This window comes from Rhinoraja longicauda, chromosome 9 (genome assembly GCF_053455715.1).
Source record: "Rhinoraja longicauda isolate Sanriku21f chromosome 9, sRhiLon1.1, whole genome shotgun sequence".
NCBI classification, from domain to species: domain Eukaryota; kingdom Metazoa; phylum Chordata; class Chondrichthyes; order Rajiformes; family Arhynchobatidae; genus Rhinoraja; species Rhinoraja longicauda.
Window position 1 is genome coordinate 16,898,548 of NC_135961.1, and position 144,179 is coordinate 17,042,726.

Sequence of the window (144,179 nt, forward strand, 5' to 3'; positions counted from 1 at the left end):
ACTGTTTTGCGCTTAGTGATAGCAAGAGACATCCAATTGCAAAGCTCTAACGTTCCGTCCTCACTGCTGTTCACAAACCTTGTATATTTGCTTTCATTCAATAGCTTTACAAGTCTTGAATGAGATTTGCCAGTTCAGAAAGTAACATGTGTAGGAAAGAACTGCAGATGCTGGTTTAAATCAGATAGACACAAAATGCTGGAGTAACTCAGCGGGACAGGCAGCATCTCTGGAGAGAAGGAATGGGTGACGTTTCAGGTCGACACCCTTTGGGTCTGAAGAAGGGTCTCGACCAGGTATGTAGGTTAATTGGCTGGGTAAATGTAAAAATGTAAAAAAATGTAAAAATTGTCCCTAGTGGGTGTAGGATAGTGTTAATGTACGGGGATCACTGGGCGGCACGGACTTGGAGGGCCGAAAAGGCCTGTTTCCGGCTGTATATATATGATATGATATGATATGATATGATAGAAACGTCACCCATTCTTTCTCTCCAGAGATGCTGCCTGTCCTTCTGAGTTACTTCAGAAAGTAACATGTTCAAGAATCAAGAGTCAACAGCGTATTCTTGTCATACCTCTCAAAATTGAACAATGAAATTCTAATTGTTACAAAAGATGTGTAAACATAGTATTCTGTAAAACCCATGATAAACAACAAATAAATAAACAGTAATGGTGCAAAGTCAAAAATAATGCCCCCAAGTCTATATAGTTCAGAGTCTGTTTGGAGGTTGTAGTGTTTAATAGTCTGATGGTTGTAGGGAGGACACTGCAGAACCTAGAATTGTAGTTTTCAGGCAGCACATTTCAAGCAGCACATGCTGGGAATTCAAGAAAAACTTAAGATAGGGTAAAATAGATGGTTTATCACAAACAAATTGGATATATATTTCTCAAACCGTGATACATAAAGTGATTTAATTTGTTCTTCTCCCTGTAACTTTGCCAATGACACAATATTAATTATATGACTGCTGAGGTATTTCACAGAAGAGTGAGTCATTGCCATTTATGAATCAGAACTGATGCAACATCCCAGAAGTCAGAATGCTGGAAGACTTACAACCTCTTCGAGTGTTTCCAATTAAGTATAAGAAAAATTAGCACAATGTGCCCATGCTTGTATGTCTATATATCTGAGTGTGCTCAGACATCTATGAGTAAAAAAAAAGTTTGCTTCTGTATGTTTCCCACAGGAATATATGGCAAGAAACAAACAACTTGAAACAACAACCCTTGTGGCTCATTTCTGCTTCCTTTATGAGTGCAGAGGTGTTTTCAGGGACATGTTGTTCCCCTGAAATGGCATATAGTAAATCTATTTCTTTTTATTTTAAATGCAGGAGCAGAATATGAGTAGTAAAGTGTGGATGTGCAAGTCAATGAAAGGAAGCATGCAGGTACAGCAGGCAGTGAAGAAAGCCAATGGAATGTTGGCCTTCATAACAAGAGGAGTTGAGTATAGGAGCAAAGAGGTCTTTCTACAGTTGTACCGGGCCCTGGTGAGACCGCACCTGGAGTACTGTGTGCAGTTTTGGTCTCCAAATTTGAGGAAGGATATTCTTGCTATTGAGGGCGTGCAGCGTAGGTTCACTAGGTTAATTCCCGGAATGGTGGGACTGTCGTATGTTGAAAGGCTGGAGCAAATAGGCTTCTATACACTGGAATTTAGAAGGATGAGGGGGGATCTTATTGAAACATATAAGATAATTAGGGGATTGGACACATTAGAGGCAGGAAACATGTTCCCAATGTTGGGGGGGTCCAGAACAAGGGGCCACAGTTTAAGAATAAGGGGTAGGCCATTTAGAACGGAGATGAGGAAGAACTTTTTCAGTCAGAGATTAGTGAAGGTGTGGAATTCTCTGCCTCAGAAGGCAGTGGAGGCCAGTTCGTTGGATGCTTTCAAGAGAGAGCTGGATAGAGCTCTTAAGGATAGCGGAGTGAGGGGGTATGGGGAGAAGGCTGGAACGGGGTACTGATTGAGGGTGATCAGCCATGATCGCATTGAATGGCGGTGCTGACTCGAGGGGCTGAATGGCCTACTCCTGCACCTATTGTCTATTGTCTATTGATTTAAAAGGAGGAAGAAAATAACAAAGCAGTAAAGTTCCCCCACAAATTGGCACAAAGTGCTGGAGTTAATCGGCAGGTCAGGCAGCATCTCTGGAGGACATAGATAGGTGACATTTTGTGTCAGGACCCTTCTTCAATCTATTCATTAATGGCAGACATTACTCCAGAGATTAATAGTGACCAAAATGCCAGTGACTGAGCTCTTTATTTTTTAAGCAGTACTCGGGATACCTGCTAAATACTTTACTCAAGGTTAACTCATCTGATTTTCAGATGTACATTGATCTATGAAAGTGGACTCCAATGCACCCATTTTTTGAATTACAGATGCTATCCCATTTAAATCTAATGCATGTTACCAAGTTTCAACGTTACCTTGGGGAATGTTTAGTTTGTTATTATTGTCACGTGTACTGAAGTACAGTGAAAAGCTTTTTGTTTGAATGCTGTCCAGTCAAAGAAAAAGCTATACATGAATACAATCAAGCTGTCCATGGTGCGCAGGTAATGGATAAAGGGTCTGGATTTTAGTGCAAGAAATAACATTGAGGTTTGATTAAAGATAGCTCAAAGGTTTCCAGTGAGGTAGATAGGAGGTCAGAACTGCATTCTAGCTGATGAGAGGTCCGTTCAGTTGCCTAATATCAGCTGGGAAGAAACTGTTCCTGAATCCGGAGGTGTGCATTTTCAAACTTCTGTACCTCTTACCTGATGGGAGAGGGGAGAAGAGGGAGTGATCCAGGTGAGATGTTGATGAGGCCAGAGACAATAGAAGGTGCACTTGTAGAACAGGAAACAGAGGGCGATGCATGGCTGATCAAGTGGATATGTTAAGCATTATTTGATATGATTTTCAGTCAAAAGCACCTCGTGTTGTTTGTTGTTCTGAGAGGGAAGATCTGAAGATTTTCAAAGTCCGTACATAATCAGTGCACCTTTGTGCAGCTTGTAAGCTGAGTATCTATGTACCAGAGCGACTTCCTCCCACTCTTAAACACTCTGAACTTTGCTCATCATTTTCTTGTGTACGATTCTCCTCCACATGCTCTCCTATCCCTCCGTGTGATTCAAGCAAGATGTTTCTGCGCTAGTGTTTGTGAGATTGCTCTGTCCTGTGCTCCTTGCTGTTACCAGCATCACAATCATAAAGAACAGTGACCATTCCAATAACAAAGCATACTTAATATCTCGCAGCAGATAGCCACAGATAGCAGCCTTTTATCACTGGCTTAATTTAAAGTGCTGGTCAGGACACAAAGTTGAAGTTACCAACTGCAATATCAGGCCGGCATGAAGCCATCAAGATCCTCGTTCATTCTCTCGATGACTTCTTCATCATTTACTTGGTAATTCGATCCTTATTTCATGGTCCCTCTTGATTGTCAATATAGCAGGAAGCATGAGAAGCTAAACACTGGTAAGTATACAGATGAATTTGCACAGGGAACTTGCCTGTAAGTCTTTCCTATTTACTACAGCTAGGTTTTCAAGGGATTAATAGTACCCAGACCATGGTGCAAATATCTGACATGTTCTTTCATCAGAATTTGTTTATTATATTTAATCTCACTGAGTCATAGAAGTGAGTTACTCAACTCTCAACTTTTTCAAGTTAACACATAAAAATACCAAAGGTATGACAAATGAAGGAGAAATGTTCATTTAGAACAAATGAATAACTACCAATGCCTCCAGGGCTCAGGCAAGATAATATTCATACCACATGGATCATTATTTGAAGGCTGTGAGAAGCTGAAATGTTTCCTGCACTGATTTTCATTTTGTACAAAGGTTCCACTGACTTTATGTAGGAAAATTATTGTTTTGGTGATGTGGTACACGGTCACTCCCATACATTGTTTAAATGGAATGGTTTCGCTGACCTACACATAAATAGTCCTTGACCCGGAAATCAGAGAGAAGACCAGAATAAAATTCACAACATTCCTTAGATTCAGAGTTGGAAAATCAATGTGATAAACGATTATCTTGCCATGTTTGCTTTGTTCCTAATAATTAGGTGGATAAAGATGTGCAATGAACTATACCTCTGGTTTTCCTCTCCCCTGACTCTCAGTCTCAAGAAGGGACTCGACACAAAATGTCACCTATTCCTTATCTCGAGTGATGCTGCCTGACCCCGCTGAGTTACTCCAGCATTCAGTGTTAATCTTCGGTGTAAACTAGCATCTGCAGCTCCATCCTACACATGAACTATTCCTAGTAGGTAAGATTCAGGAGTATCACAAGACATTTGATTATTATATCAGGAGTAAGAAGGCAGCCAGGAGGTGTAGGGTTCCCTTAGACACAAAAAGGTCATTTAGGACAGCTAATGGGTTCACCTTGCTTTAAAATGGCAGTAGGAACAACTCTGGAAGCTGTCTGGTGAGCCTTACATCGGAGTTTAAAGGGTAGTTGGAGAACATTCTTTGGGACAGGATATTTGTTCACTTACAAAGGTAGTGACTGATTTTGTGCAGAAGAGATTATTTTTCACAAATCTAATTGAGCTTTTTGAGGAGAGGCAACAAAGACAATTGGCAGTGATTGACATGGTTTACCTAGGCTTCAGTAAGGCTTTTGACAAGGTTACACAGGTTACAGGCGGCAAGAGGGTTGTGGTGGACAAGTGATTAGTTTCTGATTGGAAGTCTGAAACAAGTGGTGTAGCACAGGATTTGTTGTTGGGTCATTTCTTATTTGTTATACAATCTACTCTTGTTATTACGGACCACTTCATAAGGGATTTTGGTAATCATGGGCAATATATGTTGTAATTGAGGGATCCATTCGGATCGGAACGAAGGACCGAGCTTGTTGTTTCATGGCGTGACCGCCAGATGGTTGGAGTCTCACTCTCTGAAATTACAGTATGTTCACTTTTTGAGATGTATTTACAATGTTTGAAGTATTGTGCAATTTTCTGTCCTTTCCTATCTATTGTGTTACTTGTTTAGTACATTGTTATTGCCGGTTTTTCCAATACTGTACATATTTATACCCCCTTACATGATTACAGCAGACAATTAGCAATAGCAGACACCATTCTCCCCCCCTATGGTCTGATATAACAAGGGTAATCTGTGTACAGGTGCTCCCCGGCTTACGATGTTTCGACTTGTGATAGTTCGACTTTGTGATGGTGCAAACAGCAGTGACCCGTAGCGAGCTGCCGCTTGCTTCCGGCCACGTGATCGCGTGTATTACAATGCATTTCGACTTACAATACTTTCAGTTTCCGATGGGTTTCTCGGAGCGGAACCCCATCGGAAGCTGAGGAGCACCCGTATATAAATGATTTGGATGAGCATGTAGGTTGTCTGATCAGTACGTTTGCAGGTGGCACAAAAACTGGTGGTGTCATTAATAGCGAAAAAGGTTGTCAAGGACATAGATCAGTTGGAAAGATGGATGGAGTGGTGGCAAATTGAATATAATCCAAGGCAGCACAGTGGTAAAGTTGCTGCCTTACAGCGCCGGAGACCTGGGTTCAATCCAGACTATGGGCGCTGTCTGTACAGAGTTTGTATGTTCTCACTGTGGCTGTGTAGGTTTTCTCCGGTGCACCGGTTTCCTCACACACTCCAAAGACGTACAGGTTTGTAGGTAAATTGGCTTTGGTAAAATTGTAAATTGTTCCTAGTGTGTAGGATAGTGCTAGTGTACGGAGTGATTGCTGGTCAGTGTGGACTAGATGGGCCAAAGCACCTGTTTACGTGCTGTATATCTAAACTAAAACTAAATTAATGTCGTCTGAAGAAGGGTCTCGACCCGAAATGTCACCCATTCCTGCTCCCCAGAGATGCTGCCTGACCTGCTGAGTTACTCCAGCTTTTTGTGTCTATCTAAATTAATGTAAACATCTGTGAGCTAATGCATTTTGTAATGTTAAATACTGGTAGGACATATAGAGTAAATGACAGGGACCTTAGGAGCATTAATAGACAGAAACCTTGGGTTGCAAGTCTATAGTTCACTGAAAGTCGTGACAAGGCTGGATGGGGTAATGAAGAAGACATTTGGTATGCTTGTCTTGATAGGCCATGACATTGTGTAAAAGTAGGGATATCATGTTGCGACTGTACAAAGCATTGGTTAGAACACACTTGGAGTATTGGCATGCTGGCCCACAGGCCCTGTTTCTGTGCTGCACAGTGCTTCGATTTTACAACTGCCTGTGACTCAAAATTGACATTTGTGGACTTTGGGCACTTGTTTCTTAGCCCTTTTAATCAGAAAATTACATTGGGCTCAAAAGTGGAAGTAAAGGCACTTTCTGGAGTATTTTTTACGCCACATAGAGCAGCCATTTTATCCAATGATATCCAATGATCAGGTGTGCTGCCTGGAGCCAGCTACATTGGCTGGGCCGTGTCTGATAGTAAAAGGAGTATGAACGCAGCTAGCACGCAGCCTCGGTTGATCTCAGTCACACACGAGTTAGGACAGGTTTTAGTTTGGTATTGCTGCTCCTCACTAGAACATGTCTTGACAAATCTCACAGTCAAGGATCACACGTAGATTATGGAAGCAACCAGGAAACTGATATTGGCAGAAGTCAGAACAACGCTGGGATCTGAAGATCAAGATTACGAGCTAGAAATTCTCTTGAGTAGTGCAATGATTTTATGTTCACAATAATAATAATAATAATAATACATTTAATGTATATAGTGCTTTTCAAGAAACTCAAAGACGCTTTACAGAGCAAACAAGACATAAAAACAAACAAACAAACAAAAGATTTATCCAGACGGATAGGAGTATCACGTTATAGGAGTAGAATTAGGCCATTCGGCCCATCGAGTCTACTCCGCCATTCAATCATGGCTGATCTCTGCCTCCTAATCCCATTTTCCTGCCTTCTCCCCATAACTCTTGACACCCATTCTAATCAAGAATTTGTCTATCACTGCCAGACACATCGCAATTCAGCTTCTTGGCATCCAAGCATATTTGAGGCTGATGAATGGTGTGGGCCATACCCTGAAGCAGAGCTTGAATGAAGAGTTGAAGCTTGCTTTGATATTAGTTATAGGGAGCAATGCATATCTGACTACGTAATGCAAAGCATTAGTTATCTTCTGAGTGGGTCTGTTAATTATATTACCTGCCATTTTGTCCCACCCCTGCTCTTTTATTGCCCATGTTATTATGAATGCGAGCCTGAACCACCCCTGGCCCAATCATTTCTCTGAAGATCTCTCTATCAGCCTAATTCATGCAATCCTCCCATCAGTCAAGGATCACACGTAGATTATGGAAGCAACCAGGAAACTGATATTGGCAGAAGTCAGAACAACGCTGGGATCTGAAGATCAAGATTACGAGCTAGAAATTCTCTTGAGTAGTGCAATGATTTTATGTTCACAATAATAATAATAATAATAATACATTTAATGTATATAGTGCTTTTCAAGAAACTCAAAGACGCTTTACAGAGCAAACAAGACATAAAAACAAACAAACAAACAAAAGATTTATCCAGACGGATAGGAGTATCACGTTATAGGAGTAGAATTAGGCCATTCGGCCCATCGAGTCTACTCCGCCATTCAATCATGGCTGATCTCTGCCTCCTAATCCCATTTTCCTGCCTTCTCCCCATAACTCTTGACACCCATTCTAATCAAGAATTTGTCTATCACTGCCAGACACATCGCAATTCAGCTTCTTGGCATCCAAGCATATTTGAGGCTGATGAATGGTGTGGGCCATACCCTGAAGCAGAGCTTGAATGAAGAGTTGAAGCTTGCTTTGATATTAGTTATAGGGAGCAATGCATATCTGACTACGTAATGCAAAGCATTAGTTATCTTCTGAGTGGGTCTGTTAATTATATTACCTGCCATTTTGTCCCACCCCTGCTCTTTTATTGCCCATGTTATTATGAATGCGAGCCTGAACCACCCCTGGCCCAATCATTTCTCTGAAGATCTCTCTATCAGCCTAATTCATGCAATCCTCCCATCGGCATGGAGCCAATCCACCAAGGTCATTCCATGCTCCAGAGCCACTCTTACCCAGTATTTCCCTTTTCCAATGTTCTTGATCCCAACTCTTCACCTTGTTACCCCCCGACATACACAACCATTCTTTCTCTTACCTCTTCCTTACCTTCACAATCCGTGGACCACATAATCTTCTCCAATGCAGAAAAGCCTTTATTAGCAATCAGTTGTTTCAGGTTCATTCTATTGCTGCAAGTAAAAATGTCATTGTTCTATCTGGGACATATGACGAGAAAACACTCTTGACTCTTGACAAAGATTTAGGATTGGTGCTCAATGGAATATTGCTGCCAAGGGGCTTTGCAAACTCCTGGCACCAGCTTGCTATGCAGTGGGCTTTCACCTACTTTTCTGGCACATTGCATTTTCTAAGCTCATGCTGCTTCAAGACCCTCTTTGTGGTGTATGCTGATCGGTGTTATAAATCTGAAGAATTTCTCTGTTCACATGAAATTCATGTAGTTTTTTAAGTTATATTTCACATCTCTTGCAATTGTTTTGTTTTACTATTATTCGATATCTATGAAGCTTTGTTGAAATTTGCTGTCACGAACCTCACGTCAACCATGTATGACGCCAAATTTATGATCTGATGAATCATTGTGATTTCCTGTTAAATGGGTAAATTATAATCTGAGACAGATATGAGCAATAAAACTGGAGAAAAAAATGCTGATGAAATATATAAATATATTAAATCACTGGTGACGGTGGAAATAAAAAGTGTGTTTATTAACACAATTAAAACAGAATGTAATCTATAATTTACTGATACCCCAGTTTGGATTTTCCAACATGGGTAAAGTTTTGAGCCAATTGGTTGGAAGTGAATTTTTAAAATCACATTATTTACACATTTTTTTCTATAGTTCCAGTATGCATCTAAACATACAAAAAAACACTGACATAAGATTATACCTCGCTAGAGAACAGAAGAGTGACTACAATTCGGAAAGAATATGTGAAGTTCTCAATGATATTATCACGTGGTTGACAAGGAACTGGGGAAACAGAATTTAAAGAAAAAGTTCAGGAATAAGCCTTGAAACGTTAAAACAATAACATTAAAAATGTATATTAATAGTTTATCATCACTATGGGTTTTAGTTGAATACCTTTATAATTATCTATGACTCCCACAGCAACGTTGACTACACTTTTAATTATTCATATCTTGGGACCTGATTTTCATGGGCAAAGTCAGGATTGAGCCATGTCCCTAAATGCCCTTGAGATTGTGGTCTTCTTGAGCACCCACAGTTGTTCAGTTTAGTTTAGTTTAGAGAACCTTCTCGTACACTAGCAATATCCTACGCACTAGGGACAATTTACAATTTTTATTGAAGCCAATTAACCTACAAAACCTGCAGGTCTTTGGAACATGGGAGGAAACTGGAGCACCCGGAGAAAACGCACACGGTCACAGGGAGATCGTACCAACTCCGTACAGACAGCACCCGGAGTCAGGATCAAACCCGTGCCGCCCTTGGCTGGTGAAGGTTCTCCCAGGTGGCTGCTGGGGCAGGAAATTCCAGGATTTAGACCTAGCAATGACAAAGAAAGATAATATATATCCGAGTAACGGTGGCATGTGACTCAGTGGGGAACCTGCAGGTGGTGGTGAACCCATGAAACTACAGTTTCTATCCTTGGGTGATAGAGATGGAAGGCTTGGGAGGTGCAGTTGGAGACGTCTAGGATGAGTTACCTGGGGCTTTTTGTAGTTGCTACATGCTGCGACCATGATGGAAGAGGAAATGTTTGGTTGATGGAGAGCCAATCATGTTGACTGCCCTGTTCTGGGTGTAGTGCCAACAGCATACAAGAAGCATGAGATTATTGAGCAGTGTTAGCACTACACTCATTCAGATAAGTGGAGAATATTCCATCACACCTAACTTCTGAGTTGAAAAGGGGTGAAAGGACTTGAAATGTCAGAAGTGAGTGGTTTACTGCAGGATACCTAGTTCTGACCTGTTCATATATCTATTATATTTATGTAGCTGGTGCAGTTGAGATTTTGGACATCTGTGACCACAGAATATTGATGGTGAAGGGTTCTTTCATCATAAAGTCAGAAGTGGAGATTATAGACAATAGACAATAGGTGCAGGAGGAGGCCATTCGGCCCTTTGAGCCAGCACCGCCATTCAATGTGATCATGGCTGATCATTCTCAATCAGTACCCCGTTCCTGCCTTCTCCCCATACCCCCTTGCTCCGCTATCCTTAAGAGCTCCATCCAGCTCTCTCTTGAATGCATTCAGAGAATTGGTCCCCACTGCCTTCTGAGGCAGAGAATTCCACAGATTCACAACTCTCTGACTGAATTTTTTTTTCCTCATCTCAGTTCTAAATGGCCTACCCCTTATTCTTAAACTGTGGCCCCTTGTTCTGGACTCCCCCAGCATTGGGAACATGTTTACTGCCTCTAACGTGTCCAACTCCTTAATAATCTTATACTGGTGACTGGTGATTGTAAAAATGTTCAACTCCATTTGCAAATGAAGCAGTCAAGCTTTCAAGCTGAAGCACTGTTCATCACTTGTATTTATTAGTATTTGCACCAGGCAGGTCAGAGTACACTGTCTCTCACAATGTGGTCTGGTCTACTAAATGGAGATCAGATGACAATGTGCAGAGCCTTTCTGTTCTGTCCTCATACTTTATTCTGAGCTTCCAACCCCTAGTTACTTTAATTCTCCATCCCACTCCAGCTCTGACCTCTCTGTTCTTTCACCACATACCATTCCAATGAAGCTCAATGTAAACTTAAGGAATAGCACCTCATCTTTCAACACTTCCAACCTTCTCAATTTAGAGTCCAACAATTTCAGATAATCAGCATTTACAGGATTTTCACCTCAGATCACCAACACATTCACATAGAAACATAGAAAATAGGTGCAGGAGTAGGCCATTCGGCCCTTCGAGCCTGCACCGCCATTCAATATGATCATGGCTGATCATCCAACTCAGTATCCCGTACCTGCCTTCTCTCCATATCCCCTGATCCCTTTAGCCACAAGGGCCACATCTAACTCCCTCTTAAATATAGCCAATGAACTGGCCTCAACTACCTTCTGTGGCAGAGAATTCCACAGATTCACCACTCTCTGTGTGAAAAAAAACGTTCTCATCTCGGTCCTAAAAGACTTCCTCCTTATCCTTAAACTGTGACCCCTTGTTCTGGACTTCCCCAACATCGGGAACAATCTTCCTGCATCTAGCCTGTCCAACCCCTTAAGAATTTTGTAAGTTTCTATAAGATTACAATTTTCCCTATTGTAATTTCAGAAAATTGTTTGCCTGTCTCTATTTAAATCTTCTCCTGACCTTGATCCCCTACATCCAAATACCACTTATATCATCTTTATCATTTAATCTCCTCTGCCTTCCACTGTATCACCAATTTTCCCAATTATTATCACCACACAAAATCCCTCATCCCGAACATTGGCACTCTCAACCCTTTCTCTGTATCTGAAACCTATCCTAGTTTTGACTAAATGTCGTAAAACTGAGATGTCACCTTGTATTTTTCTCTACAAGATGCTGCCTGTTCCACTGAGCATTTCAAGCACTTTCTGTTTATTTTTCAGATTTCAACTGAACCAAATTTCACAAGGCAGAGTAGGAGGCACAGCTGTTACTATATAGCACATTTAATGCAAATGACCAAGGATCAAGTCAAAAGCTGTTGGTACAAAAGCTTGGTCAAAGGCCACTTGCTAAGGAGGCTAGAGACAGAAACCAAAAGAATAAAGTAATCACTCATGAATCCAATAGGAAATTTGGGAAATACCTCTTTATTCGTGGACTGGTTAGAAAGAGGAATTGACTTCCAGAAAACATACATGACGTGATGATATAGATCCATTTAAAAATAATCTGGATAAATATGGGAGAAAAAATTAGATGTGAAAAGAATAAACCCAATCCAAAATGTTCTCTATCCATTCTCTCCAGTTGCCTGACCCACTGAATTACTCCAGCACTCCGTGTTTTGTTTAGAATATGCCAATCAGATAAATGAACAAGGCTGTGAAGATGCTCCTCTGAAGATGAACCATTTGGGTGTAAATGTCATGGAAAAATAAATTAAGCAAAAATTTGGGAGATCAATTTGTAGAGTAGCAGTCCTCAGTTTGCAAAGATGACCTTGAGTTTTCTAGGTCAGAAATAGTTCTGAGTAAATCTAATCTTCCTCTGATTAGTAGAGTGGAAATTCACCTAATGATGATATTAGTGGGTGCAGGGCACTAAATGATTCATGGTTTTAAACATAATCTATCCACAATACATGTTAATGGATAAAGCACCAATTCAACATATTTAATCATATTACATTACTACCAGGAGTGCAAATAATATTAATTCAACAGTATCAACAGTAATTTTGCAAACAAAATTTATAGCATGAAAAACATTTAGTAATAGATTCAATAAATCTATTATGTCTCTCTGCAATTTAATAAAGGGTTAAATAAGGAGTGGCTGCAACCAAAAGAACCATGAATTAACAAGTAGCTCCTTGGCTCATGCAATGCAGAGCAACATACTGATTAAGACCAAAGAAATTGCCTCCATCTTAAAGTTTAAATGCTGTTCTTAGAATATACTAGCCAAACCATCTAATCCAAGGCACTATCGTTTGCATGCAGCACAGTAAATTAAAATATATACTAGAGTCTGTAAACTATGCTTCTGTATATCAATTCCTGGTATAACAATAAACATTATGGCCTTAAGGTGTCTATGCCAGACGTGTTGAACTACAGGGAAGACAGTGAATATTCTGTCAACGTGCTGTGAATGTATGTTAATTAAGCATGGGATCATAAATCTCATGTGTAGTTTTGCTCTCCAAAGCCTCAATAAGGAACTGTATGCTGATGTGTAAAATGCATCAATAACAGCATCAGTCTAATACTATTTAGAGTTTCATGGCAGGGACGGTTCAGATTTCTATAAAATTTCAAGGAATAGATCAATGAAATTATTCTGCTGCTCTTGAAGATCAGTGAAGCTGCAATAACCAAGACTCATCAAGCACGCATGCATTATTGTACATGTACAATAAATACACAGATTACAGTTTTACATCTAGCTGAAGAAGGTGAAGAAGGCGGCACGGTAGCGCAGCGGTAGAGTTGCTGCTTTACAGCGAATGCAGCGCCGGAGATTCAGGTTCGATCCTGACTACGGGTGCCGCACTGTAAGGAGTTTGTAGGTTCTCCCCGTGATCTGCGTGGGTTTTCTCCGAGATCTTCGGTTTCCTCCCACACTCCAAAGACGTATAGGTATGTAGGTTAATTGGCTGGGTAAATGTAAAAAAAAAAATTGTCCCTAGTGGGTGTAGGATAGTGTTAATGTGCGGGGATCGCTGGGCGGCACGGACTTGGAGGGCCGAAAAGGCCTGTTTCCGGCTGTATATATATGATATGATATGATATGATATGAAATTGAAATACCATTTGCAATCAGTACTCTTACTTTACATAGATTTCAAAATTCACAAGTTAATTCTGAAAGAATATCATTGAAAGCTACACCAGGACTCAAAGAACTCACAGAGTGAATCAATCTTGTATGTTGAAGCTCCTGCCAGAATGAATGAACATCTATCCATGCATTTTATTATTTATAACTATTTGATCAATTTGTGACCTAAGATAAATTGATGTGCAGTACTGGCTATGTCAGAATATGTAATCTTTATTAAACTATTGCTGAATGTTTAAAGAAAGTAATCAAGTTGTTTTTTTCAATCTAATTCAATAACCTTAAGATTATATGGAATAATAATATGATGAAGGGAGATACACAATTAACATTTCAGATAAATAATCCATCATCAGAACAAATCATTGAAGAAAGCCTTTACATTTTAGAAGTAAAGGTACCAGTTTATTGTGAAGAACACTTTAAAATTAACCCTCTGATTATAAGGTTGTGGACATAAAAGATTATTGTTAAAATGTCACTGTATATGTAACTTGCAGTTGTGATTTTTGGTCAAGTGATTGCAAATTACATGTACAGAAATGATCTCTAAATACTGAAAAGTGTAGATTGTATTAAGTTAAACAAATAATGTTTAGCATCTACTTGGAAATGGCTGGAAATTTCTTTCATAGGGCTTTGGTCAGCAGAGAATCAGATGCAGTTCCAACATCTGCTGCGAGTTCTCCTACTCCTAACATACACCATCAAATTGGCACAATATTTGGCCTCAATATTTCTGGATTTCTGTCATTGGAAGTGGATCAAATTGAAATGTGGCAGGTTTTCATGAGCAAAGAGTAGAAGTCGATCACTCTGTCTCGCACATTTGCTCTGCCATTTAATAAGATCAGGGCTGATCTGACTCTCACATGAGCCCTGCATTCCTGCCCACCTCTGGTAACCTATCAACTCTCATCTACCTTTGCCTTAAGAATATTGACTCTGTTTCCACTGTTTTATAAGGAAGAGAGTTCCATAGGCTCGTAACACACAGGAATGAGAAAAAAATCTCATATCTGTCTTAACGTCCACGGTGGCCTCTAGTTCTAGTTTCGCCCACAAGAGGAAGAATTCTCTTCTCGTTGCTGCTGGTTTAAGACTTCTCAGGATCCAATATGCTTCAAAGATTAAAATGATTAATACACCAAACAATCAAAGTGCCAAGAAATATGTTTAAGACAGTGCAAAAAGCCAAAATAAGGTTATAAATATATTTTATATATAAAATTGGAAAAGACAGAAATAACCACTGAGACATATTTATTATGGGCAGCATTGTTCATGTTATATTTGGAGAGCTTTATTTGCATGCAGAGATATGAAAAATGCTTACTCTTATTGATCAAAGTAAACTTTAGTGTACAGTATATTCAGAAAGTATTCAGATGCATTCACTTTTTCAACATTTTGTTACGTTACAACATTATTTTTAAATGGATTAAATCTATTTTTGTTATCATCAATCTACATACAATACCCCATAATAAAAAAGCGAAAACAAGTCTCCTTGGGTATGACGGTACAAGTTTGGCACACCTGTATTTGGGTAATTTCTCCCATTCTTCTCTGCAGATCCTCTCAAGCTCTGTCAGGATGGATGGGGAGTGTCGATGCACAGCTATTTTCAGGTCCCTCCAGAGATGTTTGATTGGGTTCAGGTCTGGGTTCTGGCTGGGCCACTCGAGGACATTCACAGACTTGTCACGAAGCCACTCCTGCGTTGACTTGGCTGTGTGCTTAGGGTCGTTGTCCTGTTGGAAGGTGAACCTCCGCCCCAGTCTGGGGTCCAGAACGCTCTGGAGCAGGTTTTCATCAAGGACCTCCCTGTACTTTGCTCCATTCATCTTTCCCTCGATCCTGACTAGTCTCCCAGTTCCTGCTGCTGAAAAACAGCAGCTGAAAAATCCTGCTGCTGGATAAATGTGAAGTTATCCACTTTGGTGGAAAGAACAGGAAGGTAGATTATTATCTGAATGGTATCAAGTTAGGAAATGGGGTAGTACAAAGAGATCTGGGTGTCCTTGTTCATCAGTCAATTAAAGATAGTATGCAGGTACAGCAGGCAGTGAAGAAAGCTAATGGCATGTTGGCCTTTATGACAAGAGGAGTTGAGTATAAGAGCAAAGAGGTCCTTCTGCAGTTGTACAGGGCCCTAGTGAGACTGCACCTGGAGTACTGTGTGCAGTTTTGGTCTCCAAATTTGAGGAAGGGTATTCTAGCAATTGAGGGCGTGCAGCGTAGGTTCACTAGGTTAATTCCCGGAATGACAGGACTGTCGTATGTTGAAAGACTGGAGCGACTAGGCTTGTATACGCTGGGATTTAGAAGGATGAGAGGGGATCTTATTGAAACATATAAGATTATTAAGGGATTGGACACATTAGAGGCAGGAAACATGTTCCCAATGTTGGGGGAGTCCAGAACCAAGGGTCACAGTTTAAGAATAAGGGGTAGGCCATTTAGAACGGAGATGAGGAAAAACTTTTTCAGTCAGAGAGTTGCAAATCTGTGGAATTCTCTGCCTCAGAAGGCAGTGGAGGCCAATTCTCTGGATGCCTTCAAGAGAGAGCTAGATAGAGCTCTTAAAGATAGCGGAGTTAGGGGGTATGGGGAGAAGGCAGGAACGGGGTACTGATTGTGAATGATCAGCCATGATCACATTGAAGGGCCAAATAGACACCTATTGTCTATCCCCACAGCTTGATGCTGCCACCACCATGCTTCACTGTAGGTATGGTATTGGCCAGGTGATGAGACGCTTGGCATTCAGGACAAAGTGTTCAATCTTGGTTTCATCAGACCAGAGAATCATGTTTCTCATGGTCTGAGAGTCCTTTATGTGCCTTTTGGCAAACTCCAAGTGGGCTGTCATTGTGCCTCTTACTGAGGAGTGGCTTCCGTATGGCCACTCTACCATAAAGGCCTGATTGGCGGAATGCTGCAAATATAGTAGTCCTTCTGGAAGGTTCTCCCATCTTCACAAAGGAGCTCTGTCAGAGTGACCATCAGATTCTTGGTCACCTCCCTGACCAAGGCCCTTCTCCCCCGATTGCTCAGGTTGGCCGGGCGGCCAGCTCTATGAAGCGTCCTGATGGTTCCAAAGTTCTTCCATTTAAGAATGACGGAGGCCACTGTGCTCTTCGGGACCTGCAATGCTGCAGAAATTGTTTTGTACAATCCTGTCTCGGAGGTCTACGGACAATTCCTTCGTCTTCATGGATTTGTTTTTGCTCTGACATGCACTGTCAACTGTGGGACCTTATTTGCCTTTCCAAATCATGTCCAATCAATTCAATTTACCACTGGCGGACTCCAATCAAGTTGTAGAAACATCTCAAGGATAATCAATGGAAACAGGATGAACCTAAGCTCAATGTTGAGTGTCAAAGCAAAGGATCTGAATACTTATGTAAATGTGATATTTCAGTTATTTCTTTTTAATTACTTTGCAAAAATTTCTAAACCTGCTTTTGCTTTTTTTATTATGGGGTATTATGTGTAGATTGATGATAAAAACGAGTTTAATCCATTTTTAAATTAAGGCTGTAACGTAGCAAAATGTGGAAAAAGTGAAGGGGTCTGAATACTTTCTGAATGCACTGTATGTATGCATCTACAACCAAAGTCAGGATGATATCTACCATCAGAACATAAAGATATTTAAGCCAACTAGTTGGGCGGTCAACCTTCTTTCACGTTCTCTCGTAAGGTGAATCAAGTTTCCACTCTGCTTTTATTTGCGAGATTTCTGATGTTAAGAGTAGCTTCATGGGGAGGTGGTGAAAGAGCAAGAATTTAATCTTGTCAGTTCACTGCAACAGTTTTTCTTATCACTTGCTATCATGTTGATTGGAAACAGCTGAGCCATATCAATACTTTTTCCAGTTTTTAATTTAAAAAGGCCACAAGAGGTCATTACGTAATACAGTCATTAAAAACCCCACAGAATTCAATGTAATCTAAAGGTCACAATAAAGATTCACACGTGTTAAACATTTTCAAATCTTAAACCATCAATTGAAACATAACAGTTTATATGGTATGGCTCTGCTAATCACTCAGGTCCTGGGACATCATGGTACAGATGTACAAGTTGTTGGTGAGACCACACTTCGAGCACTGTGCAGAGTTCTGGGCGCTCGCTATAGGAAAGATATCATTCAGATGGAAATGGTGTTAAAGAGATTCACTAGGAGATTACCTGGCATCAGTTATTGGGAAAGACAATAGACAATTGGTGAAGGAGTAGGCCATTCAGCCCTTCGAGCCAGCACCACCATTCAACGTGATCATGGATGATCATTCACCATCAGTACCCCTTTCCTGCCCTCTCCCCATACCGCCTGACTCCGCTATCATTAAGAGCTCTATCTAGCTCTTTCTTGAAAGCATCCAGAGAATTGACCTCCACTGCCTTCTGAGGCAGAGAATTCCACAGATTTACAACTCTCTGGCCTACCCCTTATTCTTAAACTGTGGCCCCGGTTCTGGACTCCCCCAACATTGGGAACATGTTTCCTGCCTCCCTTAATAATCTTATATGTTTCAATAAGATCCCCTCTCATCCTTCTAAATTCCAGTGTATACAAGCCTAGTCGCTCCAGGCTTTTTAACATATGACAGTCCCGCCATTCCGGGAATTAACCTAGTGAACCTACGCTGCACTCCCTCAATAGCAAGAATGTCCTTCCTCAAATTTGGAGACCAAAACTGCACACAGTACTCCAGGTGCGGTCTCACTAGGCCACTGTACAACTGCAGAAGGACCTCTTTGCTCCTATACTCAACTCCTCTTGTTATGAAGGCCAACGTGCCATTAGCTTTCTTCATTGCCTGTTGTACCTGCATGCTTACTTTAAGTGACTGATGAACAAGGACACCCAGATCTCTTTGTACTACCCTATTTCCTAACTTGACACCATTCAGATAATAATCTACCTTCCTGTTCTTACCACCAGTGGATAATCTCACATTTATCCACACAACCTGTCCAAGTCACCCTGCATCCTCATAGCATTCTCCTCACAGTTCACACTGCCACCCAGCTTTGTGTCGTCTGCAAATTTGCTAATGTTACTTTTAATCCCTTCATCTAAGTCATTAATGTATATTGTAAATAGCTGCGGTCCCAGCACCGAGCCTTGCGGTACCCCACTAGTCACTGCCTGCCATTATGAAAGGGACTCGTTAATCCCTACTCTTTGTTTCCTGTCTGCCAACCAATTTTCTATTCATGTCAGTACCTACCCCCAGTACCATCTGCTCTAATTTTGCCCACTAATCTCCTATGCGGGACCTTATCAATGGCTTTCTGAAAGTCCAGGTGCACTACATCCACTGGCTCTCCTTTGTCCATTTTCCTAGTTACATCCTCAAAAAATTCCAGAAAATTAGTCAAGCACGATTTCCCCTTCGTAAATCCATGCTGACTCAGACCGATCCTGTTACTGCTATCCAAATGTTCCGCAATTTGTCCTTTTATAATTGACTCCAGCTCTCTCCCACCACTGATGTCAAGCTAACTGGTCTATAATTACCCGTGACGGGGATGGATAATGTGAACCCTCACAGTCATTTTTTCTACAGAAGAGGATTCAAAAACTAGAGGGCATAAGCTTAAGGTGAGACGAGAGAGATCGAAGAGAGACCTCCGGAGCATCTTTTTCACTCAAACGGTAGTCTGTATCTGGACTGAGCTGTGAGGGAGCTATTGAAGTGGATATAATTACAACTTTCAAAATTCAAATATATGGATAGGAAGAGTTCTGAGGATGTGAGCTCGATGCAGGCAATGGTACTAGGCTAGAATGCCAAATAGGCCAACTCCATGAATCTAAACACCATTGTATGAACAAGTCATGAACTCATTTGAATTTCATCGTGTTACTTTGGGAAAAGTGTCAACCGATTTACGTTAAATAGTAGAGGAATTTTTTTAATTATTACATTAGGGTGGGGACTGAGTGTTGTGGTGTTGTTCATTACAGGACAACTGAACAGTGGCAAGTTTCTAGGACATTGGTAGATCATCGTGCAAGGTCATTCATATCATATCATATATATACAGCCGGAAACAGGCCTTTTCGGCCCTCCAAGTCCGTGCCGCCCAGCGATCCCCGTACATTAACACTATCCTACACCCACTAGGGACAATTTTTACATTTACCCAGCCAATTAACCTACATACCTGTACGTCTTTGGAGTGTGGGAGGAAACCGAAGATCTCGGAGAAAACCCACGCAGGTCACGGGGAGAACGTACAAACTCCTTACAGTGCAGCACCCGTAGTCAGGATCGAACCTGAGTCTCCGGCGCTGCATTCGCTGTAAAGCAGCAACTCTACCGCTGCGCTACCGTGCCGCCCTATTCAATGGTAATAATACAACCATGACATCAGGCTCACATGCTTCCAGTAATGTCAGACTTTAGAGTAAAAGCAAAATGAAAACAGTCCGTTTAAGTCAGAAAGTAAACCAATCTAAGGAGATAATTTACTTCACACAAAGGTAGCATCACTTCTCAGAGTTATTGATGGGATGTTCCTTACTAACATCTCTAATGAAATAAAAGCTGAATAATTCTAGGCTATATAGAGAGAGTTCTCTGTCATTACTTCATTCAGTGCAGGATCCTTATGGCTTGCTTCCCTCATGTTTTAGAGGAACTGAAACACCCATACAGCATAAGGCTCCAAAAGCAGAGGGTCACAAAATGTAACTGTTCAGTTATCAGTGTTGCACTGTATACTGAGCACTACTCTTCTACTTGAGTGGTGGATGCAACAATATGATATTGACCAATTAGCTAGTGAAGAAGAACAATCTTTCAATTTGATCACTCCATAAATAAACAATATTAGAACGATTTCCTTCAGAAAGCTGACTTTGTAATCAACAAAGTTCTTATTATATGGTGCACCTAATCATTATTGTCTCTTGTTCTCCTTTTGAATACACATGCTTAAAATTAAGATCTGTGAGAACCAGTGGTCTCAATGTACCATGTTTCAGTCAGATAATTGATGAACATTTTGAGGATACCGAATTTGATTTGTGAGGAATGTTTCATTAAAACTGTCCAAAATAAAAAGCTGTACAGTTTCAGAATCTTCCTTCCTGTTCAACAGGTAGAGTTTAAGCTAAGCAGAATGTACACACGGAATAATAAACTTACAACATCTATATCCTTATACTTGGCCAAACAGTGCACAGGGCCTTAGCAGCATCGTGTGGGTCACAATATGGTCCATGCATAATGTTCTCGAGACTCTTCAGGTTGCATACAAGAATCAGAAACATAAAAATTTGACTATAGGTCCAATTTTTTTCATTAAAGAAACGTCAAATTTAAAAATTCAATGCTTAAATCATCTATGAGACTCCACTTTGGCCTTCTCGTGAAAAACAGCCGGTGATTACATTCGAGTGAGGTCTTGGTGATGTGACAAAGTTCATGGTACAGTGTATCATTGGACATACTCGTTCATGATCTTTCAAAGCATCTGATAAATGTTTCACTTCTTCACTAAGTTTCCTTATTTCCCTTTTTAGAGCAATGTTTTCCTGTTCCAGCCCTTCGTATTCCTGTGTAAAAAAAAAACAAGTCTTAAAGAAGAGGAACTCAAACCAATTAAAAAAAATAATGGGTAAGCTAAAAGAATATGCAACATAAAATTAACTTCAACAATGATGCTTGGGAATCTAATCTAACAGTGCCAGAGTTCAAAACAAGAAGAGTTTGGGGTGAAAACATTCTGCAGGGCGTCAATTCATGGGGCACACCTACTTTCAATGCAAGAGCTTCACAATTGAATTGCTCAGACATGTGCAATAACTATTAGAAATCATGAGTGCAAATAGAAATTAGAAGAAGCATTTCAACTTTCAGGCAGACAAAGTTCTATCCAAGTAATTAAAACAAGCATGGTGAGAGATGACAAGGAGGGGGTAGTTGGTGAGAGCTGAAAGGACTGTGAAAGCTGAAAGAGGAAGAGATTTTTCTAAAATTAAATAGAATAAGCAGTTTCTCAGGGCAGAATGTGTGCGTAATTTTCTGAATCAGGGTTCATTGAATCTGGGATAATTAATAGATCAGTTTGTGCAATGTCGAGTTTCTTTGGCTTTGATTCCCAGAAAATTAACCCGATTGGGGGTCTACATCAATGGTTCATAACATTCAGGGGGCTGGATACGGAGGAGGATGAGCCAGAAATGACTGCACTGGGATTTACAGCCCATGGTGGAATTAGATTAGGTTTGTCTGCATAGACATGATGGGATGAATGGTCTCTTTCTGTGCAATAATTAATCTTTGTTTGGTCGCATAATACAAACACCTGCCCAGAAGTCTGAAATTCGGAAAGGATGGTGGGAGATGGGCTATTCTGGGCAATGGAAGGCACCTGGGAAATAAGATGTGGATTTTTTACAAGCACAAGCTTAAGGGTATACTGCTTCCAGCTCATTGTGGGTAGAAGGTGGGGGTTGATGTAATAATGGTCTTTTGGCGCGATGTCGAAGTGTGTGCTCATAATACGTGTGACGGGGTATTTTTTTAGCAGGTTGGAGCAGGTGCACATGGTATAATATGTGTTTGGTAGCTGAAGATATTAATTTGTGTAGGAAAATAACTGCAGATGCTGATACAAATCGAAGGTATCACAAAATGCTGGAGTAACTCAGCAGGTCAGGCAGCATCTAGGAGAGAGGGAATGGGTGATGTTTCGGGTCTGTAGAAGGGTCTCGACCCGAAACGTCACCCATTCCCTTTCTCCTAGATGCTGCCTGACCTGCTGAGTTACTCCAGCATTTTGTGATACCTCAGGATATTAATTTGGTCTCTCGGTAATGTCCTACTTCTGGCAGATCATCACTGGAAACACTGGAAACAGTCAATGGGCCTTGTCTGCAAGTGCTGGGGCAAGGCCCCATGGATTTTCAGTCACTCATTGTCTATCTTTTCTTTTTATGCAACAGGTAAAAATGCAGTGCGTCAGTCAGAAGGGAAATATCTTTGGATACTCTCTGTTTTTATTTTAGACCAAGTTTAATTTGATGACAGAATATTATAATTTACTCTTCTTATAAAACTTCCATGACCTTCATTCCTCCTGAGAGGAGGAAAATAACTCATTCTCTGTTATCGAGTCAGAGATACAGCACAGAAATAGCCCACCTTGTCCAGGCTGACCTTGACATATTAGTGTAAGAAAATAACTGCAGATGCTGGTACAAATCAAAGGTATTTATTTCACAAAATGCTGGAGTAACTCAGCAGGTCAGGCAGCATCTCAGGAGAGAAGGAATGGGTGACGTTTCGGGTCGAGACCCTTCTTCAGACTGATGTCAGGGGGGCAGGACAAAGGAAGGATATTGGTGGAGACAGGAAGATAGACAATGAGTGACTGAAAATCCATGGGGCCTTGCCCCAGCACTTGCAGAAAGACAAAGCCCATTGACTGTTTCCAGTGATGATCTGCCAGAAGTAGGACATTAGGGCAGCTTGCAGCCCAGCGGTATGAACATTGACTTCTCCAACTTTAGATAGTTCCTCTGTCCCTCTCTTCCCCTCCCCCTTCCCAGTTCTCCCTCTATCTTCCTGTCTCCACCTATATCCTTCCTTTGTCCCGCCCCCGACATCAGTCTGAGACCCGAAACGTCACCCATTCCTTCTCTCCTGAGATGCTGCCTGACCTGCTGAGTTACTCCAACATTTTGTGAAAAAAGTTGACATATTAGGTTAGTCCCATTTGGCCCATAGTCCTCTAACCCCTTGGCCTTGCTATCCATATATCTGTATAAATTTCCTTTAAAAGTCGTAATTGACAATTTGCTCTCCGCCACTGCTATTCTAATCAGCTGGGAGGAAGGAGGTACAGAAGATCTGTAAAAAATTATTATAACGCGACACTCTTAACTGCAACAGAGTCTGCCAAGAAATTACACTACCATTATTCAATACAAAATGAGAAAAGCAAAAACTTGTACTTTTGAATTGTCTTTCACCACCTCAGAAAATCCCAAAATATTTTATATCCAATTAATTAGCTTCATGGTTATTATTACAAAAAAAAAGAGAACGTTTTAAGCAATCTATTAATTGTACCAGATTAGAGATTAAAATATCTGAAGTAATTCCACAGGTCTACTTCAGGTGGTGACCGAAGAAGTGATCCTTGTTTTTTAACTTTCCCACAATGACAATGCAGCACCTATGCTCAGGACCCTGGAGAATAAAATCCCAAACAAATCAATCTTGTCAAATTCTCTTCAGGGGTTTATATTTAGTGCTAACCCTCATTGGGATAAAGGCATTTTAACATGTGCACATACCTCAAGATGTTTGCTGGCAGTGTTCATTTGTGGGAAGAAGGGAAGGGGGAAGACACATTCTATGCTTGCAGGAAGTCCTACAAAACAGGATGTGTAAGAAGGAACCGCAACCGCAGAAGGAACCGAAGATAGACCCTTAAGGGTCTCAACCCGAAACGTCACCCATTCCTTCTCTCCAGAGATGCTACCTGTCCCGCTGAGTTACTCCAGCTTTTTGTGTCTATCTTCACACAAAATCGGATCCTCTGTGTTTTCAAGAATTAAATGTAGAAGCAATTTTGTAGCTTTGGACTGCAAATTGTTTTTTGGGCTTACTTTTATCTGTTTAAAGAGATTTTGGGGGAATTCTTCTTCTTCTTTCGTGTCCATCTTTCAAATGTTACATCAATGATCACAGTCATCGTCCGTCCTGAAAAGGGTGCAAGCTTCCATCGACAATCAGTGGGAGCCTCACTTGTACAGTAGACGATGCGGTAGCGCACGGTAGCGGCACGGTAGCGCAGCGGTAGAGTTGCTGCTTTACAGCGAATGCAGCGCCGGAGACTCAGGTTCGATCCTGACTACGGGTGCTGTCTGTAAGGAGTTTGTACGTTCTCCCCGTGACCTGCGTGGGTTTTCTCCGAGATCTTCGGTTTCCTCCCACACTCCAAAGACGTACAGGTATGTAGGTTAATTGGCTGGGTAAATGTAAAAATTGTCCCTAGTGGGTGTAGGATAATGTTAATGTACGGGGATCGCTGGGCGGCACGGACTTGGAGGACCGAAAAGGCCTGTTTCCGGCTGTATATATATGATATGATATGATATGATGCTGGTAGCAGAATTAGCTCAGGACACTTCCAGTTTCCAGCCCCGCGACGTGGACGCTTCTGCTTTGGGGCCTTTGGGGAAGTGAAGCACTTGTTTGGTGAAGCACTTACCTAGAGTCATAGAGTCATTGAGTGATACAGTGTGGGATCAGGCCCTTTGGCCCAACTTGCCCATATGGGCCAACATGTCCCAGCTACACTAGTCAAATTACTTTGGTTTAGGCAATTTTTCAAACTTCAGTGGCAATTCTTTTTTTTTGTATTGTTAGTGCTTTTTCCTCAAGGACATCAAAGCTCCAACAAAAATACTGGTGCTCTGACATCTTTCTTCATTCTTGATCTGTTCTACTTGAACCCACAATGAGTACCAGAGCTGAGAAACTGAAGCTGGACATTATTTTGAGTCACGTCCACTTGATTTCCTCTCCTCCCATGATACTGACAGCTAGTCCGCACATGGTGATCCTTTCTGGGCATTTTCTCACTTAATGAGTGAGAAAACTTAGAAGTTAAGGAGCTCAACTTCAGAAATCAGGGTGAAGATGGCCACATTTGGAATCCTCCTCCAGCTTGCCATATCGATCTCCAAAACTAAATGGATATGTTTTATATAGCATGTTATTCGTTTATGTAAAACTGCCAGGGATTATTAGCTGTACCCTCTGTAGGACGAGTTGTAAAAGGTAATATAATTAGCTGATCTCTACTTTATAACATTTTTGTCGAAGCTTCCAAAGCTGGTCTTTGAAGACCAGTCATGTCTCCTAGCATCTCCTGAATTTTATGTGAACTTATTCAGCACCTCTTCGCTCACCGACTTTACTTCACAAAGTATAGAATGTAGAAAGTTAGACTGAATGTCTGAGAATAGTGCAAGAAAGTGCTGCATCAGAGGACAGACCCAAGCATAACCAATTAAGAAGCAGTAGACGCAAAGAGGAGGTTATGTTAATTGGCAGACCAAATACAGTGGGTATGATGAGACATGGGAAACATTCAATGTTTAGCGAAACACAAAGTGATGGAGTAACTCAACAGGTCAGGCAGTACCTGTGCACGGAATGGATAGGTGACATTTCGGGTCAAGACCTTTATGCCTGACCCGCTGAGTTAGTCCAGCACTCTGCGTTACTCAATATTCCAACATCTGCAGTTCCTGCAGTACAGAAATAAGATATTGAGTTCAAAGGTTACCACAAAATGGAACTAAAGTAACTTGCATGTTAAACAACCTGATCCATATTGCTGCAGAAAATACCACTTCAGAGTGTCTTTAAAATGGCATATGAATTATAAGCCCAAGGAAGAATGGCAAACAAAAATATTGGCAATTGTTCAATTTCAAATTCTTGCCAAAGAAACCATCTAGTGTTGCAGCAATATCCAAATTACAGGATAATCGGTCCAGGCATGGATAAAGAAGTAGTAAGGTGCCTAGTAAATATCAACTATTCCTGACTCAATAGATGAAACTCTAAAAGAAATTACTGAAGAAACTGAAAGTATGAACAGTGCGTGAGGTCAAGTTTCCAGAAACTTGCCTGATTTTAATCAGAGGAAAATAAATGTGACGAGAAGCAAAATCAGTCAAAGTTATAATGTAGAAGTTCATGAATGCAATGCTACACTTGGCTACTTGCAACTCAGGCCAAAAGGCAATGAGATCCTGGCAGAGCCAGGAGATCCAAGTGTTGACACACATCAGCACTGATAAATGAGGGGCATATCGTCACCTACTCATACCAATCTGCAAGAATCTCAGTCCGAGTCTGAAGAAAGGTCTTGTCTCAAAACGTCACCCATTCCTTCTATCCAGGGATGCTGCCTCTCCCGCTGAGTTACTCCACCATTCTGTGTCTATCTCCAACAAACTGGCTATGCTCTGGGTGAGAATGCTTTGCAGTGTTTTTCTTAGTCGGACATCAGATACCAGTATTGAGTTTGACAATGATTGAGAAATTCAGATCGAACATAGAGAAAAACAATTACTTAAAAAAACACCAAGTAGTGAAATGATAGACCCAGTCATAATTTCTTATTATTATTATTATAGGGTATTATTGTAGCAGATGAAGAAATTACAGAATGTGGTATTAGATTCTGCTGAATTTTCAAGTCAATAATCAGTTCAAACAATGATTACACCCGAGAAGCAGGCCATCCTGCTGGCTCTCTATCAGACCAATTCACTAGTTCCACACCCAGCTGTTTCTCCATGGTTTTCCTCATTATATATTTATTCAATTCCCTCTTGAAGGCCATAATGGGACCTGCCTCAAGCACATCTGTGGAAATGTATTATAGATTCCAACCACATGCTGCATATAAAAGATCTCCCTCTTAGCACTCCTAATTCTCTTCCACCTTATTTCGTACCTATGACCTCTAGTCTTCAATCCCTCCACCAAAGTGAACACCTTCCCACAATAAACTCTGTTCAGATCCATTATTTAAAATGCATACATTCAATCTCCCCAAAGCCATCTATTCTGCAAAGAAAGCAGTCCAACATTGGCTAATCAATCCTTGTAACTGTAGTCCCTCATCGCATGGAGCAATCTTTGAAATCCTGTGAGTAGCAGCACAGGTAGACAGTGGTGAAGAAAGCATATGGCTGTTTGCGAGCATCGGGTTGAGTTTTAAGGAGAAATTGGATAGGCTGAGGCTGTTTTCCCTGGAGAGAAGGAGGCTGGGGAATAAAATTGTGACGGACATTTTTTAAGGGTATATAGTCACGGTCTTGTTCCCAAGACAGGGGTGTCTAAAACTATAGGGCATAGGTTTAAGTTGAGAGGGGAAAGATTTAGAGGGAGGATTTTCCCACTGAGGGTATTAGGTGTATGGAAGAATTTGCCAGAAGAAGTGGTGGAGGCAGTGACAACATTTAAAACACATTTGGTCAGGTACATGGATGGGAAAGATTTAGAGAGTTGCGGGCCAAACGAGGCAGATGGGATTGTCAATATGAGCGTCAGGGTCAGCGATGTCAAGTTGGACCGAAGGGCTTGTTTCTGTGCTTATAACTCTTATAAATCTCTATGTCCAAGATTAGAAATTAATGTCATTGATAAAGATTAAAATATTCCCGATACTATTCCTGTGGAAGCACCGTGTTTCCGGTGACGGCAAATGAAAACACTCGCTCAATGTCCTCAGAATTCACATGCAAGTTCCTATTTTTGCAGATATTCATAAGTGAGACTTTGGTCAGGCTGACCCACCATAATGGAGGTCTGACAGAATGAGAATATGTGTTTGTGGTTAAATATGCAATGGTAAATCTAAAATTATTTTATCCTTTTAAACAAGGAAGGGTAAATGTCCCTTAAAGCCATGTGAATAACTTGTAGATGTTTCCAGACTGTCAGACGCTGTGGAGCCATTGCAATGAATGGTTGTGGCTGTTTGCACCTCCTGACCTTTATGTGAATTCATTCAGCATCTTCACCTCACAGTCAAACAGAGAAGCCCAAAACTACATTTGTTAAGTAACCAGCATCGTAACTTATCAACTTGTGGTTCCCTTTTGAAATTTCCATTATTTGCAATAGTTTCTCTGAAAATCTTCTCTTTCCAATAAAAGGAGCAATGTCGGTAACGATTAATTCAGTTTGTTTCAGTCTCCTAGCCTATGAGGAATCACACTCATTAGCTGTGCTTCTGGAAAACCACAGGCAATAATTTGCTGGGGAAAACAGACACACTGAACATTTCCCCTTAGTTTCAAAGCATATGAATACCATACTGATACAGAAGAGCACTTTGAATTATTTTCTGCATCTTCTTTTTTTTTTTTTTAAGATAAATTTTTTATTGGAGATAGGTACATAACTTACAGTCATACATTTTTAAATTGATAATATTGTCAATTATTATTATATTGTCTCCAATACCTTTTGCCCCTTTTTTTTTTTTAAACTAGATAGAACTAAAGAAATAGATGAAGTAAAGAAAGAAAAGAGAGAGAAGAAAAATAAAAACAAAAGCAAAAACAAATTATAAAGATAAGGAAAAAGTTAGTTAAAGAAGAATGGAGAAATTTATTAAAATAACAAAAACTTCCTTCGAGATATATTCGTACATTTCAAAGTATAGCATTTCATCCATTCTTTAGTCCATTCTGCATCTTCTAATTTATAATCCAAATTTTCATAATTTACTCTTCTAATAACAAAGTTCAATGCTGGTGCTTTGCACCTGTTGAAAGCAGAGTTGAATCTGCCCACTAATGTTTCTGAGCAGCTACATTAACAGCCTAAAAAAGATTATCCTTTCTGGGGGTGGATTTAAACCTACGCTCTAAATTGTACATGCCCCTATTAATATAATAAATATATACATTTAGCTTGGCTCCTGTCACTTGAGAGAAAATGAACTCGGGAACTGAGAAAATGTAGATCTGTTATTTACTCTTGGATTGTACCTGGCGATTTTCTTAGATGTATGTAATAAGCAGCAACGATTGTACCAGCAGAAGCCTATCTTGAATGTCAATCTGTCCCGGAAAACCACAAAATGTAGTAGGGTCTCGACCTGAAATGTTACCCATTTCTTCTCTCCAAAGATGCTGTCTGTCCCACTGTTACTCCAGGATTTTATGTCTATCTTCAGTTTAAACCAGCATCTGCAGTTCCTTCCTACACAAAATGTAGTCTTGCACACCAAGCAGTGGTCCCAGCCCCCTTGCCTTCCCTGCCCTGAGAAACTGTATCACTACAAGACCAATTACCCCTTTTAAACACCTGACTCAATCTTCACCAAAAGCCAGCAAATCACATTACACAGCTATAAATAAGATTTGGCAGTAATTTTTCACAATGACATCTCTTGGGAAGTGAACCAACTTTTACTAAAACTAATCTGACTTGTACTAATGTATATAATCTGCAATATTGTTAAATAGTAAAACCGTTTATTATCAGCAAGATATGCAACAGCATTTTACTGAAAAGCACTCAACAGAGTGCCAAGCTTCTTTAAAATGTGATTCACAGTCCATGCACCTGTATAACCCATGTTACTTTGTGGTACACCAAAAGAAACCCACAGAATCTGGTTAAGTACCTTCAATTAATCAAATTATAACATTTCAAAACAAAGTTATACGGTAAGAGAAATAGAAAGTCTTGACTTCTGAGGCCTCATGTACTGTTCATTCTGTCATGTTAATTTGTTCACTTCAGTCAATAGTGATTAAGGACAGAAGTCAGAAGATTATGGTCTATGTGGGCTAGTACTCTGGGCATTCAAACAAAGCCAACAAGCGGGAAATGTGAAAGCATTTCAGATGTGAGATGATCAGATGTCTTGTGGTTGTGTAATTGACATTTTCATGACTTCCACTCATTGCTGTGGCAGTTGGTAGATGTAGGTCATAAATTCAGGTTATAAAATTTGCAAGAATTCTTCTGATTTAATAATGTCTTTGAGGGTGGCACGGTGGGACAGCTTTGCTGCTTTATAGCTCTGGAGTCCCGGGTTCGATCCTGACCATGGGTGCTGTCTATCCGGAGTTTGTACGTTCTCCCCATGACCATTTTGGTTTTCCCCTAATGCTCCAGTTTCATCCCACACACCAAAGATGTAGAAGTTTGGAGATTAGTTCCTTCCCCCTGCAGCGGCGTCCTCACTTCCACATGGTCCATCCTCGTCCGTTGGTCGGCACCATCATCGACCGCCACACCGAACTCTCCACTATCGCTGCCGGGTCCACTCCGGAAGCCAACCCAGACCCCAACTGTGGGCTACATCGACCCAGGCTGTGTCGGGCAAAGCTCCGTCGGCTGCAGGCTCCGACCCACGAGCCTCCTCCGACCCGCAAGTCTCGGGCTCCAACCCGCGAGGCACCGGCCCTGGTTTCTCTGCGCCCATCCAGGAGGCATCGAGACCATGGCGCCTCGATAAAGGGCTCCGGCCGCTTTCCCGGTCAGTCCACAGCCGCAGCTTGGCGGGAAGCCTTTGTGAACCTATCAACGATGAATTGAATTGAACTTCCTCAATTCATCATAAACTCCTAATTTATGAATCAAAGTTCCTTGCTCAGTCACACCTGTGGCCTAGTACTACCACTGAGCTGAGGTTCAGAAACTCAAAACCACCAGTCTATTGAATTGAATTGAATTCTTTATTGTCACGTGTGACAAGTCGCAGTGAAGTTTGTTGCTTGCAGACCTAAGGAATGCAATAGTTGATCATAAAGGGCCTTTACAAAGTTACAAAATCCCCCCAGTTCCTCCTCCCCCCCCCTCCATCACGGCAGTCCCCCATGCCGGGTCCAGCTTTGTTCCTTCCCCCGGCAGCGGCATCCTCACTCCCGCGTGTCCGTCTCGTCTGTCGGCCGGACCCATCATTGACTGTCACACCGACCTCCCCGGACACCTAACGCTGCCTGGTCCTCTCCGGACGCCAACCCAGGCCCCAGCCGTGTGCTTCATTGGGCTCCACCTCCAACCCGCGAGGCTCCACCGCCCGCCCACGAGGTCTGTCTACGTCTACAATATCATGAATATATTCTGAGGGAAATGTATCTGCCCCCACTTTTCAGAGATAAAGTAATAAGTGATCTTCAAGCATAATTAAATTATCACAACTGTCCCATTTTACCTGTTAATGCCCCAAAATTCAGACCATGGTTAGGGACAGGATAAAAACTGTCTTCCAGTTCAAACTGACCAGGCTGTAAAATAACCGAATATTAAAATAACCAAGCATAAAAACACCTATATTGATTCATTTAGGCTATATAACCAAAAAAGCTGTACAAGCAACAGAAATCAAGTTAAGCAGATTGTTACAAATGGTTGGGAATTTCTACCCAAATAATGGATTTGTTATTTGTTGTAGTTTCATTCAGCCTTTGGTCAACTAGATTAAATTGCCATTTTTTTTAATTTGCAGCAAAAATTCAAACAATAATATACCAATAATAATTTGTGTATCTTGCTTTGCAAAAAGATAGGTTTACATTTCTCTTATTCATTCTAATGCACTAAGTTTATATCATCCTTTGCCATTGATTTTTTTCACTTCTATCATTACTTCTAAACATTATTTACAGTGTAGTGTCAAGAAAATGGAGTTGTATTCAGGATAAGGTGCGAGACCGTTTGGACTAAGATGAGTAGAAATTGTTTCACTCATGGGTTATAAATCGTAGATATTTTCTACCCTAAGGAATGCTCAGTCTTTGAGAATATTCAAGAAAGTGGTCAATAATTTTTCAGTGCTAAGGGAATTAAGGGATTTAGGGCGAAGGAGGGAAACTGGGGTTCAAGTATGCTTTGACATGGAACAGCAGAGCAAGATAATGGAAAACCCGTTTCTACTCCCCTTTCTTATATTCTTACATGGAAGTGGTCATAAGATCATAAGGTATCGGAGTAGAATTAGGCCATTTGGCCCATCAAGTCTACTCCGCCATTCAATCATGGCTGATCTATCGCTCCCACCTAACCCCATTCTCCTACCTTCTCCCCATAACCTCTGACACCTGTACTAATCAAGAATCTATCTATCTCTGCCTTAAAAATATCCACAGACTTGGCCTCCACAGCCCTCTGTGACAAAGAATTCCACAGATTCACCACCCTCTGACAAAATAAATTCCTCCTCATCTCCTTCCTAAAAGAACGTCCTTTAATTCTGAGGCTATGACCTCTAGTCCTAGACTCTCCCACTAGCGGAAACATCCTCTCCACACCCACTCTATCCAAGCCTTTCATTATTCTGTATGTTTCAACGAGGTCCCCCTTCATTATTCTAAACTCCAGCGAGTACAGGCCCAGTGCCAACAAATGCTCATCATATGTTAACCCACTCATTCCTGGGATCATTCTTGCAAACTGTCTCTGGACCCTCTCCAGAGCCAGCACATCCTTCCTCAGATATGGTGCCCAAAATTGCTCACAATATTCCAAATGTGGTCTTATCAGCGCAACATTACATCCCTGTTTTTGTATAAAACCCCTCTTGAAATAAACTAAATAACTGTTGTTTAAGTGTTAAATAAGTGTTAAATTATTTCAGTCAATGCACATGATTGAGTCTGGCGCATTATTTGCAGTCATCATATCCAAGCACCTGTTTTATCGAAAACAGGATTTAGTGAACGTCATAGGAATTAATTAACACCTGTAAATATGTAGTCATCATTTGCTAAACTTTGTTTTTCAAGGCAAAGAATGTCAGCACTGGGAAATAAGAGTTTATTTTCATTTCTGACACTCAATATCAGCATCAAGGCCAACTTCAAATTGCAATATACCCTTGTTCAATGCTCAGTAAAAGTGTAAAATTGTCTCCTACTGTGTGTAGGCTTCTGTTAATGTGCAGGGATCGCTGGTCGATGCGGACTCATTGAGCCGAAATAAACTAAACTAAACATGTGTGGAGACGTGTTCCCTGCAACAAGAGCCTTAATGGAATCAGTATTTGAATCGGATTATTATTGCATCAGGGCAGCACGGTGGCGCAGTAGTAGAGTTACTGCCTTACATCGCAACACCGGACACATGGGTTCGATCCCGACTACGGGTGTTGTCTGTACGGAGTTTGTACATTCTCCCTGTAACGCGTAGGTTTTCTCCAAGATCGGTTTCCTCCCACACTCCAAAGACGTACAAGCGTACAAATGTACAGACGTACAAAAACGTCACCCATTCCTTCTCTCCTGAGATGCTGCCTGACCTGCTGAGTTACTCCAACATTTTGTGAAATAAATACCAGGTTTGTAGGTTAATTGGCTTGGGTTTGTATATGTGGTATAAGTGTAAAATTGTCCCCTACTGTGTGTAGGCTTCTGTTAATGTGCAGGGATCGCTGGTCGATGCGGACTCATTGGGCCGAAGGGCCTGTCCACACTGTATCTCTAAATTAAACTAAACTAAGCATGTGTGGATATGTGTTACCAACAGAGCGCTCTGCAGGGAACCTGATTGAGGAGTCAGCTACACATTTCATTTCTCCTGCGACAATTATATGCGTGGTTGATTGTGAGTGAACCATTGAGGCAATGCAGTGATTGCTTGTCAGGGCTGAGGTGTAGCTGCCCAGGACTATGATATAGACAATAGACAATAGGTGCAGGAGTAGGCCATTCGGCCCTTCGAGCCAGCACCACCATTCAATGTGATCATGGCTGATCATTCTCAATCAGTACCCTGTTCCTGCCTTCTCCCCATAACCCCTGACTCCGCTATCCTTAAGAGCTCTATCTAGCTCTCTCTTGAATGCATTCAGAGAATTGGCCTCCACTGCCTTCTGAGGCAGAGAATTTCACAGATTTACAACTCTCTGACTGAAAAAGTTTTTCATCATCTCCGTTCTAAATGGCCTACCCCTTATTCTTAAACTGCAGCCCCTGGTTCTGGACTCCCCCAACATTGTGAACATGTTTCCTGCCTCTAACGTGTCCAACCCCTTAATAATCTTATATGTTTCAAGATATAGGGCTCAAGTGAGTGCAGTCAATGCTAGGAACCAGCAGCACCTGCAGTGATGGATGGCGTGGATAATAGACTCTCTCAGTGCTAATTGCTGGTTGTGATGGAAACTGCTGACTGCCCCCTCTTTCATTACTGCAGAGATTTTTCCTTTGCACACCACCCCACTCTCCTTCACGCCCAGAAAAGTTCTCTGTGGTAACAAACTTAATGGTCAGGGGACACAGTTTGGTTTGTTACCACAGAGATATCTCTAGGTTGAGAAGTGCTGTACACCTAAACAAAGAGAGACGGAGACAACTGCTTCCATCACATCCAATCTGTGAGGTGATTCCCACAGAAATTTAGGATGGGGGGGGGGGGGGGGGGATCTCCTAGAAATCTACCAAATAATGAAAGATCTAGAAAGAGTGGATGCGGAGAGAATGTTTCCTGCAGTGAGAGAGCCCTGGGCCAGAGGGCACAGCCTGAGCATAAAATAACATATCTTGAGGATGAAGGTGAGGAGGGATTTCTTTAGCCAGAGGGTGGTGAATCTGTGGGATTCACTGCCACAGACGGTGGTGGAGGCCGTCATTAGTTATTTTTAAAGCAGAGATTGATAGGTTCTTGATTAGTAAAGGTGTGAAAGGTTTCGGGGAGAAGGCAGGAAAATGTTCGTTGAGAGGGAAAAATAGATCGGCTATGATTGAATGAAGGAGCTGACTCAATGGGCCAAATAGCCTAATTCTGCTCCTGTTTCTTATGAACTTATTTTATGAACTTATGATGAGAGACAACAGGATCCAGATGATCCATCAACACATGAAACATGTACTGCCATCCCCAACAACAGCCTCACTTACTCACTCTGCCAGCCAGGGTCCACCACTGAGTCCTACATTGTAGCATGGAGTGACTGCATTGCCTCCACAGCCTGCCTCTTCCCAGACCTCACAGATAGCCTCTCCACTCTGAGCTATAGGCAATTACTCATTGTGGGAATGCCAGTGGAGCCGAGAATATACAAGCCAAGTTCCCAGCATAACTGTGTGCAGGCTGAACATGCATGTACCTGTGAGTATTTGGACTCAAGATGAAGAATACTATAATGACTCAGCTCTCTGTGGTGTACAGCTAAATGGGGTACCAGAGTAGCTTTGGACAAACATACGTCCCAACCTATAAGATGACAAATGGAAACAGAAGATGCTGGAAATACTCAGCCGACAAGCCAATATCTATGGAGAGAGAAACAGAGAGAACATTAGAAGTCAATGATCTTTCAATCCTGATAAAAGGTTATCGACCTGCAATGGTAATTCTGTTTCTCTCTCCACACATCCTGCCTGACCTGCTGAGTCGTTCTAGCTTCCCCTTTTTTATTTCAGATTTCCCGCATGTGCCGATTTTTGCCTTTTAAAAAATAATTATGATCTCTACTGCATCAGCATGACATTTTCTTTTTGCACAAATGCCTCAAGATCCTATATCATCATTCAACATGAGTTGATGTACAATAAATATTAAAACAAACAAAATAAAATGCTGCCGGTGCTAACAATGAAAAATAAAAATAGAAGGAATACTTTGCAACGGTGGAAAGTTTCAGGTTAGTGACATTGCAATGAATTTGAAGAAAAATATCTGATTCGACAGTTTTAGATCCAAGTTTAGGAAATGCTCTCATATACAAAGCAAACATTCAAGCATTTTGTTGCACTAAATATATTTTCAACAGTGCAAGATGTATGCCTCAGACTAATATTTTAAATTATAATTCAAACAGAGATGGTTCACGTTTGATTAAAGGACAGATTAAACAAAACTTTACATTTAACCATGTTTGTGAATGCTTGAAATGACTATTAGATGCAAACAAGGGGAAAATATTCCATCATCAGTATCACTTTCAGAGTACACATTTCGAGGAAATTGCTTATTTGTTCATCATAGGTTACCGTCATGAGGAAAAAACGCAAATTTTAGATATGATTGTACAGCACTATAACAATTAACATTAACATTTCTCTGCCAGATAGAGTGCTTAGCTTTGGAAATGTCTTCAGCTCTTAATAAATAGTTCAAGCATGAGAAATGAATCAGGAAATGCAGTACAGTGGCGCAGCAGCAGAGTTGCTGCCTTACAATGCCAGAGACCCGAGTTTGATCCTGACTATGGGTGCTGTCTGTACCGAGATTGTACATTCTCCCCGTGACCACGTGGGCTTTCTCTGGGTGACCAGTTTCCTCCCACACTCCAGATACGTATAGGTTTGTGGGTTAATTGGCTTCGGTAAAATTGTAAATTGTCCCTAGTGTGTAGGATAGGGCTGGGGTATGGGGTGGTAGCTGGTCGGGGCAGACTCGGTGGGCCGAAGGGTCTGTTTCCACACTGTATCTCTACTAAACTAAAGACAAAACCTGCATGCAACCAATGCATAAAGAGTCAATTACAAACTAAAAGACACAAGAAACTGCAGATGCTGAAATCTTGAGCAAAGAAAAAGTGCTGGAAGAGATTCAAGGAACTACAGATGCTGGAGTTTTGAGTAAAACACAAAATGCTCGAAGAACTTGGCGGGTCAGGCAGCATCTGTGGAGCGAATGGACAGACGATGTTTCCAGCTGGCACTTTCCCTTGCAACTGCAGGACCTGTTCCTACACCTCCTCTCTAACTTCCATCCAGGTACCCCAGCAGCCCTTCCAGGCGAGGCACAGGTTTACATGCAGCTCTGAACCTTTACACTATGCTCCTTTACATCAGCAAGACCAAGCATAGCCTGGGTGACAGTTTTGCCGAACATTTGACTGTCCACCAAGGATATCTTCGTTGCTAACTACTTTAACTCCCCTTCCTATTCCAATACCGACCTTGCTGTCCTTGTCTTCCTCCATATTCCTCTTGGTAGCCTACAACCCAATTGTATAAACAATGAATTTACCAATTTTGAGTAATACACCCCTACCCCCACTCTCTTTCCCATGCACCCCTCCCCACTATGGTGCACATACATTTCCCCCCCCATCTCCCACAACCCTAGTCACCCTCCTCCATATGCTTGTCTCCCATTCCCATGTGCAATAATTCCCTTTTATTCCCCCCCTCCCCATGTTTCATTTCCCGTCGCCTTCCACATATATCCCTCCTTCTGGCTTTACAATTCATTCCTCCTCTTCTTTTCTTATCTGACAATGTTTTGTCTCTGTTTCACCTCTAACCCTTGTCATTTACTCTACCCATCTGTAAATCACTCCCCTCATCTGAATTTGCCTTTCACTTGCTAGGTTTTACCTCACCCTTACCCTCATCTCTCCATTTTAGCTTTCATCAGTCTAAGTGTCCTAACCCGAAATATTGTCAGTCTGGTCCCTCACAGATGCTGCCTGTCCCCGAGTTCCTCCAACACTTTGTTATTTTACCCAGGTCAGATACTGTATACTTCTAATACATGCTAATCTAAATCCACTCTGGCACAGTTATGTACTGCATGGAGTTCTGGTCAGCACATTGCAAGAAAGCTGTGATTGTACAGAAGTGGGGACCAGCATTGCAAGACAAGAAACTGCAAGGAAAGAACAGACAAGCTGAGAGTGTTTCTTCTGGAACATAGGAGGCTAAGGGGAGACTTAACTGAAGCATATCAAACTATGGCTGAAAGATAGATAAATAAGAAAAACATATTTCCCTGAACAAAAGAGTTAAACACCAGAAACAATTATTAAAACTAATGGTGAGAGGATTTGAAGGTAAATCTAAATTTAGTAGTAGTAGTCAGAAACAGTACTCTTATGTGCACTAGAAGAGTTGTGATCAGCAGGATTAGGTTGAATCACCTTTTTTTAACCAAGACAGAAAGGATTGGCCAAGTGATCTTCCTCTTTGTGATAAATTTTCACATTGAATTTCTGTGCGATTTTCCAAGTTGTTGTTGTCAATGAAAAATCGGGCTAACTTTTCATATCATCGTTTTTTAAAAAAGTAATCAGACTCCTAATCACTTAGATGATGTGCATGAATATTAGTGCCTGGGAAATTTCCCTAAAGGACTAGCTTTGTGGTTTGGCTAGGCCGAAGCCAATTATAGTCGTGGTCACCTTTGCTTCAATATTCACAGCACAGTGTAGAAGGAACCTAGCACATAACGCAAACTAATATTGGTAGAACGTGGATTTAATTTTTTTTTACCGCCACTTTCATGATTTGGAAATGTACAACCATACCACAGACAAATTGAATGCAAGAAAATTCCCCACACGGTGCAGGAATTTTTTAAAGGAAGTCCCAGTTTTACTCTTGGGCCAGTAGATATAATTAACCACATTAGATTTACATATACGTTTAAATTGAAGCAGTGTTTCGGCTTCCGAGGTTAACTAATACCGCAACATATTAATCACTATCTCAGAAGGGAGATTTTACTGAAGGTTATTGGCAGCATTTTCCGTAATATCTAAAATATTCAATATTGCAGTGTACGCATTTGATTGTCCGGATATCGTTACTAATTATAGAGCCACTGCTGGATCTGTGTCTCAGCACTATACCTCGTGTAGTTTATCTGCCTTCAGGGTCTGCTTCTTCCGACTTCTTTGCGCAGCAATTCTGTTTTTTTCCCTTCTTCGAAGTTTCTTGCCCGTGTTCTCGGTCCCATAGCCCTAGAGTCCAAATACCAGATATCTTGCTTTACAACACGCAAATGAGAAGTGGCCCGTGCAGTGCATTGCATATACAGTGTAAACTAAAGCGGAGCTTTCTACTGACCTGAGGTGCTCCTTGGTCCGTGTCGCTGCTGTTGGCTGAACTGTGAGCGAGCAGCTCTGCAGACTCGTCTAACCCAGACATGCCACACAAATAACCAGACGTATTTGCAACACAGCACTGTAGCCAAGCGAGGGTTCAGCGTCGCATGCTTTCAAGAGGCCGGATTTCCCATTGGAGCTGGCGTCGAGAGCCGGGACAGGTCATGTACTGGGACAGATCTTTAGCGCGCCATCTGCCATCGATCACTGCTCATCAAAAAACTCTCTTGTGGTGGTGTAATTGTAAAACTAAAAGCGGTCTTGGCAGTTTCACTTTGTCAAACGAGTATTTTCTTCGTGGAAAGCGCTTGACAAAGTTCAGTCACGTGCCTTGGTTTATCATTTAGGAAAGAAGGAATCTCCGAAAGTCCACACCGGGTCACGACGACTGCCTGCCCTCGTTTAAAGGGCACCGCACCAGCCCGCCTCTCCCTAACAAGGAACAAGGGATGATAATTACTGACCTTGCTCCAGAACTTTCCAGTGGAAGCTGATTTCTCCAAGAATATTATTGGCATGGAGCCACTAAAATTAGGTCAATTTGCAAAGAATAAGCCGGATTTTAAATTGTTTTAGATTCATCGAGATACTTGTTTTCCTGATAAATAGGACTAAAATTGGATATAACGACGACTTCTACCGGACTGTTCCCTTACTCAGCGTGAAGAAAAAAAAAGTTCTTATTCCTGTCATGAACTGCAAAGCTGTCAAATTTGTCCATACGCATTAATAAATGCGCCGTGCGTCTGAAGGAAGATAAAGTGCGTCCGAGTTATATTTGCCGAGCCGCAGACACACACTTACAGCCCCAACGCGGATACAAAGAGCGCCCTGTGCTCCGGCGACAGTTCATCAAAGTCGTGTCATGGGCGTAACCAGAGTCACAAACCTATCAACTGAACCTCCCGCTGTCCAGAAGAAATCATTGAGGCACTCGAACATCAGTCAGAAAATGAAAAATGGCAGGTCAGCGTCTGAGTGGAAGCTTCAACACATCGTTGCCTTAAACACATCTTGTGGGAGCTAGTCCACATTCTCATCAACCTTAGGGTGTAAACACATTATCTGAGCTGTTGAGTTTATTAGCATCTATATTTATGATATAGTTTATTAGCATCTATATTTGTGATTTAGTCCTATATTTATAAGTCATCTTATTGAGTCTCATTTATTTTACCAGTTGGGTAAACTTATTATTTTCAGACTTTTATATTCTTTGCTTCTCTTTTCAATCTTCTTAATTGTACGATTAAGGAAGGTTTTATTGGCACATTAATTCATGTGTCTACTTCAAGATATTCTGATCTCCCTTCCCATTTATATGTTGAAGTCGATACATTAATTAAAGTGTCAATAAACCATAATCGCTTTATAAAAGGGAGATGATCAGAATATGTTTTAGACACATTAATTAAAGTGCATATATATTTAATTAAGCTTAGATGAACCGGGGATCATTCTAATAGATTAAATGCCAAGACTTTCTTTTCTTCCTGGAGAAGTACTTAAATGAGCAATAAGTATTTTCAAGTGAGTGCCAAAGCTGCAAATGGCTACAAAAGCGACCGCTGCACAATACAGAACTTTCATTGGGGCAAGCCTTACAGCGTGCTTTCAATTCCCCAACAGAATCAAGTCGTCGAGTTTATTGTCATGTGCACAATGGCTGAGCGCTCAGTCCGCCTGGACCTACCTGATCTCCCGGTTGCCAAACACTTTAATTCCTCTTCCCATTCCCACACTGACCTTTCTGTTCTGTCCTGGGCTTCCTCCATTGTCAGAGTGAGGCCAAACGCAAATTGGACGAACAGCACCTCATATTTCGCTTGGGCAGATTACAACCCAGCGGTATGAATATTGATTTCTCTAACTTTAGAAGTAACTCTGAAAGTAACCCTCTCTCCACCCCCACCCCACCCTGGCTGATCATTGAAAATCAGTACCCCATTCCTGCTTTCTCCCCATATCCCTTGATTCTGTTAACCCTAAGAGCTACATCTAACCCTCTCTTGAAAACATCCCTTTCCCCTGACTCTCAGTCTGAAGAAGGGTTTCGACCCTAAACATCACCTATTTCTTTTCTCCTTGGATGCTGCTGTGGTCCCTATATACTGGCTGCCTGGCCAGGAAAGGCCAATCCCCAGCATTCATGGTTTCAGCCTGATACAATTAGTTGATATTGGTTTGGCCACCTGAACCTTGTCTGCCTACTCCCTATAAAAAAGAGGAAAAGAAGAGGAAGTGAAAAGGAAGAGGAAGTGAAAAGGAAGAGAAGTGGAAGTGAAAAGAAGGGGAAGAGGAAGAGGAAGAGAAGAGCTGAGCCACGCCACTGAGACAAACCTGAGATCACCAGCGCCACTGTGTGGTCAAAACAGGGCTGCTGGAAAAGAAGCCCGAGACAGCCAGCTGCTCTGCCTCTTCCTGCCCATGGACAACGAGGGACTGCACCCACACACACACAGGCAGGCAAAGACTGAGCTGCCAGGATAGTCCAGAGACCACTAGCACTGCCTATTCCCGCCCAAAGTTGAGCCACCAGGATAAACTGGAGACTGCCAGCGCCTCCTATCGAGGCAAATGTGAACTGCAGGGGGAAGCCCGAGATCGCCACACCTCCTCCTTCGAAGACCAGGACTGAGCTGCCAGGACAAGCCTGAGATTGCCAGCTCTACTTCCCATTGTGCTCTGACCCCCATGTGGTCCTGGACTTTCCTACCATGGTAAAGTATAGACGTGAGTTCACCCTACTGTGAGTGTTGGTGTGGTTACTGCTGAATCCGTCACACCGTGTACAAACATCCACGATAATGTCATCTCTTCTCAAGAAAAATACTTTTTGAATCACAAGTATTACCACTGGCTAAAGGAATGGGAGAAACTACAATGATAAATCTGTTGAATATAGCAGAATGGAACCTGTATGTTAGCAGCTGGCTTCAATTACATATGGCACAATAGACAGAGCTTGAACACTTTGAGAATGGAACTCAGAGTATAACATCCTCCCAAAACTGCAACAACAAACAAATCAATCAATTTTAAAGTTTCTGTTGAGAATATTAAACATTTAACAATTGTGTACATCAGAAGAATCAAACCAGGATAATCTCTTGGAGTTATCATAAGGACATGAATAGAAGTAGAATTAGGCCATTCGGCCCATCAAGTCTACTCCACCATTCAATCATGGCTGATCTATCTCTCCCACCTAACCACATTCTCCTGCCTTCTCCCATAATCTCTAACACCTGTACTAATCAAGAATCTATCTCGGCCTTAAAAATATCCACTGACTTGGCCTCCACAGCCTTCTGCGACAAAGAATTCCATAGAATCACCACCCTCTGACTAAAGACATTTCTCATCTGCTTCCTAAAAGAATGTCCTTTAATTCTGAGGCTATAACCTCTAATCCTAGACCCTCCCACTAGTGGAAACATCCTCTCCACACCCACTCTATCCAAGCCTTTCACTATTCTGTATTCGCAATGAGATCCTCCCTCATTCTTCTAAACTCCACGTACATGCATCAAGATGGTTTCTGGGATGGAGGGCATGCTCTGAGGAGAGTTTGGGTAGATGAGGCCTGTATTCTGCAAAGTTTAGAAGGATGAGAGTTCTCATTGAAACTTACAAAATTCCTACAGCATGGACGCAGGAAGGATATTTTCGTTGGCAGAGAAGTCTACAAGCGGGCATCAGTTTCTGTAAAAAGGGCGGAGGCAAGAAGATATTTCTTGACGTAGATGATGATGAATCTTTGGAATTCCATCCCAGACTGATTTATTTTAAGCAAATCAAGGTAAATGGCATCGAAGCAGATCGGGTGTGATCTTGACAAATGATGGAGCCTACTCAAAGGGTCAAATCTCCTTCTGCTTCTACTTCTTAATGTTTGTATGGTCTAAAAAAGTGGACACTGCACAGTACTGGGAAGAGAGCATGAAGAAAGATTAGACATGAGATGGAATGAAGAAAACATACATACTTAATAAATAAATTGTTGGCATGCAAAAACATTTAGCAAAATCTGGGAATTTTTCAAATTGATTTTTGGGTTCTGGGCTTTGCTTGCATTTATTGCCCAACTCTAATTGTCCTTTAGAAGGTGGGATGAGTCACCCTCTTCAACCACAGTGTTATTGGGCAGGAATTTCTAGGATTTAGATTCAGTGACAATAAGGGATTGGTGATACGTATATTTCCAAGTCAGAATGGTGTGGGGCTGTTGGACTTGGGTGTTATTCATATGAAATTGGCACAGGTTCCGGAGCTGCTGTAGGAATAGTCTGGGAGCTAAACTGTGATACATTTTGTAGAAGACTAACAAAGTTTGGCATGTCCCCACCAATCATAACCAACTTCTGCACATGTACTTAGAAAGCATTTTATCTGGATGCATCACAGCATGGTTTGGGAACAGCTCCATCCAAGACCACAAGAAATTGCAGAGAATTGTGGAGGACAGCCCAGACGATCATACAAACCAACTTCCATTCCATAGACTCCATCTGCACTTCACACTGCTTTGGCAAGGCCACCAGTATAATCAATGATCAGTCCCACCCCAGATACTCCTCTCCCATCAGGCAAGAAGTACAGAAGTGTGAAAATGCATACCTCCACATTCATGGACGGTTTTTACCCAGCCATTATCAGGAAACAATCACCAACTAGAGAGCAGTTCTGAGCTACCATCCACCACATTGGAGACCCTTGGACTATCTTTAATCAGACTTTACTGGACTTTATCGTGCACTAACGTTATTCCGTTTATCCTGTATCTGTGCACTGTGAATGGCTCAATTGTAATCCAGTATAGTCTTTTCACTAGGTGGACAGCATGCAACAAAAAGCTTTTCACTGCATCTCGGTACACGTAACAATAAACTAAACTAGATAGGAAAGTAAAGGTATACACACCTAATGCAAGCAAATGAGATCAGCATAAATAAGCATCATGGAAGATATGGGTTGAAGGGCCCATTTCTGTTCTGTACATTTCTACGGTAGTTATAGTCAGTCATACAGCGTAGAAACTGGCCCTTCGGCCCAATTTGCCCACACCGACCAACATGTCCCATCTACACTTGTTCCACCTGCCAGTTTGCCCCATATCCCTCCAAATCTATGTACCTGTCTAATTGTTTCTAAAATGTTGCAATAGTCCCTGCCTCAACTACATCCTTAGATTTAGAGATACAGCACAGAAACAGGCACTTCGGCCCACCGGGTCCGCGCCGCCCAGCGATCCCCGCACATTAACACTATCCTACACACACTAGGGACAATTTTTACATTTGCCCAGCCAATTAACCTGCATACCTGTACGTCTTTGGAGTGTGGGAGGAAACCGAAGATCTCGGAGAAAACCCACGCAGGTCACGGGGAGAACGTACAAACTCCATACAGACGGCGCCCGTAGTCAGGATCGAACCTGAGTCTCCGGCGCTGCATTCGCTGTAAGGCAGCAACTCTACCGCTGCGCCACCGTGCCGCCCATCCTCTGGCAGCTCTTTCCATACACCCACCACCCTGTGTGAAAATGTTACCCCTCAAATTCCTATTAAATCTTTCCCCCTTCACCTTAAACCTATGCCCTCTGGTTCTCGATTCCCCTACTCTGGGCAAGAGACTCTGTGTGTCCCTCCGATCTATTCCTCTCATGATTTTATAGAATCACCCCTTATCCTCCTGCGCTCCAAGGAATCGAGTTCCAGCCTGCTCAACCTCTTCCTATAGCTCAGACACTCAAGTCCTGGCAGCTTCCTCATAAATCTTCTCTGCATCCTTTCCAACCTGACATCTATCTTGTAACAGGGTGCCCAGAACTGAACACAATACTCCAATTGCAGTCTCACCAACGTCTTATATAACTGCAACATGACCTCCCAACTTCTGTACTCAATACTCTGACTGATGAAGATCAATGTGCCAAAAGCCTTTTTGACCACCTCATTTACCTGTGACGCTACCTTTAAGGAACTGTGTACCTGTACTCCTAGATCCCTCTACTTTACAACACTCCCCAGAGCCCTGCCATTCAGTTTAGATTCTGACCATGTTACTTTCCAAATTGTAACACCTTGCATTTCTCAGACCACCTGGCCAACAAATCAAAATCCTGCTGCAATGTTCACTATCTGCAATATTCATACCATTGGGTTGTAAGCTGCCCAAACAAAATATGAGGCAGCTTACAACCCAGCACTATATTAATTTCTCTAACTTCAAGTAACCCTTGCTTTCCCTCTTTCCCCCACCCTAGTTCTCCTAGTTTCACTATACTCCTGATTAATTTTAGTTTGTATGCCTGTCACCTTCCCCTCATCCAACAATGAACTATTGTACATTTCCTTGACCATCGTATGCTTTGATGTTCTTTGTACTCTTCCATATCTCGTATACCTCTCCCCTGACTCTCAATCTGGACAAGGGTGTCGACCTGAAATGTCACCCATTCCATCTCGCCAGATGTTGCCTGTCCCACTGAGTTACTCCAGCATATTGTGTCTGTCTTCGGTGTATGGTATACTTGGTTTCATTAGTCAAAGCATTGAATATAAGAGTCAGGAAATTACGTTGCAGCTTTATGAGACTTTGGTTTGGCTGCATTTGGAGCATTGCGGGTAGTTCAAGTTGTCTCATTACAGAAGTGATATGCTTTGGAGAGGGTGCTAACTGCCTCGATTAGAGGGTATTGAGCTATAAGGAGAGATTGGATTGGAGTATTGTCGCCTGAGGGGAGACCTAATTGAGGCGCACAAAATTATGAGGGTATAGATAGGAAAGATAGCCAGAACCTTTATTCTCAGGGTGGTAATAACAAGGACTAGAGGGCATAGCTTCAAGGTGAGTAGGCCAAGTTTTTTTTTTAAACAGAGGTTGGTGGGTGCCTCGTGCATGCTGCCAGGGGTGTGGTGGAGGCAGGTACAATACTGGCATTAAAGAGGATTTTAGATAGGTACATCCATGCAGAGAATGGAGAGTTGTTCAGCACATGCAAACAGGGAGATTAGTTTAACTTGCATCATGCCAGCATGGACAGTGTGGGCCAAAGGGCCTGTTCCTGTGCTGTTCTATGTTCTCCCGCTTCTGTGGACCCTCAGTGCTCTGCCCTATCACGTAGATAAAATGAACAGAATTGGCCATTTACCTGATATTACCGTAATCACTTGTAAATGTCCAAGATTCACAACTTGTCAGACATTTATTAAAAACATAACTATATTTTATACAAATTTTACAAATTGGTGGTATTCAATATTATTCAGGATTTATTGATCAAGGTGCAATCTTCTTTTTGGATATTTGCGATTAACAGAAAATTGTGTTTTACTCCTCTGTGAATTACGATTTTTTAACAATTTATTATCTGTTTCAGTGGGAGTGACATCTTTTTTTCCACTTGGAAAACCTTGTTCTTTATTATTTTGGAACTCCATCTCTGTATGGTTTGAGAAGACCGCCTTATTTGTCTGTGATTGTTTCATGACAGGAACAAAACTCAGAGTTTGCAAAAGTCCTTCTGCTTTTTCCATGAAAGCCGGTAAATCCTTGGGGAAAACAAAAATATGGTTATTGGTGTTATACAACATGTTTTTTGTTACAGCCAAAGGAAAATACACAAACGCTAAGTAATTTTTCACATCTCTCTCCCAGGCACACACTGTCCAGTCTCTCAAGTAAGGAAATTATGTCGCCTTAATAACTGAAGTACTTCAACTTCTTCACAAGGGGTTACCTCTAACAAGAGTAACATCTGTGAGGGAGAGTATGACAAATCAAGAGTCAAAGTGTTTAATTGTCACATGCACCCGGAAAGGAACAATGAAAATCTTACTTGCTGCAGTTCAACAGACCCATGAATGCAATAACACAACAAAAAATTTACAATAATCAACAATAAAGTAATACCAGGTAACCAAATCATAATAGCGCAAGCCAAAGTACATGGTGAATAAAAACAAAGCCATACGAAATCGCTGCCTAATGGTTGATGGGAAGATGTACTTGTAGTGGGAGATCACGGTTCTTTGACTCTTGTAGTTTTTCCCAATGGAAGCAACAAGAGGAGAGTGTGGACAGTGTGGTGCGAATCTTTGATAACATTTGCTGCGTTTCTGAGGCTGTGCTTCCTGTAGATCCTTTTGATGGTGGGGAGGTCAACACCCATGATAGACAGGCCAATGTCTATCACTTTCCGCAGCCTCCTTCATTTCCAGGTGTTTTGAGTTATTGAACCAGGATGTGATACAGCCAGTCAGTACGCTCTCTACCGTACGGAAGTTCAATAGAATATTTGGCAACATGCTGTTGCCTCTCTCTTCAATCTTCTACGGAAGTAAATATGTTGATGAGCTTTCTTTTTTTATTCCTTTTTAAGGTCCCACAGTTGACAGTGCAAGCCTTGAAGACGAAGGAATTGTCCGTAGACCTCAGACAGGATTGTGTCGAGACACAGATCTAGGGAAGGGTATAAAACAATTTCTGCAGCATTGCATGTCCGAAGAACACAGTGGCCTCCGTCATTCTTAAATGGAAGAACTTTGGAACCACCAGGATTCTTCATAGAGCTGGCCACCCGGCCAACCTGAGCAATCGGAGAAGGACCTTGGTCAGGGAGGTGACCAAGAACCCTGACTGATCTCTGACTGAGATCCAAGCGGAAGCCACTCCTCAGTAAAAGGCACATGAAGCCCACTTGGAGTTTGCCAAAAGGCACCTAAAGGACTCTTAAGACCATGAGAAAAAAAGATTCTCTGGTCTGATGAAACCAAGATTGAACTCTTTGGCCTGAATGCCAAGCGTCACGTCTGGAGGAAACCAGGCACCGCTCATCACCTGGCCAATACCATACATACGGTGAAGCATGGTGGTGGCAGCATCATGCTGTGGGGATGTTTTTCAGCGGCAGGAACTGGGAGACTAGTCATGATCGAGGGAAAGATGAATGGAGCAAAGTACAGAGATCCTTGATGAAAACCTGCTCCAGAGCATTCTGAACCTCAGACTGGGGCAGAGGTTCACCTTCCAACAGGACAACGACCCTAAGCACACAGCCAAGACCACGCAGGAGTGGCTTCGTGACAAGTCTGTGAATGTCCTCGATTGGCCCAGCCAGAGCCCAGACTTGAAGCCGATCGAACATCTCTGGAGGGACCTGAAAATAGCTGTGCATCGACACTCCCCATCCAACCTGACAGAGCTTGAGAGGATCTGCAGAGAATGGGAGAAATTACCCAAATACAGGTGTAGCGTCTTACCCAAGAAGACTTGAGGCTGTAATCACTGCCAATGGTACCTCAAAGTACGGAGTAAAGGGTCTGAATACTTATGCAAATGTGATATTTCAGTTATTTCTTTTTAATTACTTTGCAAAAATTTCTAAACACCTGGTTCGCTTTTTATTATAGGGTATTGTGTGTAGATTAATGATAAAAAATTAATTTAATCCATTTTAAAATAAGGCTGCAACGTAACAAAATATGGAAAAGTGAAGGGGTCTGAATACTTTCTGAATGCACTGTACCTATAGTAGCCGTGATATAGCAGCAGACCTATGCCCCACCAGCACTGTACCCGTGTTATGCATTGACCTATGCCCACCACAATGGTACTCATAACATAAAGTGGGGCATTTACCTCCAGTACTGCACCCATGCTTACAGTGACTGATTTGTGCCCATCAGGAAGGTACACTAGCATCCAGAGTTGAATATATAAGCACATATGTACTTGGGGCCCGGAAATCCAACCACATGACATGGTCCGAGATCCCGTTTAGGCAAAAAGTTACTGTCAGTTTCACTAGTTATAATAGCAAACAGTGGATGTACTGATATTACTTCTTTTGTCCAATGGTTAATTATTGAAATCCAGTCACTAGGTGGCATTGTTTAGAGATTGCAGAGTTATTCTTGGTCCCCTAATACTACCACCTCGTGGCGAAATTTAGATACACATGTATGAAAATGTATCTGCTGAGTACCAATCATGTTATTGAAAGAACTGCTTATGAATTTAAATAAATTGTAGATCCTGTTCGGACAACCAATTAACAGACAGCTGATTTTGGTACCTCCATTGGATGGACAGATGCATACACAAGTATAATCAGAGAAACGTTGTATGCGGACACTTGATATTAATAATTGGAACTACCCTTCTCGCTTTAGGGTTTTTTTTCCATAGCCTATTGAATGTGGAACATTGTGCTATTTTAATCAGCCAAGAACATTCTGGAAATGGAATACCAAGCTGGGAGAATTGAAGATAGCATGCACCATACTAGGAGGAAAGAAAGTCAGACCAAAATAAAATACTCCTAAAGCTCCTGGTGAAGCCTTACAATCAAGAAAATTAAAATTTATGTTAAAATGTGCTCGTTTCCTCTAGATGCAACTGAAAATATACAGATTAATTGAAATTCTTACCTTCATTGCATTACGCGTATCTTGAGAAATGGTTGATGTAATTTTCACTACTTCCATCTCCTTGGATACTAATGAAAAATATAGCAATTAAAATTGGCCTATGCACAAGCACCAACAATAGTTCAACAACTACAATGTTCAGTTTGATGGAAACTGCTCAGCAATCCCAAGCCTCAAATACAGTCACTAAGATAACAGCCTCACCCTCAATCAAAACGCAATGTGCTGGTTAAGAAGCGCCTGTTGAGGGAATGGCGAGATAACATTTCAACTCGGCACCTTTCTTCAGAAAGCCAAAATGTAATCTGTCCATTCTCTTCATAGATGCTGCCTGATCTGCTGGGTTCCTCCAATATTTTGTTTAAGATTCCAGCATCTGCAGTTTTTTGTGACTTCAACCTCCCTGAATGTCAGCAAGACAAAGGAGAGTTTAAGAATAGATCTTCCCCCTCACTGCAAAAAAAATTGCAGAGTTGTGCCTGCCTATTCTGTTCACAGACATTGCCTGACCCAGAGTTGAGCCAGCATTTTGTTTTGCTCAAGATTCCAACATCTGCAGTTACTTTTTCACCCAGTCATTCCCTTTTCTCCCTGTCCCATTCAGTACAAAAGCCTGAAACCACGTACCATCAGATGCAGGAACAACTTATTTCCGTTATCAGACTACTGAACGGTCCTCGTGCAGATTAGGGGATAGTTCCAATCTACCAAACCACCTTCACTGCAGACATTGAACCTTTTCTCTATAACATTACAATCCTGTAAAAATATTTTCTCTTTGCACTACCTGTTACACAGCTTGATTGTATTCATGTAGAACTTGATTGATTTAATTGGATAGCACTCAAGCAAATGTTTTTCCACTGTATTTTGGTTCACAGAGCAATAATAAACCAGTATTGCATCTCCATTTTTCTTTTTAAAACAAAACATTTGCTGGATCGTCCTAATATCCCCGTAGCTTGATGTCAAATCCTGTAAACTATTTGTTGATGTTTTACCATGTTAAATACATTATACCAACTTCAGTTCTATGACAGTCGTTGGTGCTAGATGGTTACCTTGTTCTGGATAAATCTCCATTTTCATTTGTGGTTTTGTTGGTACTTGATAAAGCTTCTGCACACAATGAAATATGCATTAGGTTTATAGCAGTAAAATAACAAAATCAGTTAAAACATTTAACTATTGAAATAACATTACTTTAAGCTTTTACAGGTTGGATAATAGTGGTCTAAGCTGCAAACTTCACTCATACTGCTAACTGTAATCAGAGGGAATCAATTTCATCACCTCTGAAATTTAGTACATAAACCAAGGCGAGTGAGCTCAACAACTGCTGCTGCATGCCAATGCCTCGTGTTAACAGGAAGCACCTTTCACAAGAGGTTGCTAATAAAAAAGATTGCAGATAGTTGTGAAGGAAACCAAAAGTTAACAAGTTTGCTCAGGATGAAGATACAGATCAAAAGAATGTTGTTAAATTATAGACAATATGTGCAGGGGTAGGCCATTCGGCCCTTCGAGCCAGCACCACCATTCAATGTGATCATGGCTGATCATTCTCAAACAGTACCCCATTCCTGCCTTCGCCCCATACCCCCTGACTCCGCTATCCTTAAGAGCTCTATCTAGCTCTCTCTTGAAAGCATTCAGAGAATTGGCCTCCACTGCCTTCTGAGGCAGAGAATTCCACAGATTTACAACTCTCTGACTGAAAACATGTTTCCTGCCTCTAACGTGTCAAACCCCTTAATAATTTTATATGTTTCAATAAGATTCCCTCTCATCCTTCTAAATTCCAGTGTATACAAGCCTAGTCGCTCCAGTCTTTCAACATACGACAGTCCCGCCATTCCGGGAATTAACCTATGAACCTGTGCTGCACGCCCTCAATTGCAAGAATACCCTTCCTCAAATTTGGAGAGCAAAACTGCACACAGTACTCCAGGTGCGGTCTCACTAGGGCCCTGTACAACTGCAGAAGGACCTCTTTGCCCCTATACTCAACTCCTCTTGTTATGAAGGCCAACATTCCATTGGCTTTCTTCACTGCCTGCTGTACCTGCATGCTTCCTTTCAGTGACTGATGCACTAGGACACCCAGATCTCATTGTACGTCCCCTTTTCCTCACTTGACGCCATTCAGATAATAATCTGCCTTCCTATTCTTACCACCAAAGTGGATAACCTCACTTATCCCCATTAAACTGCATCTGCCATGCATCCGCCCACTCACACAACCTGTCCAAGTCACCCTGCAACCTCATAGCATCTTCCTCACAGTTCACACTGCCACCCAGCTTTGTGTCATTGCAAATTTGCTAATGTTACTTTTAATCCCTTCATCCAAGTCATTAATGTATATTGTAAATAGCTGCGGTCCCTGCACCGAGCCTTGCGGTACCCCACAAGTCACTGCCTGCCATTCTGAAAGGGACCCATTTATCCCCTCTTTGCTTTCTGTCTGCCAACCAATTTTCTATCCATGTCAGTACCCTACCCCCAATACCATGTGCTCTAATTTTGCCCACTAATTTCCTATATGGGACCTTGTCGAAGGCTTTCTGAAAGTCAAGGTACACATCCACCGGCTCTCCCCAGTCCATTTTCCTAATTACATCCTCAAAAAATTCCAGAAGATTAGTCAAGCATGATTTCCCCTTCGTAAATCCATGCTGACTCGGAACGATTCTGTTACTGCTATCGAAATGCTCCGCAATTTCGTCTTTTATAATTGACTCCAGCATCTTCCCCACCACTGATGTCAGACGAACTGGTCTATAATTTCCTGTTTTCTCTCTCCCTCCTTTCTTAAAAAGTGGGATAACATTAGCTACCCTCCAATCCACAGAAACTGATCCTGAATCTATAGAACATTGGAAAATGATCACCAATGCGTCCATGATTTCTAGAGCCACCTCCTTAAGTACCCTGGGATGCAGACCATCAGGCCCTGGGGATTTATCAACCTGCAGTCCCATCAGTCTACCCAACACCATTTCCTGCCTAATGTGAATTTCCTTCAGTTCCTCCGTCACCCTAGGATCTCTGGCCACTAGGGAATCTCCGGCCTCTGGGAGATTGTTTTGTATCTTCCTTAGTGAAGACAGATCCAAAGTGCCGGTTCAACTCGTCTGCCATTTCGTTGTTCCCCATAATAAATTCCCCTGCTTCTGTCTTCAAGGGACCCACATTTGCCTTAACTATTTTTTCCTCTTTACACACCTAAAGAAGCTTTTACTATAAGAAAATAACTGCAGATGCTGGTACAAATCGATTTATTCACAAAATGCTGGAGTAACTCAGCAGGTCAGGCAGCATCTCGGGAGAGAAGGAATGGGTGACGTTTCGGGTCGAGACCCTTCTTCAGACATTGAATGAAGCTTTTACTATCCTCCTTTATTTATAAATTTGCACAGAAACAAGTGGAAGAGAAAAGTTGCCAGCCAGAGAAAGTGAAGAGGTGCTGAAAGTTGAGTGCTGTAAGTTGAATGCCGAGCTATTTCAGCACAAAGTGCTGTAATAACTCAGCGGGTCAGGCAGCGTCTCAGGAGGAAATGGATAGGTGACCTTTCAGGTTGGGACCTTCATTCAAACAGATTGAAGTAGGGTGAAAAAGCTGGAAATGAGGTGGGGATGGGACAAATCCTGGCAAGTGATAGGTGGAAACAGGCGAGGGGGTGGGTTTGGTTGGCTGATGAGTGGACAAGGCTAGAGATGAAAAGGAGACATTATGGTGTCAGATAAGGAGAGAAGCTGAGTAAAATGTAAAGTTAGGAGGGATATAGGTGGAAAGTGACAGGGATGATGCGGGGAAGCGGACAGGATTATGGGAGAAGTAGGCGTGCACAGGAAAGAAAAGGGGGGGGGAAAGGTGTGTCACCTGAAATTGGAGAATTCAATGTTAATATCATTGAATGATAATGTGTAGGAAGGAACTGCAGATGCTGGTTTAGACTGAAGATAGACACAAAAAGCTGGGGTAACTCAACAAGCAAAAAGCTGGAGTAACTCAGCGGTGTACTCCAGCTTTTTGTGTTTATCTTCGTTGAGTTGTAAGTTACCCAACCAGAATGTGGCAAGCTGTTCCTCCACTTTGCCTATAGCATCATTCTACCAAGGAAGCAGGGTCAGGCCTCCTCCATTGCCAGAGAGAGGCCATGTGCAAACCTCGTATTCCACCTGGATAGCCTACAATCCAACGGAATAAACATTGAATTCTCCAATTTTAGGTAACACCCCCGCTCCCCTTTTACTGTGGCTTTCCCATTATGGTCTGCTCCCATTTCTTCCACAATCTCACCCCCCTATTCCCCAACCCCATCGTCTCCATCTATCGATAATCATTCCATGTGACTTTACATTTCATTCCTCTTCTCGCTTTATTGGGCACCTTATTGTCTCCTTTCCATCTCTAGCCTTTATTCACCTGTCTGCTAATCAAAACCCCCTTCACCAGGCGTTGTCCTGCCCCCACTTTTTCAGCTGTCTCCCTTCCACCACAATCAGTCGGAAGAAGGGTCCCAACCTGAAATTTCACCTATCGATTCTCTCCAAAAATGCTGCCTGACCCATTGAGTTACTCAGGTATTTTGTGCTTTTCTCAAGATTCTAGCATCCAATGTCCAATTTTGCAGTATTCTTTTAATTGCTGTCCTTTTAATACCTTTCATGAATGTTTCTGACCTATTGAGTGAGAGCATCTTCCTTCTTTCCACTGTAACGCAAGATAAACAAACAGAAGTAGTCCCTTTCTGATCTTCTTCCACAGCACCACTTTCCAACACTTAGCCCACATCCCTCGATTCCATTGATATCCAAAAACCTATCGAACTCCACCTATGATTTACTCAGTGACAGAGCCTTCAACAGCTGTCTTTGGTTGAGAATTCAAAAGAATCATTACCATTTGTGTGAAAAAAAGTGTCCTATACGGTAAGCTTGTTATTTTGAGTCTGTGTCCCTGGATTCAAGGCATCCAAGCCAAGAGAACAGCTCTATGCTGAGCTTGTCAATATCTTTTACAAAATTTGAATACTTCAAAAATATCACCTCTTAAACCTCTATGCTCTTGAGAGCATAGTCATTGGTTACTTAAACATTGATCAAAGACAAACGTGGGAGGAGTTGGCTGCGCCTAACGGCTGCGGCTCTCTGGCAGTCTGTTGTCTTTTTTTTTTTGTTTTGTGTCGGTGTTGGGATGGTTTTTGTTTCTGTTTTTGGCTGTGTATGTGTGGTGGGGGGGTGTGGGGTGGGGCGGGGGGAAACCTTTCTTTTATTAGGTCTCTTCCCCGGGGCGCAGCTCGCCCGCGGGGCCTTCCATCGCCCGGCGCGGCTCGGCTGCGGGACTTAACATCGCCGGCGCGGCTCGGCCGCGGGACGTTTGTTTCAGTGCCCGGTGCGGCTCGGCCGCTGGACTTAACATCGCCCGGTGCGGCCGCGGGACGTTTCAGTGCCCGGCGGGACGTTTCAGTGTCCGGTGCGGCTTGGCCGCTGGACTTAACATCGCCAGCGCGGCTCGGCCGCGGGACGTTTCAGTGCCTGGTGCGGCTCGGCCGCGGGACGTTTCAGTGCCCGGCGCGGCTCGGCCGCGGGACGTTTCAGTGCCCGGTGCGGCTTGGCCGCTGGACTTAACATCGCCAGCGCGGCTCGGCCGCGGGACGTTTCAGTGCCCGGTGCGGCTCGGCCGCTGGACTTAACATTGCCCGGTGCGGCCGCGGGACGTTTCGGTGCCCGGGGCTCGCTCGGCCGCGGGGGCTGTGCGTGTCGTTTGCCTCGGTAGGGGTCGAGCTGCCTGTCCGTGGGTGCGGGGGGAAGAGAGGGGAAGTTTTGTTGCCTCCATCAGTGAGGGGGTGTTTGGAGTCACTGTGATGGATGTTTGTGTTGGTGTCGGGTGCCCTGTGTTCTTTTCTTTTTTACTGTGTTTTGTGGCTGCTGAAATTTCGTTCGGTGTTTGTGCCGAGTGACAATAGTGTTGTATGTTATGTTATGTTATGGTATTCCAGTTAATCTGAATTCCCTTTCATCCTAATCCATAAAGTCAGCAGTCATAAATGAGGCATATTATGCAACAAACTTACAGACAAACAAATTGAAATAAATTGGAATGCAAAAGATACAAAACAGGAAAAAACATACCAACAATTCCCTTTCGGCTTTCATGGTTTTAGCAAGATGTCCAATAATCTTTCTGGGGAACTGTTTACGCTTTGAGGCCGTCTCCTGAATACATTCACCCAAATCGTCATCTAAATTCTTTATGTCATTTCCTAAAGATAAAATTGTTATATTTAGTAAAAATCGATACCAAACAAAACTACATAGCAGTCATAGAAAAAAAGAACACAAGACACATAACCCCAACACAAACGTCCATCACAGTGACTCCAAACACCCCCTCACTGTGATGGAGGCAACAAAACTTCCACTCTCTTCCCCATGCCCACGGACATTTTCTGCCAAATTCAGAAAGGTTGGGAGGTCTGCATCCTATCTACCTGATGCCACTGTCAGTGAAATATGTACCTGCACTCCTAGATCCCTCTGCTGTACAACACTCCCCAGGAGTGAACCTGCCATTTACTGTGAAGGCCCTGCTCAGCTTTGAAGTCCCAAAATGCAAACCCTGCAGTTATCAGCATTAAACTCTATTCATCACTCCTCGGCCCACTTGCCCCACTGATCAAGATCCTGCTGCAATTTTTCATAACCATCTTCACTACCTACTATATCAACCACTTTGGTGTCATCTGCAAATTTACTAATCATGCCTTGTACATTTTTGTCAATATGATCTGGATTTTTATTTTAGTAATAAATCTACAGGATAAATCTATAAGGCTTCTTCAAAATAGTGCCACAGAATCTTTACCACCTACAGTGAGAAAAATCCCAGCCTACTCAAACTCACCTTGTAAGTAAAGCACTCAATTCCAGGCAACATCCCAGTGAAGATACAAGGAATTGCAGAAGATGAAATCTTGAGCAAAATACAAAGTTCTGGAGGAACTCAGTGGGTCAGGCAGTATCCATGGGAATGGATATTTACTTTCAGATGCCCCTTGTTTTTGTAATTGAGGACTTTGAACGGATATCTAGGCTGTTTTATCCCAGCTGAGAAATGCTTTCAAATGCTCTAATATGTTTTTTCTAATTAAGGATCAAATATACTTTGAGTATTAGTTCAAATTATGAAATTCAGGCAATGGAAACATATTCAATTACTATAAATTGAAAGATTTAGCTCAATGTTATTCGTTTGCAGGTTTAAATAAACTTCCATATTTATTTGAAAATCAAGTTTATCTTGGTACATAACCCACCAAGTATTTAAGATAAGGTAGCATTTGCAACAAACTAGACTACAATAATCAAACTTCATCGTGCTAGAGATAAAGAGATAATGTACTCAAAAATTTTAAATGGTTATACAAAACTATGTTTTCCATTTTTAAGCAAAATGAAGACGAGTTGGACAACTGCCATAAGAATTAAATGGTAACATCACACTTAAGGTTCCACATCTACTTTATAACTTCAATTTCTAATAACGACCAAGCCAATCGAAAAAAGGATAGAATTTATGCTGCTCCATACCATATCTCAGTTCATCTTCCTCCGAGACTTCGTGCCATAACATTCCATTGATAAGAACATTCTCCTGTACAGCAGTTTTAAATATCTGCAAGACATGTCAAGTTTATAAAAAATTAAGCATATGGAAAATTAATTTCAAAATAAGAATAGAAATTAAGTAAATTGTCGAGAACCCCTACATCCCCATTCTCCACCTTTTCTCATTTCCACTGGCCCTTCTGCACCCTCTGGCACCACAAAAACCCTCCTCTTCCTCACCCACACCTCTCTCCTCTTGTCCCTTAAACCTCTCCCCTCCGACACACACATCCTTGTTCCTCCGCCCTCTTACTGCCCCTCCTCATAAACATCCTTTGCAGCCCCTCCTGTCTCCTCCCCTCCAACCACCCACATCAATACTACCCATCCCATAAAAACACACCAATCACAACCCTCACCCTACCAACCCTCACACCTCCACCACTCCCCACCTCAGTCTTTCATCACCCTATCCATCCCCACCATATCCTTCACCTCCAAACCCCCCACCATAACCCTCATACATCCAACCCCTAACCCCCATAATATCCACTCTATACCCTTCCGCTCAACCCAACCCCTCCATCCTTCACCACCCCATCTCTCACCCCCCCCTGCCCATCCTCCATGCAGTGACCCCCGGCCCTCACCGTCCATCCCTCTCCCCCACCCCCATCCCTCACCAACTCTCCCTTCATTCCCCCACCCCATAGTGACTCCCGGGCCTCAGCCTCCATCCACCCCGACCCTCACCCCATCCCCCATTGGTCACTCCAACCCTCCCCATCCCTTTATTCCCCCTTCCCGTAGCGTATCCCCTCACTATCTCCCCATCTCACCCCCCCATCTGTCCCTCACCCCCACTCCGTCCTTCGCCCCTCTCTTCATCTCCCATCCATCCCCCAGCCCTCACCATCCCCCCCACCTATCCCTCACCTCCCACCCCATCCTTCACCCTCAGCTCCTGACCATCTCCCCATCCCTCCCTTCATCTCCCCACCCCTCCCATCATCTTCCCCCATCCATTCCCCCCACCCCTCCCTTCATCCTCCCCATCCATCCCTTCATCTTCCCCACCCCTCCCTTCATCTTCCGCTACCCCTCCCTCATTTCCCCCCACCCCTCCCTTCATCTTCCCCATCCATCCCCCACCCCTCCCTTCTTCCCTATCCACCCCTCCCTTCATCTTCCTCCATCCATCCCTTCATCTTCCTCCATCCATCCCTTCATCTTCCCCATCCATCCCCCACCCCTCCCTTCACCTCCCCCCACCCCTCCCTTCATCTTCCCTATCCATCCCCCACCCCTCCCTTCATCTTCCCCATCCATCCCCCACCCCTCCCTTCATCTTCCCCCACCCCTCCCTTCATCTTCCCCCATGCCTCACCCCTCCCTTCATCTTCCCCCATGCCTCACCCCTCCCTCCCCCATCCCCCCCCATCCATCTTCCTCCATCCACCCCTCACCCTCCGCGCCTCCTCCCGTTGCCGCTCCCCCTGCAGCCGGTCACACAGCGGCTCGGTCACGCGCTCCAGCGCCTCCAGCAGCGGCCGCCGCGAGCAGCAGCGGACTCGCGCCCCGGGCATCGCCATAGCCGCCGAATAACGGGCCGGCCGAGCGAGAGCGCGAACGGCGCTTTGCCGCCACTTCCCCCAACCGTCCACCGGGTGCAACCCAGGACTATCCCGGGGAGAAACACCAGACCGCGCACCAGTTCCGCCGGAACTGTAGTCCGCAAACGTCGCGGGGGAATATATATATCCGCAATTAAATCATTATTAGAGCACGACTTTGGTATTATTCGAGGAATGTAAATCACATTTTCCAATTTTCGGAAGGTTTTAAAATACAGGGTGGAGATAGCCAAATCCCAAAGGGAAGCTGCGTTTTGCCAATGCCAAAGGGCAGTGAGGTGCATCCTGCTGTGGTCCGGGCGGCATGAACGGGTTTATCGACTGTCACTGTCACTTGGCGGCGCAGGATTTCCAAACAGTAAGTACTCGGGTTCTGGGCCGTCCTATTCACAACAAAAGCAAATACCCTCTTAAAATGTGAAATGTCACAGTGTAGTATATCAGGTCTGCGCTTCCTGGCGGAGATTCACCATTCCTGGCCTTTGTTGGGGAAAGGGAGCCGGGCTGATCCTGTTCTCGGACATGATTTTGCATCGATGGAATGAAAACAAAAATGTCAATGTTCTCATTAACAATTACAGTATTAAAAAAAGACGTTTGCAATCTTCTCAGGAAGGGCCCCAGCGATGAGGATGATTGGCTTCTAGAGCGGAGGATGTGCATTAATTCCTTTAACAAGGGCACTTCCACAAATTCTTGACAGAGGGCTTGGTCCAATAGGAAGAATTCCAAGAGATTTGAAAACTAGACTGCATGAAATTGCTCGCACAGTTACCTATTTCCCCCCCAAATATTATGATCTGAATTTGACATTAATTTAGTTCATTGTACCAATCAACTCAATTACAATATTTCAACATCACTAAGGTCTCATACTCAAGTATTCAATCAGTTTGTATCAGAAATCTAAATAATAATTTCAGGCGAAGCAGCGATTCACCTGCACTTCTTCCAATCTCAACTACTGCGCTTAGTGTTTACAATGCTGCCAACTCGACATTGAAGAAACCAAATAGATTAGTGCTTTGTGGAGCACCTGCATTCAGTTCAAATAAGTGAATCTGGTTGCCTCACTTTTAATTTACCATCCCTCTCCAACTTTGACCTCTCTGTACATAACCTCCTGCACTGTGAAAAGAGATCCAACATAAGCTTGAGAAAAAACACCTTATTTTTAAAGGTTGGGACCCTGCTTCAAACTGATTGATTCAGTCCTGACCCAAACCAACCCGAAATTTCATTTATTCATGCTCTCCATAGATGCTGTTGGTCTTGCTGAGTAAACCAGCATTTGCAGTTTCTTATTTCAACTTTTTTTTAAATATGGGCATGTTGCAGCCTGCAGGACTCAATATTGAATTCTGTAACTTTAGATAACTTAATCTGCCTTTCTGTTTGTATCAGAACTGTCTGGTGTGCTTGGCATTTCTCCCATTCCCTCTGTTTTCTATCATTTGTATATTCTGGCCTGCTCAGGGCTTCACAGTAGGCCAGCCTATACAACATCACTCAGACTTTATAACATTACCATCACATCACACAGAGAAGAACCTTAACTGTCCATTCTGTAGCTACATCGTTTCACCCTTCTGCCGGGGTCTCCTCTGTTTCACCCATTGCCATTCCCTATCTTCAGCTGCTTGAGCCAACTTATTTTCCTTCTTATTCAGTTCTGATAACGGGTCTTCAATTGAAACAATAACTGTTTTCCTGTTTCATAGTTGCTGCTTTATTGACTTGAGTTCTCCCAGCATTTCTGGTTTTGTTTCAGATTTCCAGCATGTTTAGGTAATCATACTTGAAGATAATGGAAACAAATAATTGTCAGAGCTGCTGCCAAAGAGACACAAGAGACTGCAGATGCTGGAACCTTGTGCAAAAAAACGAAGTGCTGGAGGAACTGCAGCATGTGTGGAGGGAAATGGGCAGATGACGTTTTGGGTTGGGACTGTTCAGACTGATAGAGTAGGGGCGAGAAACCGACAAAAGAGAGGTTGGGTTGGGGCAAAGCCTGGCAAGTGTTGGGTGGATACAGGTGAAGTGGGGGTGATTGGTAAATGGATGGAGATAATGACAAAGGGTGGAGGTGAAAGGAGACAAAAGAGTGTCAGATAAGGAAAGAAGATGAATGAAATTTAAAGCATTTGGAGAGATATAGGTAGAAAGAGACAAGGAAAAGGAGATATGAGTAGATCTGAATAGAGGGAAAAGAGGGGTTATGAAAGGGAAATGAGGAACTCAGAGATGGAAGGTGTGGGAGATGCGTGTAAGGAGGAAGGGTAAGGAGGATGGGTGGTGGGAGAAATATGTGTGCACTGGGAGGGGGAGTAGGGAAGTACTACTTTAATTTGGACAATTCAGTGTTCACACTGTTTGGTTTTAAGCTACCCAAGTGGAATCTGAGTTGCTGTTCTTCTAGCTTGCATGCGGTCTCAGTCTGGAAGTGGAGGAGGCCAAGGACAAGAAGGTCTGAATGGGAAGGGGAGTTAAAATGATTTGCAACCAAGAGCTGCTGCAGGCTTTGGCACTATCGCTACCCATCTGCCCATCCCCTCCCTTCACCTGTATCCACCTAGCACTTGCCAGGCTTTGCCCCAGCCATTCCCTTGTTTTTCAACTTTCTTACTCCATCAGACTGAAGAAGGATCCTGGCCTGAAATGTCATCTCTCCATTTCCCTCCACAGATGCTCTCTGGCCCAGTGAGTTCCTCCAGTACTTTGTTTATTTGCTGCTATTATTAAGTGGCCTCATTTATGCTACAATTGACTCTAGACCCCAAGGCCAGTTCAAAACTGGTTGCAGGTGCTGATCAATCTGTGGACAGACATGGATTGGTGCTAAAGATGGCGACATTATCAATGCACTAGATGGCTTTGGCTACGCTGCCTGCGATTGAATACCCATGCATACTGTCCCACAGACTGATGCACTCTATCCACACAGATATGTTATTCCCCACACTTAGAATTTTAAAGAAAGATTATCAAACATTTTTAAAATCAGTGCCGTAACCTGATAATAGCTTTATAGATAAATTCATTAGCTGGCCGTACCTTCAAGACATTTAGGCCAGAAAGTTCAAGGCATTGGTGAGGCCGCATTTAAAGTATTGTGTTCAGTTCTGGGCACCATGTTATAAGAAAGATGTTGTCAAGCTGGAAAGGGTACAGAGAAGATTTACAAGGGTATTGCCAGGGCTAGAGAGTCTGAGCTATAGGGAGAGGTTGAGTAGGCTGGGTCTCTATTCCTTAGAGCGCAGGAGGATGAGGGGTGATCTTACTGAGGTATATAAAATCATGAGAGGAATAGATCGGGTGGATGCACAGTCTCATGCCCAGAGTAGGTGAATCGAGGACTAGAGGACATAGGTTTAAGGTGAAGGGGAAAAGATTTAATAGGAATCTGAGGGGTACCTTTTTCACACAAAGGGTGGTGGGTGAATGGAACAAGCTGGCAGAGGAGGTAGTTGAGGCAGGGACTATCCCAACATTTAAGAAACAGTTAGAGACAGGTACATGGATAGGACAGGTTTGGAGGAGTATGGACCAAATGTGGGCAGGTGTGAGTAGTATAGCTGGGACATGTTGACCGGTGTGGGCGTCGGGCTGAAGGACCTGTTTCCACACTGTATCACTCTATGACTCTATTTTATGCCCAAATTGTGAAGCATATTTGACAGATTCAACTCTTTACACTTGAGAAATGATAATTAACTACTAATTACTAGCTATTGATTAAAATCCAGAGGTCATTGGTGAATATTGCATGGAGGTGTTTGTAGAATCAGTGTTACGTGTGAATATTTGCACACTTTGGTCAACGTGGGTTGTTTTTAAATGTGCTATACAAATAAAATTGATTTGACATGACTTGACAATGAATAGCATGATGGCTATATAGTAAACCCTCATAATATCGGACCATAAGGGGTTGAATGGTGTCCGTTATTTCTGAATGCCCGCCATAACCGAGTAAGGAATAATTGAGTAATAATCATTGTATACGTAGTTCCAAACAACGAACTGCAATGCTGGTTAATATAAAAAAGGATACAAAGTGCTGTATTAACTCAGCAGGTCAGGCAGCATCTCTGGAAAACATGGATAGGTGACATTTCGGGTCATTGAGCCTTCTTCAGACTCTCGGTCTAGAACTGGGCCTGGAATCCAGGTGGGTTGAAGCGAGGGTTGTTGGAGTCATTGTTTGCGGTCCACAGGCAGCTGGAGTGCAGGTAAGAGTCAGCGGTGGTGATGGTAGCGGCACTGAGACAACATGGTCCAAATTTCCTTGTGAGTACAAGGAACTTTGTGAATAACTGATGTGGAAATTATATCAACTTGACCATGTCTGGTTGACCTTTTGGAGTGAAAGGATCTGGTCAGTGTAGCTTTTTATTTTAATCCTCATGTACAAATGCTAGAACACTAGAGGGCATCATTGCCACATATTCCTGTGGCTATTCAAGATTTGAATGATAAAGGGTTGTGAGTTTCTTATCATTATTATCTTCCACTGATCGCAACATTTAACTGATAAAGGAAATTGGTCCACAAAGCAACTTGTACTGTTTGTGTAAAAAAACATTTGTTAATTTTACAGTATTTCCTACTGCTCCTTTCCCTACAAACCTGAATCCTGAAATTATTATAGACACAAAACGCTGGAGTAACTCAGCGGGTCAGACAGCATCTCTGGAGAAAAGGAATAGGTGACATTTCGGGTCGAGACCCTTCTTCAGATGTTGTCTGACCCGCTGATTTACTCCAGCTTTTTGTGTCTATCTTTGGTTTAAACCAGCATCTGCAGTTCCTTCCTACACATCCTGAAATTATTCTTTCTAGTTTATTTTATTCATCATGTGTTACTTTATTAGGTTTAACCATTTTATATCATTTGCGTCATACCACTTTATTTTTCTGAAGTATTCATTCTAGATTTTTCACATGATCATCAGTATTAAATGGTGCTTTTCCTGAGTGGGTGATGCTCCAGGACCCTGGGACAAACTACACACATGACCATTCACAGTGTGGATCTTTTGTGTTGGTCTTAATACACATTAATCTTAGTTCAGAAGGACAGATTTATCTTTCAAATCATCAATTTTGAATATTAAATTCTGAAAATACAAGACAAGACAAGCAATTTATTTTAAAACCTCTAAAACCTTGTTAACTATTACTATTTGATTTATACAAAATAAAAATACCATATATGCTGGAATTTGCAATAAAAGCAGAAAATAAAGGAAATGCTGGGAAATGTAGATGGCCTGCATTTATCAAAATGGCCACCTACCCCATTGAAATTAGAACAATGCTTGGCAGTATTTATGTAATTTTTAATATCCACGGAATAATTTTCACATCAGTTGGCATCTATCCTGGCATTTGTTCACAATCTACATATTGTGCAAAATATTGCATTAATAAATAAAGACAGCAATACATTTATCTACAACATTTTGAAAACTTGGATGTGGTAGAGTGATTTCATGGTGTCTCCTTTTGAACCTACAGCCTGAATATAGTCATAAAATGCAGCTATTGTAGTCAATATGGCTTATTCTCACTTCTGAAACAGGATTGTGAGCTCAAGCATCATGATGTAGCAGAGCACATGATCCAGATTGACAATTAAGTACAGTATTTTGAGGGTACTGTAGTTTTTGTTTAAGATCGTGCTTTAAATCACGAGGCATAAGTAGTTGCACGGGGAGAAGAACATCATTGTTTTTGGCATCATAGTATTCTGCCTTCAGTGAAAGATTTACAATAAGTAAATTAATTGTCCTAGAAATTCTGTCAGTTGACATAATGTTTTTATATGCAATGTGAATATTATAACATAAGACAATCAGCAGAAATGATTAGATACATTATGTGCTAGTGATGTAATATCATATTTCTGAATCAGATCTTCTGTACATTGGATGTGCCCCTGTACGTGGTTTATGGAGGTTATTAGGCATACATAGCAATGCCAGATGGTGTAACACAAAGGGTTCAGCCTCTCTGGCATTAAACACCCAACTCTTCTGGCTGGGATTCTGAGGTGTCTAACATCCTCCATTGTTAATGATTGCCATGAACATAACTGCCTTCCTCTCCTTTACAGTTCCCTGCCCAATTCCCAGCTAATATCTTCAAATCGTCCGTATTGTCATCTAAATCTCCTTGTCATCTCTGCACCCGCTCTGCCTCCTTTCATCTCCGCGAACAATTTCTCTTCCAACACAATCATCTTGCTGAGTGATCTCCTACGCCCCAGTCATCTCCCAGCACACATTCATCACCCAAGTTCCTCTGTAACTTACACTCGCATCCCCAGAGCATCTCCACATTCCTTTTCTTAATCATCCTCTCAACATTCCAGGTTCCCCCCACCATCCCAAATAAACCTCCACCACAATTGCTTTCCCCAATACTGCTGCTCTCTTTCAGTCACCTCCATCCTACCAGGAACTCTGTCCTCTGTACTCCAAATCAGGCTCCCAAATGACACCCTCTACATGTTTAAACATGTATAACCAATTATTTTGTGTGTGTGGCATGGACCAAGGGCAGTAGAAAACAACTTACAGAGCTCATAAGGAGCAGGGACTCATGCATTGTTAATCTAATGCTTACTTTTACATTTTGCCCTTTTTTAATGTCTTTATAGTCTGTGATATAGATATAGTCTGTATACAGATATTGACTGATGTTTTCCCCCCAAATAACAGAAAAATGTACAATCAGCAGAAGTAAAACATATTTGGTTGTTAACATATGAAGACCGTTGTTATTAGTAATTGACATTATTTTATGTTTGATCAACTTTATTCAACTAACTTCAGTCACTTTTATGTTGAGGATGCCATTACTGATCTTGTTGCTTTTATTTTAGGATATTGATGAAGTGATAGAGGAGTCTAAGAAGGCAAGTCCTAATGTATTTCAATGAATCATTTGTTGGATTAAGTAAAATACATAATAACTGAATGTTTGTAAATGACTAAGATTTGCTTATTTACACATAAGCTTTGAGGAACAAGTAATCCTAAATTGTCATGACAGTTATTAGAGTTATTGATACTTGTCAGAATTTTTTCGCTCTCTTTCAAGGATCAAATTTTTTTTGCAAAATAAGATGAAAATTAATTTACATGTACATAGATCCGAAAAAGCTTCCAGGCATATGATAGGTTAATTGACTAATGTAAATTACTCCTAGGATAGTTTGGAGGTTGGGGAATCTGGGTGGAAGGAGAAAGAGTTCTTTGAGGAAATGAGAATAGGATTGATGGGAATGTTCCAGCATCCAGCATCATCTTAATGTACTCCAGCTTTTTGTGTCTATCTTAATGGGCCAAGTAACCACCTCCTGTGTCATGAGATAATATGATTTTGATTTAACCCAGAAAATCTTCAAGAGAAGAAATGTTTATTGCTTCAGGGTCAACATTTTCAGTACAAATAGTTTGATGGGACTGCAACAGCGTCTCTGCTTGAGTGCAGTTTGCCCCTGTTTCACAAGCTGTCTGTGGTACAATAAGCAATGCAGTAAACTGTCACTCCAGCTGATCTGGAGAAAGTGTATCAAGTTGCATTACTGTGTGAGCTGCAATTTTACATTCCTGTTAAATGTTTGGCCTTTTCATTGGAACTGTCCCACATTAGACTGCATGACCCCAGATATTGATGATGTGATTTGTCTTTCTCACAGGCTGGAATCCTAGCTCTTGTGGCGGTAGCAGAGCATGCTGGAGAATTTGAAAGACTAATAGAGCTTTCAAACAAGTATGTATGTCATACCTATTACACGTTAATATGTAAAATCTCAAATCTTAAAGTTGCTCTCATTCAGGGGATAAAAGTACCCTGTAATTGGGCACTGAACAACAAAGATCATGTATGTTTCAATCCTAGGGCCATGCCAAGATGGCTGACACCAACTCAGATTTAGCAATGATCAACATAAAAACATAAGAATCAGAAACAGAAGTCATCCATGTAGACCCTTACACCAGCTCCACCGTAAGGATCCTTCTCCACAGTAAATTCAGATGAGGATATTGATTGATGTGGCTCTGTCTATAAAGACATAGCTTTCCAGGAATGTCTATTACAAATACATGTTATTCTCTTTCTTCCAAAATTAATAACAAATAAATATTTTGGGCTTTAGTTTACGTTATTTTTGCAGTTCTACCCCAAGTTGTGCATATTTTAGAAAGACATCTTTCTAATTGTTACTAAATTTCTAATTTCTGATGTTGTATTACCTAACATTGTAATTGCATTTAAATCTTCATTAATTGGTCTCATTTTAACATTTAATTGTTTTTTATTAATTTATTATCTTTGTCCACAGTTCTACCTTAAATTGAATACTTTAGTAGCAGATTCAAGCACAACTGTTTTGGTGACACTCATTTTTAACATGAGCGAACAGGCTTTCGAGGGTGTGCTAGAACCTGAGCAAACAGGGTAGAGAGGAGAAGAATACTTTATGTTTAAAATGACATGTTGGAATGATATGTAGGCTTAATTATTTGACGAAAGGGGTCATTGAACCTATCTGGAACAGCCATATAAAAGCTGTGTCTGCATGAATGGATCTGAGGCTGGCTATTCTGTGCTGAATAACTTGTTCCTTGACTTTCCAAAATCTTTTCACAATCTGCAAGGCATAAATCTGTGCTGTCATGAAATACACTCCAGTTACCTGGATGTGTACAGCTCCAACAACACTTGAAAAGTATTTTGATTAGCACCCAGTCCATCATCCTGAACATTCGCCTTGTTCATCATTGGTGGACCAGGCCTGCTGTGTATACCATCTATAAAATGCATTATAACAATTTGTCAATGCTTTGCAGCATCACACAACTCTATTGAATAGGAGGGAAAGAGCAGCAGGGTCTGGGAACATCACCTGTAAGTTCCATTCAGGTTGCACACCATGCTGACTTGGAAATATATTGTTGCTCCTTTACTGTTGGTGGATCGAAGTTCTGCACATCATTTACCCAACAACATTCAAGGAGTATCTTCACCTGAAAGATTGCCATAGTTCAAGAAAGCAATTCACTCCACTTTTTTGAAAGCAGTTAGCAATGGATACTAATTGCAGAACATTGATGGGATATCCAGATTTCAAAGAGAATTACATGGAAATGATTTGAAAGCTTGTTGAAACTTTGCACAACTGAAATCAGTGCATTTTAAAAGAGGAAACCAGTAACTTTCCTTAAACTGATTCAAATGTCCTCAGCTATTTTTAATTTAAGAAAAACATATTTTTCCTATTATATCTTTCTGGCAATTTTTCATTTTATTCACTTGAAGGACCAGCTGTAATTTTGTAGGATAGAATGTTCTTTTGATAAAATGAGTGATAGGTCAATTGAGGCATGTTTTCATTTGACCAGCATATAGTTCCATTTGTACATCTGTGGCATTAATTTTTGTTTGGTTGCTTAATTCAACAATGATTGTTGTTTGGGACAACATGTTCTCACAATTCTTCCTTGTCTCACTCCACCCTGACGCTGCCCTGGGCATGTTTTGCAAAATTCATGCTACTCTTTGATAAAGAATATACTTTTTCTCAGGCATTGAGAATGCCGCCCATATATTCGTGACAGAACTTGCACAGTATTGAATGATGTCTGGGAAATTATTTTGACCAGTACAGACATGATACAACACTGATAATACATCCATTCATGGAATCCTTGACGTTTGAAAATGATCTAGGGTCATGTGTTATATTATTAATCGGTCTCACTTTATATTGGATAGGATAGAATTTATTGAGTTGGTATTTGATGAATTTTAAATGCTTTGGTACTGAAAATGTGGAATAACTGCAGATATAATGATAGAACACTACTGAAGAGAAATATAGGAGTCCTTACATGTAATGTTTTTGATTTATGTATGTACCTTATACTTGATAAAATAACTTGAAATAATTCCTTTCAGATATTCTGGGTTTGTGCTTCCATGTCTTGGTGTTCATCCAGTACAAGGAAATCCACCACAAGAACAATGTAGTGCCACACTTGAGGTAACACAAAACAAAATTTAGTGACCGTTTTCATGATGATAAAACAGGAATGATAAGATGGCTTTTTTTTAGTTAAAATTAGTCCACCACACTTTTTGTATATATATAATGACATGTGAAGAGGCCATGTGGCCTATTGCATTAATGCCAGCTGCTCGGGGAACAACCATATTTGTCCTATTGCACCCCTATTTATTTCTCTGTTCATATACAACCTCTTTTATCACACATGCCCATTCCTCTATGATTCTTTTTGCCATTAGTCGGCAAAATGGGGTAACTTACAATGTCTATTTAACAAATCATGCATTAACTCCTCACAAAATATATACAAATTGAGAATGTGGTTTTATTAGCCAAGAGACAAAATGGGTATCAAAAAAGCGCTTCGCAGATTCCATATCAGGTAAATCATTAACATATTCCAGAGAACAAATGGTTTTTACTCCGTGAACGAGATAGCATAGTTTACTTTGTTGTTTAGAATGTTTTATTGAGTAATCTAAAATAGATGTTTGTTCCATTTAATCCATTTAATGCAAATCAAGGCATTGATTTCTAATTTGCCTCACGTTAATGAAATGTTCATCATCCCACATTTTTTTGTTCTAATTATGTTTTTGTGCCATTATCTTGTTTCTTATATAGTCTTCTTTCAGAAATGTTATGTGTAATTTATGTATAATTTGTTTTTGTGTCTATGATGCTGCTGCAAGCAAGAATTTTCATTGTATCTGCCCCTCATTGCACTTGTGCAAATGATGATAAACTTGACTTGACTTCTTCTGGAAGAGAACCAAACAGCAAGGCTATTGACATGAGATTGCAGTATTCAGTACAAATAATGAGGTGTTTTGGTGCTACATAATGTTAAATCATGCTACCTTGTAACTAGACATTGCACAGAAAAAGAAAATTCCCTGTGATAAGGAATCCAGGATAAGTTTTTCAAAATATCCAGTGATAACAGTTTCTGGCATCCGTCCATCTGCGCGAGATGATGGTGCGGCTTGGCGTTGTCCTGCTTGGAGAGGGGGATTTGTCAGTGTTCTCTCCATTTGATTTGGCCGCTGAGCCTGGGCAGGTAAATGGGGATACAAACTTGCCCAGCATCTGCATTCCCCTCTCGACCTAATAGGCTGATTCCAGAGGAACGGCGTGGCTGCAACATCTGGGGCCTAATCGGTTGCAGGAGTTGTCGGAAGGCAGACGCACGAGGGATCAGCTGACTGTCTCTCGGGACCAGCTCCAGTGCCTTTGGTTCTCCTGAGCCTTACCCACAAAGCAGCAGAGTGCAATTTAACCCATAGTTGGGACCTGGTTGATGGACGTCAGGATGTGTCCACACGCCGGTGGGTCTGCATCTCTGGGGGTCAGAGTTCCTCCGAAATCCCTGCGCAGTTTAGCCAGTTACCATGTGTTGCCACGAGGAGGCACTGCAAGAGTCTTGATGATGCAGAGGTTATGTACTGGCAGTAGGAGTCTTACGCAGCTCCCTTTTTCACAAAATTTGCTAGCCAGCGGCCACTGGATTTATACCAGGGCACTAGACACATGCAACACCCTGTGGCTCACGCCACCAACACACGTGATAACAGTGCTGTGATGATAATTAGAAGAGACCCTTTTTTTGAACAATCATTTAATGTACAGAAAGAGACAGTTAGCAAATTTTTAACATATTAATTTTAAAGTAAAAGTATTTTTCCCACCACTCAGCAGACCGAAGAATTGTTAATTTTAGAAGTTAATCTCTTGTCCAGAAAATAAACAAGCATAAATATAAAGAAACAACTGAATAATGAAAGGGATAGGTAGAGCGGATGTGGAAAGGGTGTTTCCACTGGTGGGAGAGTCTAGGACCAGAGGTCTTAGCGTCGGAATGAAAGGGCGCTCTTTTAGAAAGAAGGTGAGGAAGAACTTCTTTATTCAGAGGGTAGTTATTCGGAACTCATTGCCACTGAGGGCTGTGGAAGCCAAGTCAGTGGATATTTTTAAGGCAGAGATAAACAAATTCTTGATTAGAATGGGTGTCAAGGATTATAGGGAGAAGGCAGGAAAATGGGATTAGGAGGCAGTGATCAGCCATGGTTGAATGGTGGAGTAGACTCAATGGGCCGAATGGCCTAGTTCTACTCCTATAACGTGAACTTGTGGAGTACAGTCTTATTTTGTTAGCTTGGGAATTGTTCAAGGAGAATTTAATGCCAAATTTAATTTTGTTTTTATATAATTTTTTTCCTTTCTTCTGCTTCTGGTGTGAACATGGATTCACCCATTCTAATTAACTCTTCTTTGTTCATACTATGTCTATTTTTGAATATCTCATTGGTTAAAGAGATGTACTTTTTGTTGAATTGTTAACCAGGCCCTGATGTCCTGTTGTAGTAGCAATGCCATTGCTACTTTGGGTAAAAGATTGGGCAAAGTCTTGCCTCCAGATTGTGTAATCCAAACTTTTGGGACAAATTGCTAATTCCCTGCATTGCCAAAATTAGTCAATTGTGCTGTTATCTTTAGTCACCTATTTAAGCAAAGGTTGATCTCCTCTCCCTATTTCGATTTGGGTTTTTTTAATTAAAGATTTTATTTTTCTTCCAGGATTTGCAGAATGCACTTCCATTGATAGAAAAATATAAGGACTGCTTATTGGCAATTGGAGAGGTAAGGTACAGTCCAGCAATTCAAATATTCTAGTGCACTTCTGAAATGCAAATGTTTATGTTGTGCAAAAGACCTACAATCATATTGCATCTGTTTGGAATACATTTGCCAAAACATTTTTTTGTTATGATTATTGTATCTCATTTTGTTGTAGCATTCACATTCTTGTGCATTGTTGCCCACAAAAAAATAAAATACCTAGAGAAAGGTCTAAATCATTGAAGGTTGATTTTTATGTAACAATCTGCATTTATGTTATATCCCTAAAGTAGTAGATAATTATCTGCAATCTATGCAGTTTTTCCTGTCCCTGTAAATCTAGTATTTTCTTCATAAAATGACATTTGAAGTAGTGTACGAGTTCAATAACATGAGGCTTATAACATATGGAAAGTGTAGCATACTTGGTTGGACACATTATAGTTCTGAATTCTCTCTTTTGTAATTTTCTCATGTCATTCTGGGTTTGTTGTACACTAATTGACACAATTAATTGCAATGACTAGTTAGTAACTCTATTATCATTGCATGACATGATTCTCAGAATGGTAGAAAGCTAATGAAATGAACCATGATCTTTTGTTGTCTGCCATACCTTCATAATTTTACTGGATTATTTTTGCAAAATAACATTCAATGCATTTTACTGAATAGGAACAGGCAATTTGGCTCTTGTCTGTGCCAGCTTTTGAAATAACTGCACAATTAGAGTTAAGAGTGTTTTATTATCATATGTCCCAGATAGAACAATGAGATTCTTACTTGCTGCAGCAATGGGATGAATTAATCACATTCTCTCAATCAATTATGGGATTAAGATTTCCCATAATCTTGCAACATTTTCTTGTTTACGTACCAGGTTAATTTTCAGACCATTCATATACTCTCGTCATCAGTGCATTCCATATCTTACCAATCATATTATATAAACAAAAATTATCGCTGTCTCATTCCATCAACCCATCACCACTTTGTCCACTTCACCCAACCCAAGCCACCCACACAACTCTTTTTGACAATTATCTTTAACCTATATCCTCTTGTTATCGATCTTCCAGTCAATGGAGACAGATTTATCTTACCTTATTTATCAAAACCTCAAATAATTTCAAACTTAAGTCTCCCATTAACCTTCTCTGCTCTAAGAAGGAAAAAAAATCTGTAGACTTCCCACTTTACTGGACTATCATGCCAGGTATATTTCAGTTTCCTCACCATCCTCTCTAAATGCTTGACATAATTACTGAAATTGATGCAATATTTCAACAGATGCATAAACTAATTTATAGTTTGGTAGAACATGCTTTACATGCTTTGTATAAAAACCTGACTTGAATGCCACATACATTTTAAACATCCTTTGCAATTTAACCTGCCATTTAAGAAATGAATGCATTTGAACATCTTTCTTAACTTAGACTCCTTTAAAAATGGACCTTTTCTTCTCAGTTGCATCGTTGTTTTGCCCGGGAGCAGAAAATAAAATCTAATAATATTGAGTTAAAGCATACATTCTCACTGTTCTCTTGCAATAATGCATTGAAATTATATCACCTCGTTGAACGTAAAATATTACTATCAATCAAAGCAAAGTTTTCTCAATGAAAAAATAACTTATGTTGTCATATGTACGTTGTAAAATTTAAATATCAGAGTTACAAAACTGGTTATGTTTGTCAAGGATTACAATCTATTAAAATTGTACCTGTGACGTTTTCAGTATTGTCATGATATGTTCATCGGGTTGAGAGAATTGTTTTTCATATAATAACTATTTTTAAAGAAGATTTTTTGTATGTTTGCAATGCTATTCAAGGTTGCTGGGTTATTTCTTAGCAACCACATAACACACTAATGAATCATCCAGAGAAATCAAAATGCTGAATGCATTCAGTGACAAAAGTTTGTGGTGCTGAGAATCGTAGTCTTGAAGTTGAGGGAGGTGAAGGGATGGGAGAAGGTTTGAGCAATTTGTTAATCTTTCAGAATATCAGTCAAACAGATTTTAAAAAGTAAAACATCAACATTCTTAACTTCAGTGGAATATCACAGTTCAATGCATTGATGTGTTGTGTAAAAGCCACAGATTTAAACAAAGTTAGCTTTAGCATGCTGTAAAAATGACTGTATAAGAATAGAATGGTCAAATTTCAGAATGCAGTATCTATCCCTGTGCCTATTGTGTTAGCCATGAGTCATATCCAGGTCAAAGTTGTACAAAATGTCCATTTAATTAGAAAAAAGGCAGTAAGCCAGAAAGATTCTGATGACATAGCTTATTCTGCTATTGCCTAGTCAAATGATTCAGAGGAAATTTTCGATATCAAACTGCAATCACATTCAATGCTTATCTAACTGTATCAGTGAAAAATAACCAGGTGAATTCAACGATGCACATACCTTGTTGGTTCTGTTACAAAGATAAATATGGGAAAGGCTCACTAGAAAAAGATTTGATGGTGTATCAAAGATTAAGAGAAGGGAGTCAGAGATTATTGTCAAAAAATTCTTCATAGAATAATATGAATCAGAATAAAGTCTTTTTTATATTGGAAAAATAAATCACTTGGAATTATTGCAATTCCCAAATGTAAATTCAAAAACAAATTGAATATCAGTTACAAAACTTTTATTTTCCAGTTTATTTGAATATTTTAAGATCATTTTCTGTTGTAATAGCAGTATTAATTACAGAAACAATTGTGCTCATACACTCACATACAATCATGTTCATGTCATGTAATTGACCATTTTACTGTAAGTTTAAAACTTACAAATAGAATGCAGTGAACAAGGACATTAGTTGCAACAAACAATCTTTTGAAGGACCTCAGCAGGTCAGTCAGCATATGTGATAGGAAAGGAATGGTCAACATTTTGGATTGAAACCCTGTATCAGTCCTGCATGTCTATCCCTCCCACAGAAGCTCCTCGACTCCCTGAGTTCCTCCAGCAGATTGTTACCCCAGATTCCAGCATCTGCAGATTCTTGTGTTTCCATGAGAACATTTGTTACTGTGTGCATCCATCGAAATATAAAAGCTGCCAGTTTGGCATTTATGATCAATAGCACTCAAACCCAAACATTTGTCCATTGAGTCATCTACTTTTCACAGTAATATTTTCACAGGATATAAAGATGTAATGAATCATAGGTGCAACCATGTACTGTATTACAAAGGCAGAGGGTATGCACAAGGACATTTATCAATTGAATATTTTCAGATATAATTTCAGAAAGTACATTGGACTTAAAATAACTTTATAAACAAGCTTGTGTAGGAAGGAACTGCAGATGCTGGTTTACACCGAAGATAGACACAAAGTGCTGGAGTAACCAGCTAAGTTACTCCAGGACTTTATGTTTAAAACAAGCTTCTTCTACAGTGTCATTATAACGATTCAACAAATTTTCTATCATTAAATGTACCATGCTAGAGGCAGGGTCTCATGCGAAACAGCTATGTGTGAAAAGTATTCACAGGATGGTTCGTTTTAGCAGAATAAATAGCTGATGTATAAATTTGTAAATTACACTATAAAATAAAAGAAAGACTGATTGATATTGTCCTTTTCATGATTTTAAGACAACACAAAGTACTTGACTGGAAAGCATTTTTTGGTGTGGCTGGGATTACAAAGGCAGCAACTAATCTCCTCATAAAAACTCCCTCAAACAATAATGTGAGAGAATATAGTGCACTTTATTATTTTTTGCAAGATGTTGACACAAGGGCCTAGGCTGAGGTTTGAAACAATGCCTTTGAATCTTTATGTCTATCAGAGAGAGCAAACTACTTAATGTAAAACAAATAGAACTGCAGATGATGACATCAGCAAACCATAAAATGATGGAGGAATTTGGTCAGAACTATTTAATGCTCCATTTAAAGAGGGTGACCTTCTGACTCTGGGAACTGTGGTAACCTGTATTGTACTCAATTCACTGGACCGGAACTTGAATCCATAGCTTCTGACTCAGAGGCATGAATTCCACAAAATGAGCAATGGTCGACATTTTTAAAAAAAGGTTTTATAGTTAGGAATGAACTGAAAATAATATTTGTGATAATTTTGATTTGAAGTTCTAGATCATGTTGGAAGCCTTATTAGTAATTGTATATCAAAATTCCTACCAGCTTGGCTTCTGATTTTATTTCAGGTAGGGTTGGATTTCACCCCACGAATTGCCAGCACTCAGGTACAGAAGAATGAACAAAAAAAGGTCTTCATTGAACAAATTGAAATTGCAAAGCAGTTTGATTTACCTTTGTAAGTAAAAATGTTCTTTCAGTCAGTGGAAATCTGCAATGAAAATGAAAATGCTGGATAAATTCAGCATGTTTTGGTAGCATTAGAAAGAAAAAGAGTTAATGTTTCAGGCTGATGATCTTTTATCAGAGGGGATGTTGAACTGAAATGTTATCTCTATTTCTTTCTTCTAATACCATACTTGGCTTCATTTCAGATTTTGCCCACTAAAGCTAACCTAAAATTGTGCATATTGCACCATGTTGTAAAATTGTTGTTGTTCAGACATGCAGCTTTGGGAATTATTCTGATGTTTAGGCCATAAAAGATTAGTTTCTTCCATGCTCTGTTTTTAAAGTAATGTTTCTCAGACTGCACATTTATTGCAATACCATGGAAATTAAAAAGTGTGAGACTTAATATAGACAATAGACAATAGGTGCAGGAGGAGGCCATTCGGCCCTTCGAGCCAGCACCGCCATTCAATGTGATCATGGCTGATCATTCTCAATCAGTACCCCGTTCCTGCCTTCTCCCCATACCCCCTGACTCCGCTCTCCTTAAGAACTCTATCTAGCTCTCTCTTGAATGCATTCAGCGAATTGGCCTCCACTGCCTTCTGAGGCAGAGAATTCCACAGATTCACAACTCTCTGACTGAAAAAGTTTTTCCTCATCTCAGTTCTAAATGGCCTACCCCTTATTCTTAAACTGTGGCCCCTTGTTCTGGACTCCCCCAACATTGGGAACATGTTTCCTGCCTCTAACGTGTCCAACCCCTTAATAATCTTATACGTTTCGATAAGATCTCCTCTCATCCTTCTAAATTCCAGTGTATACAAGCCTAGTCGCTCCAGTCTTTCAACATATGATAGTCCCGCCATTCCGGGAATTAACCTAGTAAACCTACGCTGCGCGCCCTCAATAACAAGAATATCCTTCCTCAAATTTGGAGACCAAAACTGCACACAGTACTCCAGGTGTGGTCTCACTAGGGCCCTGTACAACTGCAGAAGGACCTCTTTGTTCCTGTACTCAACTCCTCTTGTTATGATGGCCAACATTCCATTGGCTTTCTTCACTGCCTGCTGTACCTGCATGCTTCCTTTCAGCGACTGATGCACTAGGGCACCCAGATCTCGTTGTACGTCCCCTGTTCCTAACTTGACACCATTCAGATAATACTCTGCCTTCCTATTCTTACCACCAAAGTGGATAACCTCACACTTATCCCCATTAAACTGCATCTGCCATGCATCCGCCCACTCACACAACCTGTCCAAGTCACCCTGCAACCTCATAGCATCTTCCTCACAGTTCACACTACCACCCAGCTTTGTATCATCTGCAAATTTGTTAATGGTACTTTTAATCCCTTCATCCAAGTCATTGATGTATATTGTAAATAGCTGCGTTCCCAGCACCGAGCCTTGCGGTACCCCACTAGTTACTGCCTGCCATTCTGAAAGGGACCCATTTATCCCCACTCTTTGCTTTCTGTCTGTCAATGTCAGTACCCTACCTCCAATACCATGTGCTCTAATTTTGCCCACTAATCTCCTATGTGGAACCTTGTCAAAGGCTTTCTGAAAGTCAAGGTACACCGCATCAACTGGCTCTCCCCTGTCAATTTTCCGAGTTACATCCTCAAAAAATTCCAGAAGATTAGTCAAGCATGATTTCCTTTGATAAATCCATGCTGACTCGGAACAATCCTGTTACTACTATCCAAATGCTCCGCAATTTCGTCTTTTATAATTGACTCCAGCATCTTCCCCACCACTGATGTCAGACTAACTGGTCTATAATTTCCCGTTTTCTCTCTCCCTCCTTTCTTAAAAAGTGGGACAACATTAGCTACCCTCCAATCCACAGGAACTGATCCTGAATCTATAGAACATTGGAAAATATACACTTTTCATTTTATCCAGTCAATCTTTCTTGATGCTTAGCTGATTTGTGGAGCTTATTTTTCATTAATACAATCTTGATGAATCTGTGACAATATTACCTTCCAGATTCTAAAGACACTGCACTGACAAACTGTTGCTGGAACAATCCATTCACTGGTTCATTGAGTCATTCATTCCTACTGGTGTTAATTCAATGTTCAATATACTTGTTTCTATCTTAAAGATCAGAAGTTTAATTTTGACTTTGGGAGATATCGTGGGATATCGTGAGATATAATGATACCAGTATCATTGTCTCCACTGTCCTGAAATACAAAGTGATCATCTAATGTTAACGAGACGCCCAAATATTTATTTCAAATTGGTGTCTCCAAAGTAGACATGCCAGCAGCATACAGTGCCCTCCATAATGTTTGGGACAAAGACCCATCATTTATTTATTTGCCTCTGTACCCCATAATTTGAGATTTGTAATAGAAAAATATCACATGTGGTTAAAGTGCACTTTGTCAGATTGTAATAAAGACCACTTTTATACATTTTGGTTTCACCATGTAGAAATTACAGCAGTCCCCCCATTTCAAGGCACCATGATGTTTGAGACACAGCAATGTCATGTAAATGAAAGTAGTCATGTTTAATATCCTTTGCATGCAATGACTGCTTGAAGTCTGCGATTCATGGACATCACCAGTTGCTGGGTGTCTTTTCTGGTGATACTCTGCCAGGCCTCTATTGCAGCCATTTTTAGCTTATGCTTGTTTTGGGGGCTAGTCCCCTTCAGTTTTCTCTTCAGCATATAAAAGGCATGCTCAATTGGGTTCAGATCGGGTGATTGACTTGGCCACTCAAGAATTGACCATTTTTTAGCTTTGAAAAACTCCTTTGTTGCTTTAGCAGTATGTTTGGAATCATTGTCTTGCTGTAGAATGAACTGCCAGCCAATGAGTTTTGAGGCATTTGTTTGAACTTGAGCAAATAGGATGTGTCTATACACTTCAGAATTCATTATGCTACTACCATCAGCAGTTGTATCATTAATGAAGATAAGTGAGCCAGTACCTTAAGCAGCCATACTTGCCCAGGCCATAACACCCCCACCACCGTGTTTCACAGATGAGGTGGTAAGCTTTGGATCTTGGGCAGTTCCTTCTCTCCTCCATACTTTGCTCTTGCCATCACTCTGATATAGGTTAATCTTCGTCTCATCTGTCCACAAGACTTTTTTCCAGAACTGTGATTGCTCTTTTAAGTACTTCTTGGCAAACTGTAACCTGGCCATCCTATTTTTGTGGCTAACCAGTGGTTTGCATCTTGCAGTGTAGCCTCTGTATTTCTGTTCATGAAGTCATCTGCGGACAGTGGTCATTGACAAATCCACACCTGACTCCTGAAGAATGTTTTTGATCTGTCGGACAGGTGTTTGGGGATTTTTATTATAGAGAGAATTTTTCTGTCATCAGCTGTGAAGGTCTTCCTTGGCCTGCCAGTCCCTTTGCGATTAGTCTCACCAGTGCTCTCTTTCTTCTTAATGGTGTTGGTGTTCCAAACAGTTGATTTTGGTAAGCCTAAGGTTTGGCTGATGTCTCCATAACAGTTTTAATCGTGTTTCTCAGTCTCATAATGGCTTCTTTGACTTTCATTGGCACAACTTTGGTCCTCATGTTGATAAACAGCAATAAAAGTTTCCAAAGGTGATGGAAAGACTGGAGGAAAGACTAGGTGCTGAGAGGTCTCTTATACCTGCATTAAGGAGGCAATTAAACACCCTGAGCAATTACAAACACCCGTGAAGCCATGTGTCCCAAACATTATGGTGCCCTGAAATGGGGGTCTATGTATAAACACAGCTGTAATTTCTACATGGTGAAACCAAAATGTATAAATATGGCATTTATTAAAATCTGACAATGTGCACTTTAATCACATGTGATTTTTTTTCTATTACAAATCTCAAATTGTGGAGTACAGAGGCAAATAAATAAATGATGGGTCTTTGTCCCAAACATTATGGAGGGCACTGGAGGTGGAAGCATATTTTGTCACTGTCAATCTTTAAATTTGCTTTGGTGGTTTCTCTTGCCATCCATTAAAATACTCCGTCTCCAGCACCTGACAGCTTCTACCTCAAGATGTTTCCAGAAGTGGTTAAGGAAAATCAGATATGCTGGTAATAAACCTACAAGGCTCTCGATTCAGTAATTGTGCCATTGATTGACAAAATTGGTATTGTCTCCACACACACTTACATCAATTATAGAGAATTTCTGATGCCTGCAATTAGAACAGGGTGCTTGGCCACATGGATATATGCCATAAATTCCGATTTACTGCCCATAACCACTTTCAAAACATCACAATGTACGCAGGGGAGTATCATCTCCAGCTGCTGGAATAAGGAGTATTGGACATTGGGACGAGGATTTTGCTAGATTTGCTACCTTCCTTAAGAAGGCTTGAGGGGTAATAGCAACAACATTGATGTCGCATTCCCAGCTGCACATGTGAATTTGCAGGTCGTATGTGACCACTGGTGTAAAATACCGATGACCCATGTAATTGGGAAACTCAGAGTTTGCCTTTATCCTAAAGCAGTCTGTTGTGCCTGGCATATTTCAGTCAGCATGCAGGCTGGTTCTTGGGTGACAAGATCTATTTCGTCCTTACATCCTTGGTCTTTCCAGGCTCGGCGTTGTGCCTCAGATTGCTTTAATAATCAGAATCATGCACTAGAGGAGCCAATGTAAAGAGTCCCATTGAATTCTTCAAGATGAGATTTTCTCAACAGCCACCCTGCAGTACAATTTCATGCTTTATCACCATGTGCTGCAAGTTCCATAAACTGGTACAACCCTTGCCCACTGTGCTGCATGTGCGAGGAGGATGACAATAAACAGTATTAAAGAGTGAACCTTACATCCCTCCACTGCATTGACACAAGCCACAAGCACAAAGATAGACTGTGACTAAATATTGCAAGACCTTGCCACCATGCAGACCTAGAATGTCATGTGATAGCTGCTCGACTGCTGACCCTGTGACTCAATTGAAACCATTACTGCAGAAAAATCTGTTGTTACTGAGTTTATGGCCGGATTGCTGGAATTTGTGAACTTTTTGTCTTTATCTCAAGGAGAAGCCTTGACCTTTACCAACTGTAAACTCAGCCATGTGTTAGCTGAGTAGTTAAAACTTTGCAAAATCTCAAAAATTTCATAGCACTGAAGAAACATTCTTTGCTTTGTATGTGGTCTTTTATTTCATTCAAGCTGGTCCCATAATAAGCAAGTGCAGTAGCAAACTGAAGCATTCGCTCTACAGCAGATCAGGCTCCCCAACAACCACAGTGGAAATAGGAGTGGAGACATCAAATGTTGTAATGCCTGTTTCCCAAAACTTACTAATAAATAAAGGGAGACCACATTCTTCTAATTGCTTTCAGTTCCACAGCACTCTTTTGTGCACACACATATCAGTTTCTCCATCTGCACAAATCATGAAACTCAAAGCATAACGAACTATTCAATATCAATGATCTTTTTATGGCTACTCAGTAACATTATTGTACAAATATTGAATAATGGCCTTTGTATATTTCCTTGGTGTATTTTTCCCAAGTATTTTTGCAGCTCTACCTCTAAGCAGTGCATCTCTTCAACTGTAGCTAGGATGATTGCTCCCTTGGAAAAGAGGAACCAGCAAATAAACATGAAGATTGGCCATGTGCAACTTTGGGATTTCTAACTATGATACCACATCATGAAAAGCAGCAGTCTGGCCAGCTGGCTGCCAAACAATTGTGATGGCACTGTTAAAGTGGAGGTGATATGTGCCCAAATGCTTTCATGTTGAGAGATGGCATGTGCTTGTACTCACTGACATTCTTTCGGTTGTAGCATCAGATAATTTTACAATCTGCTGGTGGAAAGATTGCAGAAATGCCATCACAGTGTTCAGATCCCTGCCAACAGCAGAATTCAGCACCCATAATAGCAGCTGCGTGCATTGGCTGGTAGTGAGAAAAGCTTAAATGGCTGTTGTGGAATATTACGTCTGATCATGTGCAGTCATTCCTCCCAGCAACGATTAAGAGGTCATACGTTAACATACAGACACGATTTGATTCAGAAGTCAAGTCAAGTCAAGTCCATTTTATTTGTATAGCACATTTAAACACAACCCACGTTGACCAAAGTGCTGTACATCAGTTCAGGTACTAATAAACGAACAACTAAATGGCACACAAACATAACAGCACAATACATAAACAGTTCACAGCGCCCCCTCAGAGGGCCTCAAACGCTAGGGAATAGAAATAGGTTTTGAGCCTGGACTTAAAGGAGTCGATGGAGGGGGCAGTTCTGATGGGGAGAGGGATGCTGTTCCACAGTCTTGGAGCTGCAACTGCAAAAGCGCGGTCACCCCTGAACTTAAGCCTAGACCGCGGGATAGTGAGTAGCCCCATATCGGCCGACCTGAGGGACTTGGAGATAGAGTGGTGGGATAGACGATTTTTGATATAAGGGGGGGCAAGTAAGAAGATTACACCCCTTCATGAGGTGGGGGTTTTATGTCATTTAATGTTGATTGATTTCAATGGGTATAGCATTACATGCTTAGCATACACTAATGAGAGAATGAATACAATTTGTGATCAAAATACACACAAGCTCTTGCATGAGGCGCATGCATGGAAATTATGCACCAATGACACTGGGACACGGCATAGCAACATATCATATCATATCATATATATACAGCCGGAAACAGGCCTTTTCGGCCCTCCAAGTCCGTGCCGCCCAGTGATCCCCGTACATTAACACTATCCTACACCCACTAGGGACAATTTTTACATTTACCCAGCCAATTAACCTACATACCTGTACGTCTTTGGAGTGTGGGAGGAAACCGAAGATCTCGGAGGAAACCCACGCAGGTCACGGGGAGAACGTACAAACTCCTTACAGTGCAGCACCCGTAGTCAGGATCGAACCTGAGTCTCCGGCGCTGCATTCGCTGTAAAACAGCAACTCTACCGCTGCGCCACCGTGCCGCCCATCACATCTCCCCTTCCCCCCCTGCACCGCGCCCCTCCCATAGGATTCCACTGTGCCATTTTGTTCATACATTTCTTAGTCTAGTTCAGTTTCAAGATACAGTGCGGAAACAGACCCTTCAGCCCATCGGATCCGCGCCGACCAGCGATCCCCGCATATTAATACTATCCTACACACATTAGGGGAAATTTTTACATTTTTACCAAGCCAATTTACCTACATACCTGTACATCTTTGGAGTGTGGGAGAAAACCAAAGATCTCGGAGAAAGCCCACGCGATCACGGGGAGAACGTACAAAATCGTACAGACAGCACCCGTAGTCGGGATCGAACCTGGGTCTCGCACCGCAAGCGCTGTAAGGCAGAAACTCTACCGCTGCGCCACCGTGCTGCCCATTTCTAATCTCTTAATTCAGGAAGAATATATTGGCCTAGGGAGTCTGGAATATCGATTCAGCAAAATAACAGTGAAATTAAAGAGTTAATAACAAGGAGAGGTTGAATGTGCAGTGATCCAATTGCAGTTTTTGTAATCATCAAATAATTTATAAGAGTAGATAAAGAGAAACTATTTCTCCTGGTGCTAAATTGTTTTGGAAACACGAATATAATGTTAAAATTAAAGCTGTATCTTTTTGGAGAAAAATCAAGAATTACTTCTTCAAACTGAAATCAAAAGCCTGGAAAAAAAGCTGTAGTCAATAGAAAACCTTGAAAGCTTTGAGTGGCAAAAATAAATCACTCTAGTTCCGAAGTATCCCTTAACATTGCTACCACAGCCTATGGTGTACTGTTTTCAACATAAGTGCAATGTTGAATAAATGTTGCCCATAACATCTGATGCAGAATAGACTTTTCCCCCACCATCCATGTTTTCAAAGACTTTCGGAGGAAGGTTAGTTTGGCCACTAATTTAATTTGTTTGAAAATCGCTCAAGATCCTGAAGATTACTTAAATCAAAATCCAAGTTTTGTTTTAGAAAGGAGGGTAATGCGAGGTTTATGTTTTTTTTGTGTCATTTTTTGCTTTGACAATTGGTTCACTTACAAATCTCTGCATTGAATCATACATAGTAATTAAATCACAATAGCTCTATTTTCCACAGTAATGGTACATTATTTGATTTAGGTAATACATGTCTGGAACTTTGCTATGACCTTAACTAGTGGACCATGATTGAACATTCCTGGGGATACAGGTTGCATTGTCGTTTGATGATTATTTAATAAAATGAGAGGTACAGGATGTATAATTATAGACGTGAATGAACATTACCATGAAGATAAGAAATAGTTTAAACATTGTGTTGCTGAGCACAATTGCAATAATAATAAAATGTTTCAGTTTGGACTTGTAATCAGATGCTTATTTCTCAATGTTTTATGGAGGAAATTAAAAACGGACACTGCTGAAGTTTACAGAACCATTTTCAACTCCATGTTTTCATGCATGTGTGTATAGACAGAACAATTTCAAGTTCTACTAGGGTGGGAGTAAAGAAAGAATGCAATTCTGTTCATAGATACAAAATAATTATTTTTTAAATACCTAGCTGCAAGGCAAAGCTTTCATCTAAGAACTGGTTTTAAAAAATGAAACAACAAATTAAATCCCTTTAATAAAAAAAATATGTACATGCTGATTTATACCAAGGATATACACAAAATGCTGGAGTAACTCAGCGGGTCAGGCAGCATCTATGGGGAAAATGGATAGGTGTCATTTCGGGTCAGGACCCTTCTTCAGGCTGATTATAGGGATGGGTAACTGGAAGCTAGAAAAAAAACAGGACAAATTAGAGCCGGTAACAGGCGACCTCAGGCGGCGTGATTCCTTGAGAGGCCTATTGATGCCTGGGGGGCGGAGAGCGGTGTTATCCCTCAGGGCTACATTGTTGCAAACGGCGTTCTTAGCCAACTATTGGTCTATCGGGGAATCACCCTGCCTGAGGTCATCTTTTGCCGACCCTAATTTGTCCTGGTCTTTTCTGGATTCCAGTTCCCCTCCCCTAGAATCAGTTTGAAGAAGGGTCCTTAAGAGGATGTTGCCAGGTCTAGAGAGTCTGAGCTATAGGGAGAGGTTGAGTTGGCTGGGTCTCTATTCCTTGGAGCACAGGAGGATGAGGGGTGATCTTATAGAGATGTATAAAACCATGAGGAATAGATTGGGTAGGTGCACAGAATCTCTTGCCCAGAGTAGGGGAATCGAGGACCAAAGGACATAGGTTTAAGGTGAAAGGGAAAGATTTAATAGGAATCTGAGGGGTAACCTTTTTCATACAAAGCGTGGTGGGTGTATGGAACAAGCTGCCAGAGGAGGTAGTTTAGACTGGGACTATCGCAACGTTTAAGAAACAGTTTGACAGGTACATAGATCGGACAAGTTTGGAGGCATATGGACCAAGCGCAGGCAGATGGCACTAGTGTAGCTGGGACATGTTGGCCGGTGTGGACAAGTTGGGCTGAAGGGCCTGTTTCCACACTGTATCATTCTATGACCTAACCCAAAACGTCACCTATCCACGTTCTCCAGTGATGCTGCCTGGCCTGCTGAATTAAATCCCATTATTATGTACATTTTAAATGGAAAATGTTGGAAACACTCAACCGACTGTATCAGTGGAGAAAGAAACAGAGTTAACATCACATGTCAAATGAAATTATGTGGCGTTTCAGACTTTGTTTCAGTCCTACTAAGGCCCACTTCCTCAATTCTATTTCTCTTTCCACACATGCTGGCTAACCTGCTGACCGTTTCCAGCATTTTCAGTCTATTCCACATTTCCAGCAATAGCAATTTTTTTTAATTGCTTTTTTAAAATACAAATCAAAAGATTTGATTACTATCTAAAATGTAATCTAATGGGTCATTCAGTATAATGCTTGTATTGTTAATGCTAAATGTCCCTTTCTTATCCTTTCAGGAATGTACATTCGCGCTCTGCTGGGCGTCCAACTATTAACCTACTGAAGGAACAAGGTTTAAAAATTTACATTTTTGCTTTTGTCCTTATATGCAAAGACCAAATAAAACAGAGACCAAATAAAATAGTTTACCACAGTCAATCCTTGTTTTCTTGCTGGATCCCATTCCTCCCAAGTGCAGTATGTTATTTATCCTTCATGCCAGATTTGCTCAGCTTCAGTCTATTTTGATAACTGAATGTCATCTTACATTGGAGCACTATTATAGAAAGTCGCTGCATGGAGGGATACAGGTTCTTAAAAGAGAGATTACTAAACTTTTGCATTGCTGATGTCTAGTCTTAATAAAAGTGGGAAGTGCTCAAATAGGAACTGAGTGTGCACTTCAATGGGTGCTTAGTCTCACTAAACATGGTGTCAGGTTGTCTTAAGTGCAAAATATGTGGCTAACTTGAAAGAAAATTGATACTGAATAACAACATGAAAATATATTCTTCTGTTCTTTTTTCCCAGGAGCTCAGAAAGTATTGCTTCATGCTTTTGATGGAAAACCCTCCGTGGCCATGGAAGGGGTGAAAGCTGGATTTTTTTTTTCAATCCCACCATCCATTATAAGAAGCGAGCAGGTTTGATCAAATATAATAATATTCTCTGAAATGTATCCTAGCTGTATGGAAATATTTGTAATTAAAGTGATAGAAACCTGTTGAAGACCCAACGTTTTGTCACTAATGTCTCTTTTCTGTGCTGTCTGACTCAATTAATCTATTTAAAGGTACAATATGTGCGAAAAATAAAACAGTAGTGAAAGAATTTCATCCTTGGTCAATGGTACTACATTTGCCATATTATGGTAACTGTATGTTTTATTCAGCTTCCAAATCTCTTCAGTAGAACTGCAGTTCCAAAGCAGAATAGAACAAGTGGCTGCCATTATTTGTTGGCTTATTGATACCAACCAAGAATTAATTTATTGACAAAGATTCTTCTAGGTCCATCAATTCGTTCAATCACTCTTTCACTGCCAACTTTAGGATCACTACTTTTCCTGCCCTTAATTAAAGGACCACTGATCAACTCATTTTAAGCATAACTGACTTTGCTGACTATTACACCTCTGGATAAATAGCATCAATTGCAAACAAACCCGGAGAAGATCTGAAGAAGGGTCCCAACCTGAAACATCACCTATTCATTTTCTCCAGAGATGCTGCCCCACCCGCTGAGTTACTGCAGCACTTTGTGCTTTTTTTTGTGTAAACCAGCTCCTGCAGTTCCTTGTTTCCACAACCAAACCTCTACTATTTTGTCAAAGCAAGGCTCCTAGAAACATCCTAAAGCATAAAACTCTAATTTTCTTTCTCCAATATCAACCAATCCCAAAACCTTTGATTCCCTGGCTCTCCTCTTTAACAACAAATAAAAGAGACTTATGGGTCCTGGGTTTGATTGTGACTTGGGTGCTTTCTACTTTTGCACATTCTCTCAACTGTGTGTGTCTGTATGTGTAGTGTGTGTCTGTATGTGTAGTGTGTGTCTGTATGTGTAGTGTGTGTGTGTATGTGTAGTGTGTGTCTGTATGTGTAGTGTGTGTGTTTCCTCTAGGTACTCTGTTTCCTCTCATATCCCAAAGATGTCCTGGCATTTTAATTGGCTTATGTCCACATGAAGATAATGACCTTATGATCTTAATGAAGGTTAATCATAAAAAGAATCGAAGGGATTTGATGGGCATGTTTGATAGCAAATAAGTTGCTTGAAGTTCGGGAAATAAGGAGAGGGAGAATAGGACTAATGAACTTACTCCCAAGGGAGCTGGCATGAACCCAAAGGGCAAAAAGGCTCTCTTAAAAAAGGCCCATTATAAATATAAGATCTGCATCCTACCCCTTTGCAGCATCATTCATAGATATGGAAGCTAGAGATATATGGATTAGTCAATGCCTTCAATGCCTTTGTGTTGTTAGATTAGTTACCTGGACGATGTCTTACTAGGTTGAATTGCTTCCAACCTGATTCCCAGCTGCCTCACCGAGGTCAAACCAAACCACCTCTAAACATCAGGCTTGGAGGTGAATATTACAGTTTATAACTTGTCAAGCTCAGAAGTGTGATTATGTGGACTGGGTCTTCATAGAACTATACAATTGTAAGACATTTATACCCCTAAGACTAAGTCAAGATTGTCATATGTATTAAAACAGAACAATGAAATTCATATTTGCAGCTGCTAAAGGTTCTGTAAATACAATACTCAATAAAGAACATAAAACAATTTGTAAAGTTAAATTAAGAAAAAAACATTAGTGCATTTCAAAACAAAATCCCCAAATCCACAGTGTAATCAAGACAGTTCTTAGTTTGGAGTTTCGTTGGTGTTTGTAGTGTTCAATAACCTGATGGTTACTGGGAAGAAGCTGTTCCTAAACTAGAGGTCACAGTTTTCAGACTCCTATACCTTCTTCCTGATGGCAGGTGAAATAAGAGCGTGGCCAAGGTGGTGTGGGTCCTTGATGATGCTGGCTTGCCTTCTTGAGGCATCACCTCTTATAGATCCCTTCAATGGTGGGGAGGTCAGTACCCATGGTAAATTGGGCAATGTATTTTTGAGGCATCACCTCTTATAGATCCCTTCGATGGTGGGGAAGTCAGTACCCATGGTGATCTGGGCAAAGTCCACCACCTTTTGTAATTTCCTTTGTTCCTGGGTGTTTGAGTTGCCGAAGCAGGGCGTAATGCAATCAGTCAATAAGAGGGTAGAAAGCTGCATGTTGGCAAGAGAAAACCATAAAAGTAGTTGCATAAGATAGGCACACACATGAAATGTTTGGTAGTTATTTATATCAATTTGTGTAAATTCTTGCTATTAGAAATTTGTGAAATGGAGTACTGTTGCTGCATAAGATTTTTTAGAATTGTAATTGTTAATTAAAAGATTTTGAAAGATTTTTTAATTAAATGTTTATATAGTTCAATCTGCATTCAAACTAATTGTGTCTTTTATCCAAGAAGCAGAAATTGGTGAAGCAATTACCATTAGAGTTTATATGCCTGGAGACAGACTCTCCTGCTTTAGGGCCAGTAAAACAGGTAAAACATTTTTTAGCCCAGTAAAACTGGTTAAATGCTGAATTCTTTGTGTAGTTTTTCTCCCTCAAACCAAGATGTTATAAAAGAGATGTCCTCAACTGGTTTAGAGCTGACTACTAAATTTTATGACGCATATGGAAATCATTTAAATAACTTTTAAATTGGTCGAAGTAAAACACTGTAAAACCTAATAGAACATACCTGTGGATCCTTTCAAAGCAGAGAAAGGCAACTGCCTGAGTTTAGAAATTAAGGAGGAATTTTAATAATCAATCAATAACTGCTTGGTTTGTGCCAATAGTTAACAGTTTAAACAAAACCTGACACCTGCTTCTAACATATCCTCTTCCAGTATGAAAGGAGGTTATGGTGCAATTGTTGAACAGTCACTCTGTTCTTAAGAAAAAGATCCATCACTTGAATGTCCTATGCCTTAGGATTAACTACTATTGAATATTGAACCCTATTTGGCTGGGGTTTCCAGGATTTGTCAGGGAAGAGGAGGTGATTGTGTTGGAACCAGTACATGCCATTCCATTTATTGAGGCTTTCCCTTAACTTACACCCACACCACTGATATCTACCTCAAGACTTCCGTTCACTTCCTCCTCTCCATTCCCTGGATGCAATCTGATGCTGAAGACTCAACAACAATTCAACAAATCACAGATAGTTTCTAGTTTTTATACAAAATTTTAAAAAACAAAATCAGTGCTGGAAATCTGAAAAAGAAATAGAAAATGCTGGGATAGGCATTATCCTTGTGAGAAAGAGGATTAACGGGCAACAGAAAAAATAAACTACACAAACAGAAGTGGAGAATTGAGGAGGAGGTGGAGAGACATAAAGGAAGGTCCGTGCTGAGATGGAAGTCAAGTCAAGTTTATTTGTCACATACACATACACGATGTGCAGTGAAATGAAAGTGGCAATGCCTGCGGATTGTGCACAAAAAAGGATTACAGTTACAGCATATAAATAAAGTTAATATAGAGAAGACAAAATTTAGTCCCTGGAGTTATAAAAGTTAACAGTCCTGATGGCCTGTGGGAAGAAACTCCGTCTCATCCTCTCCGTTTTCACAGCGTGACAGCAGAGGCGTTTGCCTGACCGTAGCATCTGGAACAGTCCGTTGCTGGGGTGGCAGGAGTCCCTCATAATCTTGCTTGCTCTGGATCTGCACCTCCTGATGTATAGGTCCTGCAGGGGGGGCAAGTGTAGTTCCCATGGTGCGTTCTGCCAAACGCACTACTCTCTGCAGGGCTATCCTGTCCTGGGTAGAGCTGTTCCCAAACCAGACTGTGATGTTGCCGGACAGGATGCTCTCTACAGCCCCAGAGGGCAGAAGAAATAAAATGCTAAAACAATGACAACTCGTACTGAAAGACAGCAAAGGTATTAGTGAACAACAAAAGTCCAGTGTGGACGATGTGCTTTGTCATTGGCTGTAAAACACTTTGGGAAATCCTCAAAGTGACATGAAAGCAACAATTCAAATGCAAATCTTTTACTGTTCCATATATTGTTATAATTGCTTGAATCATGGATCAAATCTGCCACATTCACGATCTGTGTGCTTCTGTCTCATCTGAGGAATTAAATCAGGTTAATGGATTTTGTTTTCAATTTTTGTACTTACCAAGAAAAGGTTTGAAGAATCTCTTCAAACAACAAGCACTCGGTTCTCTAGGTTGTTAGTAGATTTGTTGTTGATTTTGTCTATTTCACTGCAACCTGTAAGTGTACTGTGCTGTGATTAAGGTGACTGAACTATTGTTGTTTTCCAGGTAAGAAATGAGCCTAAGAACATATCAGTCTCCTGTCAATACATTGCACAGATTAAAGGGCTTTCGGTGGAGAATGTCATGGAAGTGACAACACAGAATGCATTCAAAGTTTTCCCAAAACTTCAGAAATTTATTCGTATTTGAAATATATTATCTCTGTAATATAGTGACGTTTTTTTTAAAATTGTGGATGCAATTTAGGCTTAAGGTAGAGTTAAAGCACAATAAAAATCTATCTTAAAATTCAATATAACGTGTCATTTTTTAAAAATTATCATAAAGTCAATGAGTTATACAGCACGGAAATAGGCCCGTCAGCCCAACTTGTCCATGCCGCCTAGGTGCTGACCTGAGGTAGTCTCCTTTGCCTTCACTTGGCCCTTATCCTTCTAAACCTATCCTATCCATGTATCTATCCAAATGTCTTGAATATCCTCTCTAGCACTTCCTCTGGCAGCTCATTCCATATGCTCACCACTCTGTGTGAAAAACCTGCCCCTCAAGTTCCCTATAACTGTTTCTCTTCGCACCTTAAACTTATGTCCTCTAGTTTTAAACTCCACTACCATTTAAACTCCACTACCCTATCATTGCCCATTATGATTTTATAAACCTTGGTAAGGTCATCCCTAAGACTACTTTGCTCCAGGGAAAACAATCTCTCCTCATAACTCAAGCCCTCCAGCCCAACAGCTTTGTAAACAATATTCCATGTTCGGTCTCAGCAACCTCTTGTACCAATTGTTTATTTCTTTAAGGTTAAAATTATTTTGTTTATCCACTAACTTGCCATATATTAGTTATGCACATCTGAACAATCTGACGATTTTTATGAGTAAAGTTTATTATTTAAATTTTAAAACCTGAACCTAGGAGTCCACAAGGGATCCATCATTGGCAAAAAAATAGGTTCGAATTTGAGTTTGCAGAGTTCATCAAGGGAGATATTCCATTATACTGTTTTAGGATAGCACTGTTAACAAATTAACTTATCAACATAGATCTATTAAGTAGTGATCCAATTTTTTTTTGAACAACAATTTAAATCATTCTTATTTCCAGTTACTTTAAAATTGTATATACTAAATTAGAGATACTTAGCTTCTGGGAAAGCCTTCCATTGACCACATCACATGTTTTGTAATGTTCTTACACATTAGATTTATGGTACAAATCATCCTTTTTTGTTTTGTACAATTTTGTGAATTGCCTTACAAATGAAAGCATGGGCAGCAAAATAATCAAATTAAGAAGGTATAAATATAGTCTTTTCAAAATGATGTAGTTAATAATTATTCCATGAAGTACTTTGAAGAAAACACAGCCACACTAAATGGAAAGGTATATTGACAGTTCTATAAAAAAAATATAGGCCTGTTTTAATGGGTATGTTCCAAAATATCTTTGGAAATCCTCAGATACCAACCATAAGGGTTAAAACCAAGAATAAGCTACTTGGTTTACTTGTCTACTAATTCACTTCTCTTGATTATAGATAGAATGTAAAAGATAACTACAAAAAGAAACAATATGCATGGCTTAATTTGCAATAGTTCTTAATTAAGCCAAATATTAAGACTGAAAATGGAAAATTCCTCGAATAAGACCCAGAGATTTAGAGCTGTTTTTTTCCCACAGATTTCAATGTGCAGAAATCTGTCAGCAGTCTCATGACTTTAGATAGCAACAAGAACATCATGGAAATGCATACTTATTTATTTAATAAAGTAGAAATTTGCCTCAAGACTCAAAAACAACGATTACAATTATGAGGGATCAGATGATTTGTTATCTTGGCTTTGTTAACAGGGAGGTTAAAATTAGAAGTGAAGTTCAGCCAAGTTACATTTGAAAACTCCGTGAGAATGGGAAGTTCGCACAAAGCGACATGTGCTTGCCTACTTAGAATTGTGCTCCTTTCAAAAGACCCTGGAGGGGACAAAATGAGCCCCATTTCCATCCAAAATAAAGTACTGATTTGAAAATGTAATGTATTATCAGTTGAAAAATACACTGCACACTAACAAAATTAATATTAATCTTTGGATTAAGTTTTGTGTCCTTACTGCTTTCATTAATGTTTTCACTTAAATGTTTCAGTCTTTCAAGAACCTAGATTGGCAAGTGATAGTCTGCTGTGATTATGTCGTATAAACCGAATTTCAGTTCTGCTTTCTTCTCTATACAGAATACCTGATTTTCAAGGATGCTTCACTACCATTCAGTTAGTTATGGTAAACAAAAGCAATGCCTCGGAGAAACTTTAAAGCGAAACAATACATGCAAGAAAAGGACAGGCTTTCCATGTGAAGATAAAATAGCTTCATACATGTATTTTATTGTTTGTCCCTGGTAGAATGGTGCCTTGATGTTTTATGTTTATGAAGCTTTATACCGAGATAGAGTGAAAAAATTAGTTTTGCGTGCTGTCCAGGTACATCATCTGTATATGATTACAATCAAACCATAGGATATGATTACAATCAAACCATAGGATATGATTACAATCAAACTGTATATGATTCCAATCAAACCATTTCTTTGTCCCGCCCCCCTGACATCAGTCTGAAGAAGGGTCTCGACCCGAAACGTCACCCATTCCCTCTCTCCTAGATGCTGCCTGACCTGCTGAGTTACTCCAACATTTTGTGATCCAATCAAACCATACATGAGTACAACAGATAGTACAAAAACAGAAAGGAAACAGAGTGCTGTACATAGTTTTACAGCTACAGAGAAGGTAGATTGAGAGATCGTAAATAGCATGACATTACTGACAGCAGCGGAGAAGAAGCTGTTCTTGAATCTGGTGGCATGTGTATATATTTGCTGACTGACAGGAGAGAGGGGGAAGAGGGAAGGACCAGAGAGTGAGTGATCTTCAATTATGTTGGCTGCTTTCCTGAGGCAGTGTGGTGTAAATGGAATTGATGCAGGGAGAGGATGGTTTGCTTGATGAACTGGGTTACATCCAAAACTCCCAACATCTTCTCACACCACTATCGTCCACCACCAGAAGTTGGCTAACCATCATTTAAAGAGCAATTGGGGATAAGCAATAAATGCTGCCCTTGACTGTGATGTCCAGATCCTGAAAATGAATAAATTAAAACAAAAGGCAGAAGTAAGTGCAAAAGATAAAAGTCAGCAAACTTCAAGGAACCTTGAGACTACATAAGGAAGGCTGCTTGTAAGATTCCTTACCCTGCCACTTAGGTTGGAAGACTAAGATTGTTAAGACTAAGACTGCATTGTTATCCAAGGCACAGTGCATGAGAATGTTCTGCTTCTCTGGAAAGACTTAAAAATAAATTATTTAGTATTTTACAGAGGACCTGGCAAGTCAATCTCACAGCAGACAATGTAGAGCCAGTAACAGGTACTGTAAACCGTGGTCTCCAATATAATTGATTGAGCTCCTTTGAGAATGAAATAGAGATAACACTGCCTTTGATTTTAAAAAATAGTGGGAGGGAGCAGGGGAAATCAATGTTGCCCTCCTATCTTGCTCTGTCCTTTAGTAGATCATGGCTGATGTTTTTGTTACATCTCCATTTCCCTTCCCTGCCTTTATATCCTTGATTCCCCTGCAGTCCAAAGTCCACCAGGTCCCACGACCACTGTCTGGTGTATACAATTCCAAAGAAGAATTGTTACCTCATCTCAAATTGTCTAACTCCTCCTACTAAGTCAATACTCCTTAGTACTAGATCCTTACATGAAGAGAAATTATCCTCACATTAACTATCCTGTCGAACCCTCTCAGAATATTAAACATTCTATAGGATTATGCTCAATCTCTCTTCTGAAGACAACTCACCCGTATCAAAAATAAATCTGTGCTGAAAAAGAGAGCCACACTGGAACGTGTGGTTATATTCTGGTAATGAGTTCAAAGGTATCCTATTCGAACCCAGAGACAATGTAGTGCCAATGTAATATTGTTAATTTGAGAATTAATAACTTTAGACCATCGATAGAACCAATCCCTCAAGATTATTGACACAAACACAAGAATCCAATCAAATAGTAGCCTTTTCTTGATTTAGCAAAACACCATGGTTAGAGCAAATAGCAAACTCGAGCAGTTGGATTCTTATATAACTGCATCAGTTCTCGTGAATAAAACCAATTCAGTTGGAATTGACTGGTCTGGGAATAATTTTATTCAGCCTGAAGGCTTGATGGGAATGGAGGACTTGTGTGATGGCACATAATGGGACTTTTTTTTTCTCTGTGTTTTAAAATGATTGCAGGAACCGAGAGACTCTGCTGTGAGTTTATTGAGCGTTTGTCAGGTAGTAGACTTTGATTGTTCTTGTTAATTTGATCATAATTTCAGACAACCTGCAGGATGGACATATGTCTGCTCAAATAGTCAATAAACACTTGCACTTAAGAAATGACAAAACCTAGGACAGCGTTTAACTGTGTTTAGTAATTACAGAGATATATTTAGGTTGGTGTATGGCAGAACAGTTACTTCCTTAATGGAACACTGAGCAGCAAAGCAGCTGACACCTGTGATGTCCCCCCATGCATGCCTTGATGTGTCATAAAACGTGGTGGTGATCATGATTTTCACAGGCTTGGCCAACACTGAGTGAATTATTACCTGCCCCACAGGTCTCTCTGAACCAGGTGGCACATCTCAGTGTCAGTGTACACTGCCAGGCCTGAAAATGATCAAAGAGTCCTTCATCAAGCACAGAAAGCTAGTTCTAACACCAGATGCCATTTAACAATATAATTAATTGTGCAATTCCTTAAAAACAATATTTATCTACAAAATGTTGATAAATGTTGGTTAATCCATTCTCAAAAGAACATGAAAACTCAAAGCCGAGTTAAGACAATTATGGTTAACTTTTTCTATCAGGGTTTCAATCTTTTCCCCGTTTTACTTTGCTGCTATTGTCATAGAGAAAAAAAAACAATCATCCAGCACAGAAACGGGTCTGGGCTAGCACGTTAACCATCAATTATCCATGCCAAACTCATTACCAGTATTGGTTCACAGCCTACTATGCCATGACTATTCAAACTCACGTCCTGATGCCTTTAACATTGCGTAAAGGTCTCTGCTATGAACACCCCCTCAGGTAGTGCATTCCAGATTCCAACCACCCTTTGGTGAAAAAGCTCTTCCTCACAACTGCTAAACCTTTTACTCCAAGCAGAAAACCTTTAGTTTAGGCACATCATGGCACTACGCTGGCAATTGAAAGACCCCCAATATTTCAACTTGGGAACTTCGTTATCATGTAGGTCAAGGGTTCCCAACCTGGGGTACATTTACCCCCAGGGGGTAAATTTCGCCAACCCAGGGGGTAAATTTGTTGATTCTGGATTTGTACATATTGACTGACTGCGTTTGGTTCTGGTATCCCAGTATCAGTTCATCATTAGTTGTTCATATATAAGTTAAATAACATTGTTATGTGCTAATATTACTGTTATTTGAACAAAATAATAACGTTAAAAACAGTATTTTAAAATTTCCCCTTCGTCGGTTGCTTTATTATGGTAGAAGTGTAAACTCAAATTACTGAACAAAACAGGGTGGGGGTAAATTTACTTTGGAAAAGTTGCAAAGGGGTAAATGGGACGAAAAAGGTTAGGAACCCCTGATGTAGGTTTATACCTGTAGAAACAAAAAGGCAATCTCATACAGCAGGTCAATTTTCCAAAGCAGAAAATGGGCTAATTATAATATGTAAACAAGAAGATAAGTGTTGGTGGTGGTGAGAGGTTGGGTAGGAGCCAGGTAAGAATAGTAAAGAATATTATTGGGCTGGAAGCGCCTCTAGGAATTCCCTCATCTCTTACACTTTCACTGCTTTGGGCCTAAGGACTAACATGTGCCATTTATTAATGCTGAAAAGGCAACAAGAGTTCATTAAGTTTGGCACGGTGGCACAGCGGTAGAGTTGCTGCCTTACATCGAATGCAGCGCCGGAGACTCAGGTTCGATCCTGACTACGGGCGTCGTCTGTACGGAGTTTGTACGTTCTCCCCGTGACCTGCATGGGTTTTCTCCGAGATCTTCGGTTTCCTCCCACACTCCAAAGACGTACAGGTATGTAGGTTAATTGGTTGGGCAAATGTAAAAATTGTCCCTAGGGTGTAGGATAGTGTTAATGTGTGGGGATCGCTGGGCGGTGCGGACCCGGTGGGCTGAAGGGCCTGTTTCCGCGCTGTATCTCTAAAAATCTAAATCTAGACTGATTTCTCTGAGGGTTACAGTTAAACTTCTGATTGTGTATGTGAATAATTCCCATAAAAACGTTACATTAGCGTTGGTTCAGCGTGCTGAAGACTGTTTAAACCGAGGTTGCCTGGATAGTATGCAAGCAAGGTTTTCCCCTGGTACACGTGACAACAATAAGCCAATACCAATTTCTTTCAATACTTTTTAACAATTTCTGACCATTACACCCATGTACCATATTGTGGGAAATCTCTTATCTTTGATCCACACATATCTCACACAAAATTGTTTAAATGAGGATAAAACCAAGAAACATCCATCCCAGTGTTTAGGTAACTCCTGCAGCATTAAACAAACTTCCCTAGCAGGTCTGACAGCATCTATGGAGAGAAATGGATAGACTATGTTTCAGTTCGGGACCCTTCAGACTGCAGCATTGGTGAATCAAATACTGTTATAAATCATGTTCAGATCTAGGATTTCTTGTCACAGATGCTATACATTAGTCCATGAACTATGGTTGAAGAATTTGATTGTAATTATAAAAAGACTATTTTAAGATTACAGAAGCTTATTTTTAACATAAACATTTTTAAATATCAATTTGTTCCACATGCCTACTGTTTGAATAATTTATGCACATCTTTTCTCAGATTTTTCTATTCATATAATCCATTTAGAATTGTACACTCTAGTTCAAATTAGTTATTCTTCAAACTGATACCTCGTACTTTACCATACGTTAGAACCTTGTGTTATAATGACCTTTGTCTAAGAAAATGAAAGTTACAGTGATTAACAAAATTATATTGCAACATAAATTTTAAAAACATGTAATTAATTTCTTATAATTGTTGAGGTTTAAGAATGTGGTTCAAATGAAGTACAGTGAAATGTTTTTAAATGTTTCAATGTAAAATACTTATATCACCAATAACATCATTCACAGTAAATTGATACCTAGGCTTTTATGATCTATCCTTGCAGTCTGCCTTTCTTTTTCTGCACTTTTGGAATTACAGAAAGCTATCAGTCCAGTGCAGTTTCCTAGTGTAATTTCAAGCCAATTTCACATCCACATTCTCTCCCCATGACGTCTTGCATCTTCCTGGTTCAAAAAATCATCTAACTTTCCCTCAAAGGATGTAATGTTCTTTGTCTCATACATTCGCCAGAGCAATGTATACCCTACCAGAATATACACAGAACGCTCTGAATAAAATAATCAGTTATGCTTTTAATTAAACTGTTCATCTGTTGCATTTTCCCTCAATTTTAGAATTTTCACGTAAATAATATGAACTAAAGAGTTGATTAATCATTTTGTTCTATTGTCTGTCACATTTTCTAATATCTCTTCTATTTTTTTAGTATGTCAGATCTGATCATGGGTTCCAACCCAGTCTTGGATCACAATGGCTGAGGTATAATCAAAATGCACGTTGGCTCAACTTGATAGGTAAATTCCACCCCACCCTTCATTCTCTGCGATCTCCCTTGCTCCTGCATAGAATTCAGCCATTCCATCAATCATACTGTCTGTTTTTTTTTTCTTACTGACCTCAGATTTGGGCTTCCTGCGGGCAATATTGGGAGTTGAGGATGTTTGGAATAATGGATGAATGTGCACGATGACTCCTTGCCATACCCTTACTTTGATTGTCTTGTAATTTTGGCATTTACATTTAACCCTCCCTGTAGTCTATATTCACCGTAATACTTTTCACTGTCGATCTCACACTCTCTTTTTGCAGTTTTCTATGTCATAGAATTCTCCAGCTTGAAGTTAGGCCGTTCAGCTCCCCTAATCTGCACTGGTAATCAAACAGCCATCCTATAATCTGATTTTATTCTCCCCTGGTTCTCTTCCAGTCCTTCGCCTTTATATGTAAGAAGGAACTGTAGGTGTTGGTTTAAACCGAAGATAGACACAAAAAGCTGGAGTAACTCAGCAGGACAGGCAGCATCTCTGGAGAGAAGGAATGGGTGACGTTTCATGTCGAGACCATTCTTCAGACTGGTTAGGGATAAGGGAAACGAGAGATATAGATGGTGATGTAGACAGATAAAGAACAACGAATGAAAGATATGCAAAAAAATAACGATGATAAAGGAAAAAGGTCATTGTACGCTTTTTGTTGGGTGAAAATGAGAAGCTAGTGTGACTTGGGTGGGGGAGGGATAGAGAGAGAGGGAATGCCGGGGCTACCTGAAGTGAGATAAATCAATATTCATACCACTGGGCTGTAAGCTGCCCAAGCTAAAGATGAGATGCTGTTCCTCCAATTTTCGTTTAGCCTCACTCTGACAATGGAGGAGACCGAGGACAGAAAAGTCTGTGTAGGAATGGGAAGGAGAATTAAAGTGTCCAGCAACCGGGAGATCAGGTTGGTTCACGCGGGCTAAACGAAGGTGTTCCGTGAAACGATCACCCAGTTTGTGTTTCGTCTCACGGTTGTACTGTATAAGAGACCACATCTTGAACAACGGATAAAGTCGATGATGTTGGAGTCTAACCTGAAAGGACTATCAGAAAGGACTGTCAGACTGTTTCCCTGGACAGAGTCGAGGTAGGGGGTATAGCGACAGGTGTTGCATCTTCTGATGTTAAAGGGGAAGCTACCTGTGGAGGGGGTGGTTTGGGTGGGAAAGGACGGGTTTACCAGGGAGTTGCGGAGGGAACGGTCTCTGCGGAGGGCGGAAAAGTGTGGAGATGAGAAAATGTGGCTAGTGGTGGGATCCCATTGGAGGTGGCGGAAATTTCGGAGAATAATGGATTATATGCGACGGCTGATGGGGTGGAAGGTAAAGACTAGGGGGACTCTATTGCGACTAGGGGGAGGGGGAGCAAGGGCAGAGCTGGGGGGTACCAAGGAGAGACGAGTGAGGGCCTCATTTATGATGGGAGAGGGGAACCCTCATTCCCTAAAGAATGAGGACATCGTGGATGTCCTAGTATGGAACACCTCATCTTCGGCGCAGATGCAGCGTAGATGGAGGAATTGGGAGTAGGGGATAGTCTTTGCAGGAAACAGGGTGGGAAGATGTGTAGTCGAGATAGTTGTAGGAGTCAGTGGGTTTGTCAGTGGAGCATCTCGAGAGATGCTGCCTGTCCCGCTGAGTTACTCCAACTTTTTGTGTCTATCTTCACCTTTATATGTCTTGCTCCTTTCATCTTCTCATTCCCATCAATACCACGCAAGTGATAATCCTCCACCTTATTCTACTCTGAAATCCCCTCATCTTGGTATCTTTGATGGTTGTGCAGCAAAGGTCAAGGCCAAAGCAACCCCAACTACTGCTGCAACACAAGCATCAAAGATGCCTACTGGTCCCATCTTTTTTTTATTAAGTAGACAGAAGGAACTGAGGATGCTGGAATCTTGAGCAAAATACATTGTGCTGGAGTAATTCAGCAGGTCAGGCAACATACATGGTGGAAACGGATAGATGACATTTCTAACCAGAACCCTGCTTCAGACAGAATGTTCTGACTTGAAACATCTGCCTAAATGGCGCAAAATAAGTTTTGCACTGTATCTCAGTGTAAATGATAATAATAATAATAACACAATGCCATCTCACTGCTAAATTCACACCATATTGACGTCGAATGCTTTGAACCAAAAAATAGCCCTCTTACAAATGCTATAAGCATAATGAGATGTCACAGGGAATAGAAATAAATTGATGAACTGTTTAAAAACATGTAAGGTTTTGGGGGTGGAGAAGGAACACTGGATATAGGTCGACATCGCAGTGGACGTATAAATTATCTAAGGTTATGTCTTGGATATTTTCTTAACAGGGCAAAGACTCCAAGTCCTTCCAAGAGACTGCTGATACCAAGGAACAGAATATTTAACTTAAAAGGAAAAAAAGAACTTCCAGCTCTCTCCCCCCACCCTCCCCAATTAATCTGAAGAAGGGCCCCTACCTGAAACAAGCTCTCCAGCGATACTGCTTCATCTGCTTCATTACAACTTTGTGCCCTGCTGTGTAAACCAGCATATGCAATTCCTTGTTTATACAGAATATTTAACTTGCCATTCAGACCAAAACTGATCAGCCATCAGTAGAGGAACATTTATTTTTGCTTGCTTTAAGATTAATGGGGTAAAATATGTGGTGGTTTCCATATTATGTAACTATCTGACAAAGCCAGGAGCATTGGATTCTCCAGCAGTTTATTTTTGCTTGAAAATCTATTCAATTTTTTCCCAAAATTTACAACAGCAACTTCAGTTCAGGAGCACGTCATTGCCTGCAAACTTTCTGCGGTTTCTTTGCTTTCCACGAGTTCTTTTTGTTGGGTTGCAGGGGTAATTTGGAGTGACTTTAGGACTGTGCAATGAGTTGCTGGCAGGAGCTGTTCAATGGAGCATCTCCTTTCCCCACAACTAAAGTGAGGTTTCTGAAGGAAAGGCATGTCCCAGCACTACAACGATAAATGTTTCCTAATCGGACCACAAGTGGATGATAAATCACACGGGGTGCATTGAAACTGTGCTCGGGACATGACTCTGAACAGTTTCTACCTTCACTGGGGGCCCACTGACACGAGTCACATCGTCCGCCCGAACCCGGGTCTCCTGGAGATGTGTAGGAAGGAACTTCAGATGTTGGTCTACACTGCAGATAGACACAAAATGCTGGAATAACTCAGCGGGACAGGCAGCATCTCTGGCGAGAAGGAATGGGTGACATTTTGGGTCGTGACCCCTAATTCAGACTGAGAGTCAGGGGAAAGGAAAATGAGATAGGGAGAGATCTATTCTCTGTGTCTCCCTCTCCCTGACTCTCCAGTTAAAGAAGGGTCTTGACCCGAAACATCACCCATTGCTGCTCTCCGGAGTCATAAAGTGATACAGAGTGGAAACAGGCCCTTCAGCCCAACTTGCCCGCACCGACCAACATGTACCAGCGACACACAAAATGCTGGAGTAACTCAGCGGGACAGGCAGCATCTCTCGAGAGAAGGAATGGGTGACGTTTCAGGTTGAGACCCTTCTTCAGACTGATGTCAGGGTAGTGGGCAGGACAAAGATAGAATGTAGTCGGAGATAGTAAGACTGGTGGGAGAACTGGGAAGGGGGAGGGGATGGAGAGAGGGAAAGCAAGGGCTATTTGAAGTAAGAGAGGTCAATGTTCATACTGCTGGGGTGTAAGCTACCCAAGCGAAATATGAGATGCTGTTCCTCCAATTTGCGCTGGGCCTCACTCTGACAATGGAGGAGGCCCAGGACAGAAAGGACAGATTGGGAATGGGAGAGGGAGTTAAAGAGCTAAGTACCTGGGAGATCAGGTAGGTTAAGGCGGACTGAGCAGAGGTGTTCAGCAAAACAATTGCCGAGCCTACGCTTGGTCTCGCTGATGTACAGAAGTTGACACCTGGAACAACGGATACAGTAGATGAGGTTGGAGGAGGTATAAGTGAACTTCTGCTTCACTTGAAAAGACTGTTGGGGTCGTTGGATGGAGTCGAGGGGTGAGGTAAAGAGACATGTGTTGCATCTCCTGCGGTTGCAGGGAAAGTACCTGGGGAGGGGTTGGTTTGGGTGGGAATGGACGAGTTGACCAGGAAGTTGTGGAGGGAACAGTCTCTGTGGAAAGCAGAAAGGGATGGAGATGGGAAGATGTGGCCAGTAGTGGGATCCCGTTGGAGGTGGCGAAAGTTTTGGATTATATGTTGTATGGGGTGTGTGGCTGATGGGGTGAAAGGTGAGGACAAGGGGGACTCTGTCCTTGTTGCAAATGGGGGGAGGGGGAACAAGTGCGGAGCTGCCTGCTACACGTCCCACCTACTTGCGTTTGGTCCATATTCCTCCGAACCTGTCCTATCCATGTACCTGTCTAACTGTTACTTAAATGATGGAATAGTCCCAACCTCAACTACCTCCTCTGGCAGCTTGTTCCATACACCCACCACCCTTTGTGTGAAAACTTTACCTCTCAGATTCCTATTAAATCTTTTCCCCTTCACCTTAAAACTATGTCCTCTGGTCCTATATTTACCTACTCTGGGCAAGAGATGCTGCTTGCTACCTGTCCTGCTGAGTTACTCCTGCATTTTCTGTCCCTCATCAAAATGTCTGCACCCCCCCCCGAATCAGAAGAAACCGGATGGCCCAACGCACCTAGTAACCCAGATACCCCCCCCTCCTCCCTGTCGTCATGTCAACCCAGATATTTGGGTTGTCACCATGGTCGCCATAGCAACCCAGATACCCCTCCCGGTCACCATGGCAACCCAGATACCCCGGTTGCCATGGCAACCCATACCCCACCCGGTCACCATGGCAACCCGAACCCCCCCTCCCGGTCGGCATGGCAACCCAGATCCCCCCTCCCAGTCGCCATGGCAACCCAGGTACACCCCCTCCCAGTCGCCATGGCAACCCAGATACCCCCTCACCACAGCCGCCATGGCAACCCGGACTCCCCCCCCCCCTCCACCCCCTTTGCATCGGGTCGGCAGCGGCGGCAACAACAAAGGAAGAGAGTCATCTCTGCCTGCGGGCCTTTTACTGCCAACCTCCCCGGTTATGTGGGGGGGGGTGGGACAGCTTCAGGGTGAGTGAGTGAGCAGGCGGGGCCTGCAGCAATGTGCGGTGGTGAGTCAGTGTAATTTTCCACACTGCAGGGTGCCGCTCCCTCCTTTTACAACACATGACGCTGCTGCACTGCAACACCCCATTCACGCCCGGCAACACACGTCTTTCATTTGTCTGGAGTCCTAAGCAACAAAGGCCTCGGGATGAGTTGTGTTTTTCTCATGCATACTTTATATGCATAAATAATGAAACAGTCAGCCAGGTTCCAGCCGTCTCTCTTGCCTTGCCATAATACGCACAGTTAATAATGGATAAAACCAACCAGTATTACTTTCCTCTTTTGACTCAATTAATGCACAATAGTAATGTGCCTGCTGGAAATACTCACCACGCAAGGCTGGTGAGGGCTAAAGTAACATTACAGGTTCATAAAAATAGAAGGTTAGCCATTGGCAAATTTTTTAAACACGGAGAATGTTGGAAAGGGGGCAGAGCAGAAAGCCTGTACAAATAGAATGTGGTTTAGATTAAAGTGATAGCAAGCACAACGCAAAAGATGTTAAAGGGATAGGCAAAGAAGCAAATGATCAGTCCTGAAGAGCTGAAAATGGAAGCAGTGGTATCGTCACCTGATATCGTTGAACTCATTGTTGCCAGAATGCTGTAATGTGCAAGATAGAAATATGAGCCTTGAGGTTTAGTAGAACAGTGTAGGTGGCCAAAGTCAGAAACGGATTGGGCTAGGGACTGAAAATGTGGGATCATCTTTGCGAACCAAATGGAGGTGTTCATAAAGTAGTTAAACAATTAACATTCCTTCTCCACAACATAGAAGAGGTCTGCAAATACAATATATCCTGATTGAAGGAAGTATAAATCATTTGTTGTTTATCTGGAAAGAATGCTTGGGGTCTGTGCATGGTGGGTAGGGATGAGATATAACAAAAATCAGGTGTTGCAACTCCGAGCGGCATGGCAAAGGACTGATGCATTGATTCTGATGGAAGGGTGAATCAGAGTATACGGGAAGGTATGATGGAGGAGTGAATCAGAATCCAGAACAGTCTGTTCAGAATCAAAGGTAGGGGTGGAGTACGTTTATTGGTGGCATCTTAGTTTAGAGATATAGCACGGAAGCAGGCACTTCGGCCCACTGAGTCTGCACAGACCTGCGATCCCCGAACACTTAATACCATCCTACACACACTTGGGACATAGAAACATAGAAAATAGGTGCAGTAGGAGGCCATTCAGCCGTTCGAGCCAGCACCGCCATTCATTGTGATCATGGCTGATCATCCACAATCAGTAACCTGTGACCAACCTCTCCCCATATCCTTTGATTCCACTAGCTCCCAGAGCTCTATCTAACTCTCTCTTCAATGCATCCAGTGATTTGGCCTCCACTGCCCTCTGTGGCAGAGAATGCCACAAATGCACAACTCTCTGGGTGAAAAAGTTTCTTCTCACCTCAGTTTTAAATGGCCTCCCCTTTATTCTAAGACTGTGGCCCCTGGTTATGGACTCCCCCAACATTGGGAACATTTTTCCTGCATCTAGCTTGTCCAGTCCTTTCATAATTTTATATGTCTCTATAAGATCCCCTCTCATCCTTCTAAACTCCAGTGAATACAAGCCTAGTCTTTTAATCTCTCATATGACAGTCCCACCATCCCAGGGATCAATCCCATGAACCTACGCTGCACTGCCTCAATTACAAGGATGTCCTTCCTCAAATTAGGAGACCAAAATTGTACACAATACTCCAGATGTGGTCTTACCAGGGTCCTATACAACTGCACAAAAACCTCTTTACTCCTATACTGAAATCCTCTCGTTATGAAGGCCAACATGCCATTAGCTTTCTTCACTGCCTGCTGTACCTGCACGCCAACTTTCAGTGACTGGTGCACAAGGACACCCAGGTCTCGCTGCACTTCCCTCTTATGTTTCTTTTTTTTTTCCTAATCAGATGTGCAGCACTTTGGTCAACGTGGGTTGTTTTTAAATGTGCTATACAAATAAAATTGACTTGACTTGACTTGACTTGACCATTGAGATAATAATCTGCCTCCTTGTTTTTGCCACCAAAGTGGATAACCTCACATTTATCTACATTATACTGCATCTGCCATGCATCTGCCCACTCACTCAACCTGTCCAGGTCACCCTGCAACCTCCTAACATCCTCTTCGCAATTTACCATTTTACCAAGCCAATTAACCAACATACCTGTATGTCTTTGGAGTGTGGGAGGAAACCAGATATACTAGAGAAAACCCACGCAGGCCATGGGGAGAATGTATGAACTCTGTACAGACAGCACACTTAGTCAGGATCAAACCCAGGTCTTTGGTGCTGTAAGGCAGCAACTCCACCGCTGTGCCAATGTGCTGCTCTTGTTGGAAGTATCAAGAATAAGGTGTAGTGATCCATTGCAAGTTGGAGCTGGTGGGGTGAAAGATGAGGACAATTACCCAAGGGAGAAGGGGTGAAGTTAGGAGGTGCAGGAAATGAAGTTGGTACATTTGAGAACCCGGCAACAACAGTGGGTTGGAATTTGTATGAAACAACTGCAGATGCCGATTTAAACCGAAGATAGACACAAAATGCTGGAGTAACTCAGCGGGACAGGCAGCATCTCTGGAGAGAAGGAATGGGTGACGTTTCGGATCGAGACCTTCTTCTGGTTGGAACTTGTGGTCAAGATAAAAGAAGGATGCTTTGGAAGCACTAGTGTGGAAAGTGATATCGTTAGAATAGATGAGATCGGCAACATTAAAGAATGGAATAATCTCACCACATTCAATCTCACTAAATACAATCTCACTAAATTCATTGCATGAAGATGAGGGATTGGAAGAAATTTTTGATGTAAGATGGTGGCATTACAAGTTTCAAAGAAGAAGAAAAGTAATACAGTAATCAAATTGCTGCTAAAATAAGTAAGGGAGTTCACCTAATTAGGCGCAGAATAGAGATGATCCATTTAAACATGCACTAAAACGTGACTTCAGGGCAGTTGTCCACTACATATTTGCAGGTTCCCTTCCAAGGGTATACTACCCTGACAAATATCACAGTTCTTTGACAAAGGTACCATATCCAGGAACCATCTACCCTTTAAAGCTGTGGGAATACTCTACCTTTCCCTTTCCCCCCCAGTGCCATCTGTTCTTCATTCCCCACCTCACCTGATTCCACCTCTCTCCCACCAGCGCCTGCCTCACTCCCTCTCACCTCTTTATACTGACTCTCTTTAGTCCACACTTTCAATCCTGACCCAAATCATTAACCTTTGCCTCCACAGAACCTGCTTAGCACTCTGAGTTCCTCAAGCAGTTTGTTATTTGTTCCAATCAGCATCTGCAGTTTCTTGTTTCTACATTTTGCCTGATGTTTCTTGTGTCTCCGGAGAAACTGGTTTCGCTACTTTGAAAATGTGTGGAAAGGTTGGATGTCATCCCGCTGGAGAGTGGAGGGGCAGACGGTCCTCATGAAAACGTCATGACTAACAATCTTTCAAAGTAGTGGAGGGTTTTGAGAGAGCGTGGGGAAGGGAAGATAGTCAAAATAGATTTCATTTTTTCTTCTCCTCCCCGTTTTCTCTGCATCCGAATGCCAGCTTTTGTTTCTAAAGTTTTACCAGTTCTGATGAAAGGTTATTTGCCTATTAATGCCAATTCCCATTCCACATATGCTGCCTCTCCCCTGAATGTTTTTACTGCTTATTTTGGATGCCCAACATCTCAGCCTTTTCTTTTTCTTTTAATGCAAGACCCTTCCTGCCCACCTTCCCATTGTTACCAGGTTCCAGAGTTGTGCAATGTTGCCAGTTGCATTGTAAATATTTACTTTTCTTCAGGTACTGACACATCTGCCCTTGCAAAATCACTTTCCCAAAAAAAAACACACCCTCAACATCTTTCTGATTCCAAGAAGCTACTCGCTCACCTCCCTTTCAACTCCAAAGCTCTTGAACGCTATGCATTCCAAATCGATGTCCATGCAATTCCATGTCTGAATATCAACTCACAAGAATACAGGGAAATGGAAGCAGTACTGAGCCACCGAGCTTCCCGCCTCTCAATATGATCAAGGCTGATTGCCCCTGGGCTCAACTCCTCTTCTGTGCCGAAGATAGACACAAAATACTGGAGTAACTCAGCAGGACAGGCAGCTTCTCTGGAGAGAAGGAATAGGTGACGTTAGCTGGGGGAGGGATGGAGAGAGAGGGAATGGCAGATAGGTCCAGCCGGACAGAGTGAAGGTGTTCAGCGAAACAATCGCCCAGTCAACGTTTGGTCTTGCCGATTTATAAGACTCTTCTGTGCCACCGCACTCCAGGCACAGGATTCCACCGATTTGCAACCTTCTGCAAGAATAAATTGTTACACACCTCATCTTGCAACCCTCTGCAAGAATAAATTGTTACACACCTCACTACCACCCCACCCCACCCCACCCTCCTACATCTTGTAACAATGCCCTCCTGCTGCATACTCTCCCACTGGTGGAAAAATCTCATCTTCTGCTGTGTCAAGCACCCACTAAGGATTTTATGTTTCAATGCTTTATTGTTTTAAAGTCCAAAATATACAGATCCAACTTCTTTGTATGATAGAGCAGTCCCCTCAACCCAGAAATCAGCCCTGTAAATCATTTTTGGACTCCCTCCAATGCCAGTATATTCTACTTTAAATAAGGGTGACCGAAGCATGATATTCCTGGCCTCACAAGAGCAATTGTATCAGTTCGCACTATTTCTGAACTCCAGCTCTCTTGATATAAAAGCCGTTTGCCTTTCTAATTACATGTTGCACCTGCCGGCTAACTTTGTATGATTCATGCACAAGCACACCTAGATCCCACTGTACTTTTGCAATTTCTCTCCATTTAGATAATGGTCTGTTCTTTGATTCCTCTTCCCAAAGCGAGTGCACAACCTCACATTTTTTCCCATTTTAAATCACATTTGCAGGTTTCCACTTACTCAATCTATCTATGTCTTACTGCAGAGTCTAAGCATCTTCACCACAACATGTTCGCCTGTCTATTTTAGTGCCATTGGCTAATTTGGATACCTTATACATTGCTCCCTCCTCCAGGTCATTAATATAAATAGTAAATGATTGAAGGCCAAGAGTTGATCCGTGGGGCACCAGTTACCTCCTTCCAACCTGAAAAGTGACATTTCTTCTGATATATCTATTGTCACACCCCACAAGGAACATGACGCAACATTGATATGCTTGATGATGCACCACCACCTGCATCTCCTCCATTTCTAGAACTTCAACTCTCACCCCTTTCCACCCAGACGGAACAGGTATGGAGCACCCTTTGATTCAGTTCAGTTCAGAGATACAGCGCGGAAACAGGCCCTTCGGCCCACCGAGTCCGCGCCGACCAGCGATCCCCGCACATTCACACTATCCGACACCCACTAGGGACAATTTTTACATTTTTACCAAGCCAATGAACCTACAAACCTGCACGTCTTTGGAGCGCGGGGGGAAACCGAAGATCTCAGAGAAAACCCACGCAGGTCGCGGGGAGAACGTACAAACTCCGAACAGACAGCACCCGTAGTCGGGATGGGACCCGGGTCTCCGGCGCTGCATTTGCTGTAAGGCAATTGATCTGACCTTTCACCAACCAGCCTCTGCATCAAGAACATCATTGTGGCAGAAATTGAAACCACCACCAGTCACATCCTCCCCGCCCCAACCCTTTCTGCTTTCGCCAGGGACCACTCCGTCTGTGATTCCCTGGTGCACTCATCATTCTTTCCAATGCCCCCCCCCCCCCCGCATGCCCCCAGACATTTCTCCTGTAACTGTAGCAGATGTGACACCTTTCTCTACATCTCCTTCACCACCATCTGGGGACCACCATCTGTAACTACCCCTTCAGGTGTGGCAGAGATTCACTTGCACCTTCTCTGACCTTGGCCATTGCATTCAGTGTTCCCGATGTGGTCAGCTATACCTAGGCGAGAGCAAACACAGAGTAGGTGACTGCTTTGCCGAGCACGTGCTCTGCCTGCTGTGGCCATGTTTCTCTTCCCATTCCCACACTGATGTGTGTACTCAGCCTCCTCCACAACAGGGTGAGGCCAACAGCAAACTGATATTCCACCATGCTCGTCAATGATCCAATAGTATGAACATTGGAGTCTCCAATTTTTGTAAACCTGCTTCCCTTCTGTCCTGTTCTCTCCCCAATTGATCTTCCCAGTCCTCCACACACATCCTTTTTAATCCCTTGCCCATCCCTCTATCACCCAGTTTCCTTCCTCTCCCCCCCTCACTCCTGTTCATCACTCACACAGGGGCCACAGTTTAAGAATAAGGGGTAGGCCATTTAGAACGGAGATGAGGAAAATCTTTTTCAGTCAGCGAGTTGTGAATCTGTGGAATTCTCTGCCTCAGAAGGCGGTGGAGGCCAATTCTCTGAATGCATTCAAGAGAGAGCTAGATAGAGCTCTTAAGGATAGCGGAGTCAGGGGGTATGGGGAGAAGGCAGGAACGGAGTACTGATTGAGAATGATCAGCCATGATCACATTGAATGGCGGTGCTGGCTCGAAGGGCCGAATGGCCTTCTCCTGCACCTATTTTCTATTGTCTATTGTCTATTGTCATTGAGTCTCCTCCAACCATTGTTCCCATCTACCCACCGTACCTGCCTTATTTGTTTCCATGCTTCATCCTCCTTTCCTTTCAGATCCCATCATCTTCAGCACTTTGTTGCATCATCTTCAGCACCTATTACCGCTCAGCCTCAGTCACCATTTCCAAACTTTTTACCCCATCTGGCTCTAACTCACAATCAACCCCACCTCGTCTGGATCCACCTATTGTTTGCCAGCTTTTGCCAGGCCCCAGCCCCCATTCCACTAGCCTCATAATACTGGCTATTTCACCTCTACTCTTTCATTCCAAATGATAGGTCCCAACCCAAAACATCGACTGTATTTCCACCCACAGATGTAGCTCAAACATCTGTGTTCCTCCAGCAGATTGTTTGTTGTTTCTGTCTTTCTCAGTTTTGATGACGCGTTTAGGATGTGAAGCATTAACTATTACACTTTTGTGGTATATTTTTTCTTATGCAGTTCATTAGAATCAAAGATGTTCTTGCTTCCAGTCCAGTTGTTTTGATATTGGTATGGCATGGGATTATTGTCTTGTGTACTGAGCTACAGTGAAAAGCTTTGTGTGCTGTCCAGTACAATCAAGCCATACACAACTATAATAGGCAGTGCAAAGAGAAAAATATCAGTCCAGAATTTAGGGCTACAGCATTATAGCATTCTACTGTAGAAACAGAGAAAAAATCTATGGTCTGCAGTGAGGTAGCTTGGAAGATCAGTATTACACCCTGGCTTATGGAAGGACCATTCAGTATTCTGATCACAGCAGGGAAAAAGCTGTTCCAGAATCTGGTGGTATGTGCTTTTAAGCTTTTATATCTTCTGCCTGATGGGAGTGGGGAGAAGAAGGAATGACCAAGGTATAAATGGACCTTGATTATATTACTTTCCCGAAGTATTATGAAGTGTAGATGGAATTGACGATGGCGATGGTCTGGGCTACATCCACAATTCTCTGCAATTTCTTACGGTTTTGGGAAGAGCTGTTGCCAAACTAATCCTTGATTCATTCTGATAGGATGCTCTCTGTGGTGCATCTATTGAAGCTGATTAGAGTCATTGGAGACATGCTGAACTACTGCATTTTCTGAGGAAGTGGAGGCATTTGTGCACTTTTTTGGCCATAGGTTAATGTGGTTGGTCCAGGTCAAATTATTGGTGATATTTATGCCGAGGGATTTGAAGCTCTCGACCATCTCCACTTCAGCACCAGGGAAGCTGATTGGGCCATAATCATTTCGCTTCCTGAACTCAGTATCGTCTTGCTGACATTGTGGGAGAAGTTGTCGTCTTGACACCATGTACTAAGATATCTCTTTCCTGTTCTCTGTCTTGACATAGTTTGTAAACTTGACCAAACACGTGTGCCTTGACCAGCCTCTTGAAGTACTTCTTGATTGTGAGCTCTGAGATGGAAATAAGGCCAATGTGGATCATGGAAGCTTATGTCTGCTGACACTTTGAAGAATAAGAGACGACATGTTTGAACCATAAGATCTTGAAGGTCTTATCAGGGTGAACATGAAGAGATGTTTGCGCTTATGAGAGAATCTTGCAGGGAATACTATTTTCAAATAAGGGGTTACTCACTTAAGACAGTGATGAGGCACAATGTTTTCTCTGAGAAGATCAAGAGTCTTTGGAACTCTCTACCTCAAAAGAAAATGGACGCATGGTCTCTGAATCGTTTAAGCCACAGTTAGATTAGGTGAGCGCTAATTAAGAATGGGTGGGTGGATAGTGCATTACTTCTGCTGCTTAAGCAGAGATGACCATCTTGCAGTTGTCAGTGTGATCTCAAATGCTCCTCCTCCATTTAGACAATAGACAATAGACAATAGACAATAGGTGCAGGAGTAGGCCATTCGGCCCTTCGAGCCAGCACCGCCATTCAATGTGATCATGGCTGATCATTCTCATTTAGAGGGATCATAGGTCAGGGATTCCCATCCAGGGACCTGAACAGTTCTTCCAGGTGAAGCAGCAATTTACTGGCACTTTGTTCACAAAGTGACCATTTAGTGGAACACTCTGTACAGTCTGCAAGGGTGACAATAGACAATAGACAATAGACAATAGGTGCAGGAGTAGGCCATTCAGCCCTTCGAGCCAGCACCGCCATTCAATGCGATCATGGCTGATCACTCTCAATCAGTACCCCGTTCCTGCCTTCTCCCCATATCCCCATATCCTGAGCTTCCAGGTGCTTGTCACTTTAATTCTGTGTCCCACTGTGACTTCTCTATCTTTAGCCTCTTTTCTGCATTGCTGATGGAACAGCACCTTCTCTTCTATCTGTAGTCCTCAGGACACAATAACGATAACAATATCAGGTAACCACTCTTCCTTTTCTCTTCATAAATGTGGATGCACCTTTCTGCTACAAATTAAAATAACTGTTACCTTGACAACTTTTGCCTGCCTCATTCGCAAACATCCCCTTTGTTCTCTCAACCCTCCCCTTCTCCGGAACTTAACAAACTTATTTGCACCGTTCAAGTTCTGATGAAAGATCCTTAACCCAAAATGTCAAATTTGTTTCTCTTCCCATTGATGCTGCCTCCAGAGCAATATCGAAATAGCACGGAAACAGGCCCTTCGGCCCAACCCACCTGTGCCGACTAATATGCCTTCCTGAAATGCTGGAGTAACTCAGCAGGTTACCTGCTGAGTTACTCCAGCATTTTGTGAATAAATACCTTCGATTTGTACCAGCATCTGCAGTGATTTTCTTATAATATGCCTTCCTGAGCTAGTCCCATTTGCTTGCATTTGTTCCACATTTCCACAAACCTTTCCTATCCATGTACCTTTAGTTTGGTTTAGTTTAGGGATGCCGTATGGAAACAGGCCCTTCGACCGATTGAGTCCTTGCCATCCATTCTTCACCCATTTACATTTTTCTATGTTATCCCACCTTCACATCCTCTCCATACACATTCAGGGCAATTTACTGAGACCAATTAACCTACAAATCCATATGTCTTTGGCTCAGCGGTGCGTTCTGGCATCTCAGAACCACCCCCCCCCCCCCCCCCCCCCCGCATCTGCCTAGCTGGCTTATTTGGGAGACCAAATGGGGTGTTTCCTCTTCAGCCAGAGCCACGGGCTACTCTGCTCTGCCACTCCTGATGTTTCCTTGATGGCCTGGCATAGGGCATGTCTGCTGATCCCCAGGTCCTTCATCAGTCTTACAGTTAATGTTGCCACGAATCCCCGACATCCAACTTCTACCGGGCAGATCTTTGCTCTCCAGCCCCGCTGTTCTGCTTCCGCTGCAAGCTCTGTATGTCGTAGTTTCTTTCTTTCAAAGGCTTTCTTTCAAAGGCTTCCTGCACAGCATCCTCCCAAGGGACTGTGAGCTCCACAAAATACACCATGCGCTGAGAGTTCGACCAGAGGACAAGATCAGGCCTCAAGTTGGTGATGGCTATCTCGGATGGAACTGTAAGCCGTTGGTCCACATCCAGCAGCATCTGGTCCAAACCTGGTCCTTGGTGGAATTTTCCGTTGCCTTTGCTCCCCCTCCCGAACAAAGGCAATTGATATAACTGGGTTGGTTGTTCTGGGCGGCAAGGCAATGTTGGTTGTTCTCCTGCATTCCAGAGTCGCTGTCAGGCATTTGAGCACTTGATTATATCTCTAGGTGTACCGCCCTTGGGAGAGGCTCACTTTACACCCAGTGAGGATGTGCTTAAGCGTGACTGGTGTTAAACACAGAGGGCATGATGGATCTTCGCCCAGCCATTGGTTGAGATTTTTAGGGCTAGGAAGGACATCATAGGTTGCCCGAATGAGGAAACTTATCCTGCTCGCCTCCATCTCCCACATGTCCTTCCAGCTGATCTTCCGCTTTTCCACACTCTCCCATCTTATCCACTGGCCCTGTTTAGCTTGCGACACAGCCTTGGCACACCTACTCCTCCCGTCGGCAGACTTCGGCCGCGACCAACTTCCGGCGCTCTAGTGAGGATGCCTTGTTCCAGCAAGGTCGCTTTCCGCCAAGCCCCAAGCCACTTCTTCCGTGTTGGACTTGGCCTACGTCGTCGCCGTGGTGGAGAGCAGATTTTGCCTGCTGTGTCGCATTCTTAGCCGTCCACTTCTTTCCTGTTGCCAGGGTTGGGGCAGCAGCTCGGATGACAGCGTCCCTTGTTTCTGCCAGCGTCATCTCTAGTCTGACTTTAGTGCACTTGAACTCCTCTGTGAGGCTAGAGAGAGGCAGCTGGAGTAGCCCCTGACCGTACAGGCCTACGCTGCTCAGGCATCGAGGAACACCGAACCATTTTCTCACAAAAGAGCTGATTGTTCTTTCCATCTTCTCGACTCTTGTGAGGGTGATGTCATACATGGTTAGTGGCCACATAAAGCGAAGTAGTAAACCAAACTGCAGGCATCAGACTTTCAGCTTTCCAGGCAGCATGGATCGGTCGATGTTCAATAGACAATAGACAATAGGTGCAGGAGGAGGCCATTCGGCCCTTCGAGCCAGCACCGCCATTCAATGTGATCATGGCTGATCATTCTCAATCAGTACCCCGTTCCTGCCTTCTCCCCATACCCCTGACTCCACTATCCTTAAGAGCTCTATCTAGCTCTCTCTTGAATGCATTCAGAGAATTGGCCTCCACCGCCTTCTGAGGTTCGCCAGACCTTTGATGATTTCTTGCCTAAGCTTGTTTGCCTGATCAGTGTCCTTCAGTTTAGTCATACCATCTTCCCAGACTTTTGATTGGCTTCTCTGACACAGTTGGGATTGGTTCTTGATCAATGAAGAACCTTTGATCTGTCAGTTTGCCTTTGATTATAGAAATGCTTCCTGATTTGGATGGCTTGAATTTCATTCTGACCCCAGTGATGTTCTCTTGAAGCTTCCCTAAAAGGCACCTGGTACAAGGTGCTGGTGTTGTTATGGTTGTCACATCATCCATGTAGGCCCTGATGGGTGGTAGACAGACTCCAGACTTCAGCCGCTCGCCACCCACTACCCACTTGGAGGCCCTTATTGTAACTTCCATTGTCATTGTAAAAATCAATGGGGAAATGGTACACCCTGCCATTATACCAATCTCCATGCAGTGCCATGTGGTGGTAAAGTCTGGCGTGGTGAAACATAGTTGCAGATCTTGAAAATAAGCCTTGACAAGACTTGTGATAGTCTCTGGTATCCTGAAGTCAAAGGATGCCCAGAGGAAACTGAGGGGCAGTTCCGAACGCGTTGGCAAGGTCAAGGAAAATGGCATGCAGATCACTCTTCTCTTTTCTTGCAGTCTGGATTTGGTGCCAAATCATGCTGGTATGTTCGAGACATCCAGAGAACCCTGGGATGCCTGCTTTATGGACTGTTGTATCCACAAGGTTGTTTCTCTCTAAATAGCTGGTCATCCTCTGCGCTATGACGCTGAAGTAGATCTTACCCTCTACATTGAAGAGACTGATAGGGCGGAATTGGCTGATCTGTGGATTCCTTCTCTTTCGGAATCAGGACTCCACCTGCCCTGCGCCATGCTTTGGAGATGATTCTCTTCTCCCAAGCCACTCTCATTGGTCTCCACAGGAAGTGAAGTATATCAGGAGCACCCTTGTAGAGTCGATACGGAACTCCATTTGGCCCTGGGGCTGAAGATGCTCTCGCCCGCTTTACTGTCTGTTTCACCTCCCTCCACTTTGGAGGACATGTCCATCTGGTGCTCTGGTTGTTCAATTGGTGGAATGTCCGATGGAATAGCTGTCTTCAGGTACCTCTTGTCATCCGCATGTATTCTTTACAGATGCTCGTCTAGCTCCTGCCTTGATGTTTTCAGGTTTCCTCCCTTTTCTTTGATGAAAAGTGATTTTACGAACTTATAGGGGTCCTTGAAGAAGCGTGATCTCGTCCGTTCTTTCTTTTTCATGATTTCTGCAAGTATTCTGCTCGTCTCAGGGTTGCTAAACGGCTTTTGATGTTTCCCTGGAGAATGTTGATGCCCTCCTTCTCACTATCAGAAGCCTTCCTCCACTGCTTCTTGAGCTGCCTTCTCTCCCGGATTAGGCATTCCATCTCCTTTTGCCATCTGGACTTGCTTTCCAAAGCTGGTGCCTTTTCCTTTTTCTCCCTTATTCCATATCGTTCTGTTCCATAGCCATAGATGATGTCCCCCATCTTGTCAAGCTTTTTTCCCAACTGTACCCCTTACACCCTGTAGGATACTGGTCAGGTCTGCATTTATGGTCTCCCATTCTTTCTTCTCCAAGGCTCCAGGCCATTTCACGTGGGGTTTTCTTCCACTGATCTTTTCCTCCATTGCTGGTTTTCTTGGCTGGATGGGCACCATACCTTCCTCTGCCTGCATAACTGTGCTTGAATTTCCTTCATCAGGGGGGCTGATGCCCTGCGAACTTTGGTGAGACTCCGGTCACTGGACTTCATTCGACTGACTTGATTGACTTCTCAGGAAGTACTTATCAATGCGAGGTCCCTGTTTTCCCTCCCTCAGGCACCCTTTCTTTCCTTAATGTATTTTCAGGCCCTTTGAAGATGTTATTTTCATCCAGCCGCAGGAGCAGACCTGAAGCCTCTTCTCGGATGCTGATTGTGCGCATGGTTCTTGTTGAGTGCATGTCTTGCTCATGGTCTTTTCCGTTCCGAGGTCTATGGCCGTATTATCCGTCAATGAGTCTTCTTCCGCCCCCACTCTCACAGACTCTAGGGGTATTCATTCTCTAATTCTGTTCGTAGCCATAAGCGGGTGTCTCCAAAATACTGAATACTATTGGATCCTGCTGACATGGGTAGCTAGCCCATGCCTGCCCCAGGTGGGGTCTATTTCCTCCTGTCAGCTGTCTTTCCAGCAGTCACGAGGTCTTTCCCTTGTTGTCAGCCATTCTATTCACGGCAGTCACTGGATGATTCCAAGGTAAATGTTTCCAAATACACAGGACGTGATGTTAAAATCCAAAGTGCCAAATGTCAACGCTCCCGGTGGTGATGGGAGGCTTATGCACTCACCTACGCTCCTCCGGTGTTGAGAAAGGCTAGGCAGACACGTCATTGGGGTTATCAAGTGGGCACCTACTTTCATCGACGTTTCGCTGATTGGGCCCACGACGTCTCCGGTAGGCTCAGCGGTGCATTCTGGCGTCCCAGAACCACCCCCCTCTGCATCTACCTAGCCGGCTTATTTGGGAGACCAAATATTTATGTCGCATAAAAATGACAAACTCAGTGTCTGTTAAAATTAATGTTGCTTCAAGTCTCGAGCTGAAACGTCGCCTATCAATATCCTCCAGAGATGCAGCCTGACCTGCTGAGTTATTCCAGCACTTTGTGTTCTTTGCAAGATACCAACATCTGCATTCCTTGTGTCCCAATGACTGAGCCAGGAATCCAAATAATCACTATTTCCTATTAAACTCAATTAGTTTCCTGAAACTGACCAATCTCAAAATTGTTCTATTATGCTAGAAGGTATCCAAACATTTTATTGAAAATGCTGTAAGGTATAAGCATAGCATTGGAGAAGATCCCTTGGTGAACATTTGTGCGCTACAGCACAGTCTACCTATGCCTGCAACATATGCAAAGCAGACACCCCAAACTTAACAGAACTTCACACAACGAATTTTCTAAATCTATTTATTTCAATTCACTTTGGGTTCAAATCCATTTGGGGTTTTCAAATGGGATGTGCTGCCCCTCCATGTTGAGGAGCTTGTATTCCTATGTTATTGTGACATTGAGAATAGTATCTTTCAAAATAAACTTTGAGAATGGAGTGATCTTTATACTTACTGATATGAAGGCACACCATGGTTTGCTTGAGTGCAAAAGAATGGTAAACAGGAAAAGGACAAGTGGTTGCTTGGAGTAAGTGACCAGTGATTGCTGAGTTTTAGAAATGCCTTTGTGTCAAGGTTCACTATATGTGCCAGTTTCCTGATTAGATAACTGTGACTCTCCAGAAAATTTCCATTGGCTGTTACAAGAATGCTGAATGTATTGTAAGATGACATTAGAATAGACCAGCTCAATGGTCTCCAAGGCTATCAAAAACTGGGCATTTCTATTATAATTTTAAGCTCCACTATCTAGTCATTAGTGTAGTGATAGCATTGAACCTCAGTGATAAAGTGTCAGATGGACACAAATCATTTTATAACATATCTCCTCAGAACTAAGTGTCTTCAACCTGAAACTTTACCTCTGGTTTTTTTTCACAGATGTTGCCTGACCTGCTGAGTGTTTCCACATTTTCTCCTTTTAGGGCGCATTTGAAGCTTCTGCAGCTTCTGATTGATTTTCATAGAAATTCAAGATATTTTTAGAACATTTTAATATTTTCAAATTAATTTAAGAATGGAACAGTCTCTATTATCTGTAATACACAGGATGCCAGGACGTTGCTTCACTGCCAGTGAGTTTTTTAAGATGTGTTGTCAGTGTCAACACATTGGTACTGATTTATTATTGTCATGTTTACTGAGATACAGTGAAAGCTTTGTTTTGCCTAGATCATACTATACATGAGTGCAGCAGATAGTGCAAAGGAGAAAATAAACAGAGAGCAGACTTTCATGTTGCAGCGACAGAGAAAATGCAGATAAAAAAGTGTAAATGTCGTAACAAAGTAGATTTGAGATCGGGGAAACATCCTCAGCTTATGAGATCAGTTCAAGGGTCTGATAATAGCAGGGAAGAAGATGTCCTTGAATTTGGTGGTGTGTGCTTTAAAGCTTTTGTATCTTCCGCCTATTGGAAGAGGAGAGAAGAGACTGACTGTGGTATGAGTGGTCCTTGATTATATTGGCTGCTTTCCCGAGGCAGCTTGAAGTGTAGATGGAATTGATGGGGGGAGGTTGTTTTGCATGATGGACTGGGCTGCAGTTTCTTGGTCTCAAGCTGAACAGTTGCCAAAGCAAGCAATGATGCCTTGAGGGAGATATTGCCTTGATATCATTTTACGAAGCTCTCTTTTCTCTACTCCATCATGTCATTGTTCGAGATCTGGCCTAACATGATGCTGCCTTTTGCGCACAATTATAGATTAAGTTCGAGAATTTGGCTGCACAGTCTTCACTGTGAAGGGAATATAATGAGAACAAAACGTCCTCGGCATAATTGTCAACTATGGTGTTGACAATTGTCGTGGAAGATGTTTTGTCATCTATCCTTGCTGATTGTGGTCTATGAATCAGAAACTCAAAGATCCAATAGCACAGCAGGGCGCTGAGCCATAGGTCCAAGAGTTTGGATATGAAAGTAGATTTGGCAAGTTGATATATCACAAAATCCCTCAACAGCCATATTTTCTTATGAGAAAACATCAGAAAGAAGTTATTTATGATCCATCAAATCAATCCCATTCCCTCACCAATCTGCCCTGTAATCTATTATCCCCATATTTGCATCAATTTTGTCCCAAATTCTCCTATCCACCTGCACAATGTTGGGCAATTTACAGTGTATATTTAACCTATCAACTAACATATCTTTTGGGATGTTGGAGGAAACCAGAGTTCACAGGAAAAACCCATGCACTCAAAGAGAGAACATGTTATTAACTGAAGGTATTTATTCACAAAATGCTGGAGTAACTCAGCAGGTCAGGCAGTATCTCGGGAGAGAAGGAATGGGTGACGTTTCGGGTCGAGACCCTTCTTCAGACTGATGTTAACTTGTGGACCAGACCTATATTTTTTCTTTTTTCAAAATACTTATTTTAAAACTAATAGAATTATGTTCACTGACCCCAAAGTGCCTCCCTACTGATCGTCCAGTCACTTGCCCTGCCTCATTTCTTAATAAGGAGGTCCAGTGTTGCCCCCTCTCTGGTAGGCCCAACTACATATTGCATGAGAAAATTCTCCTGGATACATTTAACAAATTCCGCCCTATCCAAGCCCTTTGCAGTATGTCACTTCCAGTCAATACAAAGTAAGTTGAAATAACCTACGATTACAATCCTATTATTCTTACTGTGATCTCTCAACATATTTGCTTGTCTAATTCTGACTGAATATTGGAGGCCTATAGTATAATGCCATCAAAGTGATCATACTCCTTAAGTCTGAGTTCCACACATTTTGTCTCACCAAATACTCCCCAGGAATATCCTCTCGAAGTACTGCCAAGATGTTTTCCCTAATTTAAAAAAAATCACCCTCCTCTCTTACTCTTTCTTCGTGCCTGTAGAATCTGTACCCTAGAACGTTGGGCTCCCAGTCCTGCACATCCCTCAACCATGTTTCAGTAATAGCAATAATATCCTGGTGCCATTTGGTGTAAGGAACATCCTGAAATGTAGCCCATAGGAATTCTGAGAATGAGCTGGAATAGAGATTGTGGGATTCAATCCCTGAACCCAGGGGTCGAATCTAAGTGAGGAAGATATGTTTCGACTTTTGGGTGGCACGGTGGAGCAGCGGTAGAGTTGATGCCTTACAGCACTTGCAGCGCTGGAGACCCGGGTTCGATCCTAACTACGGGTGCTATCTGTATGGAGTTTGTACGTTCTCCCCGTGTTCCCAATGTTGGGGGAGTCCAGAACAAGGGGCCACAGTTTAAGAATAAGGGGTAGGCCATTTAGAACGGAGATGAGGAAGAACTTTTTCAGTCAGAGAGTGGTGAAGGTATGGAATTCTCTGCCTCAGAAGGCAGTGGAGGCCAGTTCATTGGATGCTTTCAAGAGAGAGCTGGATAGAGCTCTTAAGGATAGCGGAGTGAGGGGGTATGGGGAGAAGGCAGGAACGGGGTACTGATTGAGAGTGATCAGCCATGATCGCATTGAATGGCGGTGCTGGCTCGAGGAGCTGAATGGCCTACTCCTGCACCTATTGTCTATTGTCTATTGACCGCATGGGTTTTCTCAGGGATTGGTTTCCTCCCACACTCCAAAGACTTTCAGGTATGTAGGTTAATTGGCTTGGTGTATATGTAAATTGTCCCTAGTGTATATAGGATGATAGTGTTAATGTGCGGGGATCACTGATTGGTACGTACTCGGTGGGCCAAAGGGCCTGTTTCTGTGCTGTATCTCTAAACTAAACTTAACTGCCGCAAAGGAAGTTCAACCTATTTGTGATCTACGAGCAGAACTGTGAAGGCACTTTCCTTCCATATGAATTTGCCCACCTTTCTTCAGCTGACACGTTGTGTGAAGCTTTAGACCTAGTTTTCCAAGATTCCTTTTCAGAATGGCAGGCAGTGGCTAGTGGAGTGTCGCATGGCTCGGTGTTGGGGCTGCAACTATTTACAATATATATTAATGATTTGGATGATGGAATTAGAAGTAACACTAGCAAGTTTGCGGATGACACAAAGCTGGGTGGCAGTGTGAACTGCGAAGGGGATGTTAGGAGGTTGTGGGGTGACTTGGACAGGTTGAGTGAGTGGGCAGATGCGTGGCAGATGCAGTATAATATAGATAAATGAGAGGTTATCCACTTTGGCGGCAAAAACAAGGAGGCAGATTATTATCTCAATGGTGTCAGATTAGGTAAAGGGGAGGTGCAACGAGACCTGGGTGTCCTTGTACACCAGTCTATGATAGTAAGCGTGCAGGTACAGCAGGCAGTGAAGAAAGCTAATGGCATGTTGGCCTTCATAACGAGAGGATTTCAGTATAGGAGCAAAGAATTCCTTCTGCAGTTGTATAGGGGCCTGGTGAGACCATATCTGGAGTATTGTGTGTAGTTTTGGTTTCCGAATTTGAGGAAGGACGTCCTTGCTATTGAGGCAGTGCAGCGTAGGTTCACGAGGTTAATCCCTGGGATGGTGTGACTGTCATATGAGGAAAGATTAGAAAGACTAGGCTTGTATTCACTGGAGTTTAGAAGGATGAGAGGGGATCTTATAGAAACGGATGAAATCATAAAAGGACTAGACAAGCTAGATGTAGGAAAAATGTTCCCAATGTTGGGGGATTCCAGGAACATAGAAACATAGAAACATAGAAAATCGGTGCTGGAGGAGACCATTTGGCCCTTCGAGCCACCACCGACATTCATTGTGACCATGGCTGATCATCTACAATCAGTAACCTGTGCCTGCCTTCTCCCCATATCCCTTGAAGGCAGAATGGTGTCTAGTTAGGAATTGTGGAAGTACAAAGAGATCTGGGTGCCCTTGTTCATCAGTCACTTTCAGTATAGGAGCAAAGAGATCCTTCTGCAGTTGTACAGGGCCCTAGTGAAACCGCACCTGGAGTACTATGTGCAGTTTTGGGCTCCAAATTTGACGAAAGATATTCTTGCTATTGGGGGCGTGCAGCGTAGGTTCACTAGGTTAATTCCCGGAATGGTGGGACTGTCGTACGTTGAAAGACTGGAGCGACTAGGCTTATATACGCAGGAATTTAGAAGGATGAGAGAGGATCTTATTGAAACATATATGGGATTGGAAAAAATTAGAGGCAGGAAACATGTTCCCAATGTTGGGTGAGTCCAGAACCAAGGGCCACAGTTTAAGAATAAGGGGTAGAGCATTTAGAACAGAGATGAGGAAAATCTTTTTCAGTCAGAGAGTTGTAAATCTGTGGAATTCTCTGCCTCAGAAGACAGTGGAGGCCAATTCTCTGGATGCTTTCATGAAAGAGCTAGATAGAGCTCTTAAAGATCGTGGAGTCAGGGGGTATAGGGAGAAGGCAGGAACGGGGTACTGATTGTGAATGATCAGCCATGATCACATTGAATGGCGGTGCTGGCTCGAAGGGCCGAATGGCCTACTCCTGCACCTATTGTCTATTGTCTATTGATTCCACGAGCCCCTAGAGCTCCATCTAACTCTCTTTTAAATGAATCCAGAGAATTTGCCTCCACTGCCTTCTGTGGTACAGAATTCTACAAATTCACAACTCTCTGGGTGTACCCCCCCCCCCTCCCACACATAGTACACAACCATAAAAAACACTACATCACATCTAAACACTACAATTAAGACAAAAAACAACAAAAAACACAAAAGACAGCAGGTGAGCCGCAGCTGCTGCACAGCGCCGCATATACCACAAAGCAATGATTTATCATGTGTCTGAAAACAAACTTGGTGGGATAGCAACATGGCGTGGCTTCCGGAGAAGCAAGGCAGCTTGAACAGCAACATTTTCATTTCCAGACTTAATTGGACATCTATGGGTAAGGGGAGACATGACCTTCTGTTTATTAACATAATTGAATGCAATAGCTTTGTCATTATTTATCCTGCATACATGTCTATGTTGGCTCTTTTTTTAAGATTGGCAGTATTTTGCTTTTTATTTTTTTAAATAAAATGTTAGACCCAACACCCCTTCGTTTTCCACCTTGCATAAAAACATGTGGGTATTGTCGGTGTATTCATATTGGATTTCATATTAAAGCAAAAATAATTCTGTTAGCAAAGCCCATCTGTACCTTTGCTTGTTTAGGAAACTTCTCAGTTTGTTTAAATATGATTGTTGAATATGTTGAAATCCACACCAATTATCTCTGAGCAGTTCATGTCCTTGTATGTACTTATTTCATAAGTTTCAACAAATAAAATCATAATTATTGTTTAATATTTTCAGGATGAATTCCATTCTCGTGTTTCAACGAGATGCCAGAGTGGCTTGGCATCTTTGACCTAATGTATTGAATTTTTAAAAATTATGGTAAGTACCTTTACTGCTTCCCAACACACTGTCAACATTCAAGGGTGTAGCCGGCTTGAATATATCATTTTTAGTGTTAGGTTTTTTTTTTGCTTTGTTTGTGAATATATTTTTTTGCTTGACTTTCTAAGTTATCATCCAAGACTTTTTAAATGATTTTGTTCTCCAAAATGTCAGCCAGGGCTCAGAGGTGGAGCTCGAGCTTTGAGCCAGAAAGTTGTGAGTCTCTGTCCAGGGTCCAGAATGCACGCTTTTGCCAACATTCCAGTGTGATATTGGGAGAGTTCTCCATCACTGACAGTGTTACCTTTTGGATTACAGGATTAACTGAGATGTCAAAGTCCCAAAGTGAATAAAATCCAGAGACAATCTCATACCGTAGGGAATATTCTTTCAGTGGCCATCATTGAAACATTATCTGTTTGCTTGTTGACTTGCTGTTTATGGTGATTTGCTGAATACAAATCGACAGCCACATTTCCTGCACTATTACCGCTGATTACCTGACAAAATATACTTAATGGGCTGTAAAGCACCTTGGGATGTCCTGAGGTCGTGAAACTCCTATAAATGCAGTGACTTTTCATTGAATGCAAAACATTGCTGCACTTTTTTTACATAACAGGTTTGCCTATTTTTGAGTAGCGCCATTCTATGCTAATTTTCCTTTCCTTGTATCCAATCCAATGTTCAAATATTTATGAAGAACCTTTTCAAGCTTCATTTCATGCCTAGTGTTGCTTGTCTGACTTTGTGTGCCTTTTTGCTTCTGTTTGTAGATATTAAGCACCTAGCTATCATTGGCATGATCTTTTTTGTTCAGAGTGAACGGAGAAGGGGCTTCCATTGAAAGCCATTTCCTTGTCGGAACAATGCTAGTCACATGATCTTACCTCTAGTATTTGGAGAACTTAACAGCCGCTTGTTTGGACAAAAGGGGAAGTTTTAAACTGAATTTGCGCAATAAATAATTAAAGGAAAGGAAGCCATGAAACAAAAAAATTACTATAGCTCAGAAATCTTGGCACCACCCTCTTTTGACATAAACATTCCCCCTCCCCCTCCTTCTCCCTCTCCCTGTCCCTCTCCCTCTCCCCTCTCCCTCTCCCCTTCCCTCTCCCTCTCCCCTTCCCTCTCCCTCTCCCTCTCCCTCTCCCCCTCCCCCTCCCCTTCTCCTTTCTCTTCTCTCTTCCACTTTTCTCTGCCCACTTTCTCTCACCTTCTCCCTCACTCTCTTTCCCTCCCTCTCTCTCGCCTCTCCCTCCCATTTCTCTCCCTTTCCTCCACACCCTCTCTACCTCCCTATATACCTCTCTCTCTCCCCCTCTCCCTCTCCCCCTCCCCCTCTCTCCCTCTCTCCCTCCCCCTCCCTCCCTCCCTCCCTCCCTCCCTCCCCCTCTCCCTTTCTCCCCCTCCTCCTCTCCCTCTCTCTCCCACTCTTCCTCTCCCTCTCTCTCCCTCACTCCCTCTCTCTCTTTCTCTCTCATGGAAGCAACCAATTCTCATTATTCTAATCCAACCGTGACAAAAGGTGTTTTCATAATCTCAGAGGGAGCTTCCCACTGGAGATTCTGTGAGTGCTGCGGGAGGTAGTTATTGAGTCATGCCCAGGTGGACCGATTGTTCATTTTACTCCCTTCCTGTGTTCTTACTGTTCTTGTCTTTCTATTTTGAGCTACTGGGAATCTTTCCTACTTTCATGTATAGAAAGAATAGCAAAATTCCCAAAACAGGGTGGAAATAATTGACTACATTATCAGATTTAGGTGTATTGATTGAGAGATGAATTATAATCAAAATATTGGCAAATCACCTTCAATCTGAATAATGCTATGAGATTTTTAGAAACGACCTGAGAGGGCAGATAGTTTAATCAAAATAAGGGTGTCCAACAGTATAGCACATCCTAACTACTGCACTCAAGTGCCGTCAACAGTTTGTAGTTAGGCTAAAGGATTTCCTGGGAGTTTCCATTGTGGCCTATTCTCATAGAATCACTGCATGGAAACAGGTTCTTCAGCTGAACTCATCCATGTCGCCCAAGATGTCCCATCCAAAATAATCCCATATGCCCAAGTTAGCCCCATATCCCTCTAAATCTTTCCTGAACATTTACTTGTCCAAATATCTTATAAAGGTAGTTATTGTACTGGCTTCAACCATGTGGTGGCACGGTGGCATAGTGGTAGAGTTGCTGCCTTATAGCACCAGGGACCCGGGTTTGCTTCTGACTATGGATGCTGCCTGTACGGAGTTTGTACGTTCTCCCCATGACATGCGTGAGTTTTTTTCCGAGATCTTTGGTTTACTCCCACACTCCAAAGACGTGCAGGTTTGTAGATTAATTGGCTTGGTATGAATGTAAAATTGTCCCTAATGTGTGTAAGATAGTGTTAGTGTGTGGGAATAGCTGGTCGGTGCGGACTCGGTGGGCCGAAGGAACTGTTTCTCTAAAACTAAAGGAAACAAACAGTTCACCAACCTCAGGTTCTGTAATGTCCTGTTAGTCTTGTGTCATGTTCTGTGTTTAGATTCTCATTTCAGGTCCCTTGACTTCCTGCCATTGTAATTGTCAGCCCCGCCTTGATTGTTTCCACCTGTGTGCCCTTACCTCATGTATATATAGTCCACGCCTCCCTTTGTCCTGTGCCAGTTCGTATTGTGATTCATGTGCTCTAATTCATGTGCTCTCGGTCGTAGTATAGCTAGTAAGTAATTTTTGTAACTAATGTTTTTGTAGCTGAGTAAGTTTAGAGTTTTTGGTTCGAATCGCAGTGTTCTTTAATGTGAAAATTAAAGAACGCCTTTATTTTCTCCAAATTGACTCTTGTGTGTGAGTCATGCATTTGAGTCCAGTTCCTGTGTGCCCCAGAGCATAACAGGTTCCTATTAAATCTTTCCCTTCTCGCCTTAAACCTATGCTCTCTCTTGATTCCCCAACCCTGGGAAAGAGACAATGTGCATTCTCCATTCTACAGACTATGCCCCCTCATGGTTTTCCCCAAAAGATTACCCCTTAGTTTCCTACATTGCAAGGAATAATGTCATAGCCTGCTCAGTTTCTCCCTATAACTCAGGGCCTTGAATCCTGACAATATCATCATAAATCTTCTTTGTGCTCTTTCCAGTTTAATGGCATTATTCCCGCAGCAGGATGAGCAATTTTGTCCATGTTGCAAAGCAGACAAAAATCACTGTATATGGTAACCATACCTCCACCTTATTACAGTGAAGGGCATCGAAAGCACATAAGACTGATAAGAAAGAGCAATTCCAAAATGTTCAGAGAGAGAGAGCTAATTCGTAGAACAATATATCCTTTAGACTTTAGAATTTAATAATATTATGGGAGCTCGTTCGCAAGTGGGAACGTCCAGAAGTCAGTCAGATGTTCATAATCCAAGCAAGGTGTGTACCGTATTTTTGAAATCTGCTGTACTATTAACTAGCATTTCTCATCAATTTAGATGTCATCTTTATGCATATCCCCAATACATTTGCAGATACTAAGCTAATTTTAATTTGTATAAATCCATGTATTTCTGCAGTCTGGAAATGTTTGCAGGGTTTGTGTTAACATTTCACCAATGCAGAGTTGTCTGCCCTAAGAGAGCTGTTGAACACAGGGGAATTCATGGATATAGAATGAAATCAGAGTGGACGCAGCTTGGGAGAGAAATCAAAGCCCAAGCCCGCTGGTGTCAGATTGAGAATTCAATCCCTGAACCACGTGCCTTGAGAAGACCTGCCCTTCCCTCATGACTAAAAAGAGAGAGAGGAGGGAAAGAAACAAAAGTATAACATATGCACAGGAGGAGGACTATCAGCCCAACATGTCCATGCAAACCAAAAGTGAGCACCTATCCGATTTCCACCTTCTGATATAAGGTTCATGCAGGCAGTCCCCAGATTACAAGAAGGTTTAGTTCCTGAAAACTGTTTGAAAATCAGAAACAAACAAGACAATGTGTGGGAGAAGATCACAGAAATAGTTGGACGGGAGAGTGAGCAAGTGCGGGAAAAGTGGCTGCTAGCCGGCCTCACTGACCCAGCGAGTGGATGAGCCTGCTCAGTGCTCCCAGCTCTCCTCAACTCAATACAGCCCCCCCCCCCCCCCCCCGATGGCTATGGCTTCGGAAATACGTGGGGAGAGAGGGCACTTGGAAATTCTCAGCTCTCACCTGGCAGAAGATGACTGCAGCCCCTCGGCAACTGGCGGATTCATCCCCATTCATCCTGCCAGTCTTCCAAATGCCTCCTCGTATGTGTGAGGTGTTTGTAAATTGGGCATTTAGAACGCAGGGAGAACCAGTGGCTCAATAAGACATGGCTCTTCCGGTGGACATTCAGGCAGTTATTAAATATCTAAAAGCAAAATATTCAGATTCTAAAATGCTCAACAGGTCAGGCAGCATCTGTGGAGAGGAAAAGAGAGTTAATATTTCTGTTTCTTACCCGATTTAGAAAATAGGTCTTTGACTTTCACTCTCTATTTTTATTGCACTGAGGATTTCTGCCTTCTATCTGTTGAGACAATGAGCTCCACTTCCCTACCATTCTTTGGGTGAAAGCAATTTTCCTCATTGCTCTTCAAATTTCTTAAATCTTAGCCCCTGTTTTTTGAATCGAAGGGAAATAGGCCAGTCCTATTTATCCCAGCTAGGCCTTTCATAATTTCATGCACCTCAACTCAATCTTTCTTTAGCCTCCTCTGTTCCAAAGAAAACAAGCAAAGCTTATCCAATATTTACTCATGGCTAAGAGTTTTCAAATCCTGGCAACATCCTATAAATCTTTTGTAACAGCCTTCCACTCACAAAAAACATCTGTCAACTATTACCCTTTGCTTCTTCCATTGAGCCAAATTTTGATCCAATTTGCTGCTTGCTTTTAGATTCCATGGGCTTTTAGTTTTTTGGCTAGCCTGCCATTTAGGACCTTGTCAAAAGACCCCTGCTAGCAGGCATCTGATCTCGGAGGAAATGCTGGAGCACGTTTAGGGTTTTAGGATCAGATTCCTGAGTCAATGTATATCTGTGATAGGGATCAATCAGAGGGATTGCCTTTGTCAACAACGGCCCTTAGGCCCACCGAGTCTGTGCCGACTAGCGATCCCTGCACACTAACACTATCCTATACTAGGGACAATTTACAACTTTACCAAGCAAATTAACCTACAAACCTGTACGTCTTTGGAGTGTGGGAGGAAACTGGAGCACCCGGAGAAAACCCATGCGGTCACTGTACAAACTCAGTACAGGCAGCACCCATAGTCAGGATCGAACCAGGTTCTCTGGCACTGTAAAGCAGCAACTCGACCGCTGCGCCAGTTATTTTGGATTATCTATTCACCCGAAGAGCGGAGTGACCTCCTTGGTTACGCTTGTGTTTCTTTAGCCGATTATTGTTAGGTTAGTGAAAAATACCTACCTCGTTCCAGACTCATAAGGCTCCTTGACAACTTTCTTGACAAATTGGTTTTGAATAGCTATTTTCACTGGTGAATAGAATAATCTCCTCATATTTTATAATTCGGCAATAAATTGAAAAAAAAATAATATTAAACTAATTCTAACTGTAAATTCAAGGCCATTACTAAAAATACAGTGACCCAGGCAGCTAATCATGCACAAGGAAGTTTAATCCCTTCTTTGTGTTTAAGACATAAAGCTTGGTGTGAGGAGTCAGCTGCTCCAATTCTCAGCTCAGTGCAGACCCAATTGGAAAAGCTGCAGAAACTGTGACTCTCACAAGTGAGGATTGTGGTTGGGATTTTGATTATCACATGATCAATTGTAGACTACGTAACATCTCAATCTGAAGAACATGTTATCTGATAGCACAGATCACTGTAGAGCAAATTGGTTAACCCGTGACCCAGACATACAAGGGCTGGAACTGGGTCAATACTCTGATGCATATGACAAAAGTTAGCTTAATAAAGCTTGGTTGTTCAATTGGTTTGGATATAGAGTGGATATAGTGTCCTGGAGTCTTACAGGTGGGGCACAGGCCCTTCGGCCCAACCTGCCCACACAAATGGATTTACTTCTCTCCACAAACTGAAATACTTCATGGTATTGAGATCAAGATACGGGAAATTTTAACTAAAAACCCAGAAAATGCTGGTACCAATCTGTAGACCAGGCAGCATATGTGGGAAGAGAAACAAAGTTTAACGTTTCAGGTGTAAGACCCTTTTCAGAACAGAGAAGCTGGGAACAGTTTCATAATACTTGGATAGGATTATCGTTTGCAGTCATCCTCCCTCTACCTCCTCTAGGTTTCTCCTGTCCTCCCAAGTGTTAAATGCATAGTGAGGTAGACAAACATTTGGCATGCTTCCATTCATTAGTCTGGGTGCTGAGTCCAGGAGTTGGGATGTCATGTTACAGCTCTATAAGACATATGGCCACATTTGGAATATTCTGTACAGTTGGCTGGCATGATCGAGTTGGGCCAAGGAACCGGTTTCCATGTTCAACTCTGCTCTTGGAATTACGTGATTAAACTGGAAAGAATGGAAAAAAGGTTTATAAAATGTTACCGGAGGGTTTGAATTAGAAGGACAGGCTTGACAGGACAGGATTATTTTCCTTGGAGTGAAGGAGGGTAAGGGGTGACATTATAGAGGTTTATAAAATCACGAGGGGCATGGTAGGTAAGATGAATAGACACAGTTGTTTCCCCCACGATTGGGGAATCTAAAAAATGGAGAGCATAGATTTAATGTGTAGGAAGGAACTGCAGATGATGGTTTAAACCGAAGATCTCCCTCTCCCCTGACATCAGTCTGAAGAAGGGTTTCGTCCCGAAACGTCACCCATACCTTTTATCCTGAGATGCTGCCTGAGTTACTCCAGCACTTTGCGTCTATCTTGGGCATCGATTTAAGGTGAGAGGGAAAAGATTTAAAAGGGATCTGAGGGTAACTTCCTCACACAGGGCACGGTACATATATGGATTGAGCAGCCAGAGGAAGTGGGAGAGGCAGATACATTGAAACAATACTCGGGCAGTAGATAGGTATGTAGATAGGAAAGGTTTGGATTTGGATGGGCCAGACACATTAAACAAGTGTGACTAGCTGGATTAGCATCATGGTTGGCGTGAACGAGTTGGGCTGAAGAATCTGTTCCCATGCTGAATAGCTCTATGAGTATGAATATGTTCTAATTGTTCTGTCGTAGATAATCCTGCTATTTCTAACCCTGTGTAATGAAGCTCATGTAATTCTCATTCCAGCTCATTAACTCTGACCTCGCATGATTCATGACAGAGACATTTCCAACGTGTTTATCCACAATTGCCTCACTGTCCACATATTCCCACATTCTGCAGTCCAAGCATTCTCCATGTGCCATTGTTATCTGTGATATTCTTATTCACTGCTGCATTGCACGTCACAGCAAACAAATGTATCGGTTTCTCCATGAGCAACTGGCAGCAACGTACCAGGGTACTTGTACATTGTGCAAAGTGGGATTCCCAGAGGTACTTACACATTGTATATGCAACTTCATTCAAATTAAGATGTCTGTCAACAGAAACATAGAAACTAGAAACATAGAAAATAGGTGCAGGAGTGGGCCATTCGGCCCTTGGAGCCAGCACCACCTTTCAATATGATCATGGGGCTGATCATCCAAAATCAGTGCCCCGTTCCTGTTTTTTCCTCATATCCCTTGATTTCGTTAGCCCTAAGATCAGGCAGATTATTATCTGAATGGTGTCCGATTAGGAAAAGGGGAGGTGCAATGAGACCTGGGTGTCCTTGTACATCAGTCACTGAAAGTAAGCACGCAGGTACAGCGGGCAGTGAATAAAGCAAATTACATGTTGGCCTTCATAGCGAGAGGACTTTAGCACAGGAACAGGGAGGTCCTACTGCAGTTGTACAGGGCCTTGGTGAGACCGCACCTGGAGTGTTATGTGCAGTTTTGGTCTCCTAATTTGAGGAAGGACATTCTTGCTATTGAGGGAGTGCAGCATGGGTTCACTAGGTTAATTCCCAGGATGGCAGGACTGATATATGATGATATTATTGATCAACTGGGCTCATATTCACTGAGATTTAGAAGGATGAGAGGGAATCTTATTGAAACATTAAGGGATTGGACTTGCTAGATGCAGGAAAAATGTTCCCGATGTTGGGGGAGTTCAGAACCAGGGGTCATAGTTTACGAATAAGGGGTAGGCCATTTAGGACTGAGATGAGGAAAGATTTTTTTCACCCAGAGAGTTGTAAATCTGTGGAATTCTCTGCCACAGAAGGCAGTGGAGGCCAATTCACTGGATGTATTCAAGAGAAAGTTAGATATAGCTCTTAGGGCTAACGGAATCAAGGGATATGGGGAGAAACCAGGAACGGGGTACTGATTTTGGATGATCAGCCATGATCATATTGAATGGCAGTGCTGGTTCGAAGGGCCGAATGGCCTACTCCTGCACCTATTTTCTATGTTTTGAACTGTTTTCAATATACCTTGTGTAAGCATTTCTTTTGCTTTCAATCCCATCCTTTCAATAATGGACTTTCATGTTTTGTTTTCTTTCATTTTTGGAAGGTATTATTACCTGATTTGCCCCTCTTGATAATTTGTGCATTTAAAATCTCAAAAAGTTCATCCCTCCACACCCTTTTGACACTTATTTCTAAGCAGTGTGTTGTTTTTGTGGTATCAGTACAAATTAATTCACGCTGTTCACTATTATCATATCATATCATATATATACAGCCGGAAACAGGCCTTTTTGGCCCACCAAGTCCGTGCCGCCCAGCGATCCCCGTACATTAACACTATCCTACACCCACTAGGGACAATTATTTTTTTTTAACATTTACCCAGCCAATTAACCTACATACCTGTTCGTCTTTGGAGTGTGGGAGGAAACCGAAGATCTTGGAGAAAACCCACGCAGGTCACGGGGAGAACGTACAAACTCCTTACAGTGCAGCACCCGTAGTCAGGATTGAACCTGAGTCTCCGGCGCTGCATTCGCTGTAAAGCAGCAACTCTACCGCTGCGCTACCGTGCACATATTTAAACACAGCTTGCTTTAATATACATTTATGACTGAGTATATACATGCACAGAGTACTTTAACCCCATGTTTGAAATGTGAGTACATTTAAAGGTATGGATGTTGGGATGCTTTCTAAGCAAAGCCTGGGGAATTAAGGAGCACTCTGGTACTCCAGTGAAACATAGAGGTCACTTTAGGAGTCAGATTTGTTTCAATCAATTTATTCTGCAATTGAAAGATCCTTATTTTTCCTGCACTATGCGACCACAAAGAATTTAGAAAAAAAATATTTGCCCCTACTCCAACATTTAATGAGATTGTGGCCGATTCTTTATCTGAAGACTACATTCATGTTGAATATCCCGATATATTGATTTCCTGAATGTCCTAAAATCATGCAAGAGATAGATTCAGGATTCCATGCCACTAACTCACCTTTGCTGCTGAATATCTTTCAGAGGAAGGTTGTGTTGCTTGGCACTATAAAGCAGTCCCACTGTCTTTCTCAGATTCTTTAGCGGCACTCACATCATTTCATTAACAGCACCTATCTATGCATCAGTTGGTTGGACAGACTGATGAGAAACAGGCCTTTGATTCACCGCAGAACAGATTTTCTTTTGTGATGTCGAGTGCTTTGCACTGCTGTGTGTTTTCCATTCCTGCAGAAGATTTCCTCCCATCCTTTCACCACTGTAACCCACAACACTTAACCCTGAATGGGACCCATTCCAATCGGATCTGATACTGGGATTCACAGTGTAAATTTAATATGTAAGAAATACGGCAAATCAAAACTATATCTTTATAGTGACTTTCAGTTTTTATATTTTACAAAGTGCTCAATCGTTAGTCTTTGAGGGATGAGAATTCTGGTATTGTAACAGTGTGTGTACTCCCATGACTTGTTTTTTTACGGAGAGATTAACTTCAACACCCTGCCAATTAAAAATAAGGGGAAGGCCATTTAGGACTGAGATGAGGAAAATCCTCTTCACCCAGAGAGTTGTGAATCTGTGGACTTCTCTGCCACAGAAGGCAGTGGAGGCCAATTTACTGGATGTTTTCAAGAAAGAGTTAGATTTAGCTCTTAGGGTTATAGGAATCAAGGGATATATTTGGAAAATGCAGGAATGGGGCACTGATTTTAGATGATCAGCCATGATCATATTGAATGACGGTGCTGGCTCAAAGGGCCGAATGGCCTACTCCTGCACCTATTTTTCTATGTTTCTATGTTTCTATCTGGCTATTCTAGTGATACAGTTGGATAACAAAACCACCACAGAATTGTGTCCAGTCTTATGGTCTTGTATAATCAATACCACTAAAATTCAGTCAACATTTATCTCCCTAAAAATGCAGAATCATTGCTTTTATTCATGTAACTGCAGTTATTCTAACATGAAATAATGGTACAAGCAACTCAGATTTTTTTGCTGTGTCAAACAATAATCTATGCACATGCTAATAATGTGTAATACAAAGTGCCATAAATTTATTGTTAAGAGGCATAGAGCCAATGTCCAATAGTTTTATTGATTGAAGGAGCTGCAAAATTAAAAACACTTATTAGCCCATTATTGAATTACAACTTTCACAAAGCTCCTTTAATGCAGCTTCATCTACAGCCTCCTCTGGCAGCTTGTTCCATATACCCACCGCTCTCTGTGTGAATAGGCGGGACTGTCATATGCTGAAAGACTGGAGCGACTGGGCTTGTATACACTGGAATTTAGAAGGATGAGAGGGGATCTTATTGAAACATATGATTATTAAGGGGTTGGACACGCTAGAGGCAGGAAACATGTTCCCAATGTTGGGTGTGTCCAGAACCAGGGGCACAGTTGAAGAATAAGGGGTAGGCCATTTAGAACGGAGACGAGGAAAAACTTTTTCACTCGGTGAGTTGTAAATCTGTGGAATTCTCTGCCTCGGATGGCAGTGGAGGCCAATTCTCTGGATGCTTTCAAGAGAGAGTTAGGTAGAGCTCTTAATGGTAGCGGAGTCAGGGGGTATGGGGAGAGGGCAGGAATGGGGTACTGTGAGGATGATCAGCCATGATCACATTGAATGGCGGTGCTGGCTCGAAGGGCCGAATGGCCTACTCCTGCACCTGTTGTCTATTGTCTATTGTCTATAATAGGTAGCTTATCAACCCCCTTTTAAATCTTTCCCCATTTCCTTACATTTATGTGCCTCTAGTTTTAGACTCCCCAACACCAGAAAAAGACTGTCACCATCTATCTTATCTTCAGCTCTGATTATATTAAATACCTCTTTAAGGTCAACCCTGAGCCTCCTACGCTCCAGTAAAAATAAGCCCTAGCCTATCTCGCCTATCCTTTGAACTCAAGGCTCCTCATATCTAGCTCCTGCCAATTCCACTCTTCAGATGAAACACTGGAGGAAGCAAAGAAGTCTGCCGTGTGGGGAAAAAAGAACATGCAATGAATTTCCCATTAATCCATCGATAGAATTTTAATTATCTGCTCCAGCATATGTTTGCTCCTTTGGCTGAAAGAAGTTTCAACTGTTGTCACTTTTCTTTTACAACAATTGGGGACACAACATCGCCTCATTTGTACTAAAGTGCTACCCAGCACAGACAGCAGCACATTATGGGCCTTCATATATCATGGTTAGCAGTGTGGATCTGTGGCATCAATTTTATTGGATATCAAATTATTTTTAATATTATTATATTGAATAAAATATTAGGATTGTTTAATTGTTTCCAAGATTTTTACACCCCTATTTTGTTTTATGGTTACTCAAAGGAGTAAACGTCATTCAGATAAGTCACTTTGGCATAATTTAATTAGGGGCCTGTCGCACTTAGGCAATTTTTTAGGTGACTGCCGGCGACTGTCATAGTCGTAGCAGGTCGCTGAAAAACCGGCGACTGGACCCCCCCCCATGACGATGTCTACAACAAGCTACAACATTCTACCACCTAGTCGACGGCAAGCTACCGACAACCTGCGACCCAATCGTCGCGATGTAGGACGTCCACCTGCGACCGCGCCTACGACAACCTATGACCACGCAGGCAACAACCTATGACAACTGAAGTCAGCCTACGTCCACCCGTGACAAGCTACGACAAGCTACGACCCTGTCGGCGACACCTGAAGACGATTCACGTCATTTTGACCTCCGGTTTTGAAGCCGGTACCTGTTGCCGGTTGACGTAGGTAGTCGCCAATGGAATTCACCGAAGTCAGCACCGGCGACAACCTACGTCACCTGGCAACAACCTATGACTGGACCTACGTCAGGAGACGTCAAGCTACGATCATTGGCGTCAAACCAACAGTCGTCGAAAATTTTTAAACATTTCAAAATCCAGCGGCGACCAGAAAAACGCTACTATGGCGAGTCCGAAAACTTGTTGGTTGTAGAAGAAGTTTATTGCAGCCGCAATATTCGAATACAGAGTTAAACAACAAGGTAAAGGACAACCATCAAAAACTTACTGTCTTCTTCGAAGACTTCGCCGAACTGGAACTTTCGGGCGCCAAAAGCGCACATGACCACGCTGGCCAATCAGCGATGTCGCTCTCTGGACCAATCCCCATGGTCGCGTTCACACGTGACCTCGCTGGCCAATCTGAGGGTTCGACGCCCCGGACCATTCTCTATGGTCGCTACATGACCCCCCCCCAGAACCCGAGGTACGGAACCTAGCAGGGAGCCGGATTTCGCGACCATAACGAGTACGGAGAGGGGCAGCCTGAACCACAGGAGCCGGGGATTCCGGACTTGGAGGAACTGCCGGAACGGGGGGGTCCTGGAGGAACTGCCGGAACGGGGGGTCCTGGAGGAACTGCCGGAACGGGGGGTCCTGGACTGAGCGGAATTAACGGAGGTCGGCCTCTCCTAGGGGTTTGGCCGACCAGGACTGGTTGATCCGGATCCAAGTGTGCAGGTTTGAGCCGGGACACCGAGACGAGCTCACTCTTGCCGCACATGTCTAAGGTGAAGGTAGCCATTCCCTTACGCAAAACCCGGAACGGCCCTTGATAGACCCTCTGCAACGGGGCGTGATGAGAATCTTTTCGCAGAAAAACAAACTCACAGTCCTTCAGGGAAGGCGGTTCATGTACCATGGGACACCCATGACGTGAAGTCGGAACTGGAGCCAGGGAACCCACCCGTGCCCGGAGAGATGCTAACACTGATGGGACTGTAGGCAGCTGGTCTGAAGGGTCCGGAAACAAATCTCCGGGTACTCGAAGTGTCGAGCCATATACTAGCTCCGCGGACGACGCACCGAGATCTAGCTTAGGAGCAGTCCGGATGCCCAGAAGAACCCAGGGGAGCTGGTCTATCCAGTCCGGGCCTTCAAGCCTTGCACTGAGGGACGCCTTAAGTTGACGGTGGAACCTTTCTACAAGTCCATTTGCCTGGGGGTGATATGCAGTAGTGGGTTGTAACTTGGAACCGTACAGTTCTGCGAGCGCGGCCCAGAGGGACGAAGTGAACTGCGGCCCCCTGTCAGTGGTAATAACTGCCGGGACCCCGAAACGAGCTACCCAATGGAGGGCCAAAGTCCTGGCACAAGACGCTGACGAAATATCAGACAATGGGAAAGCCTCTGGCCACCGGGTGAACCGATCCACCACCGTGAGGAGGTGGGTGTAGCCCCGGGAGGAAGGCAAAGGCCCGACTAAATCCACGTGGATGTGGAAAAAACGAACTGCTGGGACCTCGAACTCCTGTACGGGGGGCTGGACATGACGCTGGACTTTAGCGGTCTGACAGGGAACGCAGGAACGCGCCCAACCCGCTACCTGTTTCCGTAGGCCATGCCAGACAAACCGAGCTGCTACCAAAGCAGAGGTGGAGCGGATGGACGGGTGCACCAGCCCATGAATGGCATCAAAAACCCGGCGCTGAAGGGAGGGCGGTACTACCGGCCTGGGACGGGGAAGAGAAACATCACACCAGACTTTCGTGCCTTCCGACCCGCAGGCTACCTGAGCCAACTTTAATCCCGAAGTGGTGGACTGATATGCCGAAGCGGTATCCGCTAGAAGCTGTGCCTCCGCAAGCTCCTGGGGATCCACCTCGCAGTCCACCGCCGAAATAGGGGAAAAAGCAGGTCTAGACAGGGCGTCAGCAACGGCATTAAGCTTACCCGCGACATGACGGACATCGGTGGTAAATTCGGAGATAGCAGTCAGGTGCCGCTGCTGGCGGGCCGACCATGGGTCAGACAATTTGAAAAATGCAAATGTTAATGGTTTGTGGTCCGTAAAGGCCACAAATGGGCGGCCCTCAAGGAAATACCTGAAATGACGGACAGATAAATAGAGGGCCAGAAGCTCTCGGTCAAATGCGCTATACTTCAGCTCAGCCGAATTTAGTTGCCGGCTGAAAAACGCCAAGGGCTGCCAACGGCCACCGACCTGCTGCTCCAAGACCCCGCCCACCGCCACGTCAGAGGCGTCAACCGTCAGGGCCGTGGGGGCGGAGGGGCTCGGGTGGACCAACATGGTGGCGTCTGCTAATGCTGCCTTAGCTGCTGTAAAAGCCGACTCTGCGGCCGGGGACCATATCAACTCTACCGGTTTTCCCGCAAGGCACTGGAAAAGCAGGCGCATGACCCGCGCAGCTGCCGGAACGAACCTATGGTAGAAGTTAACCATGCCTACGAACTCCTGTAGTCCTTTTACTGTGGTGGGCCTGGGAAATGCCCGGATAGCCTCCACCTTCTCGGGCAAAGGGGAGGCGCCGGCAGGGGTAATTCTGTGCCCTAGAAAATCAAGAGAAGGGAGGCCGAATTGACACTTGGAGGGTTGGATAATGAGCCCGTGGTCTTGGAGCCGCTGGAACACAGTCCGCAAGTGGACCTGGTGTTCCTGCACTGAGGGGCTGGCGACCAGGATGTCGTCTAAATAAATAAACAAAAAGGGTAAACCCCGACCCACACGGTCCATCAGTCGTTGGAAAGCCTGTGCCGCGTTCTTTAAACCGAAAGGCATACGCAACCATTCAAACAACCCGAACGGAGTAATCGTTGCAGTTTTCTGTATGTCCTCCGGACGCACCGGAATCTGGTGGTATCCTCGCACCAAATCGATTTTGGAGAACACCACCGCTCCTTCCAGCCCAGACGAAAAGTCCTGTAGGTGCGGTATGGGGTAGCGATCAGCCGTGGTGACAGCATTGAGAAGCCGATAATCGCCACATGGTCTCCACCCCCCAGATGCCTTGGAGACCATATGCAACGGCGAGGCCCACGGGCTGTCGGACTGACGGACAATGCCCATTTCCTCCATCTTCCTAAATTCTGCCCGTGCCACCACCAGTTTGTCTGGCGGTAGTCTCCTGGCCCGAGCGAAAATGGGAGGGCCCTCGGTGCGGATGTGATGGACCACGCCATGCTTGGCCGAAGGCGTGTCAAAACGTTGGATGAGCAGCTCTGGAAACTCCGCCAGGATCTCAGCATACGAGTCAGGGGCCGCGACGACGGCCTGGACAGTAGGGCTGGGCGGGGAGGCAATTGTCGGAGCGACGGGCTGCTCGCCGGCGGAGGGTCGAAGGTCGTTACCGCGGACATCAGGGACCAGTGAAAAAGCCCAGAGAAAATCTGCGCCCAGGATCGCTTGTCTGACGTCTGCTATGATGAATGGCCATTCGTACGTGCGGAGGCCTAACACAAGGGACATCTTCCGTATACCGAAAGTGCGAATGGGGCTGCCATTAACCGCGATGAGGGTGGGACCTGTCTTACCCGTTCTGGTTTCGAGGTCGGACGGCGGCACTATACTGACGATGGCTCCCGTGTCCACCAAAAATTCTGTGTCCGTGAATCGATCGTGGACATAGAGGCGTCGGTTCTGGCCAATTGTAACTGCCCCTATGTACGATCGGCCGAGGCATTTCCCGCGAAGGTACAAGGTGAGCGGCAGTTGCGGGATTCGCTACCCCATCGTAGGTGATAATAGCACCAGCCGCGCTTGTGCGGATCTTTTTGGCGGGCTTTCGGAGAACTGGCGGGAGACGCGGCGCCATCTTGATGTCGCTGTAGCGTGGTCACTGATGTCGAGACCTTGTTGATCAAACCGCTTGCCTTGTTTTTAGCCGCTATGAGCGCGTCCGCTTTCGCTGCATATGCTTCGGGGTCCTTAAAAGAACAATCCGTGAGCAGCAGTCGGACATCCTCAGGAAGCTTCTCTCGGAATGCCTGTTCGAACATAAGGCAATCCGTATGCTCACCGGCTAGCATCATCATTTCGGCAATGAGAACGGAAGGCCGTCGATCTCCGAGGTCCGGTAGGTGCAGAAGTCTTGCAGCGCAATCATGCCTATTAAACCCGAAGGTTCGCAGTAACACTTTCTTCATGGCCTCGTACTTGCTTTCCGCAGGCGGATTAACGATGAACCGCATCACGCGTGTGGTCGTCTCCGGTGATAGAGCGCTGACGAGGTAGTAATACATCGTCGAGTCGTCCGATATCTTCTTTATATGAAATTGAGGTTCGGTGTGGACAAACCAAGATTGCGGTGAATGTGTCCAAAACAACGGAAGGTGAACGCTTACCGCGCTTAACTCCGGTGTGCCAGGCGCGGCAATCAACAACGAGGCGTCGTGTCCCTGCATAGTCGGTGATCGTCCAGATCACGTCGGGGTCACCAATATGGCGAGTCCGAAAACTTGTTGTTTGTAGAAGAAGTTTATTGCAGCCGCAATATTCGAATACAGAGTTAAACAACAAGGTAAAGGACAACCATCAAAAACTTACTGTCTTCTTCGAAGACTTCGCCGAACTGGAACTTTCGGGCGCCAAAAGCGCACATGACCACGCTGGCCAATCAGCGATGTCGCTCTCTGGACCAATCCCCATGGTCGCGTTCACACGTGACCTCGCTGGCCAATCTGAGGGTTCGACGACCCGGACCATTCTCTATGGTCGCTACACTACGACTCTTTGGAGACTATTCACGATCGTACAGGCGACACCCCGTGACCGTGTGGCGACAGCCTAGTCGCCTGTAGTCGCCTAAACAATCGCCTAAGTGGGACAGGGGTTTTACTTTCCTTGCCATACAATTTAGGGTTATGTAAAACCCTGCAGATTTTTAAAAAAAATACTGCTTTGTTGAAGTTATTAAGTTCTCTTCTGTAATTAATGTGAGAAATGCCAGTTCAACTTTTTTAGTATAAGAAAATAACTGCAGATGCTGGTACAAATCGAAGGTATTTATTCACAAAATGCTGGAGTAACTCAGCAGGTCAGGCAGCATCTCAGGAGAGAAGGAATGGGTGACGTTTCGGGTAGAGACCCTTCTTCAGACTGATCAACTTTTTTAGTGTTGTCTGGTGGTGATGCAAATCAAATGCTGTGATGATGATCCTTGTTTTTTTAACCTTGAATGATCACCAGTTGGATTAAATGTGTAGGAAGGAACTGGAAATGCTGGTTTACACCGAAGATAGACACAAAATGCTGGAGTAACTTCTGAAGAAGGGTCTTGACCCGAATCGTCAACCATTCCTTCTATCCAGAGATGCTGTCTGTCTGAGTTATTCCTGCATTTTGTGTCTATCACCAGGTAGACTACATCAGAGATAAACATCTTCATGATACACAACTGCATTGAACATATAGTTGGTCGAAGTAAGCTCATACCAAAGTGTTGTACATCTCTGAATGTTATTATTTCACAGTGGAGGATGTGCCTTCAGCTGCAAATATGATAAGCTCTAAAGTTCCTCTCAGAAGCTCTCTCTCTTTCTTTATTTAAAATTGCTTCATGAACCAGATTTTTGGTCATTTGCTTTTTATTTTCTTGTGCAGCTCAGAGCATTTTTCTGTGTGATAACATTCCAATGAAACACCGCAGGCCGTCTTTCCCACAATAAAGGAGCCATGGAAATGAAAGTAATTTTTAGCTCTCCAAATGGCTGGGAAGACATTAGAGATTATATTTATAAAAGATAAAAATAAAGCAGTTTAATCCTTTTTGTTTGAGAGCTTCAGTATCACTCTGTAATTCACTGTGATACTAAGTCAGCATCAGACTTGGTATATTGGGGCATCACAAAGATGAAGAAGGGTCTCGACCCGAAACGTCACCCATTCCTTCTCTCCCGAGATGCTGCCTGACCTGCTGAGTTACTCCAGCATTTTGTGAATAAATACCTTCGATTTGTACCAGCATCAGCAGTTATTTTCTTATACAAAGATGTCCACAGCTCACTGCCTTCACCCAAAGGAGGGAACATTCACAAGCATTATTCAAAACTTCCTATTATTTCAAATTTACAATATAACACCTTCTTCTTTTCACTGGTATGTGTGCCAGGGCAACACAGTGGCCTAGCTGGTAGAGCTGCTGTCTGAGCACCAGAGAGAGACTTGAGTTCAATCTTGAGCTCCATGTGCACATTCTTCCTGTGACCACATGGATTTCCACCAAGTGCTCCGGTTTCCTCCCACTTCTCAAAGACAAGTGATTTTATAAGTTAATTGGCCTCCCTCAATTGCTCCTAGTGTGTAGGGAATGGATCCGAAAGTGGGATAACATACTCGCAACATCACCTATTCCCTCTCTTCAAAGATGCTGCCTGACCTGCTGAGTTACTCCAGCCTTTTTGGTATCTGTCTTCGGTTTAAACCAGCATCTGCAGTTCCTCCCTACGCATAGAACTAATGTGAATGGGTGATCATGGTTGGCGTGGACTTCCATGCTGTATCTTTCAATCAGTTAATCAATCATTAAAATTGTGCAACATAAATTATTGAACGCCAAACAAAAACAATGTAAATCCAAATTAAAATATAGATTTCTTTGTAATTAAATATAGTGGGGATAAACATCATTCCTACAAAACAAATTGCCAGATGTGTAGACAGATTAAGTGAACATTAAATATAACCTCTTAAGAGGATTTGAATTCAGTGATCCAGATATAAAGGTAGATTACATTTAATTGGTGCAATGAGAATTGAAATGCATATTTTATTTTCACTTTTATGTGGTATCCAGATTACAATTGTTAATTCTGAGATTATTTGCAGGATTTGAAATGTTCAATTGTATTAATTATAAGAATGGATTAGTAAAATAATGAGTTCGACTCAATTATTTCAACCATCAAAACATAATCTTTTGGAAGAATGATTGCAAATGGTGACATGAATTTCTTCATAAGACTTTCTAACCATCTAAGGTTTTCTTAATAATTTGAACTCCAAGTTGTTGCCATATTAAATTTAGATTTATCAAGCACCTGTGAAAGCCCTAGAACTTTTATGTGTAAGCTTTTATTGTAAACTAGAAAAGGGTGGACCCGTTGGGCCCAAAGCTCTTCTGCATTTGGTGCAGCACCCTTCCCTCCCCCTCCCCCAATCACCCCCTCTATCCCCCCCCAACCCCCCTTTTCCCCCTCCTCCCCTTCCCCCCTCACCCACTCCATCCCCCATCAACCCCCCCTTATCCCCCACCTCTCCTCAACACCCCCCCCCCCCCCCTCAACACTTAGGAGTTCTCTGGCACTCCCTCCCTTCCCTTCTCCCAATCGTCCACTCCAACCCCCCTCAACCCCCCTTATCCCTCCCTTATCCCCCCCTTCTCCACTTCCCCCCCTCCCCCTCACCCACTCACTCACCCACTCCATGCCCCCTCACCCCGGGCCCCCAGGATCTTGGAGATCCTCGAGACTGTCCTCTCATTCAGCAGCAGCGGCAGCTCGATGGCTCAGCAGCAGTGGCAGCTGGATGGCTCAGCAGCAGCAGCAGCTCGACAGTGACCGCTGTTGCTTTGAGCGGGAAGATGGGCACCCCCCCACCCCCTGCCACCATTGGCCACCACTCCGGTCACTCAGGCAGATCCTGCCCCTGGTGGTCATTTGGGCACCAACCCCCCCCCCCCCATTGGCCACCACTCCCGGGCAGGTCCCATTGTGACGTCGAACGCGGCTGAAAAGTGGAGGTGGAAAATTGATTTTTTAAGGTTTAAAAAGGTGATTTTTAAAGTTTAAAAAGTGAAAAACTTTTAGAGTATAACAACCATTTGAACCGCAGTCCAATGGTGAGAAGGTGGGCCTAAAATTGTCACGCTATCGTGTACCATTTTGGCTGTATTTCAGGATCAATCAAATATATATATAAACAAACTAACAAGATGAGAGTTTTAGTAATATACTAGAACAGGGTGGATCCATTGGGCCCAAATCTCTCCTGCATTGGTGTGGGTGGGGGGGGCACTGTAGGTCTGGATGCCGCCTGACGGAGGTTGCGTTGCAACCCGCCTCCCGACCTGGGCGGCCACCATTGGTGGAGCAGGAACACGTGGCTGCTGGCTAGGTCAGGTCACGTGGGGCGCGGGCGGTGACATCTCCGGGTGCTCCGTTTCCTCACTCACTCCAAAGATGGCTTCCATAAATTGTTAAATTGTCCCTAGTGTGTAGGATAGCATTAGTGTATGGGGTGATCGCTGGTCAGTGCGGATCTGGTGAGCCAAAGGGCCTGCTTCCACGCTGCATCTCTAAAGTCTCATAACTGTCCCAAGAGGGTATTGTAGGTGAGCAATTCCATTGATGACCAATGAATGAAACTTAGGTAAATAATAAAATGAGCAACAGAGTTTTGGATGGACTGATTAGGGTTGAGAACAAGATGAGGGACCAGTGAGAAAATGGTTGGAATAATTGAGTTCGAAGTTACTAATGTTTTCAAAACAAAAAAATTGAGCCAGGAGTAAAGTTAGGTAATGTTAG

At 42.4% G+C, this 144,179-nt stretch overlaps 3 protein-coding genes across 6 annotated transcripts; 1 reads left to right on the top strand and 2 right to left on the bottom strand.

Annotated features, from left to right (window-relative positions):
* Positions 1-17,485: 17,485 nt before the first annotated feature.
* On the bottom strand, positions 17,486-39,808 carry LOC144596916 (basic leucine zipper transcriptional factor ATF-like 3). Its single transcript, XM_078405798.1, has 3 exons — positions 38,925-39,808; positions 38,708-38,818; positions 17,486-21,182 (listed from the first exon to the last, which is right to left on the bottom strand). Exons 1-3 carry the CDS (start codon positions 39,003-39,005, stop codon positions 20,970-20,972), a joined length of 405 nt encoding a protein of 134 aa, XP_078261924.1. The 5' UTR covers positions 39,006-39,808; the 3' UTR covers positions 17,486-20,969.
* Positions 39,809-46,153: 6,345 nt separating this feature from the next.
* nsl1 (NSL1 component of MIS12 kinetochore complex) lies at positions 46,154-58,692 on the bottom strand. The gene is made up of 6 exons (XM_078404877.1): positions 58,482-58,692; positions 56,998-57,082; positions 55,540-55,670; positions 50,460-50,517; positions 49,399-49,466; positions 46,154-46,518 (listed from the first exon to the last, which is right to left on the bottom strand). Exons 1-6 carry the CDS (start codon positions 58,605-58,607, stop codon positions 46,240-46,242), a joined length of 747 nt encoding a protein of 248 aa, XP_078261003.1. The 5' UTR covers positions 58,608-58,692; the 3' UTR covers positions 46,154-46,239.
* On the top strand, positions 58,515-90,640 carry LOC144596506 (deoxyribonuclease TATDN3-like). Of its 4 annotated transcripts, none has more exons than XM_078404875.1 (10): positions 58,574-59,007; positions 65,539-65,571; positions 66,358-66,431; positions 68,622-68,706; positions 71,308-71,370; positions 75,533-75,642; positions 85,516-85,571; positions 86,030-86,142; positions 88,532-88,606; positions 90,394-90,640. In XM_078404875.1, exons 1-10 carry the CDS (start codon positions 58,954-58,956, stop codon positions 90,535-90,537), a joined length of 807 nt encoding a protein of 268 aa, XP_078261001.1. In that variant the 5' UTR covers positions 58,574-58,953; the 3' UTR covers positions 90,538-90,640. The 4 variants fall into 4 exon arrangements, with proteins under 4 accessions (XP_078261002.1, XP_078261001.1, XP_078260999.1 ...); XM_078404873.1 differs by having other exon boundaries at positions 58,575-59,007; positions 88,526-88,606; XM_078404874.1 differs by having other exon boundaries at positions 58,580-59,007; positions 88,529-88,606.
* Positions 90,641-144,179: the final 53,539 nt, after the last annotated feature.

Excerpts from the sequence above, each read along its gene's own strand:
- LOC144596916 (XM_078405798.1), bottom strand. The coding sequence starts at position 39,005 with ATGTCTGGGTTAGACGAGTCTGCAGAGCTGCTCGCTCACAGTTCAGCC. Across the intron at positions 38,819-38,924 it reads CGGACCAAGGAGCACCTCAG|GGCTATGGGACCGAGAACAC; the intron begins GTCAGTAGAAAG and ends TTTGGACTCTAG. Across the intron at positions 21,183-38,707 it reads AGGCAGATAAACTACACGAG|GAATACGAAGGGCTGGAACA; the intron begins GTATAGTGCTGA and ends TTTTTTACACAG.
- nsl1 (XM_078404877.1), bottom strand. The coding sequence starts at position 58,607 with ATGGCGATGCCCGGGGCGCGAGTCCGCTGCTGCTCGCGGCGGCCGCTG. Across the intron at positions 49,467-50,459 it reads GGAGATTTATCCAGAACAAG|TATCCAAGGAGATGGAAGTA; the intron begins GTAACCATCTAG and ends ATTTTTCATTAG. Across the intron at positions 46,519-49,398 it reads ATACGCGTAATGCAATGAAG|GATTTACCGGCTTTCATGGA; the intron begins GTAAGAATTTCA and ends GTTTTCCCCAAG.
- LOC144596506 (XM_078404873.1), top strand. The coding sequence starts at position 58,954 with ATGAACGGGTTTATCGACTGTCACTGTCACTTGGCGGCGCAGGATTTC. Across the intron at positions 71,371-75,532 it reads GCTTATTGGCAATTGGAGAG|GTAGGGTTGGATTTCACCCC; the intron begins GTAAGGTACAGT and ends ATTTTATTTCAG. Across the intron at positions 88,607-90,393 it reads CTTTAGGGCCAGTAAAACAG|GTAAGAAATGAGCCTAAGAA; the intron begins GTAAAACATTTT and ends GTTGTTTTCCAG.